Source organism: Hemicordylus capensis, chromosome 5 (genome assembly GCF_027244095.1).
Source record: "Hemicordylus capensis ecotype Gifberg chromosome 5, rHemCap1.1.pri, whole genome shotgun sequence".
NCBI classification, from domain to species: Eukaryota; Metazoa; Chordata; class Lepidosauria; order Squamata; family Cordylidae; genus Hemicordylus; species Hemicordylus capensis.
Window position 1 is genome coordinate 256,811,414 of NC_069661.1, and position 125,563 is coordinate 256,936,976.

The following is a 125,563-nucleotide window of genomic DNA, read 5'->3' on the forward strand; positions in this document are numbered from 1 at the left end:
CTTGGGTGGGTCTTCTTCTGTGCGCAAAGCAGGAGGGGCTCGACCACTGAGCAAAGGTGCTGCTGCTGAAAATGGCTGAGCCCCTTTTGGAGGGGCGGTAGATAAATCAAATCGATAAGTGATCGATAAAATATGCTCAGCCTCCTCTCCTCTGGCTGGCAGCAGCCCTCATGCCTTGCAGATGCTGCCGACCTGGGATTTTCTGCATGCACAGCAGGGGTTCTGGCACTGAGATGCCAAGAGAGCCCTTTCTGTTTTCTTAGTCTTATAATGATTTGATTTGATTTATATACCACCCTTTCTAAAGTGGCTCAGGGAGGTTTACACTAAAAGCAAAAGGGGAAAACCCCCAATAACAATTAAGATCTATAACCAATTAAAAACAGATTAAAATTACAATGAAAACTAGTTATCATTAAAAGCCAGCCTGAAAAACTGGGTCTTTAAGGCTTTTGAATTGTAAGCTGCTTTGAAGGAAAATTGCCCACACACCTCCATCCCTTGTGCCTGTTTTGAAAGGGAAAGGCGGGCTCTAAATCTTCCATATCATATTGTTGCCCCTCCTCATTTCGGGCCCTTCCTCCACCTCCACCTGCCTGCTCCAGGGCACCATCTCTGCTCACTGTGGGGGAGATGGGTGGACTGATGGATGAATGGGGAGAAAGCAGCCCAGCTGCACCCTCTGTGGGAGTCTTTTGGGACGGAAAATTCCTTGGGGGTATTTCAAGGGCCAGCACCACCACCACCCCTTCATCCCTGCACCTGCTCAGAAGCCTCAGTGGCAGCAGAAGCCGGCAGGCAGGGCATCCCCTTCCCCTTCTGGTGCCACTGCACTGTAGCTTCTGAGCATGCGAGGAGTGGGGAGACGGATGCTCGGGGATGCCAGCCCAGGCACAGGCGCTGTCTGAAGCCCTGGTCTCGCCTCACCTCATTCGGGAGCCGCCGCAGAGTCGCCCTCTGTCCACTCCTACCGCTTGAATGAATGCCCAGAGAGTGGGGGGAGATTCTAGCTGGAGCTTGTGATCATGAATCCCAAACCAGGGACAGGCCATTTCTCAGCATTCATTCACAGGAGAGCGCGAGGGTGCGATCCTGCATCTCAGTGGGTGGGGGAGGCATGGTGGGTGGTTAGGTAGCCCTGCTCCTGCCACCGAAGCCATGGCAGGGGGACACAGGCCAAAGGCATTCAAGGGGGCACGCCAGGGGAGATCCCTCTTCAGCCAAACCCGGACACATACCCTGGCATTCGCTGATGCTCCAGGCGAGAGAGTGGGGAAGCCCAGAGCTGCACAGTGCCCACGTTGGTCCCTTTCCTCCAGCAGTGCTCTCAGTGGGGCAGGCAGATCAAGCCCATCCTCCCCCCCTGCCCACCTCAGGCTTATCCTTGCAAGCAGTCGGGCCCTCAATTATTCATGGCCCTCCCAGGTGTCTTTGTCTGCAGACATTTGAGAGCCACTCCAGGATCTAGGCAGAACCTGCTCGCTGCACCTCTCTGTGCTGCAGTTACAGCCAGGAATGCAGGCAAGTTGCCCACCCCCCCACCGCCCGCCCCCCATGCACCTGCTCAGCCTGCATTTTTTCCTCGCTTGAGATGAGGATTCAGAGGGGAGCAAAGAAGAGAACAGGGCTTGCCACCCGCTCCAAACCTGTAGCTGCTGCAGCCTTCACTGAAGTTTAGCAAGTGTCACTCCTCCTCCAATTCTCTTGCTCCATCAGGATTTGGTGTTGGGCCGAGCTCTCAACCTTGGGTCTCCAGATGTTACTTGACTACAGCTCCCATCATCCCCAGTCACAAGGGCTTGGCCATTGCAGCTGGGGATGAGGGGAGTGGTAGTCCAAAAACATCCAAGGACCCAAAGCTGAGAATCCCTCCTGTAGGGAAAACGTGTTGGAAAGGGAGCAAGATGGAACATCCTTGGAAGAGTCTTGAATTCCTTGGGAAGTTACCAACAGTAGCAGCCTAGTTTTGAACTAGCCTTTTACTTTCTGTTCCTGGCTGCAGTACTTCTTTGGGTGAAAGCTCCTCTCCAGTCTCACACACACACACACCCACACACCCATGCCTTTGTATGCATTGTTTACTTCTGGTTGTCATGGGGCAGCAAGGAGATTGAGCCAACAACCTGAGCTGACCTTCCATTGATCTTTCTTGGGAACTATGTTGTGTTTTGATTAAAGTGTCCCAAGAACCTTCTTCATAAATCTGGAAGGAAAATGTGTTCCAGAAAGGGAAGTTCTGATGCAGGGGGAGGGAAACTGATGCGGAACAGCCACCAAGGCGGTCTCTGCTGTATGCAGGTTTCTCCCACCGGCCACTCTCTGGGAGTAACTTCCAGGGAAGTACTACAACATTGCATGTATAGCTTTGAGCACTGCATTATCTCTGTGTTGTGCTTTATCGAGGTAAGCCTCCGATACCCATTTGCTGAGCTGGTGTGATGACATGGAAAGTTCACAGACACTCCAACTTCTGAGAAAACAGCAATTTAACAGAATATTTCCAGTTCAGCTTCTGTGAGAGAGAGAGAAATTGTTGCATAGGCCCATGGAGCTGGTTGAGAACTGGGAAGGGTTTCAGAAGGAAGGGGAGCTAAGGGGTAGAGACCAGAGAGGCAGACTGGCTGAAGAAAGGGTGCAGAGCAGCAATGGCAGATACGCCCTTAAAACGTATCTCTTTGGCCTGGCTTTCCAGGGTTTTAAAATTGGTTTTAATATTTTAACCCGGATCTAGGGTTTTTAATTACTGTAATTGCTTAATTGTTTTAAAGTGTTTTTAATTGTTAGTTGTTGTATTGTTTTTTTAATTTTTGTTTTAGCTCTTTACTGTTTTAATGGTTTCTTTTAATTGTAAACCGCCCTGAGCCATTTTGGAAGGGTGGTATAAAAATCAACCAATCAAATAAATAAGAAAGAGCTAGCATGGAAGGGGAGGGTTGGTGGAGAGAGAGGCAAGGGGACGGGCAGCCAAGGAACTGAATCTAGAAGGGGCCAGGGCGAGGCTGCACAACTCTGGCCCTCCTGCAGATGTTGACTTACAACTCCCATTACCCCTGACCACTGGCGCTGGGAATGATGGGAGTTGTAGTCCAAAACATCCCAACGGCCAAAGTTGGGCAGCTCTATGCTAGGGGAGTGCCAAGAATGCTGGCTAAAGGCAATGGCACAAAGGAGACAGCAGGCTGAAAAGCAGGAGCCCAATACGGCATGGAAGGAAGGAGAAAGTAGGATTGGGGCAAAACCACAGAGAGGGCCTCCACCAGGGTGGGCAAACGTGGCCCTCCACACAGCTCCTGCTGAACTACAACTCCCATCATTCCCAGCCACAATGATTGGTGACTGGGGATGATGGAAGTTGTAGTCCAACAGCAGCTGGAGGGCCAAGTTTGCCCAGCCCTGGCCGAGGGAGAGGAGGAGGAGCTGTACTTGTGACGGGAAGGAAGGGAAGTGGAAGAGCTGGGGATTGTGGGCCAGGGAGACGAGGGGGCCCCCCAGTCTGGTGGTTGCAGCTTCCGCTGTCACCGCAGGAAGGAAAAGAATATCTGCCAACACATTCATTATAACGGAAGAGAATATTTCGGGGAAGTATTCAGTCAAATGCACTGGCGAGCATCCTTTTCCTCCAGGTCTTTATCTGCCGATATTCAAATCCTCGTCTGAACCACTCAGCCAGTCCTTTGGCCACAGCAGGTGTTGAACAAGCTGATGCAACAGGAAGAGGAATGACACCCCCCCAGAGACTCCAGAAATCGACCGCTTTTCCAAATGGCAGCGGAAGGATTTGCCTTTTACAAAACAAAAACGACAAAGCCACACAACAGCTGGTTTCCATGGCTGAAGAAAGTTTTAATTGACATTTCCAACCACACAGGGAGATGGGGAGAACTGTGGTTCCTCCCTGCACAGGACTACTGGGGTGGTTATTCCATTTTTGTGCTGCCCTTCAAGATCAATGGGCAGTCAGGGCCGGCTCTAGGGGATCTGGCGCCCAGATGCAACACTCTGTTGAGCGCCCTTAGTTATCGTGAAAAATAAAAATTCAAAATAAAATTAGTGTGTAGTCAAAATTTAATACACAAAGATTTTATGTAACTATGTACATAACATTGTATATAATTATGTATTATTATAATATTATTATTATTTTGCATTTATATCCCGCTCTTCGTCCAAGGAGCCCAGAGCGGTGCACTACATACTTAGGTTTCTCCTCACAACAACCCTGTGAAGTAGGCTAGGCTGAGAGAGAAGTGACTGGCCCAGAGCCACCCAGCAAGTCTCATGGCTGAATGGGGATTTGAACTCGGGTCTCCCCGGTCCTAGTGGGTTTCAGGCAGATTGGGTGGAAGATACTGTATGACACAGAAGTCTTAGGAAGAAGGCTGAAGATGGAGTCAGAGCTGAAGGAGGAAAGGCAGGCAAAGAGCTAAGGTGCCTGTTCCCTTTCAGGAAGTCCGTTTACCAGGGAAGAGAGTCATTGCTGGCTAGATACTGATGACCTGGGGCATGGCTACCCACTTTTAATAGTTAATTTGTTTTAATTGTTTATCATGTTGTGAACCGCCCTGAGCCATTTTGGTTGCAGGGCGGTATATAAATCTAATAAATAAATAAATAAAATAAAGAGAGACCAGATTGAGGACTGCAAGAATCCAAGCAAGCCATCAGGGAACAGCAGCCAAGGCTGAAGGATCCATCCCAGCTGTCAGAAGGCAGGCCTGGCTTAGAACCGTCCAAGGCCTGTGGCATTTAAAGGGATAGCACACCTTTGTCATCAGCTTCTGTCATTGCCACTTGAAAGGGGGAACTGATGGAAATGTCAGTTACAGATTCAAACTGATACAATAGGAGGAGAGCTGGTCTTGTGCTGGCAAGCATGACTTGTCCCCTTAGCTAAGCAGGGTCTGCCCTGGTTGCATCTGAATGGGACACTTGATGTGTGAGCAGCACTGGAAGAGATTCCCCTCAGGGGATGAAGTTGCTCTGGGAAAAGCAGAAGGTTTCAAGTTCCCTCTCTGGCTTCTCCAAGGGACAAGATTTTTTTTTTTTAATAGGACAAGATTTTTTTATTGAACCAACAAACTACCAAAGCATACAGTACGTTGCCAAAGCACAATTATATACAAAGTGGTTGTTTGTACATGATGTATCTACAAAGATTTACACACAAGGATTTGGAAACCCACAAGGTTATGAAGTATATGCAGGTAGTACTGTAACTCAGGGGTGGGGGATTACAAGGCACATCAGGTAATCGGGGGGGGGGGGGGGTTACGTCCGACGTCCATTTCCACAATTTGTCCCATTGCTGTTTAGAAGAGATACTCTTGTCTTTTTGCACATAACCATACCAACTTTTCCAGAAGAGATTTACTGTCTCATCCACGTGAACCTCTTGGTCGCGTCTTCCCTCCCTATTCCTATGCAGGAGCATTGCATAAATGACATACAGGTTTACTAACCTGATTACGAGAAGGGGAACGTTCCAATTCCCTAGTATGGGGGCAAAAGATAGGGCCGAGAGAGATTCCTGCCTGCAACCTTGGAGAAGCTGCTGCCAGTCTGTGTAGTCAATACTGAGCTAGATAGACCAATGGTCTGATTCAGTATATGGCAGCTTCCTATCTTCCTATGTTCCTACACGCAAATAATGCGCCATGCACAGTGTGGCACACAAAAACATTATATCTCACCTCCAGCCCCTCACCTCTGGCTCTGACTTTACAAGAAGTAAGGTCTCCAGGATAGCTGAGAAGAGACAAGTATCTGCCTCTCAAGCTATATTATTTATGGCATATAGAAGAACAGGTTCATTTCTCATTGGGTTATGAAATCGCATGGCTCCTCTGTCCCTTACAGATTATTATTACATTTATATCCTGCTCTTCCTCCAAGGAGCCCAGAGCGGTGTACTACATGCTTAAGTTTCTCTTTCACAACAACCCTGTGAAGTAGGTTAGGCTGAGAGAGAAGTGACTGGCCCAGAGTCACCCAGCTAGTTTCATGGCTGAATGGGGATTTTAACTCAGGTCTCCCCAGTCCTAGTCCAGCACTCTAACCACTAAACCACATTTATACACATGCTACATGGAAGATGCTGAAAGGCATCATCTCATACTGCACGGGATATGGTAATGGTAAGCCCCTCCTGTATTCTACCTAAGATAACCACATGGCTCAGTGGTCACCAGGAGTAGACACCAACTCAATAGCACACTTTACCCTTTAAATGTCCAGAACTAAATGAGGAGTGTGTGTGTGTGAGTGAGAGAGAGATATCCGTATGTATATTCTTTAAACTAAGGTGTAACATATAAGTAAGGTATTCATTACAGCAATTCACTGGCCAGCATGAACAACCACTCACAAAATCCTTCTTACTCCCCTCTATCTCATCACTGAAACTTACACAAGATCACACACAGGCTTTTTCCTTTGTGCCAATTAATCTCAATTTTGTGGATACATTCATGATTAAGCAGGCAAAACACTCACGTAGTCCTTGCTCCTTATTTTCACCCTTTAAAAAATAGTCCCTACTTATGCCTGTAAATTGTACTCAATTAACTCAAAATAATCATACTGAAAATTAAATTGAACATTATACTGCATTAAGCAACTAAAACATACTGCATTTTTGCCCTGGATTCTACAGGCACTGCATGTTTTGCATTCAATACTCTGCCATCCCCAGAATCACAGACACAGAGTGATTCCATGCCTGGTATCTCCCTATTTCACAAAACATACATCCCCCATAAGCACCCCTCCATTTTTGCTTACTGTTTTTGAAATAGGAATGATAAAGGATGCTTCCTCTTTGAAATGAGACTGTGCCTGTGGTCTTGCTTGCTCCCCATGTCTCCTTTCTCCTAGCCCAGAGCAAGCAAGGGGAGGAGGAGAGCCTCTTTCTACATGGCTCTGGTCAAGTTTGTTTGAGAGACCCTTTGCAAAACAAAGAGAGTCCCTTTGTTTTGACTTGATGACTTGTTGACTCAGACTGAGCCAGAGCCCAGAGGGGGCAGCTGGGAGAACAAAGGGAAGCCACCCCACCCACCCCCACCTCTGTGAGTCTGTCTGTCTTTGCATTGCAATCCACTTCGGAATCCACTTGGCTGCAGAGAAGAAAGAGACAGAAAAGCCTGTTGCTTTTCTTCAAGTTCCATCGGCACCTTCCCAGACTCCAGTGGGTGGCGCTCCGATGCAACGCATCTCTTGCCTCATAGGAAAAGCCGACCCTGAGGGCAGTTCACAATAAAACAGCAACTAAAAGGTCAAAGCAGCTGATAAAACCTTAGGATGAAGCCTTAAAAATCTGGGCGGCTTTTGCCTAGCACTGGAAAGATCGCCAGGGATCACTTCTTGTACAGAACATCTGGATACATTTTAAGCAACAGATAAATTACATGCAACATACAACTTCCACAGGAAATTTTCTCACTCTTATCAGAGACACCCAGAAGGTTTTATTTGGGGGACATGAAGAGGAACGCTGAAGCAAACAGCATTTCCTGTGGTGCCAAAGTGCAAACAGTTTTAACAAGAGCCAGAGATTTGCTATAAGTACCCAGAATGTTGGGGGGCAATATGCTAAATCATTGTAAACCGCTTAGAGAGCTTCCAGCTATAGAGCGGTATATAAATGTAAGTGCTATTGCTATAAGAAGACCCTCCCAGAAGATGGCAGATTTCCAGTCTGGTGGCAAGCTGAGTGACACCTCAGCCCCCTCCACTACTGTTATGGAGGAAAGGATCCTATCTCCCAGCCTGGGAGCTGTGGCCCCATGGGGCTCTCTCCCGATGACCTGGCTCCCGATCTTCCACTGTTTCAAGGAAGCGGTAGATACACCTAGCTGAGTCTGCCTCAGAGTCTTGCTGGAACATCCTTGCCAGTGACTTCAGTCGCGTCTTCAGCTGTTTCTTCTCCAGAGGATGGTCTCCTGGGATCAGGACACCTGCCTTGTACATCTCCAGGGCCTCTTCCTTCCGTCCCTTCTTATAGAGGAGGAAGTCCCCCCAGTGGAGGTAGATTTTCTGCTGGCATCTTTTGCTGGCACTCGGCATCTCATCCAGCAGGTTCTGATAAATCTCTTCCTCGTAATCGGAGGACTTTTCCCCGTATAGTATAGCCAACTTCAGCCTGGCAAATATGGACAGGGGATCGGTTTCCACAGCCCGTCTGAAGCTCTCGGTGGCAGCCACTATGATATCTCCCTTCTCTTGTGGAGATGCTTTGTTCACTTGTTTCCAATAGGCAATGCCCAGGTCATAGTGCAGGAGGTGGAAGCTGGGATCCAGGGAGATGGCCCTCTGCAAGACCTCAATGGCTCGGGGAAGGGATTGTGGTGGGTACACTTTGGAGGCATTTCTCAGGACTTCAGGGTTGAGGCTGCTCTGGACAGCCTCTTCCACAAGGCTCTCTGCTCTCTGCGGATGTGTATCACAGAGCACTCTAGCCAAATATACTCTGACTTCATGGTTTTGGGGCTGACAAAATAGAACCTCTTCCAGTAGTTTCCTGGCCTCTTTCCGAAGGTCCTCTGCCCAAGAATGGGTCCAGGAGGCATGGGTGGAGATGGCCAGACCAGCCTGGAACTCCTCATTGGACGACTCCTCCTCTCCCTTCAGCGCCATTTGGAAGCACTCTTTGGCCTGCTCCCCATTCCGGAAGCCCACGGCCAGGAGAGACCAGCCTTTCTGAGCATAGATTTCAGGGATCAGCACGGAATATGGGTCAGGGCTGGAGAGGGACCGGCAGATCTCACGAATCCGGCCCAGGTAGAGCTCCACCATTTCGTAATTGGTGAAGTGATAATAAACCCAGGCGTAGTTCCCATAGATGAGCAGGACCTGGCGGGAGAAGTTGGCCGGATGGTCTTGCTTCAGAGCCTCCTCGGCTTCTCGGAGGCTTTGCAGAGCCTCCTTGTAGCACCCTTGGAGGTGGTGCAGGTACGCCCTCATGGCGAGGTAAGTGCTGCGATTGCGATACAGTGTGTGCTCCACATGGAGAGCCAGCGTCTGCAGGATGTGGACTGCATCCACCTTGTCCTTGATCTCAAAGGGCCAGGTGAAATGGCACTGCAGGGCCTGGAGCTTCTCCTTCAATGGCTTGTTACTGTGGAGGAAAGAGACACAGGGAGGAGGCTGAGTGTTGCAGCGCTGAAGGAGGAGAGATGGAAGAGCCAAGGACCCAGGCAGGGCTCAGACAAAGCCGCCTCAGACAAAGCCCAGCTGGCAGTATCTCTCTTTCTCAGCGCTGCTGCATGAGCTGAGTCTTGTGGCAGCAAGCATGAACGGTCCCCTTTGCTAAGCAGGGCCCACCCCAGTTTGCATTTGAATGGGAAATGACATGTGGGAGCAACACAAGATATTCCCCTGAGGGGGAGGGGGCCACTCTGGGAAGAGCCCCTGCAAGTTTGCATGCAGAAGGTGCCAAGTACCCTCCCTGGCAGCAGCATCTCCAAGACCGGGCTTGGGACTTGGGAGAAGCCGCTGCCCGTCTGGGTAGACCATACTGAGCTGGATGGACCAAGGGTCTGCCTCGGCAGAAGGGAGCTTCCCGTGTCCCAATGAGGTCCTTCAGCCTGGTGACCCAGGGATGGAAGTGGAGACAGCCTTGGGCATGCAAAGCTGATGCTCTCCCACCGAGCCACCGCCAGACTTCCACAGGTTTGCCATCACAGCCACTACTGGGAGGGCTAGCATAGGGATTAGGAGCACAGGCAGCTGCCTCCTGCTGAGTCAGGCCATTGGTCCATCGAGCTCAGTACGGTCAGCACCAACTGGCAGCAGCTCTCCCAGATTACAGGCAGGAATCTCTCCCAGCCCTACGTGGAGAAGTCAGGCAGTATCTGTCTCTGCTCGGCTCTGTGGATTCTGACTGCCCTGCAATGGCAGAGCCAAAGAAACCCCGGCAGCCCCCACAAGCGGGAAGAGGAGGGCTGCTGGTTCAGAAGCCCATCTCTTGCTTCCACTGAAGGGTGCATCGTTCTGTTGGGGAAGGAAGCCCACCCCCACCCCCGGCTTGGGCACAGTGGGACTTGTTTCAGAACAAACCTGGGTGGACTGGATGGGAAGGGGCAGGATCCTGGCTACCACAAGTTTGGGCTTGATTGGTTAGGCCAAATCAAATGTGTGAGGAGGTGCTGGACAAAGCCCCTCCCAAGAGCCCCCCCCCCGTCCAGGCGCCCCTGCCTTCAATGCTAGGGCAGCACGGCGGGGGGTGGGTGGGTGGATTTTAGATGCCAAGAGTTTTTCTCAGCCCTGCAGCAGCACAACGGCATGAGAAGCAGCCCCTTCACAACCCTTGCGCCTGTCTTGTCACCCGAGAAGTCCCCCTCGGAGGCCGTTCAGTGGCGGCTGTGAACACGCCTCCAGGGGTGGGGTGGCGGGAGTCACCTTGAAGAGCAAATGAATTCGGTGCTCGCCACGGCGCTCTTTGGAGTTGCAACGTGCAGCCCCGACGGCAGCAGCGCAGAAGCGCCTCGGCCACTCACCTGGCTTCCACAGAGCCGCGCCCCCGCCAGTGCGCAGGTGAGTGGTGGAGGCGCTTCCCCGCTGCCGTTGGGGCTGCTGGGCGGCACGTTGCAGCTCCGAAGAGCATTCAGGTGCCACCGCAGCAGAGGCGAGCACTGAATGGATTTACTCGTAAAGGCGCCTCCCGCTGCGTCCACGCATGGGCCACCACGGAGGCAGTTTGACATTGTCGGAGCACATCTGGGGGGGAGCACATCTGGGGGGAGAATGGTGATCTGTGGGGAAATGGTGGTGGGGAGACAAGGACAAGCCTTCCCTCCCGGTGCACGGCAGTCCCGATCGGAATGGCCCTCACCCAGGTGCTTTTGGTTCATTCAGAGACGAGGCACGGCTGCCTTTCAGCACCTCTCTTAGGCACACAAGGAGGAGAATGTGCCTTTTGGCCCCAGGACCCCCTTCCACTGTCTCTGTTTGTCACTTGGGGAACGTCCAAAATTCCTCGCCGCCAGGGCTGGCTAATTCCACGTGGCTGCATTTCCCAAGATGACAATCACGCAGGGCTTCTCCGCTTTGGGCCTCCAGATGTTGATGGACTACAACTCCCATCATCACTCGCTGCAGAGGCCTTTGGGAGCGGTAGCCCAGCAACACAGGAACGCTTTCCAAATTGGCTGCTTAAAAGCGGCTAAATGCTGCCAGTTCCAGCAAGCTGCAGTCAAAATGTAGAACCTGCAGGGGGAGCAGTCTCACGACACCACCTTTTTTACCTGGGACAAAGACGTCTTGGCACTAAATCGCAGTGATGAAATTCGAAAGAAGGCATATGAACAGCCCCCTGCCTGCAGTCAGCATTGGGACTGTGGTGTCATGACACAGGAAGTGTGGAAGCACACTTCAGAGATAGGTCCTGACCCCGCCACCTTAGGGTCTGATCTGGAAAGCACCCTGGGGAGGGGGGACCCAAATGGAGCACCAGGGGTGTAGCTAGGGGAGAGGGGGCTGTGTCCACCCCCCTCTCTGACGGTCCCTTGGAGTGAGGCAGATGATGAAGAAAAGAGGGAGGGGTGGAGTTGGGGGCCCGGGGTTCCTTGAACCCACCCACTCAATTAGAGCTACACCCCTGCGGAGCACTCCTGCAATATCTTTCGCCAGGCTCCGATTTCCGAGTAAATGTGAACATGAGGAGGTGCTCAGGGTGGCTGGTGGTTGGGAGCCAAGAAAGCCCCTGGTGCTGCTGGGTCAGAGCCTCCTGCTATCCGCCCCCCCCCCCCAGTGGCCAGCCAGACCCCTTCAGGAAACCCACCAGCAAGGAGCAGCCAAGAGCCCCCTGTCCTGCCTGCCCCCGCCGCCCCGCAGATGGCCAGCACTTGCCACGGTGACTTTCTGAACCCTGCCCCAGATCACGGGGCCTTTACTCCGCAGGCTTTACCAGCAGGTCCTCCCTGGGGGGATTTACTGGGAACTCGAAGTTGTCCCCCCGAAACGGACACAAATAGTGGCCTTTTTTTACTCCGATATAAATCGGGTCGCACGCTTTCATGCACAGTGAAAAACCCAAATTGTGTGTGAACTGCTCCCTGATCACTAGCCGGGACTCTGGGGAAAAATAACTCTAGCCATGATGTGAAGGCAGGCACCCCCCCACCCCCCATTCCCGAGGAGATGCGAGTTGACGGGAAAGCTCGGAGGACTTTTCTTGCCCGGCACTTCGAAGCCTCCAAGGATGAACTGACACCTTCCTGCCACCGGGGGCGCTGCAAAAGGCTGCCCACGGCCCCCCCCCCCCCGACCTCCCACCCCAGGGCTCCTGCGCCTTCTGCAGAGGGAGGGATCCGGCTAGCGAGCAGGGCAAGAACCGAGAGAGAAGCCTCCTCCTGGGCTGGGGGCCCGATGCCACGCCGGCCAGAGAGAGAGAATTCTCGCCGGTGCAGCTTTTCCCCACCAAAGCGGTCCTGGCTCCGTTCCACAGCCCCGCTCCGCACAGGAGGCGCCCGGCTGCCCTCCTCGGCCTGCGTTCCTTCGGGGGCGTGAGATGCTGCCTGGGGGAGCAGCAGGGCTCACCCCCCCCCCACGCCCCACACACGCTTCAGAAAGACTGACGGACCGAGTAGATGAGCTCAGGGTTCCTCTCCAGCCTTTCCACCCTAGGAAGGAAACGCTGCGGTCCAACAACCGCAATCAAACGCAAGAGTTCAAAAGGCCGGGGGGGCGGCGGCGGCAAGCACCCCCCGCACTTCCCCCGTTATGAACCCACCAGGATTTATGCCAGTGGAAATAGGTTCCGGATGAGGAGGGCGCCGATGGGGAAAGGGCTATCATTTCTGTTCCAGAAATCAAAGTATGTAGGGGTGGGGGGTGGGGCCCTGCTCGCCCCCTCCCCCGAACTGCACTTTTTGCCCCTTCTGTGCCGCCGCTCAAATGCAAACCTCCAGCTCCAGTGATGCAGTCGCCAATGCAGAAGGAGGGCAGAAGCAGAAGCCCCCCGCCCACAGCCTGAGGAGCCCCCCCCCCAATCGCACCCCTGCTGCCGCGCAGCCCCGGAACTTCGTGAAAGCCGCCCCCCGCAGGCAGGGCTGGGGCGGGCCCCTCGCTCTTCTTCACCTCATCCTGCTGCCTTTCCGCAGCAGCGCTTCTGCCGCTCCGAATCGAGACTAGGACTGCGGATCCGGCGCGGGGCTCTTCTTCGGGCTGGGCGGGCGCTGGTGTTTTCGGCAGCCCTCTGCTGCTTGCCCTTATATCGCCCTGGAAGCTGCTTGGACGAGCCGCCTTTGGGAAACGGAAACCGAAACCGGGGGTGGGCGCTCCTCCTTGGCATGGCTCCAGTACACACACACACACACACACACACACAGTCTCCATCAGCTGGTTCCCTCTGCAAGGGGATAGTAGCAACAACAAACCCAGGGCAGGCACCAGCCAGACTCAGTTACTTCCGAGGAACTGAAAGTGAATCGCTCTGTAGAGTAACTTCTGCACAGCAATATTGAGCTCTCATATAAGGCGGCATCTAAATGCTACAAATTAATCTAACTAACTAACTTAGCCTGGATGCTGCCTATTGTCTATTACTACTATTATTTATTTATTGTTGTAAAATGTATATACTGCCTTTTGTACCGTCATCCCAAAGCAATTTAGAAGTCCCCTGCTAACTGGACAAAAAGGTACAGTCCCTTCCAAAGTGGTGATTCTGCTACAGTTGATGTGGGGAGAGCAACTGGCCGTTTCCAACCCCAGCGCAGCATCCTTCCAAGTGGCTGTTGCTGGTGTCCAACTTGTGTTTCATAAGACTGCAAGCACACCTGTTATTCCTTAATTCATTAAAGAATTCATTAAAGAGCTCCTGGTGGTGCAGTGGTAAAACTGCCGCCCTGTAACCAGAAGGTTACAAGTTCGATCCTGACCAGGGGCTCAAGGTTGACTCGGCCTTCCATCCTTCTGAGGTCGGTAAAATGAGTACCCAGAATGTTGGGGGGCAATATGCTAAATCATTGTAAACCGCTTAGAGAGCTTCCAGCTATAGAGCGGTATATAAATGTAAGTGCTAAAGCCATCTTTGGACATTAGAACAAATTTAGTCCAGTTGTAGGGATGGTGAAAGGAAAGGAGGCAAATTAGTTCTTCCCATGCCGGAGGACATAGACGAACTGCTTCGGGGCGGTGCAGCCTACCACTTGTTCTCTGGATCCTTGCCCGACTTGGCTGCTTCTACCATCTAGCAGGAAGATTGTTGGAGGTGGCTGGGTTAATATCATGAACTCATCGCTGAGGGAGGGTAGGCTGCCTCCTTGTTTGAAGGAGGCAATGATTAGATCACTTCTGAAGAAGCCTTCCCTACGTAGATCCCTCAGTGATGGATAGTTTTGGGCCGGTCTCCAATCTCCTGTGGTTGGGCAAGGTGATTGAGAGAGTGGTGGCTAACCAGCTCAGGCGGTTTTGGAGGACACCGATTATCTAGGCCCATTTCAAACTGGCTAGAGTGGGCTATGGGGATGAGTCTGCCTTGGTTGGCCTGATGGAGGACGTTTACCAGGGAATGCGACTCTGTTAGTTCTTTTGGATCTCTTGGCAGCATTCAGTACCATCAACCATGTTGATGAGAACATGATGTTCCACGCTAGTTGATGAAAACCAGCGTGGTGTAGTGGTTAGAGTGCTGGACTAGGACCGGGAAACCCGAGTTCAAATCCCCATTCAGCCATGATACTAGCTGGGGTGACTCTGGGCCAGTCACTTCTTTCTCAGCCTAGCCTACTTCACAGGGTTGTTGTGAAAGAGAAACTTAAGTATGTAGTACACCGCTCTGGGCTCATTGGAGGAAGAGCGGGATATAAATGTAATAATAATAATAATATAATAATGATGATGATGATGATGATGATGATGTTATCCTTCTGGCTAGCCTGGGGGAGTTGGGGCTAGGAGGCACTGCTTTGCAGTGGTTCTGCTTCTATCTCTCAGACAGATTCCAGATGGTGGAGCTTGGTGACAGTTGTTCTTTGAAACAGGAGCTATGATGTGGAGTCCCTCAGGGCTCCATTCTGTCACCAATGCTTTTTAACATCTACATGAAACTGCTGGGTGAGGTCATCAGGAGATTTGGTACAGGGTGTTATCAGTATGCTGATGATGTTAGAGGTTGTTGATTTTTACCCACAACAGGTAAAACAGCAGAGCACTAAGGAATGAGCACACACTCCAGTTACAGAGTAGGTAGCAGAGGATGGTTCGGATATTGCAGCTATTTAGAGAAAACACATGGAGATCCTTGTGTGACTAAACACTAAATATGTATTGGTTAAATTCACTTAGATAGGAAAGACCTATTTCTAATCTAAAGGACTACATAATGGATAGGTAAGGAGAGAGAGAGAGAGAGAGAGAGAGAGAGAGATGTTTCCATCTGCTCTCTAGGAGGAAAGGAAGGATTGTGACTCAGCACAGGAAGTGCTGCAGAGTCAGTTCAGGGGTCATAGAGTAGGGACAGATAGGGAGACCCTGACTCACTGTCTCTCCTCCCAATGCCCCTAGTGGTCATTAGTAGGGATGGGCCCGGACCGGTCCGGACCTGGGTGGTTCGGACTGGGGGTGGGGGGTCGCTTTAAGAGCGGCGGGAGGGAGCTTTGCAGAGCCGCAGCGGGGAAAGGGCGGCAGGGAGGTATCCTGCCGCCCCAATTACTCTACAAATTACGGCGCCACAGCAGAAAGCGGCGGGAGGAAACCCGCCACTCTTAAAGCGACCCCCCACCCCAGTGCTGGACCGCAGTGTGGCGGTTCCGTGCACACCCCTAGTCATTAGGACAGTTGGTGCAAAAGGTCGATGCACTGGAAGTTCATCTCCAACAGATGACACCCAAATCTATCCCTCCTCCTCCTCCTCAGGAAATGGCATTCACTCCCCAAATGCCTGCCTACAGGCAGTAAAGGGCTGGATGAGGGATAACAGATTGAAGCTGAATCCAAGCAAGACGGAGGTGTTCATAGTGGGGGATCAGAATTTGAGGGATGAGTTAGATCTGCTTGTGCTGGATGGGGTTATACTCCTCCAGAAAGAACAGGTACACAGCTTGGGAGTGCTCTTGGATCCAGGCCTCACCCTGGTATCTCAGGTGGAGGCTATGGCCAGGAGTGCTTTCTATCAACTTCGGCTGATTCAACAGCTGCGTCCATTCCTTGAAGAGAATGATCTCAAAACAGTGGTGCATCAGCTGGTGACCTCCCGGCTTGACTATTGCAACGCGTTCTACGTGCCGCTGCCTTTGTACATAGTAAGGAAACTTCAGTTACTTCAAAATGCGGCAGCTAGATTGGTCTCTGGGGCTACCCAGAGAGACCATATTATGCCTGTTTTGAAACAGTTGCACTGGCTGCCGATATGTTTTCAGCCAAAATACAATTTATTTATTATTTATTTATTTTACATATTTTTATACCACCTAAAACTTACGTCTCTGGGCAGTTTACAACAAAATAAAAACAACATTTTAAAAACAAAAACAAAAAATTTAAAACACAATTTAAAAATTTTAAAACAATATTCTAAAACAACATTAAAATTAATCAAAACAGTATCAGTTAAAAGCCTGGGTGAACAGATGCATCTTAAAGACTTTTTAAAAAATTGTCAGAGATGGGGAGGCTCTTATTTCACTAGGGAGCACATTCCAAAGCCTCGGGGCAGCAGCGGAGAAGGCCCGTCCCTGAGTAGCCACCAGATGAGCCGTTGGCAAATGCAGACAGACCTCTTCTGATGATTTCAATAGGCGGTGGGGTTCATGACGAAGAAGACGTTCTCTTAAATACTCAGGGGCCAAGCTGTTTAGGGCTTTATAGGTTATAACCAGCACCTCGTATTTTGCCCGGAAACATATCGGCAGCCAGTGTAACTCCTTCATTCAATACGGGAGTAATATGGTCTCTCCGAGATGACCCAGAGACCAGCCTGGCTGCCGCATTCTGGACCAACTGTAGTTTCTGGACTACGTACAAGGGCAGCCCCACTTAGAGTGCTGGTTATTACCTTTAAACCTCTGAATGGCTTAGGTCTGGGCTACCTTAGAGAGCACCTTCTTCTGTATGATCCCCATCGCACATAGAGGTCATCTGGAGAGGTCCATCTCCATTTACCACCGGTACATCTGGTGGCAGAGTTGGACCTTCTCTGTAGCTGCTCCTGGTCTATGGAATGCGCTCCTGGAAGATATCCGCAGTTTAGGCTCACTGTCGGCCTTTAAGAAAGCCCTAAAGGCATACTTGTTTAGCCTGGCCTTCCAAGGTTTTTAAACTGTTTTTAAGTATTTTAATTGGGTTTGACAACTTTTTAAAATGGTTTTTATATTGTGTTTTAAATGATGTTTGTTTTTATGTTTTTTAAACTAGTCTCTGGATGAGGCGGTTTATACATGTAATAAAATAAACAAATAAGTCCAAGTATATAATGTCAAAGACCACAGGGCACACACACTTTGAGAGCCAGTATGGTGTAGGGGTTGGATTGTTTGCCTGGAACCAGGGAGGGGGTGGTAAGAAGGCTGGTATGAGGCATGATGCTAGGTCATCTCGCCTTTCACCACTCGCCTGGTTCCCACTGGCGACCTGAAATTTAGGTCTCCCTGAGTGGTGCTAAAGGGGCTGAATTCTTTCCTTGACTTCTTTTGGGGGTTTTGTCACCACAATACTTTTGTGGACATTGGCAGCTTCAGCAAGAAATGGCCCCACTGCTATAACTTATTTATTTATTTACTACATTTCTATTTTTCTCTTCCTCCAAGGAGCCCAGAGTGGAGAGCTCAGTGACTGGCCCAGAGTCACCCAGTGAGTGTCATGGCTGAATGGGGACTTGAACTCTGGTCTCCTGAGTCCTAGCCCAACACTCTAGCCCTTCTCACAGCACTCGAACCAGGGGTCATCCCATGAAACTGATGGCCAGGAAATTTAGGACCAACAAAAGGAAGTACTTTTTCACACAGCGCACAATCAGTCTATGGAATTCTCTGCCGTGGGATGTGGTTGTGGCCACCAGTTTGGATGGCTTCAAAAGGGGCTTGGACAAATTAATGGAGGACAGGTCTGTCAAAGGCTACTAGTCCAGACAGCTATAGGCCAGGCTCACAGGCAGGGTGCCTCCGAATCCCAGTTGCAGGGGAGGAGCAGTAGGCAAGGGGGCATGCTCTCACCTCTGCCTGTGGGTAGGATGTGCACGGAAGCAGTTCTGTGCACTCCCAGGAGGGTGGGTGGGGGTGCTTTAAGGCATAGGGAGGCGTTTCCCCCACCGGCGCTGCTGTCAAAATCACTGCCGTGGGGTAGCTGTATACCCTCTTGCAGCGCTGGTCCGCAAAATACAGCGCACCAGCCATTTAAGAACATAAGAACAGCCCTGCTGGATCAGGCCTAAGGCCCATCTAGTCCAGCATCCTGTTTTGCAAAGTGGCCCACCAGATGCCGCTGGAAGCCACAGGCAGAAGTTGAGGGCGTGCCCTCTCTCCTGCCATTACTCCCCTGCAACTGGTACTCAGAGGCACCCTGCCCTTGATGCTGGAGGTGGCCCACAGCCCTCCGACTAGTAGCCCTTGATAGACCTCTCCTCCATGAAGTCATCCAGACCCCTCTTAAAGCCATCCAGGTTGTTGGCTGTCACCACGTCCTGTGGCAGAGAGTTCCACAAATGGATCACGCGTTGTGTGAAAAAGTACTCCCGTTTGTTGGTCCTAGACCTCCTGGCAATCAATTTTATGGAGTGACCCCTGGTTCTAGTGTTGTGTGAGAGGGAAAAGAATCTCTCTCTCTCCACACCATGCATGATTTTATAGACCTCTATCATGTCTCCCCACAGTCGTCTTTTCTCTAAACTAAAAAGCCCCAGGTGTTGTAGTCTTGCCTCATAAGGAAGGTGCTCTAGGCCCCTGATCATCTTGGTTGCCCTCTTCTGTACCTTCTCCAGTTCAACAATGTCCTTTTTAAGATGTGGTGACCAGAATTGTATGCAGTACTCCAAGTGTGGTTGCACCATAGTTTTGTATATGGGCATTATAATGTTAGCCGTTTTATTTTCAATCCCCTTCCTAACGATCCCTAGCATGGAATTGGCCTTTTTCACAGCTGCCGCACATTGAGTCGACACTTTCAACGAGCTGTCCACCACAACCCCAAGATCCCTCTCCTGGTCAGTCACCGACAGCTCGGATCCCATCACCATATACTTGAAGTTGGGGGTTTTCGTCCCCATGTGCTGATATTACACTGACTGGGGCAGCAAGAGGGGATACAGCCGCCCCCTGCCTGAGGCTCTGACAGCAGTGCTGGTGGGTGAAACGCGGCAGGGAGGTAAGGACACCCTCCCCGCGCCTTAAAGCAACCCCCTCCCCGCCTTGACTGCTGGTCTTTTGAACTGGTTTGGCAGTCTGTGGATCGACCGCTGAGCTGGTTCCTGCACATCCCTACCGGTGGGCTTCCCAGAGGCCTCTTGGGGGCCGCTGAGTGAAACAGGATGCTGGGACACTCTTGCCCCTGGACTTCACCTCCCATCCCCAGGGGCCCCCAAGTCCTCTTTAGTCTGTCCCGGGTGGTGAGTTTGCTGCTCTCTGGTGAAGAAACGGGGGGGGGGGGAGAAAGATGTGGGATGGGAACATCTTGTGTGTTGAAAGGTCCTGGGAGGGGAGGCCGATTTCCATACAGAGAGCTGTGGTTTAGTCTTCCATTCCTGCGAGTTCCGTTGCTGTTGGTGCCCTCAAGGACCCCCCTGTTAAAAGTCCTGCTGGGGATGCCACGGGGTGTGTTTGTAGGGGGAGTCATGCTTGACATGGGCAGGGCGGCGGGGGGCTGGAAAGGCCTTTTGGCCCAGGCTCCCCAACCACGCAGGCGCATCTCTGGCTGGGCCTCCGGCCGGGGCAAGATCGCTGCTCTGACTGTCCGGGCTGGGAGGGCCGCCGCGGATGTTGCTCCTGCGCAACCGCGGAGAGAGCCCCGCCAGGTTTCGGTTTCGAGTTCCCCGGCGGCGGGGCGCGCTTCCCCGCCTCCTGCTGCTGCCGAGGCTGCGTTCGGTTTCCATTTCCGAAGACGGGTCTGCTGCAGGCGAGCGGCGGCGGGGAAAGAGAAAGCCAGCACCCCGCGGCGACCCCGGGCCGGCCTGCAGGCAGCTCCCCCGGCGAGCAGAGCTGGGACGGGGGAGGCAGCCCGTGTAGTCTGCGGGCGACCGCGAAGGGGTTTCAGCCCGGCGGGCGGCTCCAGAGAGGGGGCAAGGGGGGGGCATGCGCCCCTCCCCGCAACAGGGGCTTGCATCCCCGCCCCCCCTTTCTGTTTCAGCAATCGACTGTGTGGGGCACAGCTTGCCCACCCAGAAACGCACTTTACCCCTTCCGTGCCCCCCACCCCGCTGCCCCCGGAGGAGAAGCGGCAAAACTCCCCCTGGAGGGAGGAGCGTGGCTTGAGAAAAGACTGCCTGGAGAAGCAGCACCGCCTGGACTTCTCCCTTCTGCAGCCCGGCGGAGCCCCTTCCGTGGCATGTTGAGAAGGCGCGGGCAGCCCGACCGGCGCGCCCAAAGAGGCACAGCTGCTGCTGCCTCTCCTAGCTCTGTTTGCGCCTCTCTCCTGCTCCTGCGCTGCCTGCAGGCTGCCATCCATCAGGCAGAGCTGCGCAGTCAAACGAATGGCCAGCCTGCCGGGCAGCGCGGCTCTCAGGAACGCTCGGGCGGCAAACGGGAGCTCTGTGTCTCTGACTGCTTCCGAGCCCCCCCCCCCCCCCCGCCAGGCTGCAGCCCTCCTGTGATTACTGGGCAAAGAGGGGTAAAGTCAGAAAACCAGCTGTTTGCTCTTACCAGTCAAGCCGAAGGGTTTAAGGACTGCTAGTGTCTGTGGGAACTGATGGGAGGCTGGTCACTTTTTGATACCTTTTGTGTGCAGCATCAAGGGGGTGGTGGTTTTGACACGGAATAAATAACTAGCAAGACTGAATCGGACTGTAAAAATCGCTAAATTTAAATCGCAAAGCTACTCGGAATCCTTTGAACTTGGCTTTTCCTCTCGAAGCTTCTTGAGCTTTGAGAATTCTTGATGCAGGAGTCTTGATGCAAATATGTCAGACCTTCATGGTGAAGTTCCGCTTGGGAGCTTGCATGTTGCAAAATGTCACGTTGCCGGACGTACACCCTGCTTTTTTGTGGGAGAAAAGACAGTCCACAAGGGCAACATTTAAAACAATCGCCGCAACAAACTAGAATGTATATATCTGCATCCAGAAACAATCAGCTTTAGACCAGCCCAAAGCCTCTCCTCCGAATCCAAGTTCTCATTCTCCCGGCTGGCTGTATGACAGAGAACGGAAGCAGCCCCCCAGTTGCTGACTGTAGCATCTGAGCAAGAGCCAGTCCCTAAAATACCCCATTAAGAGCTGTGCATGCATTCATTTGATTTATTCCAAATCTATCTAGGCCACTTTTCTATTTATTTATTTTTTTAATAAGCTTACAACTCAGAACACACAACAACCAGCTGATATAGAAGCCACATTAAATAGGACAGTCAATTGGACAACAGCATGAGAATGAATTTAAAGGTCATCTAGGTCGGACACATGATGTGAAGGCCCAGCTCCCTTGAGAAGTCCATAATGCTGGGAGAAGTTGAAGCAAAGAGAGGAAGAGGACGGCCAGCAGCAAGGGGGACGGACTCCACCACAGCAGCAATGAAGGCACCACGGAGAGACCTGAAAGGCCAAGCTGAAGATAGGGATGTGCACGGAACTGGCTGGCCTGGTTCGGTTGGAGTCTGGACCGGACTTGGCCAGTTCGGTCAGGCACCCCTCGAACCCCTCCCCCCTGTTTGGTCCGTTCCGGGAGGGGGGGGGAGTTCGCAAACTTTTTTTGCTAAGCAGAGACTGTCCTGGCTTGCATTTGAATGGGAGACTGCATGAGTGAGCACTGTAGGATATCGGGATGGGGCCATAGCTCAGGGGAAGAGCACCGGCCGGCTTCCATGCAGAAGGTCCCAAGTTCCCTTCCCTCCCTGGCAGCATCTCCAAGATTGTGCTGAGAGAGATTCCTGCCTGCAAACTTGGAGAAGCCGTTGCCAGTCTGGGTAGACAATATTGAGTTAGGTGGGCCAAGGGTCTGACTCAGTATAGGGCAGCTTCTTCTGTTCCTAGAGTTTGAGATTGCACACATGTGCCCTCAGACAACCATTTTGTCTGGCTGGAGAGCAGCAGTTCCAGATCTGTTTAGCAGAGGCTCAGTCTGAACTTTGGAAGCCGGGGTTGGGCTTGCATGGGAACTAGCACAGCCGGCCTGTGTGCTTGCTTCTGCATCCCTTGTGATCTCTGCTCAACCTGCACATTTGGAATGCAACAAAGCTTGTTATGAGAGTCCCTCCTGGCAGGTTATGATGAGCCATCAGGACTCTGCAGGCGGGAAGTTTTCAGTTCTTTTTCCTCCAAAGGAAAATGTATTTTTTAAGAAATTCTTGCATTTTCTATCCCGCTCTTCCTCCAAGGAGACCAGAGGAGTGTACATGGTTGCCTCACAACAACCCTATGAGGTAGGCTAGGCTAAGAGACAAGTGACTGGCGCAGAGTCACCCAGGGAGTTGCACTGCTGAGTGGGGATTTGAACTCGGGTTTCCCCGCTCCTAGAGGAATGAGGCAATGAAAGCAGTTCTGTTTGCCCAGGGAAGAGGGAGATCATGGAGACAGCACTAAAACGCCAGCCCAGGATGTGTGGATAGGACCTTGGGCGCTGCATCTCAGCTGCTGGCCAGGGTGACGGAGCTTGCCCATCTCCTGGGCATGTGCCACACTGGGTGCCCCTTTTTCCTTGGCGCGGAGTGCAGTTCTAGCACTGGCTGTGAAAGGTGAGAAGTGATGGTGAGAAGAGACTGCGTCTGTGAGCGAGCGGCGTCCCCCCCCCGCTGTCTGCCTCCCCCTCTCCACTCACACACTGACCCCCAGCTGGCCCCCTTCCTAGCAGGGACATTTCTAACCTCTCCATACCTCCAGCTGCTGCTAAGTCGCTAATCGTCTTTGCCAGCCAAGCCTATTAGCTGGGGATCATCAGGGCGAGTGAGCATGGGCACAGCCACAACCCCCCCTGCTCCCCCCCATCAGGACTCCTCCCATCACACCTGCCTGCCTCCTCCACCCCATGTGCCCTCTGGGCTGCTGGCTGCCCACACGGTCCCAGGTGAGCCCCAGCCCTAAGCTGCAGCCGCTGCCGCTCACCAGCCCCCACCCGCTGCCTGGGCACAGAGAAGGAGCCCAGAATGGAGGTGAGGCCCATTGATAGATGCATGGATGCGGCCAGGGAGGGTGTTGTTTGTCACGCTTATAGATCCCTGCTCCTCCGCCCCTTCCACAAACTCCGGGCAACTCAAGGTGGCATACAGAACATAGGAAGCTGCCATATACTGAGTCAGACCATTAGTCTATCTAGCTCAGCATTGTCTGCACAGACTGGCAGCGGCTTCTCCAAGGTTGCAGGCAGGAGTCTCTCTCAGTTCTATCTTGGAGATGCTGCCAGGAAGAGAACTTTGAGCCTAGATGCTCTTCCCAGAGCGGCTCCATCCCCTAAGGGGAATATCTTAGAGTGCTCACACTGTAAGATTTTGTTTTATATTGAATAGGTGTATAGAAGACACGATATCACAATATGGGACACGATATCATTCCACTTTGGATTTGGCTGATTGCTACCACTCCATTGCTCTTGATCCCAGTGCTTATGGTCCTGCTGGGTCAGACCAAGATGCAGCTAGGGCTAGCCCTGCATTCTGTCTCCAACGATGGTCAGCTGGATACCCTGGGAAGCACAGAGACATGGAGGCTATTCTGACGATCAGCCGAAATCGGGCTAGGGGAGCTAAGCTCTAAGCTAAGCTCCCCAAACCTGATCTCACTGATCATGAGACCCGGCTCATGGCATGAAGACAGCAGCACATCTCCATGGTTTGGCTCCAGCATCTGGCATTCAGAGGTCTCTGTTCACACGAATGGAGCAATGTTAGGAACAACAACAACATTGCATGGAGACTCCCTAGAACTGTCATGGCTCACAGCTACTGATAGATCCCTCCTAATCCGTGAATGTGCATAACCTCTTTTTACAACTTTTGAAGCAAGTGGCAATTGCCACATCTTGTGGAAGTGAGTTCTGCAGGTCACTCACGTGCGAAGAAATGCCTTTTGGTCATGCCTTGGTCTGACTTAAAGCCAGTTCATAACTCTGTGTGTGTGTGTGTGTGCCAATTGCAGAGCATGTAGACAAGGGTCACAAGGGTAAGAAGCGACCACAGGCGTAGATATAGCAATAGCAATAGCACTTACATGTATATACCGCTCTATAGCTGGAAGCTCTCTAAGCGGTTTACAATGATTTAGCATATTGCCCCCAACATTCTGGGTACTCATTTTACCGACCTCGGAAGGATGGAAGGCTGAGTCAACCTTGAGCCCCTGGTCAGGATCGAACTGGCAGCCTTCTGGTTACAGGGCAGCAGTTTTACCACTGCGCCACCAGGGGCTCTTGGATATGGTCACGACAGGCAGGGGTCAGTGCCACATTCAGTGAACCAGGCTCAGGAGGGCCAGAGGCATCAACCGTGGTCAGGGTCAGGCTGGCAAAGCAAGGCAGTCTGTGTTGCTACTCCAGATGAGCGATGTTGCTCAGACTGGAGAACCTGCACCTGGAGCAAAACTGTTATACAGACTCCCGGTTCACACAATCAATCAAATCTAGGTTTGAAGTAAGTAACCTACATTCATGCGATTGTGTGAGCCCACATTGAGATGGGGATCTTAGATTCATTTCAAGACACAAAACGACACCGGTAATCTTGATATGGGTTCACACACCAGGAGCAAAACTGTTATACAGAGGTCTGGTTCACACAACCATTTGAATCTAGGTTTAAAGACTGTAATCTACATTTGTGTGATGGTGTGAACTCACACCGAGGTGGGAATCTTAGATTCATTTTGGGACACAAACCAACATCAGGAATCTTGGCATGAGTTCACACAATCACACTGATCTGGGTTGCTGAATTTAAACCTAGATCTGAATGACTGTGTAAACCAGGCCAGTGCCAGCCACGTTCCTGTTGGCTCCTCTGGTCCCATGGGCAGAAGAGGAACAGGGCCAGCTCTGGCCACTAGGTGTCCCTTTGCTAAGCAGGGTAACCCTTGGTTTGTATTTGGATGGGTGACTTCATGTGAGCACTGTCTGCTGTAAGGTATTTCTTACAACTAAGGGGTGGGGGGAGGCATAGCTCAGTGCAAGAGCATCTGCTTTGCATGCGGAGGGTCCCAGGTTCACTCCTTGGCAGCATCTCCAGATAGGCCTGGGAGAAACCCTTGCCTGAAACCTTGGAAAGCTGCTGCCAGTCAGTGTAGACAATATTGAACTAGATGGACCAAGAGTCTGACTCAGTAGAAGGCAGCTTCTTCTGTCCCCCAAGAGTGACTTGGACAGAAGCAGGTTCTTATGCACAGCAGTGGGTGGGTCCAAGTCTCTCACTTTCCCCTCAGTTTGCCTCTTGGGCTGCAGTCTGAATAAGTAAAGCCCCCACCCGCTCCACTTCCAAGACAGATGCTTCGTGCAGAGTTTGGGGAGGAAGAAGGAGGCCAGTCTTCCCTTCCCAGGAGCTTGCGTGGTTGTCAAAGCTGAGTTCCCCCCCCCTGTTGTTTTGTCCCACCATTCAAGCCCTCCCCCCTCTCCAGCTCCTGCCTACCGCAGCCAGCTAGACACCAGAAACAGCTGCTCTCACTAAAGCCGCAGGGTCACTTAAGAACAGGCTCCCGCAGAACCCCTCCCCGCCAACGAGCTGTGGCTGGAGTCCTCCGCCGCTTGAGAGTGGGCTTCTCTTTTTCGACAGCACAATCTTTCTTTTCCCCCTTTTGCTCTTTTGCCAGCTGGTTCCGGGCTGTCTGTGTGGTTGCTAAGAGTCGACACCGACTGGACAGCACTCACTCACTCTGGGCATCACGCTGTCCTGCTAGATGTACCAGGAGGCCCAACTGTGCATTACCTGCAAATGGGATGGCTGACTCTCCTATTTTTTTTTTTTAAAACGTTATAAGGAAGGGGATAATTTCTTAGTAGAGCAGCAAGGGCAGGTGCGTAGGGAGGGTGCTTAGCTCTTCTGCTGCCAGGTGCTTTAGGCACTGCCAACTCCCTGCCACCACCAGCATTTCTCCCCATGGGTGTCTCACACATCCATTGACCAGTTGCCAGAAGACAACTTGCTCCAGTGTGGTGTGTGGGTATGAGGAGCAGGGCCTTTTCAGCGGTGGCACCGGCCGTCATGTATTTGGGCCAGTGTTCTCTCTAACAGGAATTCCCAGATGTTGTTGACTACAACTCCCATAATCCCCAGCCAAAGACCGTTGCAGCTGGGGATGCTGGGAGTTGTAGTGAACAACAGCTGGGAATCCCTGATAGAGGGAACACTGATTTGGGCCCCCAAGTATTTTCAGTAAAGAGGAGGACCAGCATTAAAGATGGCAATTAAAAAAGCAGAATGACTTAACCACGTTGTGCAGCTGTCTCAAGCCTTCCTGACATTTAAGAATGGCCGTAGGGCAGAGGGTTCTCAGGCTTGGGTCCCCAGATGTTGCAGGCCTACAACTCCTTTTGGCTATGGGGATGACGGACGATGGGGGTTGTAGGCCAACAACATCGGGGGCCCCAAGCCTGAGTGAGAAGCCCTGCCTGGGGGTTTCTCACTCAACAACAAAGTATTGGGTCCTTAAAAAAAAAAAAAAGTTGACCAACTAATAATGGAATGCCTGGTCCCATCCTTCATTGTGTTCCATCCCCTGTTCAAGAAGAGAGAGACATTCTGCTGAACAGATAACCCTCTATCTCCCCCCCACCCCCACCCCACCACCCCGCTCTAAAGCCTCCTTTGACCTGTTGACTGCTGTGGTCCTTTTTCTCACTGCCTTAGACAGAGGTTTGAGCGGGTATTTGCTTGTTGTGAGTTGCATTCCATTCCTAGTTTGAAGAAAAGCAGACAATATTTCTTCAAGCAAGCAAACAAACCAAACCAAACCAAACCAAACAAAAGCTTTGCATCCACATGTCTGAAAAACCGGGTGTGTGGGCTTGTGGGGAGAGCGGCTGCACCGGACAAATGCTGCAGAGGTGACTCCGTAAGCATCGGCACTTAACACTGTATCTCCTCGTTCGGGGTGGAGAGGCAGAGAGTGTGGTAGGAGTAGGACTGGCCCCCTGGGTCTCTCGGCTGGAACTCTGTTCTGACCGGCAGACCCAGGGCTGTCCTTAGGGCACGGCTAGCAGGGCGACCGCCCCGAGCCCCTCTCTTTTGACCCCCATTAGAATTAACTGGAAGGGGGCCCCACACTGGCTGATTGGCCCCAGGCCTCGCACCCCGCCAGGGCTCTGTAAGGACAGCCCTGGGCAGACGGATGCTCTTAGGACAGGCCCTTCTTTCTTCTCCCAGTTCTTCCTTCTTCCGTAGCTTGCACAGGGCACAGTGTCTAATAACTCCTTGAAATAGGCCTTTCCTCCCTTGTTTTCGCCCTTTAAGCAGCCGTCTCCAGATCTGCCCTGTGTACATGTTTTTATGTTCCCTTGCAGCAATAGGTCATTAATGATGACCCCCAGGGGTGTAGCTATAACTGAGTGGATGGGTTCAAAGAACCCGGGGCCCCCAGATCCAGAGGGCCCCCCAGATCCACCCCTCCCAAATTTCTTCAATACCTCCCTTACTCCAAGGGGCCACTGGGGAGAGGGGCGAACACGGTCCCCTCATAGGAACATAGGGAACTGCCATATACTGAGTCAGACCATTGGACTATCTAGCTCAGTATTGTATTCACAGACTGGCAGCGGCCTCTCCAAGCTTGCAAGCAGGAATCTCTCGGCCCTATCTTGGAGATGCTGCCAGGGAGGGAACTTGGAACCTTCTGCTCTTCCCAGAGCGGCTCCATCCCCTCAGGGGAATATCTTGCGGTGCTCACACTTCTAGTCTCCCTTTCATATGTAACCAGGACAGACTCTGCTTAGCTAAGGGGACAAGTCCTGCTTGCTACCACCAGACCAGCTCTCCTCTCCCCTAGCTACACCCCTGATGCCCTCCCCCCAAATTGCACAGACACTCCCCATCACACTTTCCCTTACCACCCTTGTGCTTTTAGTAGCTCTCACCCACCCCCAATGCAGATAAATTGAAGCTCTCCCATCATAGCTCCATTTATTTGTTGGGCAAACCTGGCCCTCCACATGTTTTTGGACTACAACTTCCAACATCCCCAGCCCTCCATTTATATTCCTCTCTTCCTCCAGGGAACCCAGAACAGTGTACATGGTTCTGTTTATCTTTACAACAACCCTGTGAGGTAGGTTAAGCTAAAAGTTAAAGAGACTGGCCCAGAGTCACCCAGTGAGTTTCATGGCAGGATGGGGATTTGAATGTGAGTCTCCCTGGTTCTAGTCCAGCACTCTAACCCAGGGCAGGCCACCTTGGCTCTCCCGCTGCTGTTGAACACTACAACTCCCATCACCTCTTGCCACAATTTAGTTCAACTGCAAGCATTGCCAGCAAAGTACTGCAGGCCGGCTTGTGTTAAAAGTACAAGAATGAGAGAACACTAAAAATGGTGGCCACCCTAAATTCACAGCATGCCTGCTTTAGGCACCTCCCGAAGCTGAACACCTGAAGAAAAGAATCCAGCAGTCCTGGATCCCTCTTATCTCACCTTGCCTCACAATCAGAGACAGGGGTGTCGTTATAACTCAGCAGATGGGTTCAAAGTAGAGTTGCCCATGTCCGCTGAAATTCCAGGTTTCATCCGGATTCTAAGCACCTCATCCAGCTTGCTTTGCCCACCCAGATTCTCCCAGATTTCAGCTTTCATTTTTTTAAAAAGGAAAAAAAAAGCTAAACTCTAGTCCTTGCAGAAGCAGAGTTGTGGAGCAAAACGTGCAGTCCCTCTTCTGCTCAGAAATTATTTTCCAGCCCATTTACATAATATGCCAACTAGGCACCTGCATTTGGAAAGCCAGAAGATGGCAACCCCAGTTCAAAGGACCCGGGGCCCGCAGCTCCTGAGGGCCCCCCAGCTCCACCCCTCCCTATTTTCGTCATTATCCCCCTCATCCCGAGGGCCCACTGGGGAGAGGGGTGAACACGGGCCCTCTCCCCCCTAGCTATGCCCCTGACCAGAGTGGCTAAATAATGAGAATGTGGATTTTTATAGCGTTCAAGGGATGGATGCCTACAGGTGACGTGGAGATTCTGTTGATCTGTTTTCCTTCATCATGGAACTCATTTGGTCACCCTGAGCCTGTCAGTTCAGTTCATTGTTTCTTTCTTGTATCTCTCCCCCCCCCACCGCCCCCCAGCACAATGCTGCTCAGGGCAGTTCACAAAAATAGTAAGACAATCAACATGATAAAACATGCATAATACAACAACATAGGGGCATAGGAAGCTGCCTTCTAATGAGTCAGACCATAGATCCATTTAGCTCAGCATTGTCTTCACAGACTGGCAGCAGCTTCTCCAAGGCTGCAGGCAGGAGTCTCTCTCTGCCCTAGCTTGGAGGCTTTACAGACAGGGCTTGTTACCCCGAATCTCCTCCGGAAGAGAGTGTGTGCATCCACATACCAGCCAAACGTAGCCCAAAGTCGCGTCGAGATCCTTGGAAGCACTCCACACACAAATTGGGCTTGGTCTTCCAATTTCTAGCTTATCTCGATGTATTTCTGGGTTTTTAAAATGCTGGTTTTAAGCTACATTTTCTGAAAATGCCGGAGCAAATAGGGAGAGGCACTGACTAGAAACATTAGCATAATAAGAGGGATACGCTCTTTAGAAATGCAGATATTGCTCTTTAGAAGGAAAACATGGAGGCATGCCATGTGAACTTGCATCAAAACAAAACCCAAGAGCAGAGGGGAGGAGTTGCTTCCTTCAATGCTGCAAAATGGCTTTTCTCAACGTTTACCCCACAACATGAAGCCATCTGAGAATAACTCCTTGGAGATGCCAGGGAGGGAACTTGGAACCTTCTGCATGCAAGGATGCAGGCGCTCTTCCCAGAGTGGCCCCATCCCCTGAGGAGAATTTCTTACAGTGTTCACATATAATCTCCTATTTGAATGCAAACCAGGGCAGAACCCATTTAGCAAAGGGGACAATTCAAGCTTGCTACCACAAACATTAATAAAATGAAATTAGTACAAAACAAAATATAAAAGTTGAAGGTTAAAAATTAAAACACCTACCTCACAGGATTGTTGTGAGGATAAAAAGAGATGAGAACCTTCTATCTCCTTGAGCTCAGAGGAGAATGGGCTAATAAATAATAACACTGTATTCTTAAGAACAATACACTTCCTGCTCTTAGCTGCTTTAAGTGTTACAGTGCTGGGACAAAAAGATGGGATATTACTTGTTTACACAGTCAGACAGGTGTTATTGACTGGTTTGTTTTATCCAGACATCGAGTCCTTCCCAAGGACCTGGGATGGCTGGATTTTATTGTCAATTGTTATGGATATCGTTGCAGAATATAGGCTGCTCCCAGTAAAGCTGCTTTTTGTAATTGGCTGATGGTGATTTCTGTGGCCCCGATGGTGTTGAGGTGCTCTTCAAGGTCTTTTGGAACTACAGCCAGGGCGCCAATTACCACTGGGATGATTTGGGTCTTTTTCTGCCACAGCCTTTCAATTTCAATTTGTAGATCTTTGTATCTGGTGATTTTTTCTATTTCTTTTTCTTCTATTCTGCTATCCCCTGGTATTGCTATGTCGATTATTTTAACTTATTTTTCTTTCTTCTCGACTACAGTGATATCTGGTGTATTGTGTGGCAGATGTTTGTCTGTTTGTAGTCAGAAGTCCCATAATATTTTTACATCTTCATTTTCTACCACTTTTTCAATTTTATGGTCCCACCAATGTTAGGCTACAGGTAGCCTGTATTTTTTTGCAGATGTTCCAGTGTATCATCCCTGCTACCTTGTCATGCCTTTGTTTGTAGTCAGTCTGTGTGATCTTTTTACAACAGCTGATTAGGTGGTTCACTGTTTCATCTGCTTCTTTACAAAGGTGGCACTTGCTGTTTGTTGTTGATTTTTCTACTTTTGCTCTTATTGCATTTGTTCTTAGTGCCTGTTCTTGTGCAGCAAGTATTAAACCCTCAGTTTCTTTCTTCAAGTTGTCATTCTTAAGCCATTGCCAGGTCTTGGTGATGTCTGATTTCCCAGTTATATTGTGTAAATATTGACCATGCAGGGGCTTATTTCTCCATTTTTCTGCTCGGTTCTTGACTTGTTCTTTCTTGTAGGCCTGTTTTGTTTCATTGGTGTTGAATAGTTTCGCGTTCTTGACCATTTGAAGTGCATCTTCTTCACTGTCCTTGATATATTCTTCAAGGCCTCTTTTCTCCTCCTCTACTGTTTGATGGACTTGCCGCATTCCTCTTCCACCTGAGCTGCGAGGGAGGTAGAGCCTATCGACATCACTGCGGGGGTGCAGAGCATGATTGATGGTCATGATTTTCCTGGTCTTACGATCCAGCATCTCTAGCTCTGCCTGGGTCCAGTCTATTATTCCTGCAGTGTATCTGATAACAGGTATAGCCCAGGTGTTTATGGCTTGTATGGTGTTCCCGCCATTGAGTTTGGACTTGAGGATTTTTCTAACTCTCCTGATGTATTCACTTCCAATTTTTCTTTTAACTTCAGTGTGTGCGATGTTATCAGCCTGGAGAATGCCCAAGTATTTGTAAGGTTCTTTCTCTTCCAGGTACTTGATCTTGCTTCCATTGGGCAGTTCTATTCCTTCTGTTTTTGTTATTTTCCCTCTGTTCATTATTAATGCAGCATGTCTAGTCCAAACTCCATTGCTATATCGCTACTGAATATACGGACAGTATTTAGCAGTGATCCGATTTCTGACTGGGACTTTCCATACAACTTCAGATCGTCCATGTACAGCAGATGGTTGATTTGACTTGATGTTTTAGATGTTTGGTATCTGAGGCCTGTTTTGTTTAGTATTTGTGAAAGTGAGGTCATGGCGATTACAAACAACAGAGGGGTTAGTGAGTCCCCTTGGAAAATGCCTCTTCTAATGCTAACCTGTCCAAGTGTCTCGCCATTGTTAACTGTGTACTCCACATGCTCATTGCTTTTTAAATAAATATCTGAATGTTTTTGCTGACACCAGTTGTTTCTAAACATTTTAGTATCCATGTGTGAGGCAATGAATCAAAGGCTTTCTTGTAGTCAATCCACGCAACACTTAGATTGGTTTTTCTTCTCTTGTAATTTTCTAAAATCATTTTGTCAATCAGCAGCTGGTCTTTTGTGCCTCTGGTGTCTGGGCAATTTCCTTTCTGTTCAACTGGAAGCTGTTTGTTAGTTAATAAGTGTTGCATCACTTCATCTGCTATTATTCCAGTTAATAATTTGAACATGGTTGGCAGACAGGTTATCGGTCTATAATTACTTGGAACTGCACCTTTTGCTGGGTCTTTCATGATGAGATGAGTTTTCCCAGTTGTTAGCCATTGTTCAATATCACCTCCTTGCAAAATGTGATTGAACTGTTTTGAAAGTTGTTTATGAAGGCTTGTTAGGTGTTTAAGCCAAAAGCCATGCAGTTCATCGTCGACTGGAGCAGTCCAATTTTTAATTTTCTTTGCTCTTTCACTTATTAATTCTGGTGTTATTATTAGATCTTGCATTTGTTGGTTACATTTTTTGACCTCTTTCATCCAGCCTGCTTTTTAATTATAATCTATTGGATTGTCCCATAATTTTCCCCAGAATTGCACTGTTTTTTCTTTATTTGGTGTTTCTAGGTTTCTTGCAGTTTCTCCTTCTATGCTTTGGTAGAAACATCTCTGATTTGACTGGAATTGGAGATTCTGCCTGTGTTGTGTAATTCTGGCTTCGTATCTGCTAATCTTCTTTGACACTGCTGTTATTTGCTGCTTTATTATTTCCAGGACTTCTCTAATTTTCCTTGAATCTAGGTGGTATTTTTGGATCAGATACTGTTTGGTGTTTTCATTCTTCAGCTTCTTGTCTTTCATAGCTTTCAATTTACTAGCATCTGATCTAAGCCTGGAGATTTTATTTTCTAATCTAATCTTCCATTTAGGTGATGTACTGCTTTCTTTTTTTACAGGTCCACAGATCTTATATCCGAGCTCTTGTGTTGTTATTGTTGCTGCACTGTACATGAGTTGGTTTGTTTCTTGCAAATTCTTGGTTGTTATCTCTGCAAGTGCAGCACTGACATCTTTTAATGCCTGAGCAAGTTGTTTTTTGGCAACTGTTTTTAGAGCGGGTAGTCGAACCCTGGTGGTTGTTTGGTTCATGTGCTCAGTTATTTTTTGCTTTAGTTCTTGTTGCTTTTCTGTTAAACGGCATTTGGGTTTTTGAGGTGAAGGCAAAGGGGAGGTTGTCTGGTTTTGATTTTGAAACAGTTCAGCAACGGTGGTATCCTCTATTTCCAACACCTCCTCCATCTGCGCCTGAGCAACTGCTTCCATTGGTGGTAATTCTTCTTCCATGTCTTGAGCCTGTGTTGCTCTTTGCAGTTCTTCCAGCTCAACTCCTGTGAATACTTTATTTCTTATAACGAATCTTCTCTGGTCTGCTAGCCTTTGTTCTGTTATTTCTGTATCTGGATGCTTCTCTTTCCAAATTTGGTACATTCTTTTTAAATAACCTCTTCTAGTTGGACTAGACTTGTAATAGCAGATCATTATTTCCTTGTTGGCATTTTTCGTATATTTTTTTCGGTTAAGCTACGTTTCTTCCAGTAACTTTGCATTCTTCAGCCCTGGTTTCTCAACTGAAAATCCTGAGGCCTGTTGCCCACTTGCCACCAGATGTCCAGGGACTCCAGCACCTGGGGCGGTCCTTGTTCACCCGGGCGACGACCGATCCGGTATAGATTTATTAAAGTTATGTCTCACCATATTGTTGATGGGAGAGGCACTCTTTGTCCAGCTTCTCTGGTGAGACGTTGTTGTTGTTGTTGTTGTTATTATTATTATTATTATTATAATATTTACACACAGTCTACCAGATGTTGTTGTTGTTGTTATATTTGAAATAGGTAAATAAAACTGCCAAACTTTAGAGGTTGGCTTAGGAGAATGGGTGCTTTGAATACGAAAAAACACAATATAAATGCCAAGTGTTCTCATTAACTTGCATTTTTGTGTGACCTCTGCACATGCTTGGGTGGTGCCATTTGCCTTTTTTTGGTGGGCAGGACCTTTAATTTGCCTTGGGAGGAAAATTGGGTGTCTGTAGATGCTCTGGAGCACTTAGACTAAGATACCTGCACATTTGAAGAGAGTGTTACATGGGTACACAGGAAGTTTATTTATTTATTTTACATATTTTTATACCATCCAAAACTCATGTCTCTGGGCGGTTTACAACCCTCAGATGTCAATCCCCAGATGCCTCGGGGGAGCCCACAGGCAAGATGTGCATGCCCCCTCTCCTGCTGTTGCTCCCTTGCAACGGGTATTGAGAGGCATTGTGCCTCTGAGGCTGGAGGTGGCCCACAGCCACCAGACTAGTAGCCACTGATAGATCTGTCCTCCATGAATTTGTCTAAGCCCCCTTTAAAGTCATCCAAGCTGGTGACCATCACCACATCCCATGGCAAGGAATTCCATAGATTGATTATGTGCTGTGTGAAAAAGTACTTCCTTTTGTTAGTCCTAAAATTCCCTGCCTTCAGTTTCATGGGATGACCCCTAGTTCTAGTGTTGTGAGAGAGGGAGAAATTTCGCTAGTCCCCTCATTTTTGAGATGTTTCAACTTCTGAAGCACTGTTCCTTCTAAAATGCGTGTGTGCGTGCGCTCACACAAACCCCCAGGCCCCCGCGCACCAGTTTCTGGTGGGCATGCAGCCTCTGCTGTGCCTGCCACCGCCACCCAAATGCCCAGCACCCTGGCACCCTGTTTCCGCCTCTTCCTGGCCGGGTCGCTGCCGTGCCAACGCCTCCTCCTCCAGTTCAACAACAACACCACATTTTTATATACCGTTTTTCAACAAAAGTTTCCAAAGCGGTTTACACAGAGAAATAATAAACAAATATGATGGATCCCTGACCCTGAAGGGCTCGCATTCTAAAAAGATACAGAAGATAGACCCCAGCACCAGTCACTGGAGGGATGCTGTGCTGGGGCTGGAGAGGGCCACTTACTCTCCCCTGCTAAATAAATAAAGAGAATCACCATGTTTAAAAGGTGCCTCTTTGCTCAGTTAGCAGTTCCGGCTCTTCTTCCGCGAGATGGAAGAAGAGGAAGATGGAGGGAGGAAGATGGGAGGCGGGGGCAGTCCCCCCCCCACAGCCCAGAGAGAGCAGGGAGCGGGCGGAAGGTAAATTTTTTTGGTAAGAAGTGGGCACCACCCAGTCTAACACATGGTGCTAATATCTGACTGGCCTGTGCTTACGTTATTGGAAGAATCCCCCCCCCCACCGCTTATAGCTTTTCCTATGGCTGAGATGTTTTTCCTTTTCTTGAAAAGCAGTAGGTAAATGTTCATATTGGTGATTCCCACTCCCCCCCAACCAACCACCACCACTGGCAAAGCACTTGCTTAAATAAATTTTTACCTTGCAGCAGACTTGGAGTGAAGCAAAAAGTTTGAAATCGGCCATGGAGAATGAGTGAATTCTTCCAGCAAAGTGTGCCATGCCATTGACATCCCTAGAGGCAAAGTTCATGATTTGTTTGCTAGTGTGCCCTGACTCTTTAGGTTTTGCTGTTCTCTGGTTGGTAAAATGTAAGAGGAGGACTTGTCTGATTTGGGTAATCATTAAGGAAGCCCAGATGTCTGTTTTCGATTGCATTCCATGACCTGATAAAAAATATCTCTTGTAACTTCATAGAAGTTATGACCCCTGCTAACTGGGCAAAGAGGCACCTTTTAATGTGGTGATTCTCTTTATTAAGCAGGGGGAGAGAACTGGCCCTATCCACCCCAGCACAGGACCTCCAGTGACTGTTGCTGGTGTCTATCTTATGCTTCTTTTAGATTGTAAGCCCTTTCGGGGGACAGGGATCCATCTTATTTATTTATTATTTCTCTGTGTAAACCGCCCTGAGCCATTTTTGGAAGGGCGGTCTAGAAATTGAGATTGAATTGAATGAATGAAGAAGTGACTCAGATAATCTTACATTCAAATTTAGGCAGCGGAAGACGGTGCGTCCCACTCTTAAAGCCACTGCCTCTCTCACCTTCAGTATGTGAATTTATGGCCATGAATCAATTCTTTATTTCACGTTGAAAAAACCATTGCACTTTCCATACTATTGACTTCTAGAAGCTTTTGTCTCATAGTTTGCATAGCAAAATCATTACTACTTTGATCTGACAGACACATTTTGGTGGTGCAGTATTAGGTAGGTGGGGGCCTGGGGGTGGGGGGAAGGTAATTTTTTTGCACATTACATACGTGTGTGTGTGTGTGTGAGAGAGAGAGAGAGAGAGAGAGTTATGTGCGCACACTGCCTTAATAATGCTGCCCAGAACAAAACTCTTTCAGCTCACTGGTGATAACAATTAGAGTGAACACTGTTCTGAAGTCCAACACATCTTTGTGGGACGTCCTTGGCAATGCTCCACTCACATATATGCTGAATCGGATCACACTATGATCACTGCTACCTAATGTTTCTGCAACTCTGACATCTCACACCAGTTCCTGGGCACCACTCAAGATTAAGTCCAAGGTCACCTTCTCTCTGGTTGGTTCGTGACCAACTTTTCCATGGCAGTCATTTAACATGTCTAGAAATTTGGCCTCTCTGTCAGTACCCACATGTGAATTTGCCCAGTCTATGTGAGGGTAATTGAAGTCACCCATTATTACAGCTGTCTCTCTTTGATGCCTCTCTGATTTGCTTCCCCAACTCCAGGTCACTCTCAGCGTTTTGACCCAGAGGGGGATAGCACATCCCCATAATGATTCTGTGGAGGACTCTAATCCTCCTAGATCTTCTAGCTTGTTGGATTCTATCCCTTCTTTAATATTCTACAGTGCTACTCCACCCCAGTGGCGTATCGGGGGGAAACGGCACCCAGGGCAAGCTCTGGGCTGGCCCTGAAATGGCGCCCCCACCCCCCCGGCGGCCCCTACATACCTGTGAGGGCGCGGCGGCGCCCCCCAGGCGGCAGATCGCGGTGGCGGCGATTCGGCGGTGGGTCACCCGCAGAGTGCGGTGGGAGTGCGGCGCGGCGGCGGCAATGTGGCGGTGGTGTGGGCGGTGTGGGCGGGTCGCCCGCCGAGTGCGGCGGTGGCTGGCTGGCGGCGATGGGCTGTAGCGCGGCCCGAGCGGCGGCGGATCGCCCGCCGAGAAGTTCAAGCAGAGCGATGCCGAGCCTGCCTTCTGGCCTGGCATCGCTTCCCAACTGCGCAGGCACGCAGGCCTGCGTAGTTGGGAAGTGACGCCGGGCCAGAAGGCAGGCTCGGCGTCGCTCTGCTTGAACTTCTCGGTGGGCGATCCGCCGCTGCTCGGGCCGCGCTACAGGCAGCCCATCGCCGCCAGCCAGCCAGCCACCGCCGCACTCGGTGGGCGACCCGCCACCGCTGCTCACCACCGCCACATCGCCACCTGCCCGCCGCCACTCGGCAGGCGATCCAGGGGGGGTGGGGGGGAAGCCACTTTTTGGTGCCCCCCTCGTGACCCGCCGGGGTGGTGCCCGGGCACGTGCCCCCCTGCCCCCCCTATCGTTACGCCCCTGCTCCACCCCCAATCCCCCCCCCCTAGTCCTTTCTGCAGAGTTTGTACCCAGGAATAACAGTGTCCCACTGGTTCTCACCATTCCACCAGATTTCTGTTATGCCCACTATATCTGTTTCTGCGTTAGCAACCAAGCACTCCTGCTCACACATCTTGGCTCGGAGGCTTCTGGCATTGGCATATAAGCACCTATACACTGTGTTTCTTACCTGACGTTGGCTTGTGCGGTCTCCCTTACGTGACTCCCTTACTGACACTTGACCATTTTGACCCGCTGCCTTGTGTTTCTGTCTGCTGTACTCCTGGTTCTGCTCTGTCCCCTTCTGCTTTATCTGAAGCGTTTGCATCCTCGCACCTTAGGGGATTTTGCTTGCTGAACCAGACACCACCCAGTTCCTGTCGGCAATCCTCCAGGCGTCATTTTAAAAGCTGCTATAATGCAACCTTTTGGATTTTAAGTGCCAGCTGTCTGCTGCCACCATGCAAGTGGAGCCTGTCCCTTGTATACAGGCTTTGCTTGCCCCACGATGCATCCCATTGCCTAACCAATCTAAACCCCTCCTTCCTTGCAAATGGAAAGACAGTCAATGCCCGCCTAAAGAGGATTGGATTCTTAAAGTACTAGAATTGGCAGAAATGGCGAAATTAACATCACTACCAAGAAATAAATTTGAAGATTTTAAAAAAGAATGGGACCCTCTTCTTGTCTATTTAAAAATACATCACAAAATGGATTTTTGTCAGGCTTTTGAGGGCTAACAACAAATGTTTCAAAAACACCCCAAAGCTGTTTTCTATATGAACTATTGGGGAGAGAATGTTTAATTTATAGGCAAGATCCGGTTATTGTTAAATAACACTTGTTCCAATGATGAGATGTTTTATTATGTGTGTTTGTGAGTGGTTGTATCATTTGTGTTTGTCCTTTTGTGTTGTGAAAATTGAATAAAAAGCATATGCAAAAAAATCAAAATAAACCCCTCCTTCCGGCACTGCTGTCTCGTCCACACATTGAGACCCCTCAGCTCCACCTGTCTCTCTGGCCCTGCAAGTGGGACAGGTGCACTTCAGAGAACGCTACCCGGGGGTCCTGGAGTAGGTTGACCTTTGGTCCATCTCGCTCAGTCTTGTCTACCCAGACTGGCAGTAGCTCTCCAAGGTTATGGGCAGGAGTTTCTCCCAGCCTATGTGGAGACGTCAGGGAGGGGACTTGGAACCTTCTGCCTGCAAGCCTGCAGGTGCTCTTCCCATAATGGCCCCACCCCATTCCTGAGGGGAATATCTTGCAGCGCTCACACACAACCCGAGTTGCCACCGGGAGTGGGAGGGCTGGCGAGGAGGCAAGCAGGAGCTGACCTCCCTGCACACAGTCCCCCTCTCCCGTTTGCTCTGCTTCTTGCTTGAGCACATGTCAGAGGAGGGAGCTGGAGGAGGAAGTTCTCCAGCACCCCTCAATGCGTCGTGCCGGGAGGGTGGTGTGTTGAGGGAGCCTCCCTCAGCCGGGCGCTCTTGCCACCTGGGCGCTTTCCAGACTAGACCCTGCAACGGGGTCAGGACGTATCACGGAAGTGGGCTTCCACACTTCCTGTGTCGTGACACTGCAGTCCCTACGTGGACGGCACGGTACCCTTCACATTGCCAATGCCTTGTTGCGAATTTAATCGCTGCGATATAGAGCAAGGGTGTTGTACATCCGGTGTAAAAAGGTTGCTGTTTACGGGGGTTGTTCGTTTCCGTAAGACTGCTCCCCCTGCTGTTTACGTCTCGAATGTGACTTGCCTGAACGGAGGCATTTTGCTGCTGTTCCAGCAGCTAGTCTGGAAAGCGCCCTGGCTATGCCTGCAGCTCATGCACACACCTAGCCCCAAACCTGAAGTTAAGGGCATGCTCAGGCCCTTAAACCCAGGTTAAAGCATGGGGTAAATTCCGAGGCTTGGGGCTGAGGCTGCTCCGGGATCGGGCTTGATCCTGGCGCGTCACATGGACAGCCAAGTCCAGGCTGCTTGGCTGCTTGTGTGAACAGCCTTGTAGTCTCCCATTCGAAAACAAACCAAGGTGGATCTTGCTTAGGCAAGGGGACAATTCATGATTGCTACCACAACAGCAGCTCTCCTCCTCACGGAGGAGTTTATTTGTTTATTATTTATTTATTTAACATATTTTCATACCCCCCCAAACTCACATCTCTGAGTGGTTTACAACAAAGCAAGCAAACAAACAGAAAGAGTTCAAACGTTAGTTAAAATAAATGACAACAGGAAAATGAAAACACGAGTTAAAACAAAATAAATGATACAGAAAAATTTGAAACATTACAACCATTTAAATTTCAAAACAACATTAAATCAATGTTAGAACGATTACAACAATATTGAATTAACAGCCCGGGAGAGGAATAGATGTGTCTTTTGCTTGCACACAGTTGAGTTTGCACATCGTTGGCACATAGGTTCTGGATAAGAGTAAAAACCCAGCGCACCTCAGTTATCTGTGCACATCAGGAGAAAAGTGGACCAGTGCCTATTGAACAGGACCTCTCAGAGGGCTTGCATGGCTTGACACGCCGGGCGCCACTCTCTTCTCATCTCTGGGTTCTGGCCACAAAGACTGTCCTGGCCAGGCTCCCCTTGTCTCCTGGCCAGGAGTTGTGGGTGGCTTTCCTGCCCCAGGCCACTGGGTGCCACTGGTGGCCGTCTTTCCTCCGGCAGCCTGCCGAGGCGTAATGCAGGTCAATCCTCCCTGTGTGCGGCCCAGCTGAATCCAATTACCCGGCTGGTGGGAGGGCATTAGCTTGACGCCCACCTGACCAGGCCCCACAGGGTTAACCAGGAGCTCCTGCCTTGGCCACCACAGCTGTTGCTGCCTTGTTCTTGGGGGTGGTTGCAGGGAATCCCGCCACTGACTCCAGGCTGTTTTCGGGTGACCTGGTCCCAGGCTGGCAGGCTGGTGAGCATGGAGCTACAGCGCAGGACGAGGAGAGGTGTCTGAGCGGCCCTGGAACTGGTGCGTGTGGTGCTGGCTTCTTGAAGGAGAGAATCATCCTTGGACAGGTGTAACAGGGGGCCACCTCAGCTGTCAGGTAAGGCATCCGCAGAGTAGAGCGAAGCAGGCATTCCGGACCCTGCAGCAGCTTGCTATGTTTGAGCCGATAAGCAGATCTCTGATGCCTTCCAGGAATCCCCGTGTCCAGTTTTTCTGCTCTAATATTTGAATGTTGTTCTTTTTTTAAAAAAAAAGTGTGTGTGTTTGGGGGGGGAGGTGCCTAGACCTCCTTTTGTTTCTGGGGGTGGGCAGGCAATGAATGGCAAGGCCCAGGAGTAAGGTGGGCCAGCACAAATACGAAATGTGTGCATTCGTGTTGCTATAACCAAGGGTGATGTTCCAATGCAAAGCAACAGATGGAAGAATTTGCATTCGGAAGAGGGCTGGACCCCCAGTCCAAAGAGCACTCAAGCACACAGCATCTCTAGGGCGGCTCAGTGTTTGAATATCCTCCCCGCCCCCATTGTGTTTGTAGCCTATTTCATGACTTACTCATGCATGAATAATTTGTCTTTCTCATGTAAGAGATTATGAATTAGTGTGCATGGATCTGTAAATCTGGAAAATATATACTTTCTAGGTATTCTTTAGTGATGGGGCGGGGTGGGTGGGTAGGAGTGCCAACTTACCAGAAAATTGTACCTAACCTGCTCTTGTCCCTTTGATAAGTAGGAAATCAGCAGGGGAACCTTTCCATGGTGTAGAGAGGGATGTGATCACATGCTAATGGCTGCAGATCAAATGACTGTTAATGGCACAGCTGCACTGGTTAGTTAAAACACTGGCAACCCTACTGAGGTGTCAGCTGGCGGAGTTGCTCCACTTCTCTTGCTTTATGTTCTTATAAGAAATGTTTGTTCAGTGGAAAACAAATATATTTCCTGTTGCCTAGGTCAGGAGAACCCTTGGCCTCTCGGATACTGGAGGAGAATACCCTTGGAACTCCTTGAGGGACCCGGGTGTGGGTGTGGGCTTCTGGTCCAGTGAAGAGCGTTCCTCTTGAATCAGGGGCTTTTGGAAGCCTTGATTGTGGCTGTTTTATGGAGTTCGGCTAGCTTGGCCATTTCTGGCACAGAATAGGCTAGGATGGCAAATACCAAGCAGGTTGGGTAGAGTAAAATCAAGTTCTCAATGTGTAGGATATATGTTTTGAATTACTATAGCAATGGTTGACTTGTATAGTTAATGAATCGCGCAGATTGGTGAGCGGGAAGTCAATATATACTTAATTAGATGTAACAGGATTGTTAAGATATTGTAAAAACCAATAAAAGGATGGCAAATACCAAGAGCGTCCCCAGGAATGACGCATGGTGGTGCCTGTGCCGAGTCTGTCTTCAGGCCTGTCCTTGGCTGGTGTGTCCTCCAGATGCCTGGTGTGTTTCTGGGCTCCCATCCCGCCCCCCCCCATGGTGGGAGCTTGTTGGGCTGCGGGTGGGTGGGAAATAGAGCCATGGGGGGTGGTGGAATGCCAACTACGGAGAACCAGCATCACACTTTAATACAGACAGGATGGGATAAAGCTTTCCGGTTTCTAGGTGGTGGTGTCCTTGATCACCTGAAGGCATAGGTGTCTGCAGGACATTTTCAGGCGAGTTGGGCAAAGCCAGCAATCCAATATCCCCCCTCCCTGGAAGAATGCCCTCTTGAATTCAATAAGAACCGACTCAATTCCGGCGGGGGGGGGGACTTCCCCCTCTTGCCCCTCCCCTCTGGACACCCAGGCCTGAAGGGGCTAGCTGGCATTGACTCTTCCCAGGCACCGTGATGGGCAGTGCCTGCCTGGGCCTTGCTCTTCTGGGCCGGCTACACATGTCGTTCTTGCCACGGAAGGGCATTTCTGTTTTGGAAAACATGGAAGCTGGGCTGGTGCCCTTGAGCGCCAGTCCCTTGGTGTTTCCAGCTCCCTGACTTGTGTGTCTCGCCAGTCATGGTAGGACAGCCCGTTTGTTGTTCAAGGGAACACGCGTGCCCCGACCGGCGCCCTTTGGAACCCTTTCCGCCCCCCCAGCCTCCTTCGGACTTTGCATCAGTTCTTTGACGCACTCTGGAGACGTCCCGATCTCCCGGGGCCTGCAAGCTCCATCCGCAGCACCAGCTCCTGCTGCCCCAGGGGGTCTCCATGCCCCCAGTTGGGATGGTACCCATCCTGCCCTCCTGCTGCCGCCACTCCCATTGGTGGCTCCTGACTGTGCCCAGGAAATGCCAGCAGTAGCAGTGGGCCTTGCAGGCCCTGAGACAATGCACTGCGCGTGCAGGTGGACGTCTCTCTGCTTCTCAAGCACGGAGCCCCCTGCAAGCTCCCTCTCGCGCTCTGCACAGGGCAGGGCCCAGGCTGGCAGCTCCCTCTTCTGTCCTGTTGCCACTTCGGAGGGGCTCCAGCAATTCTTACAGCAGGATCTGGACACCCCTAACAGACACAGAGGTAGGGTCGCCAGCTGCTCCTCATGACGCCGGATGTCCCTCATTTCAGGGGTGGAATGTTGGTCCCCATAGGGACAGCATTTGTCCCTCATTTACTGAAAAGCATATCATTCAATTCCATAGATGTCAATGGTACTCCGGCTCTTGATTACTGCTGCATACACCTCCCAGCACCCGCCCCCCACAGCCAGCCCCCACAAACTTGTGTTCCTCATTCTGGAACTTGTGTCCTTCATTCTGGCAATGAAATGTCACAACCCTACACAGTGGGGTGGGAATTACTTCATTTCCAAGGTTTAAAATATCCCTCCCCTTTCCCCCAAGGTGGCTAACAAAAGGACAATCAAAACAAAGGACGCTGCCGACTGAAACCAAAGACTGTTTTAAGCCCAGTATAGCACTGTGTCCCACAGAATACAGGGCAGCAGTAAGACACACAAGGACATAGAAGAGTCTTGCTGGATCAGGCCAGGCCCCTTCTAGCCCTGCATCCTGTTTCCCACAGTGGTAGACCAGAAGCTGAAGTTTCCCTCCAGTGTCTCAGTCTGGAGGCATCCTGCCTCTGGAAGAAACAAGGTTAGAACTGGAGAAGTCGGTCCGGATTCCCAGCTCAGGAATTCATGGCTTCCCCAAAAGCCAAGTTTCCACCATTCAGCAAAAGCTGACCAGTGAAGCAGTAAGGTGGGCATTCCGCAGCAAAGGGACCACAAGGAGAAGGTGGCCCCATCATGTCTCGGGTCTCCCTGCTGCACGTCAGGAGGGCCTCTGATGCTGAACTAAGCAGGCAGGGAGGCAGAGGGAGGAGCCAGGGACCTCCTGAAGTGTCCTGGGCCTAGAGTGGCCTGGCCCCCTGGAATTCCTGGTTTCACCCAGATTTGAAGCATCTCACCCAGATTGCTTAGCCCACCTGGATTCTCCCGGATTTCAGCTTTCATTTTTAATTTCATTTTTAAAAAGCTAAGCTCTAGCCCTTGCAGAAGCGGAGTGATGGAGCAAAACGTGCAGTCACTCTTCAGCTAAGAAATTATTTCCAAGCCAATTTACATGATATGCCAGTTAGGCACCCAGATTTGGAAAGCCGGAAGATGGCAACCCTACCTGGGCCCAGAGGTAAGAATGCGTGCTTTGATCCTGGACACACGAATAGGTTACCAGTCCAGGGCCAGACTGCCCCTTGCCACAAAGACATGAAGTGCTTGCCCTGAAGTGCTAGCTGCCACTAAGAGGGGGACTTGATCTCTGGTGACTGTGTCAGGGGCAAAGGGCGAGAGTCTCCCCTTCCCCTGTGCCATGCTTCCAATGTGGACTGGTTTCTCCCTTTCCCTTGTGGTTGCTATTTAGGGCATAAAAAACCAAACCTGTCCATGCTAAGCACAGGCGTAACATAAGCATGTATTTGGCCTGGATATGCTTTTAAAATAAATAAATAAATAAAAAGCAGAACTGTTAGGCTGGCTTCTTCCTGGAATTGTTGTCCTCTGCTGTGCCCCATTTCTTGTGGGGGTAATGGCTGTGGTTATCCATTCGTGTGAGCAAGACACTCTGCAAATGCCCAAAGACAATCGTCTTTTTTTTTTACTTTGCACATCACAGGTCTGCGTGGAATTTAAAATTGTCCCTGGCAGTAGTGATAGTTTGCAACAAAAGCACCAAAAAGTCTTGTGGGACCTTGAAGATAAACAGATTTATGGGGACAGAAGCTTCAGTTTCGCCTGCTTCACAGGGTTGTTGAACTTGTGAGGATGAAACTTTCAAATGACCCAACATAGGCTTGTACCCACCGGTTTTCAGGATCTATGACATGCTGAAGGCATCAGTTATGGCTGTGGACGGGGAAGGGGGAGCTCTTTTTGAGTGGGGAAACTGACCTCTTTGAGCCGCTAACAATATATGGCACCCTGGAGGGGGGGATTAAGGTTGACAGCCGTGCCCTGGAGAGGTTTCCAACCTCCTTTCCAAACTGGCTGCAGTTCTGATCAGAAGCCCTGCTGCTGCTGCCAGGGCCGCTGAAGAAACATTGCCGTGGTTTGCAGGTCCCCACTTGTGATCTTATAATAATGATTGTGATGCTGGTAATAATAATTGCTAACTTAAAACCACCCTGTGAATTCTATGGTGAAGTGGGATTTGATCGCGAGCTTTCTGGCTTGCACAGCTCCTGAATGATACACTGATTTGATTCATCCGGCAGGGATGGTGGCCTTTTTATTCCTATTTGACAGGTGGGAAGCTTGGACTGCGCAGGAGTGACTTGCGCATGGTCACCCAAAATGTCTGGGGCAGGAGGCCAGGGACGGGCCTTCTCCGCTGCTGCCCCTAGGCTTTGGAATGAGCTCCCTAGTGAAATAAAGAGCCTCCCCATCTCTGACAGCTTTTAAAAAGCCTTTAAAGACACATCTGCTCAACCAGGCTTTTAATTAATATGGTTTTAATGGTTTTAATGCTGTTTTAAAATATTCTTTTAAAATTTTCAAATTGTTTTAATGTTTTAAACTTTTTGTTTTTGTTTTAACTCGTGTTTTACTTTCTGTTTTTATTTTGTTGTAAACTGCCCAGAGATGTAAGTTTTGGGCAGTATAAAAACATGTTAAATAATAATAATAATAAACTGGGAGCTTGGCAAAAGCCTCCTTACCTAGCAAAATATCCATTAGGATAGGTGAGTGTGTGTGTGCAGAAGAAGGGTCTATCTGTCTGTCTATCTATCTATCTATCTATCTATCTATCTATCTATCTATCTATCTATCACATCTATTTGCCACCCCACATAAAATTTTTGGGAGGTCTACACACATTAAACACAGCAACAATTAAACCTTAGATCATATTAAACAAATTAAAATAACAATCAATAAAACTTAAAAACATTATCAACTAAAAGCCTGATGAAAGATGTGCATTTTCAAGAGTTGCTTAAAAACCGCCAGAGAGGGGGAGGTTCTGATTTCATGGGGGGGGCATGTTCTAGAGCCCTCCGGGGCAACCCTGGAGAAGGCCCGGTTTGGGGTCACCACGAGTAACCACAAGTGGCTCTCTAGTGGCGAGGGGAGACGCAATGCATCCTTACCATGCTGTTGCTGGAGTCTGAGCAACCCAGCAGGGTTGTGGTTGTGGTTGTGGTTGTGGGGCAGATTTTGCCCCACTCGGAAGTTGTGCTCAGGTGCCAGGATTAATGTTTCCTTCCATGTGCTCATACTGTATAGAAGCAAGTAAAACTAGGGACGGGTGCCCTTAGGGATCCCTTTACTGGGGGAGCTAAACTTGCTTCTCCTACTGGTGTCCAGGGCATGCGTTGCGGGGTGGGGCTGTCGCTTGGGCGGGGGGGGGGAGCCACTGCTTTGCATGCAAAAGGGCCCAGGTTCAGTCATTGGCAGTATTTTCAGGTAGGGCTGGGAAAGAGAGAGGAGAGCTGGTCTGGTGGTAGCAAGCATGACTTGTCCCCATAGCTAATCAGGGTCCGCCCTGGTTGCATATGAATGGGAGACTAGAAGTGTGAGCACTGGAAGGTATTCCCTTTAGGGGATGGAGCTGCTCTGGGAAGAGCATCGAGGTTCCCAGTTCCCTCCCTGGCAGCATCTCCAAGATGGGGCTGAGAGAGATTCCTGCCTGCAACCTTGGAGAAGCCACTGCCAGTCTGTGAAGACAATACTGAGCTAGATAGACCAAGGGTCTGACTCAGTATGTGGCAGCTTCCTACGTTCCTTCCTATGTCCCTCAGACTCCTCGTTGCCTGAGACCCTGGAGAGCTGCTGCCAGTCCGTGTAGGTGAATGGACCAAAGGTGGACCATGCTTCCAGTGACCCCGTCTGCCACCTTCTGCATGCCAAGCCGGGGCTCTGCCTCTGAGCGGTGCCTTTGATTCAATCAGGATGGGCAGCTCCATAGGTCCCTATTGAATTAAGGGCACAGCTCAGTGGCAGAGCCCCTGCTTGGCATGCAGAAGGTGGCAGACGGGGTCACTGGAAGCATCTCTGGGTAAGGCTAGAAAACATGCCTGTCTGGAACTCTGGAAAGCCGCTGCCAGTCAGTGTGGACAATATGAGCTTGATCAAGCGTCTGATTTGGTGTAAGAGAGCTTCATATGTTCATATATTTATCATCATCATCATCAATGTTAAACATAGGTGATAGGAGGAGACTTGCTTGCCATACGACCTTTAGATCTGAATGATCGCGAAGAGTGTTGAGATCAGAGCAGGTGACTGGCTGTTGGAGGTCATGAGATTGCCCCCTAACCCAAATCAAGGCCTATCTTTGAGTAATAGAGAATAACCAGCAATGGCTTTTTTAAGATTTCAGAAGGGAAGTATCAGAAGGTCTTTTGGAATGGAGATTCTAGGGACGGAGGAGAGCTGGTCTTGCGGTAGCAAGCATGACGTGCCCTCTTTGCTCAGCAGGGTCCACCCTGGTTGTATATGAATGGGAAACGACATGTGAGCACTGCAAGATACTCCCCTTAGGGGGTGGGGCCATACAGCAGCTCAGTGGTAGAGTGTCTTCATTCTTGCACACACAGAAGGTTCCATGTTCCCTCCCTCTAAGATAGGGCTGTGAGAGACTCCTGCCCATGAACTTGGAGAAGCCGTTGCCAGTCAATGCAGATGGACCAAGGGTCTGACTCTGCACATGGCAGCTTCCTACGTCCCTCTGAGGTGGGCACCTTCCACATGCAGAGTCTGTGCTCGACTACTGAGTTATGGCTCCTCATCAGGGTATGAATGGATAGGCCAGCTCCCTCTTTACTACCCGGACCATTCAAGAAACATCGTGGAGATGGAATGATGTTGCAGGGAATTCATTCACTCCTTGCTCACGGTTGGTTAAAGTGGCAGAGCTGGCCCACTTGTTCGAGAGCGACTATCGATCAACTTTCAAAATTAGAATGAAAGAATCTATCATCGTTTTAAATTGTTTTAATGTTTTAGTGTGCTAGCTCTGTTTTTAATCTGTGTTGTTTTATTGTAAACTCAGAGACATGAGTTTTGTGTGGTATACAAATATGCAAAATAAAGTACTACATGGGGTTGGTTGGGTAATGCCGCTGTGACAAAGGAAAGATTCAGTTTGGTTCAAATGGAGCAGAGTGTGGCATTTCTACTGTAGAAATCAACTAATATATACAGTATATACTGTACTCCAAATGTCCCTATATCGCCAGCTCCAATGAGTTGCGAAATGATGAATGTCTGGATGTCAGGTTCTTGGAATGCCCCATCCTCGGGATGCCTGTTTAAAATGCAGCAGCAAGCAATATGAATTAATCCTGAAATTCTGTTCTCAGGGTGATTTTTAAGTCCAAAAGCCGGCCAAAATGGAAAGTGGCTGCGATTTGGGCTGTGGTGACTCTTTGGGGTGCTTTCCAGATTAGACCCTGCAATGGGGTCACGTTGGATCTTGGAAGTGGGCTTCCGCACTTCCTGCGTTGTGACACCGCAGTCCCTATGCAGACAGCAGGGTGCCGTTCACATTTCCCAATGCCTTGTTTCTAATTTAATTGCTGCGATATAGAGCTAGGATGTCCTATATCCGGTGTGAAGAAGTTGCTGTTTTTTCGGGTTGTTAGTTTCTATGAGATGGCTCTCCCTGCTGTTTATGTGTTCAATGCGACTTGCCTGAACGGAGGCATTTTGCTGCTGTTGAGCAGCTAGACTGGAAAGCACCCAGGTGAGGGCAGATGGAGTGGTGGGCTGGGGGGAGCCACAGAGAGCCATGAGGACATTTCCGTGAGAAGTAGCATGTTTCTGACTGTGGCATCTATTTTTCCTCAGTGTCCAACTAGCATCTTTGATGCAGGGATGTTGCATTCCCCCCTCCTCAGGAGAGGGGGCAATTTTGCAGCCCTTTTCATCTTGGAAAATGTAATTCTTCACCCTGACAGTTACACTCCACATGGTTTGTAGCAACAGAAATGAGTAACTGTGCAAATTTTACTTGTACCTGGTAGGGAAAAAAAGGTGAATTCCTCCCACCTCCTACGCTTGTTAGATAAGGTGAGAAAGATTTGAAGGAGGCGAGAAAGACATTCTGGGAGGTAGGTGGAGTCGTAGGGGGCAGCAAGGGAGAAAGGGTGGGTTCGTTTGAGGTAGCAGGAGACCCAACCAAATTTGACTGTTTTCTCAGCTACTCTGAATATTTCTGGTCAGCATTTGGCATGCAGCATGTTCTTATCCAGCTGTGCAGAGATGTCAAAGACAGCCTGAGACTGGGGAGATGTGCAAGCCTGTCGTTTGCAATATTGAAGCCCAAGGGCCCCCCCCCCACTTGCAACTGGGAGAGGCCCCAGTGGGATCTTTCTTGGCCATGCGAAGCTATCACTAGAGTTTTGAGGCTAGGTGGTTGTGTGTGTGTGTGTAAACTGGGAATTCTTCTCTGGCTCATATTTATATCTAAGCTCGAGAAGAATTCACCGAGCGGATCTCCATCCCTAGTAAATTTGGCCCTGGCTGGAAGAAATGGAATGTTCTCGCTGCTGCTGCTGCCGTCACAGCTAAAATGAGGCACCAAAGTACTTGGCCAATCAGAACACCTCGCTCATTGGCCGCCAGGTAATTGGGGATCATCTGCGCTTTGCAGGACCCAGCACACACAGAATTAGAGTGTCACGTATGTGGCCACAAACAGAGAAGTACAGTAAAACATCAAGGGAATTTCAATGAAACAGAAAATCTTTGAGAGCAAGGCAACAACTTTATTTTTGAGAGGTTGCAAAATGGTGCAGGCCTAGGTTGAGGGGAGTTGCGTCACATCCGTACTAGGTGGCACTTTTATTTTCTTTTTTTAAGAGTTGCCAGCAAAACCCACCATACTTAGGCCCAGATAGGGATTCAGGGGCTAGTAAAGTTCTGCTCAAAGAAGAGGACAACAGTGGCAATTTGGGGGTTGCAATTTTCATTGGAACTTGGGTGGGGGAATTAAGTCCCTGTGCCTTGTGCTCCACAGTCCTGATTTCCCTTGCAGCTGCTGTTTAACCAACAAAGAAACAATTGCACAGGATCAAACAATGTATTTAACACCGCCTTGTGTCGTTTGGCCTGAAAATGGCTGCAGTGATTCATCGGGAGCTGGAAGTGTGGCTTCTTCAGTGCAGGGGCAGGCCGGGGCGGGGGGGGGAGGAGCGTGACACATTGTTGAGCTCACACAATCCCTGCATAGCGGTTCTTAATGTGTTAAGGGGAACAGGAAAAGGCGGGAGCAGTCGTGGGGTCAGACACCTGAGGAGTGAAGGGCAGCTGCTTTTGAGATGTAAGAGTGGCCTGCAGGTGTTGTGCCCCCAATCTGCTGCTTCCCATTCCCGCCCCCTGGTTGTGCTGCAGAACCAAGTGGAGAACTGGGCATCCTCTGTGAGCTCTCTCTTATGGACCTGCACGTGAGGCTGAGCAAAGGTGGTGGCACCCAACAGAGTATTTGAGCATCTCTGGCAGTGGCCCCCTGGCCAGTCTGCCCTTCCCTGGTCACTGCTGCCTAAGCATGTGGATCTCCGAAGCCGCCCTGAAGTCAGGGAATTTATTTTTATTTATTTATTTTTGCATTTATATACCGCCTTTCATTAAAAAGATAACCCCAAGGCGGTTTACAAAAGTTAAAAACATACAATAAAAACACAATAAAAACATCATGTTAAAAGTACAAAAACATATAAAAACAGGCATAAAAACAACACAACAAATAGGAACACAGAGAAGCCGCAGTAGAAAACAATCATGTAAAAGCCTGGGTAAAAAGCCAAGTCTTTAAAAGCTTTCTAAAAGCCGTGATGGAGTCCGAGGAACGAATGGCCACTGGGAGAGCATTCCAGAGTCTGGGGGCAGCAACAGAGAAGGCCCTGTCCCGAGTGCACGACAACCGGGCCTCCCTCATTGTCGGCACCCGGAGCAGGGCCCCCTCAGATGTCCTCGTCCAGCGGGCAGCAACCCTTGGGAGCAGGCGGTCCCTCAAATACCCTGGGCCCAAACCGTTTAGGGCTTTAAAGGTCAAAACCAGCACCTTGAATTGGACCCGGAAACGAACCGGCAGCCAGTGCAGCTCTTTCAAAATGGGGGTGATATGTTCCCAACGGGCAGCTCCGGATAAAACCCTCGCTGCCGCGTTTTGCACTAGCTGCAGTTTCCGGATATTCTTCAAGGGCAGCCCCACGTAGAGCGCGTTACAGTAATCCAGCCGCGACGTGACTAAGGCGTGGGTAACCGTGGCCAGATCTGCCTTCTCGAGAAAGGGACGCAGCTGGCGCACCAGCTGAAGCCGTGCAAAGGCACCCCTGGCCACCGCCTCCACCTGAGCCTCCAAAAGCAGAGCCGGGTCCAGTAGTACCCCCAAGCTGCGTACTTGCTCCTTCAAGGGGAGTGCAACCCCATCCAGAACCGGTAAAATCTCCTCATCCCGATTGGCTCTCCTACTGACCAACAGTACCTCCGTCTTATCCGGATTCAGTTTCAGTTTGTTAGCCCACATCCAACCCATCACGGCCTCCAACCCCCGATTCAGGACATCCACCGCCTCCCTAGGATCAGATGACAAGGAGAGATAGAGCTGAGTGTCATCCGCATATTGCTGACAACTCAGTCCAAATCTCCGGATGACCTCTCCCAGCGGCTTCATGTAGATGTTAAACAGCATGGGGGACAAGACTGATCCCTGCGGGACCCCACAGGCCAACGGCCACGGGGCCGAGCAGTAGTCCCCCAGCACCACCTTCTGAACCCTCCCCTCAAGAAAGGACTGGAACCACTGCAACGCAGTGCCTCCGATTCCCATACTCGAGAGGCGGCCCAGAAGGATACCATGGTCGATGGTATCGAACGCCGCCGAGAGGTCCAGCAGAACCAACAGGGACGCACTCCCCCTGTCTAGTTCCCGGCGTAGGTCATCCACTAGAGCGACCAAGGCAGTCTCAGTCCCATACCCGGGGCGGAAGCCAGATTGAAAAGGGTCCAGATAATCCGTATCATCCAAGACCCTCTGCAGCTGGGACGCCACCACACGCTCCATCACCTTGCCCAAAAAGGGGAGGTTAGACACAGGTCTATAGTTGTCCAGGTTGGAGGGATCAAGGGAGGGCTTTTTTAATAGAGGTCTTACCACCGCCTCCTTGAGGCACGATGGCATCCTGCCCTCCCTTAACGAAGCATTAACGATCACCTCCAGCCATCTACCTGTCCCCTCCCTGGCAGCTTTTATTAGCCATGAAGGGCAAGGGTCAAGAGCGCACGAAGTCGCCCGCACGCTGCCCAGGATCTTGTCCACATCCTCAGGCCGCACCAACTGAAAAGAATCCAACACAACGGGACCAGATGGTACCAGAGGCACGTCTGCCGGAACTGCCAAAACTCTGGAGTCCAGGTCAGCACGGATGCAAGCGACTTTATCTGCAAAGCGACAGGCAAACCGATCACAAAGAGCCGTAGATGACTCCTCCCCCATTGTCCGGGGGGATGTGTGGAGCAATGTTTTCACCACACGAAACAGCTCTGTTTGCCTGCACTGAGCAGACGCAATGGAGGCGGAGAAAAAACATTTCTTCGCCGCCCCCACCGCCACGGCATAGTCCCTAAAATGGGCTCTAGCCCGTGTTCGATCGGATTCGTGACGACTCTTCCTCCAGCGTCGCTCCAGCCGTCGTCCGAGTTGCTTCATCGCCCTAAGCTCCGAGGAAAACCAAGGAGCAGAACGGGCTCCACCAAGCCGGAGAGGGCGCTTGGGGGCAACCGTGTCAACAGCCCTGGCCATCTCTCCATTCCAGAGATCAACCAAGGCCTTGACAGGGTCACCAGCTCTGGACACTGGAAACTCCCCGAGGGCCGTCTGAAATCCAAGCGGATCCATAAGCCTCCGGGGGCGGACCATCTTAATCGGCCCACCACCCCTGCGGAGGGCAGACGGAGCAGTCAAACTAAACCCCACCAGGTGATGATCTGTCCATGACAAGGGAGTGATCTCAAATTCCCCCACCTCCAGATCATTTATTTCCCGATCGGCAAAAACCAGATCCAGAGTGTGTCCCGCCACGTGGGTAGGGCCCGATACCAACTGAGACAGGCCCATGGTTGCCATGGAGGCCATGAAATCCTGAGCCGCACCCACTAAGGGGACCTCAGCGTGGACATTGAAGTCCCCCAAGACAATAAGCCTGGGGGAACCCAAGGCCACCTCCGAGACCACCCCCGCCAGCTCAGGTAGGGAGACTGAAGTGCAGCGGGGTGGTCGGTACACCAGCAGAATCCCCAGCCTATCTCGGAGGCCCACCCTCAAGGACAAACACTCGAAATTCTGAGATTGCCTGACTGGGCACCTGGAAACGGGGAGGGTCTCTCGAAAGATGACCGCAACGCCTCCTCCCCGACCCTCGAGGCGGGGCTGCTGCACGATCTGGAAACCTGGAGGACAAAGCTGAGAGAGACCAACCCCGCCCAGCGCATCCAACCAGGTCTCCGTCACGCATACCAGGTCAGCACGCTCATCCACAATCAAATCGTGGATGAGAGATGTTTTTGCGTTAACTGACCTGGCATTTAGCAGCAGCACCCTAATCCTCGAAGGAGTGTTCATAGAGCTCCCTAGGGTCAGAGGGTTGGGGGAAGGGCCGGAAAAAGGAACAGGCCTCAATTGCCTGGACCGTTTTCCCCTGTAACGGCCTGCCCAACTCCCACCGCCATACCTCCCTCTGCCCGCTACCCGTGATATTGCCGCCCCAACTCCAGACCCACTTTTTTGCTCTCCCAGACACATCTCCCCAGACTATTCCACCACGGCTACTTGGCTTAATTTAAAACCAAGACCAGACTCATACAGTCCCTGCTGACTTCTTGCTTGGTGGAAGGTGGATCGTCAAGGCAGGAGGAAAAGGTCTTCAGGGCTCCAGGCAGCTCGCCCCACGGCTGAGAGCCACAAGGACGAGAGCCCTTATGCTCTCGCCCTTCGGCTCACGCCAAGAGGCTCACGCCCCTGGCCCAGCCCCAGCTTTAAAGCCACAGAGGCTGAGGGTAGATGGCACACACCTGGAGAAAGAGGTGGGGCAGAAGCCCAAACACAGTCACTGCCCTGCCAAGATGTTCCCTCTTCCAAGGCCAGGAATGGGGCTGTTATGAGGGGATGGTGCCATAGCATGCAGCAGCCAGGCTGGTCTCGGGGTCATCTCGGAGAGACCATATTACTCCTGCATTGAAAGAGCTACACTGGCTGCCGATATGTTTCCGGGCAAAATACAAGGTGCTGGTTATAACCTATAAAGCCCTAAACAGCTTGGCCCCTGGGTACTTAAGGGAACGCCTTCTTCTGCAAGAACCCCACCACCCACTGAGATCTGCTGGAGAGGTCCGTCTGCAGCTGCCACTGGCTCGTCTGGTGCCACTCAGGGACGGGCCTTCTCCGCTGCTGCCCCGAGGCTTTGGAATGTGCTCCCTAGTGAAATAAGAACCTCCCCATCTCTGAGAGCTTTAAAAAAGTCTTTAAAGACGCATCTGTTCAACCAGGCTTTCAATTAATATTGTTTTAAAGGTTTTAATGCTGTTTTAAAATGTTGTTTTAAATTTTTTTAAATGTTGTAATGTTTTAAACTTTTGGTTTTTTAACTAATGTTTTACTTTCTGTTTTTATTTTGTTTCAAACCGCCCAGAGATGTAAGTTTTGGGAAGTATAAAAACATGTGAAAGAAAGAAAGAAAGAAAGAAAGAAAGAAAGAAAGAAAGAAAGAAAGAAAGAAAGAAAGAAAGAAAGCAAGCTCAGTGGTGAAGCAACCGCTGAGCATGCTTTTGACAGCCCTAGGTGCAATCTCCAGAAGAAAGGGCTTGGGAGGGACTCCTGTCCAAAACCTGGGAGAGCTGTGGCCAGTCAGAGCAGACAGTCCTGAGCTGGGCAGGCCACGGAGTCCAAAGCTCAGTAGCTCCCTGTGTCTCAGCTATTGGGGATTAGAGCACAAAAGCTGCCACCTGCCCAGTGAGCTTCTTTCTGATCCCCACTCAATGGGTGTCTTGGCTGGGTGGGGCCATGGGCCTGTCCCGCCACCTTCCAAGGTTTCATTTGTCATGATGGGTAGTCATGGAGGAGAGGTTTCTCTGCAGTGGCCCGCAAGACGTTGAGCTCCTGCCCCTGGAAATCTATCTGACTTCCAGCTGCCTCTTTCCTTGCTTGTTGAAGAGTTGGCTCATTCTAGGCAGGCTTTCATTGGGTGGCTGCTGAGATTTTGTTGTTTTGGTAGCGACTTTGATATTGTGACTTTATTTTGTTGCAATGGATGTGTTTTATGTAAGCTGCCTTGAGCTTTCTTTGCCTGGAAAAGTGGCATCTACATTTCCCAAGCAGAATGCCTGCACCTGTCATCCATTCAGCGCAAGGGATGTTCTGTCTCTTTCCCTGCTCTCTTGGTGTTCGTGTTCAGTGGGGCAGCCCTTTCCTTCTTTGGGGGAAGCTTTCTCCCCCCCAGGGACTTGCCCTTCAATCCATCAAGGTTGAGCAAGCCAGTTTAGAATGAAACAGGAACAAAAGGTTTGTGTGTGAAAACACACAACACTATATAAAAAAATACAATATATCAGCAAAACAGCCAAAGGAGAGTGAGACAAGTCAGTTCAGCCTACCGTTTGGGCATTCTAAAAATGGGCTAGGAGCTCTTAAGGACTGTAGGACACTGGCATTTGGGAATGAATTTTAAGGTTTTAATTTGTGGGTGATTTTTAAATTGTTAAATTGTTTTAAGTTCTTGTAGCTTGTTTTTAGCTTGTTTTATGCTATTGTTAACCGTCCAGAGACGAAAGTTTGGGGTGGTGTACAAATGTGATAGATAGATAGATAGATAAATAAATAAAATAAAATAAAATAAAATAATGGGGGCCAAAAGAGTGGGGCCCAGGGTGGTCTCCCTGCTTTCCATGCCGTAAGGACAGCCCTGGGACTGAGGGTTGGGCGGGCAGAGGCAGAGAAGACCTGGCTGTTGCTCACCAAAAGGATATAATGCAGAGTTGAGGCTGATGTGATGATATGGGACTGCCAGGAGATCCAAAGGCCAGGCTGAGAGTCATGGAATGGATCTGGAAGAGGCTCTCAGCAGTCTGCAGTACTGCAGAACGTTCAGGTTTTAATGGCTGGTTTCATTAGGGTGGATCAGTAAGACCTTTAATGGGAAAGGCAGCTTCTCCCTTCATCTCTTGACACCATCCAAGGCTGGAAAGAAATCTCTGCTGATTTCCCCAAACAATTTTACTCTCAAGGATTATGAGCTCTCTGGGGGCAGGAAACCATCTTCTTCTTTTGATGAAGACTTTTGAGAACTTCTGTTGAAAAGTGGTGTATCATCAGTAGTAATCCACCCCCGTCTCCTGCCTTGCTTTCTTGCCAGCCAAGGCCAGGCCGGCATGACTGGGCTTAGGGGAATCTGGCCACTGGCCAAGGTTGGCACTGTGACGTGTGTTAACAGCTTTTGGTGGGATCTGTTCCTCAGCATCTTACATGACCTCAGCAGCCTGGTATTGATACTGTGGCGACCTGGGAAAGCACCGCCATAGCAAAAGTGAAGACTGAGTGTGACAAGACCATGATCAAAGGTCATCCTGTAATATCTGATGCTGCAAAATAATGCCACAGGAGACTGAACGGTGGAACAGAAAAAACTCCTCTGAATATTAGAACTCTTGCCACTACAACTGATCTCAAAATGCCTGTGGCTGCCCTGGGGCTCTGATGGTGTTCCCTAGACCCGCTTCCCTCAGGGCCCCTTTTCATAGAACTTGTGGGTTCCTCCTACTATTCTTGCATAGATAGATGCTGAGTCTTTTAGAAGCACTTGGCGCATTACGTGCACACAAAGATTGTGAAGCCAGAATAGGGTTTTCTCAAAGCTTGTTCCAGAGTTGGAACTGCCCAAGCAACAGACACTTGGGGTGCCAACATTATCAAAGGGGCCAGTTGGGAGGTATGCCCCATAATAATATCACAAGGGGTGTGTGCGCTGTGAGTGCAGCTGTATGCACCCCGTGTTGTTCTGCATCATCACCTGCTACTTGCAAAGAATCGTGGGAGGTGGATCTTGGACTATGTGGTATAGCTGATTGGATGCCCTGGCTTGCTCATGTATGTGAAACACAGCCACTGCTATTTCAGGGTTGTTATCCTGAAACAACTCCCCATGTGTCAACACAAACAAGGAATGATGGGATATTACAGGCAGGGGTGCGGGTTTTTGGTGCCTAAGACGCAGAGACTTGGGGATGAGGGAGCCTCAGATAAAAGATGCAGAGCCTCGCAGATCAAGGTGGGTCTTCAAAATCTGAACTTTTGCATGGTGTTCCCCAGGACTCCATATTGTCTCCAATGTTGTTTCATATCTACATGAAACCACTGGGAGAGGTCATCAGGAGATTTGGTGCAGGGTGCTACCAGTATGCTGATGACACCCAAATCTATTTCTCCAAGTCAGCATCATCGGGAGAGGGCATAACCTCCCTAACTGCCTGCCTCGAGTCAGTGATGGGCTGGATGAGGGATAACAAACTGAGTCTGAATCTGGCTAAGACGGAGGTACTCATTGTGCGGGGTCTCGAGAGATGATTTTGATCTGCCTGTTCTGGATGGGGTCACACTTCCCCAGAAGGAACAGGTATGCAGTCTTGGGGTGCTTCTGGATCCGAGCGGTTGAGGCGGTGGCCAGAAGTGCCTTCTATCAGCTTCAGCTGATACGCCAGCTGTGTCCATTTCTTGAGGTGAACGACCTCAAAACAGTGGTACATCTGCTGGTAACCTCCAGACTGGATTACTGTAATGCGCTCTGTGTGGGGCTGCCCTTGTACGTAGTCCGGAAACTACAGCTGGTCCAGAATGCGGCAGCCAGGCTGGTCTCTGGGGCATCTCGGAGGGACCATAGAACTCCTGTATTGAAGGAGCCACACTGGCTGCTGATATGTTTCCGGGCAAAATACAGGGTGCTGGTTATAACCTATAAAGCCCTAAACAGTCTGGGCCCTGGGTATTTAAGGGAACGCCTTCTTCTGCAAGAACCCCACCACCCACTGAGATCTGCTGGAGAGGTCCGTCTGCAGCTGCCACCGGCTCGTCTGGTGCCACTCAGGGACGGGCCTTCTCCGCTGCTGCCCCGAGGCTTTGGAATGTGCTCCCTCTCCATTTGGGTGTCATCAGCATACTGGTAGCACCCTGCACCAAATCTCCTGATGATCTCTCCCAGTGGTTTCATGTAGATATTAAACAACATTGGAGACAATATGGAGCCCTGGGGAACACCATGCAAAAGTTCAGATTTTGAAGAACAGCAGTCTCCAAGAGACACCATCTGGAATATGCCTGAGAGGTAGGAGTGGAACCACTGCAAAGCAGTGCCTCCAACTCCCAACCCCCTCAGACGCTCCAGAAGGATACTATGGTCGATAGTATCGAAAGCCACCGAGAGGTCCAGAAGGACCAGCAGAGTCACACTTCCTCTGTCAGTTGCCAGTTGGAGATCATCCATCAGGCCGACCAAAGCAGTCTCCACCCCATAGCCAGCCCGAAAGCCAGTTTGAAATGGGTCAAGATAATCAGTTTCATCCAAGACTGTCTGGAGCTGGGAGGCCACCACCCTCTCAATTACCTTGCCCAGCCACGGAAGGTTGGAGACAGGCCTGTAGTAGTTCAAGTCCGAGGGATCCAGGGTAGGCTTCTTCAGAAGTAGTCTAATAATTGCCTTGTTAAGACAAGGAGGCATCTGACCTTCCGTCAGAGACGCATTTATAATCTCTACTAGGCCTTCTACAACAACCCCCTGCCAGATAATATAAGCCATGTCAGACAAGGGTCAAGAGAACAGGTGGTAGGCCGCACCATTCCAATCCGCTTGTCCACATCCTCAGGAGTCACAAACTGGAACTGATCCAACCTAATCACACAAGAGGAGTCTCTGGACACCTCCATATCAGACACTGAGGTAATTGTGGATCCGGATTCTAAGTCAGCCCGAATACGAGAGATTTCCCCCACAAAGAATTCATTAAATACATCACAGTGGGTAATCGATGGTTCCAGATTCTGATTCAAGGGAGGAGGGGCACTCACTAGCCCTCTCACAACCCTGAACAACTCTGCCGGACGTGAACATGCGGATGTAATACGGGCAGAAAAGAATCGCTTCTTTGCCGCACGTATCGCCTGAGCATAGATCTTCAAATGAGCTCTATGTTGCAATCTATCAGATTCAAGCCGAGTCTTTCTCCACTTGCGCTCCAGTCGTCTACCTCGCTGCTTCAGCCCCCGTAGTTCTTCAGAATACCAAGGGGCCAATTTTGAAGCAGGTCGGAGAGGACGCTTAGGAGCAATCATGTCTACTGCCCCAGTGAGTTTGCTGTTCCAATTCTCCACCAGGGCATCAACAGGATCACCAGCAGAGCCAACACTAAATCCCTCCAAGGCTTCTTGAATCCTATTGGATCCAATAACCTTCTCAGGTGGATCATCCTAATAGGTCCCTCGCCCCTGTGAAGGTGGGAAGTGATTGTGAGTCCAGCCTTAACCAGATGGTGGTCCGTCCATGACAATGGGGAAATCACAGGATTCCCCACCCATGGAACACCACCCTGATCAGAGTGAAAGACCAATTCAAGTGTGTGACCAGCAATGTGTGTTGGCCCCAAAACCACTTGGGATAGGCCCATAGTCGTCATGGCTGCTATGAACTCCCGAGCTGCCCTGGACAAATTGGTCCCAAAGTGAACATTGAAGTCCCCCAGCACCACAAGCCTGGGGGACTCCAACACCAAGTCCGAGACCAAGTCCATCAGCTTTGTTAGGGACTCTGTTGAGCAGCGGGGCGATTGGTACACCAACAGAAGTCCCAGTCTGTCCCTGGTCCCCAGACTTAAGTACACACATTCGATATGGTCCAACACTCTAACAGGGATCCTGGTAAGGGAAAGGTTATTCTTATAGACCACAGCCACTCCACCTCCCCGCCCATGGTCCCTCACCCACTCCTCAACAGAGTGGCCTGGAGGAAGAAGCTGGGACCACACTGGGCCCCCAGCCAGGTCTCTGTAATATATACCAGGTAGGCACCTTCATCCAGAATCAAATCATGGATGGTTTCTGATTTGTTCTGGACCGACCTGGCATTGCAGAGGAGCAAGGTGAGGTTCCAAGGATGATCGGCACTGCTCCCCAAGGTCAAAGAGCTGGCAGGACAGCCAGAAGGGGAAACAGCTATTAGATTTCCAAGTCCCCTTCCCCTGTAACAGCCCACTGACCTGCCAACGTTACTTCTTCTGTTCCCCACCGTGACCGGAATGGCCGCCCCACAGTCAGTGGACACGTCCCCTGTCTCCCCATCTCCAGTTAAGCCCAGACACATTCTAAGATTGTCTCACCCAGGACAAATTAAAACAGAAGCTCCACTATTAAATGCCCTCCCCAATACCTATGCCAAGAGACCTGGCCCTCACCCTTGCTGTCCCCCAAAGTGGCTCCCCCAAAGGGGCGACCCCCTTTGGGGTTGCCCCTTCAGTGGTGACCCTGCCGGTGGCAGGTCCGCCTCCACTGGCAGAAGCCTATATAGCCCTGAGCAGGCAGCTCTAGGCAGCTGGAATGCAGGAAACTGCCAAGTCACCCTCCTCCCCGGCCCCAATCCTGAAAGCCTCACCTCAGCACAGCAGCCAGTCCTGGGGGGCAGCTAACAGACAGGGGGGCAGCAGGACAAGCAAACAGGCAGGCACCCAGTCTCACACCCTGGGGTCTACCTGGGAGCAGATGTTGTCTCTCCTGCAAGTTTTAATTGTTTTTATGTCATTGTTAACCGCCCAGAGATGAAAGTTTGGGCGGTATACAAGTTAAATAAATAAATACATACATACATACATACATACATACATACATACATACATACATACATACCACAATAAGAGAAACTCCAATAATAGAAAACCACAATAATAGGAATGGAAAGTATACCAAGGAGGAGGAAGGGTCCCACCAAGTTCAGGAGGGCACCAGCATGACTAACAAATAGAGTCAGGGAAGCTGTAATAGGGAATTTTATTTTTCCTTCAGAAAATGGAATTCCTGTCCAAATGAAGAGAACAGAAAGGAACAACCTCTGGTCAAAGAAATGTAAGGAGACAATAAGTAATGCAAAAAGAGAGTTTGAGGAGCATATAGCTATGTCAAGGGGAATAACAAAAACCTCTTCAAATATATCAGAAGCAGAAAAGCTGTTAGGGAGGAGGATGGACTCTGCGATGATGAGCGTGAAAGGGATTATTAAGGAGGACAAGGAAGCTGAATGAGCTCTTTGCATCTGTCTTCACAGTGGAGGATACTGACCATATACTCGCTCTGGAACTGAGCTTCTCAGGCTTGGAGGCTGAAGAACTGGGCCAATTTGGGGAGAACTAAAATGTGAGATTGCTGACCTCCTTGCAAAAGTATGTAACTTAGGCACTGTAACAGACGACTGGAAAGTAGTTAATGTAACTTTGATTTTCAAAAAGGGATCCAGAGGGGATCTGGGAAATTACTGACTGGTTAGCTTAACTTTGGTGCTGTAAATTGGTGGAAAGCATACTTAAGGACAAAATTGTTAAATGCATAGAAGAACAGGCCCTGCTGGGGGAGAACCAGCCTGGCTTCTGCAAGGGCAAGTCTTGCCTCACTAACCTTTTGGAGTTCTTTGAGAGTGTCAACAGACATGTGGATAAAGGTGATCTGGTTGACATGGTGTACTTGGACTTCCAAAAAGCTTTTGACAAAGTTTCCCACTAAAGGCTTTTGAGTAAACTTAGAAGTCGTGGGATAAGGGGACAGGTTCATGTGTGGATCGGTAACCGGTTGAAAGACAAGAAACAGAGGCTAGGAATAAATGGACAGTTTTTTCAGTGGAGGGAAGTAAGAAATGCCCCCCCCCCGATCTGTACTGGGAGTAGTGCTCTTTAACTTGTTCATAAATGAGCTAGAATTTGGGGTAAGCAGCAAAGTGGCCAGACTTGCAGATGACACTAAACTATTTAGGGTAGTGAAATCCAAAACAGATTGTGAGGAGTTCCAAAAGGATCTCTCCAAACTGGGTGAGCTGGTGACAAAATGGCAAATGAGGTTCAATGTTGACAAGTGTAAAGTGTTGCATATTGGGGCAAAATCCACCAGCTTCACATCTACACCGATGGAGTCTGAGCTGTCAGTGACTGACCAGATCTTGGGGTCATGATGGACAGCTTATGGAAAGTGTTGGAATTTTCTGCCATGGGGTATGATGATGGCCACCAGCCTGGATGGCTTTAAAAGGGGCTTAGACAAATTCATGGAGGACAGGTCTATTGATGGCTAATAGTCTGGTGTCTATAGGCCACCTCCAGCCTCAGAGGTTAGATGCCTCTCAATATCATACAGGTGAGCAACAGCAAGAAAGAGAGCAAGCCCTCAGAAGCCTGTGGGTTTATCAGAGGGATCTGGTGGGCCACTCTATGAAACAGGATGCTGGACTAGATGGGCCTTGGGCGTGATCCTGAAGGGCTGTTCTTATGGTCTTAGTGGAGATGAAAAGGTGACCAGAATATGAACCAGTGTTTTTGCTGGAGGGGCAGAGAGGAAGGGCCTTGTTATTCTTGTGTGGTAGAAGGAAAAGCAGGTTGACTTGGCAACAGATTGGAAAAGAGGAAGATAAAGCCAAGGCTTGTGCTTAGAGTGGATGGTAACATTGTCAATAGATAAGGAAGGAGTGAGCACACAGAGGAAGGCTTGGGAAGAAGGATGAGCAGTTCAGTCTTGAGTGTAAATGGGGGGATTTTGTTTTGCCCCAAGGTGGATTGACAGACTGGACGATATACCCAGAGGCGTAACTAGGGAAAATAGCGCCTAGGGCAAGCACTGAAATTGCGCCCCTGTCCAAACAGGAATGATGGGACTTGTAGTCAACAATATTTGGAAATCCTTGTTAAAAGGAACACTGTACCATCTAGACATGGTTGTTGATCAAAACCTGAAAACATGAGCCATCTCTGTAAAAGACCTAGAACAACAGTCAGGAGTTATGCAAGGATTCCAAGTGTCATTTTCTCTGTCTCCTCTCATTCTTTAAAAAACACGACTTTGTCCTAGAGGATCACCTGCCCAAATAGCCACTAGCAAAATAGGGGAAGAAGAAGGTGGTGAGGGGTGTGTGTGTCTATAAACCAGTGAATGATTCCTGCCAGCCTTTGTCTTATGATGACTGTTGGCTCATGATGGGGTATATGTGCATTCACCACACTAGTGCTTACTTTGACACCAAGAGGGAGGAGGATACATTAGTTTGCCACACTAGATAGAGGAATTTGCAACAGGAGCAGACAGCCAAGTTCTGCCAGGGCCAAAACCAGCCCATGCCAGACTAAGAAATCATTGTAATTTGCCCCTTCCTGTCACAAGCAGTGTGCTGTTCTTTTATTATTGACTCTAACTCTCAGATATCCCAGTCATGGATGGAAAATTCAGGGTCAATTTACAAGAGACACATTTTCTACATGGAAGTTTCTTCTGTGCAGGTGTTGTGCAGAAACCCATGTGTAGTGACCGCCAGAGGCATAGCAAGGTTGGAATGGGCCAAGATGAGATTTTAAAATGGGCCCCCAGCCCCTCAAAGTCCAGGGCCTCCACACACCCCAGGCCCCCAAGGATTTAAGTCTGATATTTCAAAATAAGTATGCTGCCTGGAAATACATTTCACTGAATACACACATGCACACTTCATAGTATATAGTGATATACATTGAGTACTATATATTTGTGCTACTTTTAATGCCTAGAACACACTAGCAACGCTAATTATTAAAATGGCCCCCTCGCTGCAGATTAGCAAAGGAGACTTTCAACCATGCAGGGTGAGCCTGTGTCTGTTTTCTCAGAATTCTGAACCAATTCAGTGAAGTTTGATTGCAGGAGGTTTTTCACACGAGGCTTTTAAAGCCCTTTAAGACACATCTCCTCTGGAATGGAGGTGCTGCATTCACATGTTGGCCAGATTTACTCTGAAGTCCCTGCAAGTTATTGGAGAGCAGTTCACACACAAGAAAAATAAAATAGAACAAGTGAATTTTAGCCCGTTGAAAAACGGGCGCTAATAATGCTTTCGGCCCCCGCCGCCGAACCTCCCAGCTGCCCGATCCCACCATTTGTACAGGAAAGAGGAGCTCGCCAGCAGAGCTCCTCTTTCTGCAGAGGCTCTTCTCAAACTGGCGCTTTGAGCGGAAAGGACGCCCTTTCCGCTCAAAGCGCCAGTTTGAGAAGAGCCTTTGCAGAAAGAGGAGCTCTGCTAGCGAGCTCCTCTTTCCTGTACAAATGGTGGGATCGGGCAGCTGGGAGGGCGGTTCGGCGGCGGCATTTTTCAGGGCCAATTTGGCCCTTAGTAATTTGGCGGGGGGACGGGAATGGTGGGATCGGGCCCCAAGGTTTCCCCCCCCGCCCGGCTTTACTGGCGGCGCCAGGCCTCGGCGGCGGCTCCGCCACCACCTCGGCCAGCTTCCCCGGCGCCTCTTCCCCCGGCGCCTCTCTCCTTTATTTGCGGCGGCCGCTTCTGGCCCCGCCGCCGCCTCACCCGCACTCCCGCCGCCAGTTGCCCCGTCGCGGCCACCGCCACCTCTGGCCGTGGCCACGGCTGCGCCGCCGCCTCTCCCGCACTCTCCTCCTGGCGTAGGCGGCGGCCACTTCTCCTTCTCCCGGCCCCAACATGGCCGCCGGGTCCTGCTGTTCGTGCCTCCCTTGCCCTGTTCTGGGCATGCCCAGAACAGGCCAGGCACGAACGCACGCTTGGTGTCCGTCCACGGACGGACACCAAGCGTTTTATTAGAGAGGATAAAAGCACCACACATGCTTCACAGTTCTCACTCAGACCTTCTGAGTTGCAAAACAACTTGAACATAAGTGCATTTATGAATGAATGAAAATAAATAAAATATACTTGTTCCAGAAGTGTTTGTAATTTTCTGACATGAAACAAGCCACTTATAGGCCTTTTTAGATAGTTTTTGTTTTTAAAGCCAGCACATTTTCCAGTCTGTTTTAAATTAAATATTCAGAGACCTCTCAGTCTTGCCCCACTGCCCATATCAAAGCCCTCTGGCAAGCAGATCCCTATCTATGGGGGTAACCACAAAAAGGAATTCACAGCCTACCTAGCAATAGCTGTTCTGGATGGTCTGGTCTGGGCAGAGGGTCTGCTGCCTGCTTCCTCCTGCCTTCCTTCCTTCCTTGCTTGGGGCCTACTCGAGTTCAGGCTTCAGGGAGGCCTACTGGGAGGCCTCTCTGGAAGCCCCGCTGCCCACCCGCCGATCAGCTGAGAGGCGCCAGGGAGAGAAGAAGAGCTCTGCAGTTTGCAGGCCTCGTTGCCCATCCTAGGCCGGAGCTGGAGGCAAGTGGCTGAGGGGCCCCCCTGGGGCTGGGCAGGTGGGCAATGGGGTGGGGGCGGCAGGGACTGGCATGCCCCCCCCCAGTGGCGCCTAGGGCACGTGCCCCGCCTGCCCCCCCTAGTTCTGCCTATGGATATACCTATTGGGCATTTGCTGTATTGCTGAATCAAGTTGTTGGGATGCCGTGTTACCCGGTTGCCTGTGTGGCCCTGTGGAGTCTGGAGAAGGGCGTGGCAACCTTCCTGGGGGGCTTCCGTTCCCTTCAGGGGGCAGCAGGGATGACAAGGGTCCAGGGGCTGATCGGATCCCAGGGGGGTTGAGGGGGCCAAGCAGGGAGAGTGGCAGGAAACTGCTCCAGGGAGACAGCTAGGTTGGGTGGGGCAGGAAACGGGAAGCCCGGTCAGGAAGGAGGCGGGGCTGGAAGTCGGCTTGAAGGCCTGTCTGCTCTGCCCCCCTGGGGTATTTAAAGGCAAGGCAGCTGAGGAGGAGGAGGAGGAGGAGCTTCTGAGTAGGGGAGCCAGGAGTTCCCCAGGAGAGGGAACTGGCTGAACGCAGCAAGCCAGGAAGAGGACTCAGGAGACAAGCTCACCCCGTCCCCTGGCTGTTCCTGAGGCTGACCCAGTCATTCTTTAGTTCAAGAAGGGCTAGGAGCCCACCCACCCCCTGGGAGTCTGACACAAGTATAAAAGGAGGTGCTCGGGCCTCACTGATAGGAGTGGGGAGAGCATCACGGTGGTTGTGGTGCTTGTGTGACAGAGAGAAAGGTGAAACTTGTTAGCTCAGGGTGCTCTGGATACTAGAAAGTGGGGCTAGAGTGCATTTTTATAACCAAGGAACAAAATGTACAGCATACCTTGGACTGTTACTACTACTACAACAAAGAATATTTATATACTGCTTTTCTAAAAAAGAAACACAAGGTAGACAGCAGCAACAGCCACTAAAGTGATGCTATGCTGGGGCTGGATAGGGCCAGTTGCTCTCCTCCTGCTAAATAAAGAGAATCACTACTTTAAAAAGGTGCTCCTCTCTTCATGACAGATAGCAAAAACAAGTTATGCCACACAGGAACATAGGAAGCCACCTAATGCTGTCTCAGAGAGGCACCTCTCTGCTAATTTAGCAAGGAGTCACCTTTTTAAAGTGGTGATTCTTTTACCCCCTCCCCCTGCTGGCATTCTACCTTCATAAACCTTCAGACCCAGAACCTACCAGTCTACAAAACCTTCAGTCTACAAATTTGAAAAATAAATAAATAACTGGTTTTATTGGCTATGTAGAATATATGTCGTGTGTTAACTTAAAAGCTAGGTCTTAGCTGCATTTGTTAGCTAATTAAAGGTTTTAAGCTCTGTCCTCCAAGAAAATTACAGAAGTAGGGTAGATCTCGCCTTCTCCTCATGCTGGGTGTCTCCTTGATGATAAAGTGGGACTGCTTCCCCACTAACCTCCACGCAAAACTCCTTTGATATCTGTTATCAAACTCCTGTTCTCAAAGTTCTGGGTAGAAAAACTTCCCTGGTCTGAGCCTTGTGTTCTCAAGAGCTGCTTCCCAACTAAGCCACCTCAGGAATGTGGCCCCTCCCACAAGCTGTGTGACTCACCTGCAGCTAATCCCCACCCACTATCTCTCTAGGCATAACTGAAACTGCCCTGTCAAAAACAAACTACCAATTTGGACTACAACTTCCATAATTCCTGACTATTGACCATTGTTCCTTGGGATGATGGATGTTGCACAGCCCTTCTCTAAGTGAATGATGGATTTCTTATAGCTGTTTGGATTCTTAGGACAATAACTGTTTCCTTGCTCTTCTTCTCACTTGTCAGGTGGTTCTTGTTTCCCCCATAATTCCAGTTATGTGATACAATTCCCAAAATTAGGATGCATTATTACCACAGAGGAAACAGGGTGTATCAGAGTGGTGGAAATGGAAAGGAGGACAATTGATCTAAGTCGACAACTTGATACTGCTGTCAGTGTGTTGCCACACAATGCAAAGGTGTCCGCCCCTCCGAATCTCTTCGATCTAGGTCAAGCTCTTGGTGGCAAAAGAAACCTGCAAGCATATGTGAAGTAGCTGGATGCAGACTTGAGGTTGTTGGGAAGTGTTTCTTGTAGTATGCAAAGATGCTCCAGGGCTCTAATCCAGTGGTAGATGATGATGATGATGATGATGATGAAGAAGAAGAATTCAATTTCTATACCGTCCTTCCAAAAATGGTTCAGGGCGGTTTGGTCTGTCATAATCCAGTAACGGATGGTTTTTGGTCTTCAGTGATTAAACAACAGGAGTATATAGGGAATTTGTGTCTTCTTTGCAAGTTCCTCTCCTAAAAACCCAAAATGGTACCCCTCTCCTCAGCCGCAACTGACTTGGACCTGTTGCACAGAATTCCAAGCTGTCTTGAAATCCTAGACCCCTAATAGATCCATAAGCATTTTCCACATGTTATGCTGAAGGCGTGGTGGGGGGGTGGGGTGAAAAGAGTCCTGTGAACTGTCCCTGATCCTGACCTCCACATGTTCAGCTTAGCTTAATTCTCACAATGCAGACTTTCCAAGTACACAGGAAGAACTAAGTATATGATCCAACTAACTGAGCACAGCTGCAGTTTAGACATTAAGCAAATGATCTCTATGAACACATATGCAGCAAATTAAAGGCATTTTTGAAAAATAAATGTACCCATTTTGCAGATGGGAAGTACTGGGCCAGTATTTTCTAATTCAAAGGGCAACTGGAGAATACATAGTAGAGAACTTATGCAAAGCAGTAAAACTGGACCTATTTCCTTAATTTTGCCAGGGCACCATTTCCCACTCAGAGGTGCACCTAGGTAATTTTGGAGCCTGGACCTAAAGTCCTTTGGAGGCCACCCCTTTCCAAATTCAGTATCATCATGCTCTGCTGGGTGACCACCCCAGACTAAAGAGGATTTGGGGCCCCCCAAGGGCTGTAGCGGTTCTGGACTTCGGCCCGGTAAGAGTGCCTCTGTTCCCACTTCCACTTGGATCAGTTTTGGAGTAGTGTTAAACCCCTTTGTGAACTCCCCCCACTGCCCCTGATCAGCAGGAAAAGGTTTCTGAACTCTGAGTTGAAAGGAATGGGTCATCTATGTCCTAGCTCTCCTGTACTTATCAGCTCTGGGGTCACCATCCACTGTTTCTACTCTGGCCACTTCTACCGGTTTCCTTTTTGTCCTTCATGTGAACAACCTGTCCTGTGAGGCCGGCCAACACTTTTGAAACCCCTCTCTTATTGGGATTCCTCCCCTTGCACTGACAGGCCTCTTTTACTCCCCCAGGGAACTTGCTTTTGGCTGCTCCTCCCGACGGGCACCTGCAGTTCTACATATGAAAACGGTTTCCCTTGCATCCCTTGGCTGCAAAATATGCCTCCTTTGACATTTGGAGTTTTCTTCCTTGCTGTCTACACATCCTTCCATCTTGCAACAGGTAGGTCAAGGCAAGGGTTTAAAAAAAAAAATACAAAGACCATGATCAGGGCTTTTTGGGAACTGAGCAATTGACTCTCAACCCAGTTTGGGATGAACCACACAGGGACACTCACCATTCCTAAAGCTGAATGGGAATGTTAAGCAAATATGATACTTGGCCAAACTTTCATATTTGAATCAAAGCTCTATATTCAATATTCCCTCACCCTCAAAGTTTTTATTTTCAACAGTGCTTCAAAAATTAGTCATGTTCAACAGGTCAGCCCTTTCAGACATTCAGTGTGTGCATTTGCACACTCAGGATTGTGCCTGCTGCAGTAACAGAGTTTATAATTTAGAAACATTTCTGCATAGGGAAACTAGTTGAAATGTGCAATTCCTGGACATGCTGTAAAACCACATGGGAAAGTTGGAACAGAGCAAAGCTTGAAACTTCTATATGAATGACATATGAAAATTGCATTTTCCTCATTGCTGTTGCCTATCTTAATGTAACCCCAAGACATGACACCCACTGTTCCCATTCTCAACTTCTATGCACTCATCAGTTCGCCTGAAAAGGGCTAGTTTCTGTACCCTAATAGGCAACCCTTTTATAATGGAAGAAATAAGCCCTTGCCCTGCACTGAGATTATTTTATTGTTACAATTACTAATATTTATCTACTGCTTTTCAACAAAAGTTTCCAAAATGGTTCACATAGAAAAATAAATAAAAAATAAGATGGTTCTCTCTCCCTCAAAGGCTTACAAGCTAAAAAGAAACATAAGGTAGACACCACCAACAACTAATGGAGGTATACTGTGCTGGGGTTGAATAGGGCCAGATGTCAATTTTAGGATAGGATGTAGGAGTGTGCATAAAACTGGTTTTGCCAGTTAGATTTCTCCCCAGGTTGAACCAGACCCAGTCTGAGTTAGAACCGAGCCAGTTCGATCAGCTTGGAGCTCTACTAGTAAAGGGGGCTGTCCTAAGGGTAGAGAGGGTGGGAGGGAAGTGAATAGCTACTTACAAGCACTGGCAGTGGTGGCTGTGGCCATTTGGGCCTTCCTTGGCCTGGTTCGGGCCTCCATGCACACGTGGAAGCTGTTTTAGTGACCTCCGCACATGCACAGAGGTAATTTGCATGATAGTCTCCCTGAATTCCCTTTTACTAGTAGTGTTCTGAACCGGCTTGGTTCGAACTGGGTCTGGTTCGGTTCAGACTGGCTGAGGCCAGTCTGGTTCAACTCCAAACCGTTGAGCCAAGCTGGCTCGACGCTGAGCACGGCTCAAACACTCTTAATAGGAGCACAGCCAGAGTAGAAGTCAGCAGATATCTGCTATGAGCAGCTTGCCAGATGCATCTTGCCCTGAATGCCGGCAAACATGTGAGTAAATCCATACCAAAGAGGATGGTGCCAGATGGGGCTTATTGGGGGATGGAACTCCATTAATTCATTCAGAAACCATTATAGGTACAGGATGGACATGCTACAAGAGCAAGCTGTTTTGCATAAGAAGTCTAAAACAAGTTCATGACCTCATGGGTCTAATGCAGTGTTTCTCAGTAGCAAGTACCCTCCAACTTCTGAAAAATGTAGGTACTACCTCAGTTTCCCAGTGGATTTTTTTATTGATGGCAATGTGTACTGTATGTTGGAAGGACTGTTCATGTAGGGCTGTGATATGACGATGCCCAATCTAATATGGGTGGGGTTTCCATCTCTTATCAGTGCCAGATTTGGGCATAACCTAATGAAGCTATAGCTTAGGGCCTCACACGATGAGGGGCCTCTGAATAGCAAAAAATGACTGAATTTCAAGTTTTACATAACTGGTTGGAAAAATAGAGAAGGGAGAAAATTATCTTAGAGAGTGTAGAGGAACTCTTACTAATCCCACATGTGTGATACCATGTGTCGAGGAATTTCAGATCCCACCAGCCCCATGATATCAGTTCTTTACTGCTGCCACCAAGTACATTTTTCTTTTAAATGGCTTGGTCTACTACAACAGCCCTTATACCTTTGCCAAAAAACCACAAACAACAACAGCAACAACAACAAAAACAACTTCAGTAGAAAGGCTTATAGGTGTGGGGTGGAGACAATTAACCAAGCTTGAAATTTTTAATCAATCAATCAATTAATTAATTTGAATTTCTATACCGCCTGACATAGAAATCTCTAGGCGGTATTAAATGCAACATGAAAGTTTACTTTGGAAAAATATATAGTCAATTTAAAACATTAGCTTTGGTTTCTGAATTAATATCAAAACAAAACACAGTTACCGTGAGAGCATAAAGGGAGAAATAAAAGGGTTGCGAGAAATGCATCCAACTAACCTAACTCCACTGGTCCCTAACACCAGTCCTCTGCAGTAGCCTTCCTTTGTCAGCAACTCGGCTTGTTCCTTCTTCAGCCTCAGGTCTTTTACGGTCCTGGGGATTCAACCCAGACTGGTGGTTTTGTGATTAGCGCCCTTCGGAGAGTCTCCACTCTCTGTAGTGATTTTCCACTATTGCTTGTGACTTCAGACTCTGAACCACAAGAAGGATTCCTCTCCTTCTCCTTCTTCTGAATCACGGCTCTGCACAGCACTCCACTCTGTCTCCAGCTCTGCCTTCTTGGCACTTTCCAGACTAGCTGCTCATCAGCAGCAAAATGCCTCCGTTGGGGCAAGTTGCATTCGGAACGTAAACAGCAGGGGGAGCAGTCGCGCGGAAACGGAAAACCCGGAAAAACAGCACCTTTTTTGCACCTTATATAAGACGTCCTAGCTCTATATCGCAGTGATTAAATTTGAAACAAGGAGAACAATGTGAATGGCACCCTGCTGTCCACATAAAGACGGCGGTGTCACGATGCAGGAAGTGTGGAAGTACACTTCCGAGAGGCATCCTGACCCCATTGCAGGGTCTAGTCTGGAAAGAGCCCTTGACTGCTTGACTCTCTCTTCTTGATTCTTCTTGACTCTGACTCTGTCTCTGACTCTTTTCTCCACTGTGACTGCCAGGCCCTCTCAAACTCATTCTATATATGCACAATTTTACTCCAATAGTTTTTTAAACAACCCAATCAGAATAACTCAATGTTCCCTCCATTTTTCAGATCTTCCCTTCCCTCCAAAACCAAAGGGCATCCCTTCCCCTGACTGCCTCTGCCCTTGCGGTTCTGGCCAAGTGGAGACCAGTACACATTCAATTTTACACTGTGATTTTTTTAAGGAAGCCCACTTGAGACTAATCTCCCCCTTATTGTCTAAGTTTTTAGGACACTCTGATGATTTTTATTTGAAGTTTTTATTACTTAACTCAGATGAAAGAAATATTAATATAGTGGTCAGGTTTTGTTTTATAATCTGCAAAACTCGGTCTGATGCATTATCTGTATTTCTTTGTATATTGGTCTATGACCGTAATAAAGGTCTGTTCTGTTCTATTCTGTTCTGAAAATATTTTAAGTTGTATGTGAAATGCAAAGCAGACATAGTGCAGGTTGTGTGTTTTTTTCCTTTCCAATTTAGTAATGCTGAACTGTGTAACCAGCCTTGTGTTTTTGTACATTAGCATCTCTGAAAAATTTTAAGTAAGAAATCATAATGTGTTTTCAGTTAAAGGCATTTCTAATGCAGGCTTATTGCAAGATACCTGCTTTTGTTAGATTATTCATTTTTCATTGCATCTTTGCCAAATATATATGGGGGGGGGAAACCTCTATTAGGTCTATTTTTATTATTCTTTTGTTGTTGTTGGAATGTGTTCTTTTTAATGCTGTGGGGCCTCAAGCCTCACACAGCTCAGGGCCGCCGCCGCATGTCTGAATCCGGCCCTGTCTCTTATGCCAGGTTTACACAACCGCAGGGTGTGCCTGGACTAGAGGTCAAGTGGGCCAAAACTTGGAGGGCTGAACCCCGTGCTGTAAAAAGGCTTTACACAGCACTATTGGAAATAACAACAGCGCTATGTGTTTGAAAATAAATTTCCAAATTATTGCTGGGAAATATAAAGCATTGTGCATTGCACAGCACACTTTGTTTTTTGAGGAAGAAGGAATGAGACAGAGAGATGTGAAAAGAGGGTAAGAAAAGGGTGGGGGGAGGTTAATTTTAGGATGCCACTTGCAGTAAAGGCAAGCAGAACCTCTCTCCTCTCCAATCCTCTCCTTCTCGCTGGGCGTCTTCCTCCATTGTCCCATATCCCTTGCCTGTGTCTTGTCAGACCCCAGAGATTCGTGCAGCACATGTTGAAAAACCATGGCCTGAGAGTGGATTTGCTTACAGAACAGATGTGGGGAGTGCCTCCTGCTGAGAACCCTGAAGAAAGGCACATCTGCCTTTTTTGATGCTGGCAGCCCTAGAGATGTGTCCACAGTATGTCTGGAACCACCACAGCAGCAATGTCCCTTCTTCTGAAATCACTGGGGCATGATGTTGGCAGGAGAGGGGGCCACACACCCATTGTGGCAGCCGCTCTAAACCTCAGCTTGAGATTTTGGGGAGCAAATACAACGGGGTGCAGTCTGAGAGGTGCAGCTGCTTGGTGTGGCCCAGTCAGACATGGGGAATGGCAGCCATTCTGCCCAGTGGGCAGTTAAGGCTGCCTTCTGTGCCTCCTGCCAGCAGGAAACCCTGATTGATTGATTGATTGATTGAGTGCTGACTCTTAGCGACCACATAGATAGATTCTCTCATTTTGTCTATCCCTGTGGGTTTTTTTGGTAAGATACAGGAGTGGTTTACCATTGCCTTCTCCCACACAATATGAAATGATGCCTTTGTCGTTGTCACTGAAGTGATCATCTGCCTCCAGAACCATCCTATATTGCTGCTGCCCAATATAGGTACCTGCTTGCTTTAGCTGGGCAGCTGGGATGACCTTCGTGCTTTGGGTGAGACTACTGGGAGTATCCCTCCCAGCATACTTGGCTCATCCCTCCCAGGAACACCTCCCCCCCCCCCCCGCCCACCACGATGAGGCAGCATAGCAGGACTTGGTGGGAGGGAACCCTGCCTGCCCTTTAATGCTGATCTTCCTCTTTCACAGACCCGGCTTTTGTTTGGGCACTTCCTTACGGTTTCCTAAGCAACATGTGTGACAGTTAAAGGAGCTTGCCTGAGAGCTAAATAAAAGCCAAGCACTGTAAAACACAGTCCATGGTCAAAATGCACTTGACATTAAGCCTGTGGCTGGCAGGTAGGACGGAAAGCTGTCCTCTGATCATAAGAAGTAAGTGGCAGGGGCCTGATCTGGCCCAGGAGCAGGCAGGGTGGTGATGGTGGACTTAACTCTCGCGACCATCATGCCTTCCCAACAGAAGCTTTGGGGCCGGCGTTATTTTTGGCTTCCTAAAGGCTGCGCCCCCAGTTTCATTAACTTCAGCTAGAAACACTTTCCCCCAAGCTTGAGCCTTGCATTATGCTGTACGAGTGTAAGATGTCTACATTCATGCCTCTGTGTCTGTGAATGGCTCTACTTGTGTTCATTTTAAAAGTGAGCCTGGGTTCAGACCCTTCAAATGTATGGTACAGACATAGTAGTACAAGAGTAGTTCTGTACCTCCATTCAACATAACTGTACAGGTATGACCGTACCTCTGTACAGATCTGTACCTGTGTACACTGTACACTCATCGTACGAGTGTTGAACGTAATGTGTGAATGGGCCTCCTGTCTCAGCCCTTTCCATCTTCAAACTGCTGTTTCTTACAGAATTATCTGCTATGCACTCGTCTCTGCCCCAGTCTTCCAAGCGAATTGCTCATCTGAGAAGGGTCTGCATTCTTTGAGGACTGGAATGCTCATTTTTTAGACCGCTGCTGGCCACACATTCGCAGTGATCAAGCCGCCCAATTCACAACCATGTCTTCTGTCTCTTCTCTGTCCCGTGGCCCCCAGCGGTGGCTGACCAGTGCAGTGGGGGGAACAACATCTTCACCGAGATTCCGGAGAACAGCCCCCATGGTACCTTGGTCTCCTACCTCACGATACCTGCTGATCCCATGAGCGACATCATCCAGCTGAGCTTGAGTGGCATTGATGCGGAGTGGTTCTACTTGGACGGCAAGGCAGTGCGGCTGAACGTCTCGGAGGAGAGAGTGTTGGACAGAGAGGTGGGTGGTCCCCGGCTCTTGCCATGCTGCCCATGATGATGACAGTCATTTTATGCTTCTGGGGAGACAGATTTCCAACAGTGTTTTGGATTATTTGGCAGGGAATGGGCAGGGGAGACCAGGCTGCATGGGGACATGACAGACAGTAGCAGTGATAGACTCCTGAGTCATTGGGACTCTTGTTTTGGCTTCTCTACCACAGTCCACACTTTTGCCAGGCAATGGTCCTCCATGTCTTCAGTTGGAAACTATATTTTCCCCGGTGAACCTCATTAATATTCACAATTTTGGCACTTGCAGTTTTGCGGTCAGGCAATATATAGCTGACCTTGTTATCTGCAGTCCGTCGCTTCGCATCTCAGTGGGTTTTGGCAGCACAGTTCTGCCCTGACATGGTCGAGCTCTTGCTGCAAGGGCTCATGGGTTGTGAGTGGAGTTTGGAGGAGCTCAGTGGAGTGCTTTGGTCTGCAGGTTGAGAGTTTTTCTGTGCTTCTAAAAGCCATTTTTGGTAGCCTTTGGCATCCTGAGGTTGCCATTGGGAGCCTTCAGGAGCTATTGCTCTGGAGCCTTTTGGGAGCCATTCCTGTGGAGGTTCTTGGAGCCCTTTCCCTCTCGCAGCATTGTGCTTCCCTCGCAAGTGGCGAATTGTGACTTTGATAACTTTTAATTTTGATGAACATTTATTTTTAATTACAAATTCAAATTAAAAATTTATTTAATTTGGAGAATTACAGTGCTGTATTATTTAATTTAAATTACAATTACGATTCAATTTAAATTAAATTAAAATTTGATTTCAATTATCCATTGAAAATGGACTCTCCTCTCACTCCTTGTTTCTCACATGCTCCCGTGTGTGTGTTTCTTTGAACTGGGTTTAATTTTGTGCTGCCTCTTTGGCCAACCTACCAACCAACCAAGGCTGAGGGGCTTGTGCTATGGTTAAGTCTTTGGACTGTAATAAACACTACTACTACTAAGTGCTGGACTTCCACAGTGGGGTGAGAAAACGTCATGATTACACATTACTGGAGAAGCTGGAGGGGCATTGCTGGAGAGTGGGAGTGCTGAGGTGGCCAAGGTCCCGTTCTGTGCTCCGTCCTTATTTTCGGTCATTTTCCTGGGCTCTGGAACCTAACCCCCCAATTCCCATTGACTCAAGGTTTCATTATCCACAGTTTCGTTATCTTCGGTCAGGGGAGGATTCACCTTTTTGCCGCCCAGAGGCAAAAATACTTTTGCCTCCCTTTTACCTTAAAATGCCCCCCATAAAAAACATCGCTTTGTGGCTGCGGAAGTAAGCTGCAGGAACGGGGCGGGGGGGCTTTCCCTCTTTGCCCTCTAAAGAATGATGGGGCAGGTTGGTGACTGCAGCAAGGGTGGGGGCGAGGAGAAAGTCCTTTTGTGGCTTTTTAAAATGCTGCAGTAGCTGCAGGGAGGGGGGTGGGGGAAGTTCCCCTTTACCGAAGTCTTAACCTTTACCCAGGGAGGGTGGGCTGGGCTGCAGCAGTAGTTGCAGGGAGGGTGGGGGGAAGAGGGGAGAGTTCCCCCTTTCACCGAGATGGGGGGCAGTGGGCTCCTTCCAGCTCCCCTCCCTCCTCCCAAGTGACTGCACGGGCTTCTCGCCTCTCTGCTGAGCAGCCTGAGGCCGGAAATGAGGCCAGGAACGGGCTGCTCACCCCCGCGGTAGGCAAATGCCTACCCTGCCTCTCTGTGAGCCCCTCACATGGTGAGCACTATGTAAGGTGCCTCTTTGCCCAGTTAGCCGGGGCCTTTAACCCGGGCTGTCTTTGACCTCTGCTCCAGCCTACTGTAAGCAACAAGAGGTCAGAGATCGGACTCTTTTAGTGCGTGCACTGATGTTCCTGTATGAAGGAGAAATGTGAATATACGCTTGCCTTTGGAGAGGTGAAGGAAGAGCAGTGCGGATTATTTTAGTGGCAATGCCTTGTATATTTGTTTTGTGTTCCAGGCTTTGGAAACCCCAGTTCTGATGGTCTCTTTTACCTGCACGGAAGATGGTTTCTCACCGGTACAAATCATCATATTGTCTGTTAAAATGTGCTTGCTACATATAACATCTCAAGCAGTGTTCCCTCTAACAGGGATTCCCAGATGTTGTTAACTACAGCTCCCAGAACCCCCAGCTGCAATGGCTTTTGCTTGGGGTTCATGGGAGTTGTAGTCAACAACACCTGGGAAGAATCCCTGTTAGAGGGAACACTGATCTCAAGTAGCACCCAAAAACTGCTCCCTTCACTCCAAGTGGACCATCCTTGACTGCCCCCTTTCACTACTCATCTCCATTTCCCTCCCTGGGATCATCCAGGGGAAAATTGCATTCTGCCCAATGAGAATGCAATCAGTCCAGAATGCAAGCAGCCCAGCCCTGAGTGTAAACAAAGACCACTGGCTGAAATGCCCTGGAAGAAATATGATGGGATGCAACGGCATCATAGCCAGCTTCCTGCCCTTGTCTGTGCTCTTGAGGCTTTTCTCTCATTGGGGTCTGCCCATCACATACAATATGAATATGTGGCAAAAGGGAAATAAATCCAGATCCAGGCTGGGGTAGCGCCCCTGAGGCCCCTCTCCCAATGGACACTTTCCATCAAATATAATGGATGCCTCCACCCCCCACCCCAACAAGCCTTCTGTGGGAAATGCATGTACTGCTGTTGCTCTTGGAGATGGGGGAGCCTTCCTTGTGGGCAGGACTCTCTGTTACTTTATTTTTGACATTGCCCCACCCTCCCTCCATGTTGCTCAGGGCAGCCTACATGCCTCCCTCAATTTTATCTTCACCACAATACCCCTGTGAGTGGGGTTAGGTTGAAAGAGTGACTGGCTCCTCCATAATGACTGAGTCGTTTTTGAGCCTGGGGCTCCCCTCTCTTCATCCAGCCCTCTAACCATTACATCTCAGTGGCTCTCCCGTTCCCTTGTTTCAGTTTTTCTTCTGGCAGCATCGTTAGTGGGTTGGCAATCAGTGGGTGTGGGATATTTGGCTCTGAGAAGTCCCTCATGGCCTCTTCCTCTCCCCCAGGTTGAATACCGGATCATCGTCCAAGTGATGAACGAGAATGACAACAAGCCGCAGTTTCAGGAGGACTCCGTTGGCACACGGAACATTAGCGAGGTGAGCTGGTCGGCTTGTGCCAGGGCTGGTGGTGGGAACAAGAGCACCCGGGCCCCTCCAGGGCTGGGCCTCCTGCTTTGTTAAATAGCCACTGCTTTCTTGCAGGGCTGTTGTTGTTGGAAGGGACACGGAAAGCGAGAAGGGAGCAGAGCTAGCAGACTCCCTTTGAATGACAAGTCTTTGTGCCTGCACCTGAATGCTCTGTGCATGAGAAGCACGGTTCCCTCTAAGGTGTGCACACGTGTGCGTGCTCACAAGTTTTTTGGTTCATTTTAGATCCCGCTCAGCTTGAATTAGGAGGGCCCCACTCTGAATGCAGGTGCGCGCACACTGCCTTGATACTGCTGCCCAGAACAAAACTCATTCTGCACAGAGATGAAAAAATCAGAAGGACCACTGATGAGAATGTCATCAAATTAGGGTCTCCTCCCCCTGGTTGTGGTGGCGGTGACTATGACTACAAGGGCAGACTCATGGCAAATGTTTATGAGGTGCAAAGAGGAGGAGCACGGCAGGGGGAGGCCATTTCTCCTCCTCTCATCCCTCTTCTGCCTGTGCTTCCTGAGGCTCCATGGAGCTGGTTCGAGCAGCGGTAGCCAGCAAGGAGGACAGAATCGAAGATAGCCAGGGAAGAGTATGCATAACTGCAGGTTAGACTTGGGCCAGGTTTTGTGGGCCAAACCACAGGTCAAGTGTAATGTGGGGGATCCACAATGGGATCTCCAGGGTGCTTTCCAGGTTAGACCCTGCAATGGGGTCATGACATATCTCCAAAGTCTGCTTCCGCACTTTCTGTGTGGTGATATTGCAGTCCCTATGCTGGCAGCAGGGTTCTGTTCACATTTTGGACGCCTTGTTTTGGATTTAATGGCTGCGATTTAGTGCTATAACATTGTATGTCCGGCGTAAAAAGGTTGTTGGGTTTTTTTGATTGTTAGTTTTCGTGAGACTGCTCCCCCTGCTGGTAGCTTTGCTATTTATGTTTTGAATCCAATTTGCCTGAACGGAAGCATTTTGCCGCTATTGAGTGGGTAATCTGGAAAGCACCCAGGCAGCTTTTTTCTTTCCCTAAAAAGCTCTTGGGGGAAATTTCATGTGGGCAAATCTGGCTATGGCCCTGTGCCCATGTTTGTAGGGCTGTGGTTCTGTAATGGTCCACGTAGGCTGGATCCCCATATGTGTGACATCCCCATATCCCAGGAAGGCCGTGGGTGGGGTTGCTGTGGGGCTGCACTCTGGCTCGTGTCTAGGCCCGCCCTTCCTCACCCAGCTCTCTCTCCCTGTCTCCAGCTGGCTGCCCTGCACTCGGTGGTCTTCAGCACCCAGGCGGAGGATGCAGATGGCGACACCCTCATGTATGTGATTGACAGCAGCTCGGTGAGTCCCTCCTGCATGGTCACCATGGCAACCTGAAGGGAGTTTCGCGGAGTGAGGAGGGCCAAAGCTGCCCTTGCTACAAGTGTGAGGGACGGAGAACATCTGGCAGCTTCTGTGGATTTCCCCCTTTGTTCTTTACTAGGAGTTTTGAAATCAGTCCTCAAGTCCGTTGCTAAATCTGCCCCCTGCTAACTGAGCAAAGAGGCACCTTTTTAAAGTGGTGACTCTCTTCACTTAGCAAGGGGAGAGCAACTGGCCCTATCCAGCCCCAGCACAGCATCCCTCCAGTGACTGTTGCAGGTGTCTATATTATGTTTCTTTTTTTAGATCGTGAGCCCTCTGAGCACAGGGAGCCATTTTATTTATTTATTTATTTATTTATTTATTTATTTATTTATTTATTTATTTATTTTAATATCTTTGTCGACCGCTTTGGGAACTTCTGTTGACAAGCGATATATAAATTTCCATCGTGCATTGTCCCTCTTTTCTGTTGGAAAAAGGCAAAGAGGGCAGCTCACAAAACCCAATAAAATCACAATTAAACACACACAAATGCTGCAGGAGCCATAAAACCCAACAAGAACAAAGCATCAGGTCCTGGGAAGAGCAGTGCTCTGGCAGGATAGGGCCATCAACGGCTGCTGGCCTTGGCAGCGATATACTTCCATCAGGTCCAGAGGGGGCATGGCCCCAAACACTGAGTATTCAATAACACCAGCGGGCGGGGAAGTTGCCCTCACTTCCTCCAGGGTGGCTCCAGAGGGGAGGCAAGCACCCGCCTGGGAAAGTAGTCGCCCACCCCACCCAGCCTCCTAATGGCACATTGGGAAGGTAACTGGACTAGCAAGCATGAGGTTACCGGTTTGCATCCCCGCTGGTCTGTTTCCCAGACTATGGGAAACACCTATATTGGGCAGTAGCGATATAGGAAGGTGCTGAAAGGCATCATCTCATAGTGCGCGGGAGAAAGCAATGGTCAACCCCTCCTGTATTCTGCCAAAGACAACCACAGGGCTCTGTGGGCGCCAGGAGTCGACACTGACTCGACAGCACACTTTATGTTTTTACCTTTACTAAAAGAAACAAATAAATCCCCTCTTGTCATGCAAGGACTGGGCAGAGAGCCTCTGAGGCCACCATCACTTTGCCAAGGAGAAGCATTTTTCAGGGTTCCCAGACCCATATTTGGCACTTCAAGTGCAGATTATCTGCATGATGCCACACCCTTCCAAATGCCCCTTCTTGCTATAGGGTGGCATCATCATCATCATCATCATCATCATCATCATCATCATCATCATCAATTCGATTTCTATACCACCCTTCCAAAAATGGCTCAGGGCGGTTTCCACAGAGAAATAATAAATAAATAAGATGGCTCCCTGTCCCCAAAGGGCTCACAATCTAAAAAGAAACCTAAGATAGACCCCAGCAACAGTCACAGGAGGTCCTGTGCTGTGGGTGGAGAGGGCCAGTTACTCTCCCCCTGCTAAATAAAGAGAATCACCACATTTAAAAGGTGCCTCTTTGCCAAGTTAGCAGGGGTTAGCAGACATGCATGTGGGACCATGTTAATAAAGTGTAATTATTGCTCTGCCTTTGGGGGGACTTTCCTCCCAGGAGTTTAGAGCAGAGCTGATGGTTCTCCCCACTCCCAAAAGCCCTGTGAGGGGAGGAAGAGCTGAGAGATGAAATCTCCCCACATTCAGAAGGCAGGCGAGGGGAAATGGCACTGCGCTTGATGGCCCTGCCCCCATGCCACACATTTCTCTGTCATGAGACAGAGACTGTTGCTGGGTATTCCTCAGACTCCTGCCAGCTTGGAGTATGTGAGGACCTTTGCTCAGGCGTGGCCACTAGGGGCCATGGGGCCACACCTACTGAATACAAGGCAGATTTCATGGCGGAGGGGCTGTTGTGACTGACCCCCAAGTCACCCCATAAGCTTCATGGCTGAGCAGGGATTGGAACCCGGGTCTTCCTGGTCCTAGTCTGCCACTCAAGCCACTGTACCACCTTGGGAATCAACGGAAGGGACAGAGCCGCCATTTTGTGAGCCGTTCCTCAGGCTTGGCCCCCTACAGAGCATCTCACGTCGCTTCTTGGCGTCCCTCCTGCTGATGCCCTCTGCTTTCCTCCATGGAGCCGCCCAATGGAGGAGCCAATGGGGAGCCGTCCTGAGCAGGCCTCAGGTGTGGGCGTCAGATTAGCCAGGGGAACAAGGTCTCTTAGGCAAGGGCGTGGGTGTGGATTATGAGACTACGTGTTTAGAGCAAACTGCAGACGGATTTGGAGGGCAGAGGGTGATGTGGTGGGCAGCACCTTTGGGAGAGGGAAGGGAGGCACGGGTCTCGACCAGGGCTGCACAAGATCGGCCCTCCAGCTGTTGCTGGACTTTCATCACCCTTGACCTTTGGCCACCGTGGCTGGGGATGCTGGGAGTCGGGACAGCAGCTGGAGGGCTGAAGTGGTGCAGCCCTGATCTCAGGGGCTACGCTGCCTCCCCACCCCACTCATGGCCCCTGACTGGGGACTCCAGGCTGGCCTTTGGCCATCACCTTCTGTTCTGACTTCCAGGTGGATGCCAGGTATTTCCGAATCGACCTGCCGAACAGTGGCAAGATAGTGCTGGCCAAAGCACTTGATTTTGAGACCAAGAGGCACCTGGAGTTTGTGGTTCATGCTGTGGTGAGGAGGAAGCTGTGGGAACGGGGCTCATGTCATGGGGGGAGGGCCTTTCAGTGGGGCAGGAGCACGTGCTTTGCAGGCTGAGAGTCCAGGTGCAGTTCCTGGCAGTGTCTGCAGATCGGGCCGAGAAAGACCCCTCCCTGCCTGAAAACCAGGAGAGCCCCTGTCTGCTCAGTGGGCCAATGCCTGACTTGGCATAAGGCTTCTGTGTGGTGGGGTGGGCATCTGCAAGGACCTTGGCCTCTCATTCCCCACTCTTTCTTACCGCCTCCCTGCCCCCCCCCCAGCCATGGGGATAAGAGTATGAAAGACCCCAGCCCTTCAGGGCTGTCACAAAGCCAACCGTTGGCTATCTCAGGGGCAGACGGTGGCCCAGAGAACAAAGCCCGGCTTGCTAGTGGTCATGCGGGTTTTGCCAAAGGGGATCTTCTTCTCTCTCAAGAGGAAGAGAGAGAGAGAGAGAAAGAGCAGTCCTCCTCGCCCAAGGACAGTTCCCCGGATTCTTTTGGTGAAGCCATGACAATTATTGACTACAAATGTGGGTCCAGCTAGGCCCCCAGGCCCACCCCACATTGGCCCCACTCCTCCATAGTTTTTGCATGCCTCCTTCTTCTGTGCTGTTCTCTGCCAGAAGAGGCCTCCCTGCCATTCTCCTCCAGGTCTTGGGAATGGTAGCTGGGTGAAGGGGGCTGAGCCCTGGAGCTCCTGGAGCTCCCGGACCTCCGCTCCCCACCATTCCCCCGCGGAATTGCAGTTCCAGTGAGAGGGGGGAAGGGATGTAGGAGGGAGAAGGAAGCTCGTGTCCCTTGCTGAACATTTGCAGGCTCCCTTCCTCCCTCCCTCCCCCTCTCCCGCCTGCTCTCTGGCTCATTAACAGCTGCCCGGGCCTTCCTAAGCCCTCTTTTCCTGGCTAATTGGGGGCGACATGATCTCGTCAGCTCCCCTTTCAGCCTTAATGGCTTAAATCCCACTTTTTAATTTCCCTAAGAGGGCGAGCATGAAGCTGCTCCTCTCTAGGTTGAAAGCAACCTTGGCCCCATGGCTGCCCCACAATTCCGGGTCTTGAACGAAAGCCTTTGGAGGGCCCCCCTGCTGCCTTTCACCTGCTCCTCTCCACCCTTCGCCCGCAGAGTCTGCCCTGCCCGCTTCGTCTGGCTGCTCTGCACTGCCAGCGCCTGCCCCAGGTGGGGGATCTGGGCTGCCCTCCAGATGGCAGCGTGCCGGACGTCACCTGCTTAGCTCAAGGCGCATAATGCTTCGGATCACACCTCTCCCTCCTTTTGTTCCACTTGCTTGCTTGTTTTTGAGCTGGATGCCCTTCAGGGACGCCCTGCGGAGCCACTCGGTCCACGTGAGGGAGGCCAGATGCAGCTAGGAGGGCTTGTGCGTCTGCAGGTGCCTATCCGTGGCCCGGATGCACACACGGCCCGCACACCACCGCAGAACTGGCCACCATGCCACAATCCCCATCCCTCGCCAATATAGGCCAGTTGCACGCTGGCCATGTGCCTAGTTGGTAGTCGAGACACAACAGAGCAGTCATTTGCTCCAGGTGGAGCTACCTGCCCTGCCCACTGGTGGTGCAGCAAAAAGGTGGGCCAAGGGGAAAGCAAAGGGGTTCCGTCTCCCATGCATGAGCAATGAAAGAAGCACACAGGTGAGACCTTCCTTTCTTTTACAGCTGCAAGTCCAGCTGCAGGCACCCAGCTGCGGAGCCAGCCGAGTGGAGGTCTGGGTCCAGCCTGACTCGGCGGCCCCCTCCAATCATGCCCTGTGCGTGTGATGTCATGCACACGGGGGCGTGGCTCAGGCTCCGGAGGAGCCCAGAGTGAACTCCCCCCCCCCGCACACACTCCCGGGCTGCCGAGAGCCCGAGCGAACTCTCAGCTTGTTATTTCAGGTGGCGCTGGCTGCCTGTTAGGACATTTCCCCCTTTCTTTTTCTCCAGAGAGGGAGAGAACGAGGAAAGAGTCCTATCGGGCAGCCAGTGCTGCTTGAAATAAGCTGAGAGTTCTCTTGGGCTCTCAGCAGCCCGTGCGTGGGAGAGGGGAGTTCACTCTGGGCTCCTCTGGAGCTGGAGCCACGCCCCTGCAGGCTTCGGCGGCCCTTTCCATGGGCGGCCTGGGTTCTTTGAACCCGTCCGCACAATGGTGGCTCTGCCCCTGGGCACCCCTCTTCCAGTATTTTGCCCTCTCTTGCTGGGGGGAGAGGGGTGGGGAAGGAGTGTGTGGAATAATTCCCCGAGTGACATTCTCTACCAGCCACTGGATATGGGATTCTTTGTGACCGCTGCCGTAGAGGCAGGAATGTCGGGACCGGGAACTGAGTGATCTTGGTCAGAGCTGGAAGACCTGCTCTTTGCAGGACTCGCTTCGGCCGCCCAGCCGGATTGGAAACTGGACCGTCTTCCTAGGAGCAAGGAAGGCGTTGGCCAGTGTGAGTGACGCACTCTGTGTTGTCCTGCCAGCTTGCCTTAAGGAAGAACCTGAGCCATTCACTTTTGAGCGCTCAAGGTTTGTAGGAAGTCCTGAGGCTTTGGAAGAACTGGAGTCATGAGCGGGCTTGAATTTGCCAACCAAGCCACAGGCAGCTTCCCAGTTGCAGCCTGGCATCCCTCCCGAGGAAAGCCTTTTCTTGGGCCCCCTTCTTGGGTGTGGCTGCAGAAGCTGAAGGGGGGTCCACCACAGAAACACCCATAACTTCTGTACTTGCCCCAAATCAAACAGGGTTCCCTAAAGCCACACCCTCTTCCTTGACAGAGACCCTCACTTTGCCTGCACTTCATGCTGGCTGACACTGTGCCTTGGAAGGCCGATCTGCTCCTTTGGCATCCTTGCTTCTCCCTGCTTCCAGCAGGTGGCACTACAGCCCCGCAATTAATTCCCAGCTCGCATCTGCAAAAAGCAGCCTATCAGCCTATCCATTCATTCAATTAACCAAGAGATCGGCAGCTGGGGTTATTTCAAACCAGCAGGTGATACCCAGGGCCCTCTCCATCGCCTTGATCTTCCGGGTGCTTATTCCCCTGCCTTGCTGCTTTGCTCCCAAGATGGCTAGCATCCCCCGCCCCCCTGCAACCTGGCTTTTCACAGCAGCCCATCAGGTGATAGTTTTGCTGGCATAGAGATTAGTGGCCACTTGTATGTTTCAATGGGGCTTGCACAGGAGAACTTCCATGGGCTCATGTCCATTGCTGTATTATCCCCATGGTCAGGGGTCCAACTTTAACTATGTGTTTTTGCATTCCTTGTTGGCCTTTCTCTCCTCTTGCAAGTTGGACCTCTTCTCCAGTAAAGTTAGAGTCTGTGCAGTCAGCATAGGAACATAGGAAGCTGCCATATACTGAGTCAGACCATTGGTCTATCTAGCTCAGTATTGTCTGCACAGACTGGCAGCGGCTTCTCCAAGGTTGCAGGCAGGAGTCTCTCTCCGCCCTATCTTGGAGATGCTGCCAGGGAGGGAATGTGGAACCTTCTGCTCTTCCCAGGGCGGCTCCATCCCCTGAGGGGAATATCTTACAATGCTCACACTTCTAGTCTCCCAGTCATATGCAACCAGGGCAGACCCTGCTTAACTATGGGGACAAGTCATGCTTGCTACCACAAGACCAGCTCTCTCCCTTCTGTGTACCTGCTGCTCATTCCCCAGTTTTTAAGGGCTGCAACAGAAGACTGTGTGTGTGTGTGTGTGCATGCGTATGCATGCGTGCATTTTTCTCCAGACCCTTTTCGTCTGGAGAGAGATCAAGAGCGACCATCCAGGCTGAGTGAGCATCCAGTCTTGGCAGGTCAGGCTGAAGGCCACGGGGTTCCAAGACCCAAGGGAGCTGTCAGTTCGAGTGGGGCCCCAAAGAAGGCAGGGGCCAAGTCACATGAAGGTGCACATGAAGGGCAGAGTGGCCAGAGGGGGACACGTGGCCCAAGCCAGGCAAAGGGCCAGACCCCAAGGTAGCAACAAGGGCAAGGGAGGAGCGAACTTGCTCAGCCTAGGCAGCGAACGCAGAGGCTTCACAGGGGCATTGCTAAGGATGGAGAAGATCTGGGACCTGCAGGCTATAATTCCCACTATGCCCATCAGTATTGGTTTTGTAGCTTATTTATTGTGCCCTTTTCATCTCTCTCTTAAGGGTCGCCCTCCCCGCTTTGCAGCGGCAAATCTGCCATGTGACCTTTGTTGTGGTGGCTGCTTTTATTGTCACCCCTGCATCCTCCCTTCTCAGTGCTGGTCTCAAGCACTGCCCTCCTCACTTCTTCATGTCTTGCTGCTGGGCTCGCATTGCAGGGCCACCAGGCCACTGAACAGAGTCTGCCCACAGCCCCAGCAACGCTGTCTCCTCCTCCTGGGCCACCAAGAGAGTCCACAGGTTCCTGGGGTCATTGCCCCAAGAGGGAGCCCCCTCCCTCCAATGCTCCAAGATGGCCAGGGCTTGCTTCCTCTCTTCAGGACTAGTCCCCTCATTTTCAGGCTGGTGGTGGGGGCCCACAGATCTGGGGCACCGAGGAAAACATTCGGGACACATGCTCTGTGGGCCCAGGGGTAACAACACCCATGCACTGGGGTGGACCCCTGTGGGGGTCAACAGGCAATGCCTAGAGAGTCTGCAGCCTAGATAGTGTCTCTGGAGGGCAAAGCTCACCCTCTCTAGGCTTGTAACCGGAGTGCCTCCATGGATGCAGGAGGCAGGTGCAGGTGTCCGAGTGCTGGCAGACTCCGTCTGAGATGCAGGTCTTGCCGCAAATGAGGCAGACTGAAACCCATCAGTGCCAAGTCTTTTCTAGGATCTGGCAACGTCTCTCTGCACCTCTGCAAGGACCATTACAGTCAAAAGCTTGGGCGGGCATGTCTTAGATGAACACGACGACATGGAAAAGGATTCCTGTGTGCCCTGGTTAATGCTTGTTTGCTCTGTGACAGGAAATGAACACCAAGGAGAGGTACAACTCCTCAGCCAGGATACAGGTCAACGTTATGGATGGAGATGACCAGTACCCCCAGTTCCTGCCGTGCAACTTCCTGTCACGTGACGGGGTCAGCGTTTGCGTCAGCCCCGTCTATACCACCAACATCACAGAGGGGGAGGTCAAGGTGAGGCTGGGGCTTTGGGGCATTAAGAAAGTGGCACACAGGGTGGAGCTGCTCATCTAGGGCGTAGATTAGCCCCCATTTTGACACGGAGGCTTCTGCAATCAGGTGTGGTGGCATCTCGGTCTTAGAAGTGCCTCTTGGCCTCTGGTATATGACATCACTGGTCACTGTCAAAACCATTTGAAACTAAGGGTGTGCACTGACTTCTGAAGATATGAAAGAACCAAATTGGGCCCATATGGTTCAATGGTTCAGTTTTTCATTCATTACAAAATGAATGCCTGTGGGACCCAAATTAACTGAATGGCATATGAGCCTTTCAGTTCATTGACTATGCAAAACACATTGGAAAAGCCTTGCTGGATCAGGCCCGAGACCCATCTAGTCCAGCATCATGTTTCCTGCAGTGGCCCAACAGATGCCTCTGGGAAGCCACACAACCAGGAGATGGAAGGTATGTCCCCTCTCTTGCTGGTGCTACCCTGTAACTAGGATTTAGAGGCATCTTGCCTCTGAGGCTGGAGGTGGCCCATAGGCATTAAGACTGCCACTGATAGACAACTTCATGGAGGACAGGACTAAGCCCCCTTTAAAGCCATCCAAGCTGGTGGCTATCACACCTCATCAACCCGTGGCAAAGAATTCCATAGATTGATTATTTATTGCATTTCTAGACTGTCCCATCTAACGGCTCTGGGCAGTGCACAACACATTTAAAAAACCAAAAAAACCAACACATTTTAAAAACACACTGCTTAAAACAATATAAAAACAATTTTAAAACAATTCAGAGCCATTTAAAACCAATTAAAATACTTAAAAACAATTTTTAAATCTTGGAAGGCCAGACCAAACCAGTAAGTTTTTAGGGCTCTCTTAAAGGCCGACAGTGAGCCTAAACTGCAGATATCTTCCAGGAGTGCATTCTAGGGATGTGCACGGAACCACAGAAGCATGGTCTGGCACTGGGGGGAGTCTCTCTTTAAGGGGTGTGTGTGGTAGTACTTACCCCCCCCCCCGACGCTCTTCCCCCTCCGGCGCTGGTGCTGTTAAAAATCTTCTTGGGGCGGCAGAGTTCCTCCCTGCCGCCCCTGCCCCCATCGTTGTTCTTTAAGCCTTAAACAGGGAAGAGCTGGCGGAGCGGCATGCGTGCTCGTCTCTGCCGCGGGCGCCCGCAGCGGAGACGAACGTGCCCGCTGCGAAGGGCGCATGCGCTCCGCCAGCAATTCTCCATTTAAGGCTTAAAGAACGATGACGGGGGCAGGGGCGGCAGGGAGGAACTCTGCCGCCCCAAGAAGATCTTTAACAGCACCAGCGCCGGAGGGGGAAGAGTGGCGTGGGGGGGGATAAGTACTACCACCCCCCCTTAAAGAGAGACTCCCCCACCCTTCCGAACCTCCGGACCGCCGGAATGCCGAACCGGTCCGGAGGTCTTTCCAATTGTGCCCGAACCGAACCATGCACACTCCTAGTGCATTCCATAGCCCAGGAGCAGCTACAGAGAAGGTCCAGCTCTGCCACCAGACGTACCGGTGGTAAATGGAGATGGACCTCTCCAGATGACCTCTACGTGCGATGGGGATCATACAGAAGAAGGTGCTCTCTAAGAGAGCCCGGCCCCAAGCCGTTCAGAGATTTAAAGGTGTTAACCAGCACTTTGTATTTTGTCTGGAAACATATTGGCAGCCAGTGCAACTGTTTCAAAACAGGCATAATATGGTCACTCCGGCTTACCCCAGAGACCAGTCTAGCTGCTGCATTTTGAACTAACTGAAGTTTCCGAACTACGTACAAAGGCAGCCCCACGTAGAGTGCATTGCAGTAGTCGAGCCTGGAGGTTACCAGCTGATGCACCACTGTTTTGAGGTCGTTGTCCTCAGGGAATGGACGCAGCTGTTGAATCAGTCGAAGTTGATGAAAAGTGCTCCTGTCCATACCTCCACCTTGAGATACCAGGGTGAGGCCTGGATTCAAGAGCACTCCCAAGCTGCATACCTGTTCTTTCTGGAGAAGTATAACCCCATCCAGCACAGGAAGATCTAACTCCGTCTTGCTTGGATTCAGTTTTAATTTGTTATCCTTCATGTAGCCCCTTACTGTCCGTAGGCAGGCATTTAGGGAGTGAATGCCATTTCCCGATGATGATGATAAGGAGAAATAGATTTGGGTGTCATCAGCATACTGATAACACCCTGCACCAAATCTCCTGATGACCTCACCCAGCAGTTTCATGTAAATATCAAAAAGCATTGGTGACAAAATCGAGGGACTGAGGGAGCCCTGAGGGATTCCATATAACAGCTCCCATTTTGAGGAGCAACTGTCACCAAGCTCCACCATCTGGAATCTGCCTGAGAGATAGGAGCGGAACCGCTGCAAAGCAGTGCCCCCTATCCCCAACTCCCCCAGGCGATCCAGAAGGACACCATGGTCGATGGTATCGAATGCTGCCAAGAGATCCAAAAGAACCAACAGAGTAACACTCCCCCGGTAGCTTCCTTGGTAAAGGTCATCCGTCAGGCCGACCAAGGCCATCTCAACCCCATAGCCTGCTCTAAAACCAGTTTGAAATTGGTCTAGATAATCGTTTTCCTCCAAAACTGCCAGGAGCTGATTAGCCACCACTCTCTCAATCACCTTGCCCAACCAAGGGAGATTGGAGACCAGCCTACAACTGTCCATCACTGAGGCATCTACAGAAGGCTTCAAACAAGGTGCATCCTCCCTCCCTCAGCGATGAGTTAATGATATTAACCAGGCCATCTCCAACAATTTCCCTGCTAGATAGAAGCAGCCATGTCAGGCAAGGATCCAGAGAACAAGTGGTAGGTCGCACCGCCCCAAGTCTTCAGGCATCACAGATTGAAACTGGTCCAATCTAATATTGCAAGAGGGATTGCTGGACACTGCCTTAACAGACTCTGCAGAAACAGTGGAGTCCAAGTCGGCCCGAATATCATAGATTTTGTCCGCAAAGAACCCATTAAAAGCACCACAGCAGAAAATAGTCTCCAGGGACTCGTTTGAAATGGAAGGAGCTTGAATCAAACTTCTCACACCCTGGGACAACTCTGCTGAATGCAAACCTGCAGAAGCAATGTGTGCAGACCAAAATTGTTTTTTGCCACACGTACTGCTTCCTCATAGACCTTCAAATGGGCTCTATGCTGTGTCCTGTCACATTCAAGCTGGGTTCTCCTCCACTTGCGCTCCAGTCGCCTACCTTGCTGCTCCAGACCCGGCAACTCCTCTGTATACCAAGGGGCCACTTTTAAAGCAGGTAGGAAGGGATGTTTAGGAGCGACCGTGGCTACCACTCTGGTGAGTTCCCTGTTCCAGGTTCCCACCAGGGGATTGACAGAATCACTGGCAGGGCCAACATTAAAACCCTTCAAGGCTTTTTGGAATCCTACTGAGTCCAGCAGCCGTCTTGGGCAGACCATCTTAAAAGGTCCTCCATCCCTGCAGGGGTGGATTGCGACTGTGAAACCAACCTTAACCAGGTAGTGGTCCATCCATGACCATGGGGAAATCACCGGATCCCCCACCCACGGAACACCCCCCTGGTCCGAACAAAAGACCAAATCGAGTGTGTGGCCAGCAACATGAGTTGGTCTGTGTGAAAAAATACTTCCACTTGTCATTCCTACATTTCTTGGCAATCAGTTCCCTGGGATGACCCCTGGTTCTAGAGCTGTAAGAACCATCCCTGCTAACTGGCCTAAGAAACCCCCCTTTAAAGTGGTGATTCTCTTATATGTGGCAGGGGGAGAGCATTTGGCCTTCTCCATCCCCAGCACAGCATCCCTCCAGTGGTCCCTGCAGGTGTCTGTCTTCTGTTTCTTTTTAGACTGTGAGCCTTTTGTGGACAGAGACCTTACTTTGAGAACTTTGATTGAAAAGTGGATTTAGGAGTAGCAGTAATGAGAGTGGGAGAAAAATTTATTTCTATCCACTTTTCTTCACATCATGCATCAGAGGCACTCTAACCCCCCAGACCTTGGGGCCCCTGTTGCTCCCCAGGGGGCCCTCCAAGTGGCTGGGGGGGGCCTTCTGCAACCACCCTCTGTCCGCCCCACCCGTGTTTGCAGGGTGATGTCACAGGCTTGTGACAATATCTCTCAACTGCGCAGGTGCGCCCTGCAGTTAGTAAGAGTCTCTGGGCTGAATGGACAGGCCTAGCATTTGGTTTGGCCGCCGCCAGGCGGGGGACTGCTCAGCACCCCGCCAGCAGCAACCCCTAGGCCACACAGCAGCTAAAATTAAAAAAAAACAACCCAGAGGTTCAGTGTGGCAGGATGCCCCACAAAGTAGGTTTGGGGGTGGACTTGTGGTGGGGCGGGGCGGGGCTTGTGGTGGGGGTGGTCCAGGCCCCATTATTTCCTAGGTGCGCCCCTGCCAGGCATACCCCGCTGCTCTTTGTGTTTTGTTTGGTAATGAAGGAATGAAGTGCTCTCCTGGTGGCTATTTGCGCCTTTGTCTCCATCACAGTTTTCAGAAAGCATGTTAAATCTTGGCCTTTTAGCCAGGCTTTTATATGATTATCTCTACTGCTGCTTCTTTGTATTTTGTAGAGTTCTTATGCTTGTATTTTAAATCTTTTTGTCAGATTAGTTTTATATTTAACTTAATATTTTAATTGTGTCATTTTAATAGTGATTTTAAATTTTTGTGTGAACTCCCTTGGGATTGTTTTAATGAAAGGCGGTGTACAAATTTAACAATGAAAGAAAGAAAGAGAAAGAAAGAGCCGGGGTATGGGTGTGGTGGGGACCTTGCCTTGCAGTGTGGCAGAGCAGTGATCTTTTTCTTTTTTCTTTTTTAAAAACCCCCTCAAACCTGTTTTTACACGGAAATGTCAAAGTACAGTCATCCCTTGCTAATCATGGTTTTACCAAACTGCGGTTTTGAGTATATGTGAATGGGAAATTGTGACAGATCTTGCCAACCGCAACCGGAGTATCAATGTTTGGTGGTTGGTTTTTTTTAGTGAGTTTGGAGGGGTTTCAGCGATTTTGCGGGGTTCAGAGTTTTGATCTCTTGGTGACCCTTGCTAACCCCTGCTGAACTTGCTGTTCCTTGCTGTACCAGATTTAACCCAGCCTTTTCTCAAAGCAAGCCCACATGAGGGGAAGAAAAATGCTGAATCATCCTCTCTCTTGCTTTTACCCACACATGCTGTTCCTTTAAACTTAAACCATTCCTTTAGTAGCTCAATCACTGCCACCATGCCCACTTTTTAACAGAGTTTAATCCCCCACTGGTGTGGGTGAAATTCCAGGGTTCTCTCCTTGTCTTTACTATTGGAAAAGTACACAAAAACCTCCATATGCAAGCCTATATGTGATGAGAAAACTTGGTAGAGTTGCTAAGCAATCAAATTGAGACGTGTGTTGCACCAGCAACAAAAATCCCTTCCCAGCTCCACCCCCACCTTCCTGAGTTAAAAACCCACTCAAAAAGTCTGGTTAAATGGCAAAGGACAAAAGGAAAAATAAACTTTATTTAAAATACCACAGACTGCTTCCGTCTGAGGCTTTCTCAGCTTTTAGTTACAGGTAAAAGGAATACCCTCAGATGAAATTGGGGTGGCACACTTTAAAAATCATGGTTACCCAGTTGCAAATAATATAGATGTAAGAAAATACAAAAAGCCCCTTTTAAGAGTTTACAGAGACTTTTGCAACACCCTGTTGCAGATTTGGGTGCAGGCTAGTTTTTCTTAGCTGGTTACATTACAGATAAAACACAAGAGACAAGCTGTAAGGATTTGCAAAGCACAAAAAAGGAAAATAAGTTCCTGACGCAAACTAACTAGCAAACTCTTCCCTTGGCTGAACTTCCAGAAGCCAAAAGCCCTGGCTTCCTTCCCCCTTGATCTCACCCCAAATTCCAGGAGAGAATTCAAGCTTCCTGCAGTCCTGTCTCTCAGGTATCTGCAGATGTCCTTCCATGAGAGAATTCTCCAGGCTAGCCATCGACACGAGGCAGCAAAACTCCATTGCTCCTCGCTAAGCCTTCCACTCATCCTCTCTCTGCTCCCGCCTAGCTGCTTCTAAACAAAGACATGCTTCTGTTCCTGCCTCATGGCCCTCAAGGTCCCACCCACTGTATGGAGAGTGGCTGATCCCTAGAAGTCACTGCCTGTCAGTCAAGACAGGGTTCACTTCTGGTTCATTCTTTAGGGGAGGGAGGGGCCATTCACTACACCAATTTAAAATGCCTTTGAGTGATTTGAGAGGTTCAAAAAATGTCCAGAGGTTCGATCTACTCATTCTTCTTGGTGAATCTTGGTGATATTACAGGATTTTATGTGATGCTTAGCAATTTTGGGGGTATTTCCCCCCTTTATTTTTTGAACTTTTTGCAGTCATGGTTCCTCTAACCCCCGGTTTCCCATAGACTTTAATGCCTCGCCAGCACATCAACTACAGAAGACCACACTACTTGGGACAGCACGAATACTACGACACTATCTTTAATTCTTCTTTAGTTATCCTAGACCCTTGAAAAGGGCCCGATAATTAAAGTACCAAATCCAGTCAATAACATCTGGTAGACTGTGTATAAATAGCAGCAGCAGCAGCATAATAACAATAACAATAACAACAACAACAACACACACAATACATCAGATATAACTGTAGTCGAGAAGAAAGAAAAGCAAGTTAAAATAATTGACATAGCAATACCAGGGGATAGCAGAATAGAAGAAAAAGAAATAGAAAAAATCACCAAATACAAAGATCTACAAATTGAAATTGAAAGGCTGTGGCAGAAAAAGACCAAAATAATCCCAGTGGTAATTGGCACCCTAGGTGCAATTCCAAAACAACTTGAAGAGCACCTCAACACCAGAGGGGCCACAGAAATCACCACCAGCCAATTACAAAAAGCAACTTTACTGGGAACAGCCTATATTCTGCGACGATATCTATAACAACAGCAACAACATTGACAATAAAATTCAGCCATCCCAGGTCCTTGGGAAGGACTCGATGTCTGGATAAAACAAACCAGTCAATAACACCTGTCTGACTGTGTAAACAAGAAATAATAATATAATAAATGAATTTAATTAATAAAGAAATGGCTCAGTAAAACAACACAGGGATTTTTACACACAGCAGACTTTACCGCGTGTTTACTGGGAGGCTTTACTGTTGTTCCAAAAACTTTTTGTTGTTGTTCCAAAAACCCGACACAAATAGTGATTTTTTTAAACCTCAGATACAAATTGGGCTACACTCTAATGTGCAGTGAAAAACCCGAATCATGCGTGAAGTGCTCCCCGAGAGCTCGCAGGGACTTTGGGGTAAATCTGGCCAATATGTAAACGCACCCCCTCCATTCCGGAGGAGATGCGAGTTAAAGGGCTTTAAAAAGCCCCATGTGAAAAACTTCCAGGTGACTGAAGTAAATGATCTAGTCCACACCTCAGGACAGTGGGGCCAGTGGTGACAGCAGAAAACCCTGGTCAGAAAATGTCCAGAGAGAGAAAAAGGAGCAATTGCCAGTAGACTAGAAGTGGAAGGAGAGTTAACCACAGTGCTGAGCCAGACATCTTTTGAAGAGTGTTTGACCTCGGGAACGATCGTGTGGAGAGGCCAGAGACATTCTGGAAAAGTGCGGAGAGCAACGTGCCTCTGGCTGGTGGCTGGCCCTTCCCCGCCTTTCACGTGTGTTTCCACCACTTCCACGATGCAGGTTGTGGCTGCAGTTGTGCTGCTGTGGAGCTCTTCTCAGCAACAGGTTGCTGCCATGAATTTCCTCCCAGCATGCCCCATGAATTATGCCACATCATGGCATGGCATCATTCTGAAGGGGCTTCGGGGTGGGGTGGGGGAATGGGCCTAGGATGAGAGATTTCTCACCCGCCCCCCCATTTTCAGTGCCAGGAAGCATGAGGAGACGGAGGGTGTTGAGGGAGAGACCAGGGGGAAGAAAGGGGGTCTTTCCCTTGTGGATGCACAGAGGACCTTGGGCCTTCTGGAATTTGGCAGCGACCAGGCATAGGGATAGGGTGTTTTCGGTGTTAGGCAGCATTCTGTTTTCAGTCTTGGCCGCGCCACCCCCCCCTCCCCCCTCCCTGGGAGCTTTGTCAGGCTCTCTCTTTTGTGGTTTTTAAATGTTGTTTAAGGCAGGGAAACACCTATATTGAGCAGCAGCGATGCTGGGTATAGCTTCAGCCAGGAAGATGCTGAAAGGCATCGTCTTGTACTGCATGTGAGGAGGCCATGGTAAACCCCTCCTGTATTCTACCAAAGACAACCACAGGGCTCTGTGGGCGCCAGGAGTCAACACTGACTTGTCAGCACACTTTACTTTGATTGATTGATTAAGTGCGGTCAAGTCGGTGTCGACTCTTAGTGACCACATAGACAGATACTCTCCAAGAAGATCTGTCTTCAATTTGGCCTTTAATGTCTCTCAGTGGTTCCTTCATTGCTGTCATAATCGAGTCCATCCACCTTGCTGCTGGCCGTCCTCTTCCTCCCTTTCCTTCAACTTTACCCAGCATTATGGACTTCTCAAGGGAGCTGGGTCTTCACATAATGTGTCTGAAGTATGATAGTTTGAGCCTGGTCATTTGTGCCTCAAGTGAAAATTCTGGATTGATTTGTTCTATGATCCATTGGTTTGTTTTCCTGGCTGTCCATGGTCTCCTCAAAAGTCTTCTCCAGCACTAAAGTTCGAAAGCATCAATACTTTTTCTATCTTGCTTCTTCAAGGTCCAGCTTTTGCATCCACAGAGGGTCATGGGAAAAACCATTGTCAGAATGATTCTAATCTTTGTAGGTGTAGACATGTCATGGCATCTAAATATTCTTTCCAAGGCCTTCATTACAACCCTACCAAAGTACTTTACTTTACAGTCACTAAAATAAACCCGTCTCCCCAACTGATGTAGAAGACACAACTTTTAAAGCAAAACATGAACACCCTCTGCCATGGGTTAGTCTGTCTGTACCTTCTCTGACCAGTGTGTGTCTCTTGCAGACAGGACCCCTCCACTTCCTGCCGGGGGCCATCCACGCTGAGGATGGGGACCTTGACCTGAAGGCAGCCATTACGTACTCTATTCTCTCAGGTAGGAATGGGTGTGTGTGTATATGTGGTGGTGATGGGGGTGTGGTGTGATTGGGGCTTGGTGTAGTTTTTTGGGTCTTTAGCCATGCTGTGGAATGAACACAGCAGGGTTAGGCTGACAGGAACACCTGCCTCTGTGGTAGAGGTTAAACAAGTGAGTGCATGTGTGGAGGGGAATGACAAAATTCCCCCTCTGATCTCAGCTTTGCATCTGAAAGCCTGCCTTTCAACAACTAATCTGAACCTTAAGTATTGGATTGCACGGCTTGATCAGTTTGGGAGGTGTGTGTGTGTGTGTGGGGGGGATACTAGGTCCTTCCAGGGCACTTTCCAGATTGGACACTACAGCAGTGTCACCATGTGTCCGTTAAGTGTGCTTCTGAACTACCTGTGTTTTGACATCACAGTCCCTGCACTGTCAGCAAGGTGCCGTTCACATTTCTTCTTTGGGGTTTTATTGCTGCGTTACAGTCCTATAATGTTGCATGTGAGGTGCAAAAAAATGGCTGCATTTTCCTGTTGTAAAGTTTTGCGCAAGCTAGAAAAGACTGCTCCCCCTGCTGGTGGCTTTGCACAATTCCTTTTAATTGAATTAAATGAAATGCCTTTTCATTATTCTGAATTGCTTGTGGAAGCAGAAAAAGCAGCACAAAGAGGAAAAGGTGGAAATGGACCATTGTGCAACCAGCGGGGGAGGGGTGACCAGCATTGGTGATGACATATTGTGGGGTGGGGGGCTGGCTCCCAAGGTTGCACCTCTGTGCCCCTCCCTTCTGCAGGAGAGTCTACTTTTCTTTCCATGCTTGCCGCCTTCTTCTTTTTAAAAATGAGGCTAGTCAGATTGATAGTCTGATCTTTTGTCTCCTTTTCAATTTTCAACTTATATATTTTATTTTATTTCAAATAAAATATTTATTTTTTATTATTTTATTTTATTTCAAATAAATAAAATTATTTATTTTTATTTTATTTCAAATAAAAAATTTTTTTTGCCGTTGCCCTCTTCCCAGTGTGTGAGCTTTTTGTTTCAGTTTTAGAGAAAGAGGTCTTCTTCTTCTCATCCCCTCTTCAGCTTCCACCGTGTGCCTCCAAATGCTGGTTGCTGCTCTTGATTCAGTTTTGCAAACAATCATGAGATGTTCTCAACCTCCTCAAAAGGACATTAGTATTTGTGTCATCATTTCCTTCTTGCTGGGATCATGCAGGGATTTAAATAGGAAAAGTCAAGCCTCAAAAGGCATGTGGCCTATAGGCGCGCAGACAAACTCCAGGACCTCTTTGTTTGATATAATGGCCTCTCAAGGGTCTGTCATGCATGCTATTTTCATTCTGTCCTGACAAAAAGCATACCAATCTTAAGCATGTTAGTGATTTCCTATTATAGCCTCAGCTTGAAGAATTGGGGAAGGAGGAAAGGACTGCGGAGTATAGCAGCTGGTGCTGAGCCTTCCTTTTCAAGCTCGATGGCACTTAAGCGATTCACCCCCACTAGGGCTGCCAACTGTCCCTCATGACGCAGGATGTCCCTCATTTCAGGGATGAAATGTTGGTCCCTATAGGGACAGCATTTGTCCCTCATTTATTCAATAGCATATCATTCAATTACATAGATGTCAATGATACTCAGGCTCTTGATTACCACTGCATGCACCTCGCAGCCCTCCCCCACCCCCAGCCAGCCCCCACAAACTTGTGTCCCTCATTCTGGCAATGAAATGTTGGCAACCCTAAGATTCCCCACTTCCTTCTTGCCTTTTGAGCCCCAACTGTATTCTCTCTCTCTATCTCTCAATACACGTGCTAAAAAGTGTCTCCCTTCCAATAATTGAAAGAGTGCAGAGCAGCAATTTTTAAGAAATACAGTGGGTATAGGAAAGAATCACCCCCTTTGATAGACCTTAAATTCTGGTTCCCTTACATCCTGAAATGAAAACACAAAGAAAATTCCCTTCACCAGCTGTACTTATCCAATGCAACCTATAACATCCAACTGAAAAACATCACAATTACAGTCCAGAAAAAGTGTCAGAAATAAAAAAACAAGAATTACTGAGATTGAAAAAGGATCACCCCCCCAATGCCAATATTTTGTTGAACCACCTTTTGCTTTAATAACAGCCTTGAGTCTGTTGGGATACTTCTCTATCAACCTTGCACATCTAGACGGAGCAATATTTGCCCACTCCTCCATACAGAACTATTCAAGTTCGGTCACATTGGATGGTAGGTGTTGATGGACTGCTATCTTCAAATCTCCCCACAGATTTTCTATGGGATTTAGGTCTGGGCTCTGACTGGGCCACATGAGGACGTTCACTTTTTTCTCCTTCAGCCACTGTGTGGTCAATTTTGCTGTGTGCTTCGGATCGTTGTCATGTTGAAAGGTGAATCTTCTGCCCATCCTCAACTGTCTGGCAGAGGGTAGCAGGTTTTCTTCCAGAATCTGACGGTATTTTGCCCCATCCATTTTTCCTTCTACCCTAACGAGAGCCCCAGTCCCTGAGGCAGAGAAACACCCCCACAACAGGATGCTGCCACCTCCATGCTTCACTGTAGGTATGGTGTGTTGTGGAAAAAATGTGGCTTGTTCGGGAGGGTCGCAAGGAGAAAGCCACTTCTCAAGAAAGGCCACATTAAAAAGTTTTTAAAAATCTTATTGTGTGTTTGTAAAAACCTTTTAAAAATTCAGAAACAGCTTAAAATATTTTTCTTCTGTTAAATCCTTATCATTGCATTCACTTAATAGAATTAGATAAATTTTATGTAGCATCATTTCAAACGAACTCAAAATTGAATTAGTTACTGAGTCAGTTACTTTTTAAACAGCTCAGAGACTTTTTAAAGTTAGTGTCTGAACTGGAAATGAACTGGGGGCTTTCCAGATTAGACCCTGCAACGGGGTCACATTGGATCTCGGGCTTTCACACTTCCTGTGTTGTGACACCACTGTCCCTACGGGGACTGCAGGGAGCCATTCACATTGCCAATGCCTTGTCTTGAATTTAATCACTGTGATATAGAGCTAGGACATCGGGTGTCCAGCATAAAACGGCTGCTGTTTTTTTGGGTTGTTAGTTGGTGCAAGACGGCTCCCCCTGCTGTTCACATTTTCAGTGCGACTTGCCTGAACGGAGGCATTTTGCTGTTGTTCCAGCAGCTAGTCTGGAAAGCACCCTGGAGAGTTAAAATATACGACCAGAATGGAACCCTAACCTGCAGTACTGTGACCCCTGTGCTTTACCTTAGCCCAATTCAGACATTATGCTGTATGCATGTATAGATATCTGTACACCCATAAATGTGTCTGTGTTCATTTAAAAAGTGAACCTGGATCCAGGCCTTTCAAAGGCATGGCACAGATAGGAAGCATACTTCTGTACCTGCGTTCTTCAGCCTAACATGTGAATGACTGCAACTGTGTACAGATCTGTACCTGTGTAAACTGTATCCTCGTTATACGCGTGTTGAACATAATTTGGGGCCTCTTGTCTTTGGTTAAAGCAGATCTTTGTGACAGCCAGAATGGACAGGGTCAGGGACTATAAAGGGAGAGACTTTTCTTTGAGGCTCTGGGCATCTTTTTTAACGTTGTGGATTTTTCTCAGTAAAAAGATTGTGTTTCCCCCCTTCCACAGATTTTAGTGAACGCCCTTTGGATGCAGTAGCGGCTTGTCCTAATGAGCCAGGGGAGTGTCAGATAAGGCGCAGCTGCCTTTGCTTCCTAGCAGCAGTTTGGGTTGCTCCCCTCTCTCCCACCTCGCCAGAGAGGTGCGTGGCCTTCTCTACCTGATGAATGGCCAGTCTGCAGGCAGCGTGGCTCTCGGGGGTGAGTGTGGGGGAGAGAAGCAACCTGAAGTGCCTCCTTTGGCACGCCCCCCCCGCTCGTTAGGACGAGCCCCTGATGGCTGGATGCTCAGTCACCCATTTCACAGGATCTGCCCCTCTCTTTCCTAATTGAGATCCACCTGGTACACATTCCCTACAGTGCAGTGAAACCTGACTCCAGCTATGGGCACCCACAATTACAAGGCTTCAGCTGCTGCCACCGAGCATGCCCCATTGTGCATGAGCATGCTCAGTAGCATTCAGTGTGCAAACCTGCCAGGTATATGTGAGCAAATGTTGCTGCACAGGCTGAAGTTGAGCTCCACGGGGAAAGCGCAGCAATCCAATTGCTCTGCCCAATGGCCACCCAGGGAGTCAATTGGGTAACTGGATGAAAGGTGCTGAAGGCAAAGGATGCTCTGTGTGTGCGTGTGTGCGTGTGGTGGTGGGGGGACATAATTGGGAGGGACATCAGCAGTTTAAGCTGGGCTGGGATTACATGGCGCAGGTGGCCTGAATGGGAGGGGGAGCACGAGAGAGCCCTGAAGGGCCCGTGAGCCCCTCCTGCCTAGGCCTGCCCATGTGTCATTGCCAGGATGAGGGACACATATTTGGAGGGGCTGGGAGTGGGCGGGGCGGGGCGGGAGGTGTCTGCGGTGGTCATCAGGAACCAGAGTATCAGTGAGGGATATGTTGCTGAATGATATGCTATTGAATAATGCCAGCATTGTTGTTAGCTATAACATATTCAGGTCATACCTGGCCCTGTAACCAGTAACTGGCCCTCTCCACCCCCAGCACAGGACCTCCAGTGACTGTTGCTGGTGTCTCTCTTCTGTTTCTTTTTAGATTGTGAGCCCTTTGGGGACAGAGAGCCATCTTATTTATTTATTATTTCTCTGTGTAAACCGCCCTGAGCCATTTTTGGAAGGGCGGTCTAGAAATTGGATGGATGAATAAATAAATAAATAATAAAAATAAATAAATACCACTTTTCAACCCAAAACTTCTCAAAAAGTTTACGTAGCAAAAGCAACAAAATGGCCCCCCCGCACTGCAAGTATTTTACACTGCCACTGCTTGCCTTGCCACCAAAATGCGGGACCAATGCTGTCCCTCCAGGGGCCAACATTTCATCCCTGAAATGAGGGGCGTCCCGCGTAATGCGGGACAGTTGGCCATTCTGCGTCCTGCCGTCTTCTGTGATCTTTTTTCTCTCGCGGCATCCATGCATTCTGAAAGGTCCCCGGTGTCAACGGCGTGTCCTTGCTTTCCAGGGACGGACCACGGCTACTTCCACATGGACAACATGACGGGCGCCATCAGCATGCTGCAGCCGGTGGAGAGCCGGGCCCGCACCCCTGTCTATAGCCTCAGCGTCATGGTAGGCTCCTGGGAGTGGGGGGTGGGGGAGAGGGGCTTGGCTACGCTGAATTGCCAGTATGAGGCAGAAGCAACTCGTCCCAATGAGCCGGAGGTGCGGGGGGGGGCACCAAAGGAGGCGTAGCTGCCTCTAATTCCCGGCAGCTTGAGAGCCGTGCTACCTGCAGGCTGGCCATTCCTCAGGTCTTGCTGTACAGTTAACAGCACAGCTCTACCTGATGAATGGCCAACCTGCAGGCTGCATGGGAGAGAGAGGAGCAACCTGAGCTGCCGCCGAGAATTAGAGGCAGCTACGCCTCCTTTGGCATGCACCCCCCCCCACCACCGGCTCTTTAGGCTGATCTCCTACTGGTACTGACAGTGCACGGGATGCGTCACCCCGTCCCTCCGTAGCCAGAGTGGGGAGCCAGAGTCTTCTGCCCGTACTTTGACTGCCTCCCATCCCCCAGCTGCACGCAGTCGCTTTGCACCCCTGAGGACTGCAGGGAGGGCTACTTTGGGAGATGAACTCAGTCCAGGGCATTCCTCACCCCCTTGTGTTTGCCATGGAATAGCAATAGCAATAGCACTTACATTTATATACCGCCCTATAGCTGGAAGCTCTCTAAGCGGTTTACAGTGATTTAGCATATTGCCCCCCAACATTCTGGGTACTCATTTTACCGACCTCGGAAGGATGGAAGGCTGAGTCAACCTTGAGCCCCTGGTCAGGATCGAACTTGCAACCTTCTGGTTACAGGGCGGCAGTTTTACCACTGCGCCACCAGGGGCTCATCATGGAATACGAAGGGGCGGCAGGAAGGCAGCCCAGAGGGGCAAATGTGGTTGGGAGGAGACCAAGAGAAGGACGGGAGGGATGGAGGTGACTGTGCTGGGGCCACAAAGAAAGAGGGCTGTGGCAGTCCACGTCAGCGTGCCCGGCTCTCCAAGGAGGAGGGGGCTCCTCTCCCTGCTGATCACGTTTGTGCTGCCGCCTGCTTCTCCCCAGGCCTCTCAGGTGAACGACGCCAAGAAATATGCAGTGACGGAGGTCCGCGTGAGGGTCCTGGCTGTCAACAGCCACCCTCTGCACTTTGGGAAGCCCCAGTACCAGGCCTTCGTCCATGAAGACGACAGCATGGCTGCCCTGGTGGTGACGTACAGTGGGCGGGTGCTGGCCCTGAGTGCTGCCGACCTGGATTTTGCGGACGTGAGTCACCTGGGAGGAAGAGCGGCCCCCTGTGCTGTTGGAGGGGAGTGGTTCTTTTATGCAGCAGAGGATGCGTGTGTGAGGAGAGAGCGGCTCCTTCAGAGTACCTGCAGACTGATGCTTCAGGTCCAAGAGGGAAATTACATGCTGGGACAGAAAGCCTGTGCCCCTGCAGCTAGCTACCTCATGATGCTGGGGAAGGGCGGGGAGGAGCAGGAAGGAAGTGGCCTGAGAATATCCGTCAATACCCAGCATATATATCCACCGGGCTTGCAGACATTGGTGGTGTTTCCCAGTGGCCCTGCCCAAGGGAGAGTGAGCAGACCCCTTGGGTTGGATGTTATGTGTTTTTTATCCTCACTAGACTCTGGGGAATGGCATTCACCCTCCAAAACTAAAGTAAGTGTGTGTGTATGTGTGTGTGTGTGTGTGTGTGTGTGTGTGTGTGAGAGAGAGAGAGATTGAGAGAGAGAGAGAGCACATCCTGGCTTCGCTCCCTGCTGCCCCCCTGGTGGGCCAGTCACCCTGTCTTTTGATACTAGGGAACATGTGCACAAATGCAGATGGTGGAAGCAACATGGCCACCATATCTGAGCTGGGGAGAACATAGGAAACGACACACTGGAGGTCATGTGGTGGATGGGCGGGCAGGTGGTGGGGCTCGAAGTTGTCGCATCACCCATTCTAGGAGGCATGGCAGCCCCAGCACCGCTTGGGATGGGATGGGTGTCTTCTCGCATTAGAACGGCGCCTTTCCTGATATGGCTTTTCCACAGGGCTTCAACCCCATGGTGCACTACAGTCTGAAGCGCCAGTCCAACCATACGCAGCTCTTCCAGATCACTCCCGGCGGGCTCCTCATTGCCCGTGCCAACCACCTGCATGCTCTTCAGCGGTATGCTCTGCAGGTACGAGCCTGGTATCCACCCACCCACCTGGGTTCCTCTCTGCCTTGCACAGGACAGAGGCTCACACTGGGTCGCTGTGGGCAGAGGTGGGCTGCGAGGTGGTCCTGTCTAACATGGCACCCAATTAGTCTGCCCGAAAAGCTTGGCCACAGGTGGTGGGTCAGGAGCACAGGGTTTCTGCCCCACATGTTAGGCTGGGGCAGGCAACGTGTGTGGTCCTCCAGATGTGGCTGGTCTACCACTCCCACCATCTGCAGCAGTCAGTCAGTCCTTTATTGCGGTCATAGACCAGTACATAGTTAAAACATACATACTTACAAAAAAAACTCAGCATAATAAAACAGACAGATTATAACACAATACTGACAGGTTAAAATTAAGGCAGTTGTGGTGATCTCCAGATAGATCTTACTGAAAACCTTACTGAGCAGAGCACCCTCCATAACAATCATAAAATAGGAATCACGGAAAGAAGAAAGCAGAAAATTATTGAAAACCTAAGCGGATGTTGCAAATGATATAACAGTACCTTGCCATTGTGCTGATTAGGTTGTCATCAAGACTGGACAGTAAATACTTCAAATAGAAGTCATCCAAATGCCCAGGAAAACGTTGCAACAAAGGGGACACTAATCTTAAGTGGGTGTCCCTATAGAAGTTACAGTATAAAATGGCATGCGCACTTGCAGTCATGAATTATGCCCGGGGGTGGTGGGAGCGGGAGTTCGGCCACATCTGGAGCGCTGCCTCTTGCCTGCCCCTTTCTGGACTCTTCATTGCGGGGTAGATGCATCCCAAAGGTGCTGGCGTTTAGGGAGACAAGGTGGGGGCCGGAGAGCTTGATCTTCTGACACTCCACCTAGAAGTCATTTCTCATCAGCCATTTCACACCAGGGTGCAAAAACCCAAGGACAAGGAACTCCACGATGAAGGGGCACCTGGGGGATTCGAGAGCAGCTTTCCTCTTCAGAAGAAAGAGAAGCCACAAGTAGGAAAGGATTGGGGCCTTGAAGTGAGTTTGTGCCGGAATGCAAAAGAGCTGATGAGAAGCAGCTGGAAATGCTTGCTTCTGTGTTCCTGCTGAGCGCTGGTTCTTCCTTTCAGATAATTGCACGAGACGAGGAATCCGGGGACGCCGCCGACACTACTGTCAACGTGGAGGTGCTGAGAGCTGGCCAGGCAGGTATGCCAGGGCGGGTGGCGGATGGCTGGGCAGGTGCGGCTTCCTCTCCATATTGTCTCTGAATGGACACGTGCATGGGTGATGGTTGCACGTTGCTTACGGGTGACGGATGGGAGACTCCGAAACCATTCCCACGAGGAGGAAAAATGAAAGAGAGAAAGCAGTGTGGCTGCAGAGATTACGCTCTGAGCCTCTGAGAAGCAACCAGGACACACACAGGGAGCGGAACGAGGGGCACAAAAAGTGGCCTGATCCTGTAGGAATGTTGTTGGCATGAGCAGAGGCTCTCTCCCCCCTCCCCCATGATCCTCTTTTCCCTTGTGTCTCTGCCGCTCACGCAACCTCATGAGCCGCACTGCTGGGAGTGGTGTGGACATCTGGCGGCTGAGGAAAGGCAGCCCAGCATCGAGAAACTAGGGATGTGCATGGAACCACGGCAGGGCGGTTCAATGGTGGTGGGGGTCTCCCTTTCAGAGTGGGCAGCAGGGTGCACTCACCCCTCCCTCCGCTCCCCCCCCGCCGGCATCAGTTTTTTAAAAAAGCCCATTGGGGTGGCAGCGTACCTCCCTGCCGCCCCGTTGCCCTCGTCTTCCGAATATGACTGGAAGTTGCTGGCATGGACGCGTGCATGACTCTTAAAGGGTGACCCCCACCGCCTTCGAACCGGCAGAACTGCCAGTTCTTTGAACCAGTTCAGAGGCCCATAAAGGGCCTCCGAATCGGTTCCGTGCACATCCCTACCATAAACCCCACAGTGCATTGCATGAGGAGCATGGTGCATGGGGAGATTTCCCTACTGCCAGAGTAAAAAACTCGGGCTATCCAGTGGGGCAGTGCTGGGATCGGGCCCGATTCCTGCATGCCACACGAGCAGCCCTACCTGGGTAGGGCCGTGCAAAGCCAGATAGGGCTGCTTGTGTGAACACCTCAATATTTGCAAGTTTCCTCAGTACATGATAACATAATCTCAGAAGCACTGCCTGCCGTCTTTGAGAACTCCTGGAGAATGGACAAGATGTGGGAAGATGGTAGACAAGCCAATATCCCTCTCTTCAAAAATGGAAAGAAAAGGAGCTCGAAAACGACAGAGCAGTCAGCTTGATGTGGTTACCTGACTGGACCCTGGGACAGATTATTGTGAGCCCTTAGAACAGAACCTGGAGATTAGTAGGAGCCCATATGGTTTTGTTGACAAGTTACGCCAGATTAATATTAACCTCTCTCTTTTTTTGATAGTTACTAGTGTAGTAGGCCACAGAAATTCTGTCTTCTTAGTGAATCTTGATTTCAGCAAAACACTTAATGAAGTCCTTCATGATCTCCTCCTTGAATAGAAGACCTCACGGTCTGACCTCTTCCAGCCCTAAAATTCTCTGATTCTATTTATGGGTACTGATAGGTGCTGCTATTTTGCTTAAAATGTATAGTTTGCCGTGTTTTTTGTTATATGTTCAGGATTGCGAAGACATGTAGTGGCTAAGAGGGAAATGCCGGTGGCTGGGAGCTATACCACTTTTCATGTACCACTATACCTGGGAGCTATACCACTTTTCGTGTTCTCAGTTTTCATAGCAAAAGGAATGAGAAGATGTTTCCTCGCCTCAAAAGGGCTCACAGTCTAAAAACACACACAAAGAAGACATTGATATATTTATCAAATTTAAAAGACATGTAGACGGCCGTTCTTCATAAACGGATTCGTGGCAGCTAGCAACAAAATTCACTAAAAACACAGCAAAACACATCAGCAACAGCCATTTGGAGAGGGACCCTGCTGGGTTGAATAGGGTCAGTTGCTTTCCCACTGCCAAAAAGGAGACACCACTTCAAAGGGGCTTCTTGGCTCTTTCCAGATTGCACCCTACAACAGCGGTAAAATGCTTCGGCTTAGCAGGATCATATTGAAAATGACCCCCCAGAACCTCAAACTCCTACAACGGGAAAATATGGCTACTTCTTTTGCGACACACCTGCGATGTTGTAGGACTATAGTGCAAAGATAAAATCCGAAAGAAGGCATTGAAAATAGGAACGGCACCTTGCTGTCAGTGCAGGGACTGCAGTATCACAACACAGGAAGTATGGAAGCAAACTTAGCAGATCGTAGTGACACTGTTGTAGCATATGGTCTGGAAAGCCCCTTTGTGGGACGGCCCATCTGACAACCAAACTGAGTATTACTATGGTTCGTCAACAGGAGTCTACCCGCTCCCCTGTCTTTTGGTATCAGCCTTTTCATATTCAGTTTTAATGCTATGCATGCTTGACTTGGGTTTTGTACGTAGTGTTAGGAACCTGAGATTTCCCCACCACCCAGAATGAGACTTGTGCTTTTCTTCTCACCCACCCTTCTCCTGGCAGTCCCCATAGATCCTCTGGAAGCAGGACACCAGGGCACCCTGGATGCTGGGATCCTTGCTGGCAGTCTGGGGGCACTGCTCTTCGTGACTGCTATTGTCCTCTTCATCATCCTGCGTGCCATGAAGAAGAGGCAGCAGCACCAGCAGAACATGGAAAGGGCCGCCTTGGCCATGGAGAAACACCCCAATGTGGTAAGCTGGAAAGGGAAGAATTCTAAAAACACCCTTGCATCTAGTGGTCGGAGCTTGCCTGGAGAGGATGGCCATGGCCTTGAAGAAGCTCTGGGTTGACCAAGATGTTGTGGCTACAGGAGTGCCTTGATCTGCAGATGCATATATCTTGCTTCCTAACCTGTTGCTCCATGATTTGGTGATTTGTGATAGCTAGGGGTGTTTTTATGTTCCAAGCTTGCAATAGAATGCACATGCCTGGAATGTGCCTTCAGAACTGGTCGAGCCTGTTGTTCCTACGGAAGGAGCCCTTCATTTGAGGGGCGTTCTGTTTTGGCTCAGAATATTCGAAACAGCCTGTTTCGAGTCAGGACGTTTTGAGCTTGAAAAGTTCTGCACGTCTCTAGTGACAGCCATTGCACACATCATAATGCCTTGATGATGAACACGCAGATGGCTGAGCTTGCATGGGGAGAGAGAACCCTTTATGGTGTGGGACTCTGAGGAACTCTTTGGGCAAAGTCCTGCTTTCTGGCCTTGGTTAGAATGCTCCCCTCAGGTTATTTGTTGGTGAGTAGAAAAGGGCTCTAGGAGGGAACATTTTCTTTCAATGCAGCACATAAAACCTGGGCAGGTAGCAAATAATGTTGAACAGCCGTACAGTAAGGTTTCTGAGCAGTGAATACAACCTGGAAACTACACTGGCATTATTTGCACACCTGAAGATGAAATTCATTAGGATTTTTGCAGGTTTGTGGTGGAATAAGCATTCTCTTGCCTGAAGGACAGAGCACAAACTTAGTGTAATTGTCAGTTATTGAGATTTAGAGAGGTGGTGGATTCTTACCAAATTCCATTTAAATTTGTGTTCAGGTTCTTTCTCTCATGCCCCAGCAGGCCTTGCTCTGAGGTGTGAGAAGACAGACATAAGATGATAAGAGAGTTTGCAGCCGGCCCCTCGCCTGCAAGCAAACCCAACTTGGGAGCAGAAATGGCCGGTGTGCGTTCCGGCCAACTGAATGCTGCCTCGGAATGCAGCTGTGCTCCCCTTCATGACTCCAGTGGACCTCCTGCCTGTCTTGAAGTGCCACATAGACGTGGATCTGTTCATGTGTCCCTTAAGAAAGAGAGAGCGGAAGCCTTCTCAAAAATGCAAAACTTGTTCTAGGGACTGAGGCGGGTGGTTCTTGGAGAGATTGTGGAGGAGGCAGCTCATCAACACGGCACTGTTTGCTTCTCCTCTAAAGTTGCCGGGGCACTTTCAGCCCTTAGGAAGTAAAAGAAATGTGGGAAGCATCTTGACTACGCTGTCAGTAGAGTCTCTTTTTGTTCATTCTAGCCAGCATGCCACCCACTTGGAGTGAAGACAGTGGGCTGCTTTCAAAATGGCCCCACAGTCCTAAAACACTTACACCAGTCTCTTTAACCTTGGTGTGTTAAGGGGGCGAAGGGTCTCCCCTTTCCCTTAATGTAGCACCCCCTTTCTCCTTCCTCTTTCCTCCCCACAGATACTGCCCAGTCTTCCCTCTAGCCCCAGGCCCTGACCTGCTTTCTGGTATGCTCCCCAGCCCCAGCTTGACCCTGTCACCACTGAGGGAAGAGTAGGGGAAAGGGTCCACCCCAGAGTGGAGATTCCTGCCTCATGGTTCCTGCGAGTGTGTCGACCTTTTCAGAGGCATGCAAGCAGGTGGAGAAACTAAGAGAGAGTGAGCTGTCTTTGTCACTTGTTCCAAGCTGATTCTGCTCATGGGTCTGCAATCGGCCTGGGAAAAGGTCCCCGGAGCGCCAATTTATATGCTCCCAGAATTGTTTCAGGAAGTCATCGCATTGGCAGGGAAACCTCCATCAGAATCCCTCCAGAAACAAGCTCTTCCCCTGTGTGCAGCCAGTCCATGAGGGAGGAAGAGGGGTGTGCTAGATGCCGCTGTGCCGCCTGGAAGATAACCCCCCTCAGCTACCACACATTTGGTGTTTATGCATACAGGCCAGAGTTGGACGCATAGAGGGCTGGCATGGCCTGATAAGATGGGCAGGAAAGGTGAATGGGGTGGCTGGAATAGAACAGGAGGCCCCTGAGGCTCCTGCCTTCCTCCAGCCTGCAGCCAAGGGGTGCATGTGTGGTGTGTGGGGTGGGAAGCAGAATCCTCCTTGTCTTCCCACTCCTAAGTTCTGGTTTGCAGATGCTTCCTTTGGGAGCAGGCAGCTCACAGCTCCATTCTTGTTCAGTCTGACGACAAAGCAAGCCCCCAGCCCTGTTCGCAATGGCCCTGCCTCTTCTGGCTTTGGGGTGGCTCCCCAGCATGGTCTCCATGGGTCGGCAGTCTGCAGCATCGACTGTGCCACCTTGCAGCCCATCCAAGCCCAGCATGATCCTCCTGTGGACAGTTCTGTCATTCCTTGTGGTGGAGTCCGGGGTTGAAATAGTTTGGTATTGCTGTAGGGTTAGGGGCTGACAGACAGAAGTACTTCCTTGCCAGTGTTCCCTCTAAGGTGTGTGCATGTGCGTGCGCTCACAAGGTTTTTTAAAATGTCTGCTCAGTTCATTTAAAATCCTGCTCAAGTTGAATCAGGAAGGCCCCATTCTGAACGCAGGTGCACCCACACTGCCTTGATACTGCCGCCCAGGAAAAGACTCATTCTGCACACAAATGAAAAAAATTAGGGAGAACACTGTTTCTCGCAACACAGCAGGGTTAATGCATGTGAGGCTCACTAGCTCTGATGGCTTTTGGAAGGGAAATTAGACAAAAACCCATGGAGGAGGACTGGCCATGATAGCCAAATGGTGCCTCCATGCCCACAGGCAGTCTAGCTCTGAATACCACATGGACAGAAGGGGCAAAGCATAGGGGAAAGATCTTCACTTTTACGCCCCACTAGGGAGCATCTGCCTGGTGATGCTTAGAAGCAGGATGCTAGAGTGGCTATCTGGTCCTTGACCTGACCTAGCCGGGCGTTTCGTATGCTCTTCTAGACTGGACCACTCAAACAGAGTTGCAACTGGAAGTTTGCGAGGCCCCAAATGGCCATGAGAACTGGCCTTCCGCTCAGGCCACCTGGTCTCCCCCCACCCCCCGCACTCACCTGGTGTGTCTATGCTGTGTTTCTGTTCAGGCTGCTCATTCTCATGCCTTTTCCTTCTCTCTCTTTCTCTCATGCTTTCTCTCCCATCTCTCGCTCTCGGCTCGCCCTGCCGCCTGACAGAGCTTGAAATGGTTCCAGCCGGTGAGTGTCCAGACGGGACGGAAGGGGCAGGGAAGGGAGAGGGAGTCTTGGGGAGTAGTGACTTCCCCCGCTGTGCCTCCCCTTTCCAAGCTGCTCTCGAGGGAAATCCAGGTCAGGGGGGAAAAACCCCAAGCGCTATAGACAAAAAATATCCAGAGGAAGCTAATGTCAAGTTCCTGGATTTAACCGGTGAATACATTAAACTGCTACAAGCCATTAGGGGTGTGCGCGGAACCGGCTGGTCCGGTCCGGTTCAAGTCCGAACTGGACCCTAACTGGACTGGGACAGTTCGGTCCGACACCCCTTTAACCCCCCCCCCCGTTTCTGTCTGGTCCGGCGGGGGCGGGTTCACGAGCTTTTTTATTTTTTATTTATTTTTATTTCCCCCCCAAACTTACCCCCTCCGGGTGAGTTGTCCGAGGAATTGTGTGTGTGTGTGTGTCTGCGGAGGTTCCCCCTCCCCCTGCCGGCCTCCCTTAGTCTAAAAATTGGCCTGACCCAGGCCACGCAGAGGTCCATCGCGCAGGTGCTGCAGACTCCCAAATGGCTGCTGCACCGGGGAAGGCCGAAAACCAATATTTTGACTAAGGGAGGCCGGGGGGTGGGTGGGTGGGGGAGGGCCACCTCAGACAACTCCCCGGAGGGGGTAGGTTTGAATTTTTTTAAAAAGCCAAAAACTCATGAACCCCTTGAACTGGCTGGGGTGTGTGTCTGTTCTGTCCGGGGTCGGACTGAACAGGGGATGTTTCATTTCGACCCCGAACATTCGGACCTGTTTGCACATCCCTACAAGCTAGTACAAGCAAGGCATTTAAAGGGGTGAATAATTTGGCTCCACCCCTCACCGAAAACATATGAATATGAAAAATCAACATGATCCTGAACTCCAGGCTGGGCTGGATGGCCTGCTGAATATCCACCACTTCTTTATTTCACAATAACGCCTTCAGGCTTAAAAACGCTGAAAAGCCTCCTCAGTTATTAAGCTTTTAGTACAGAGGGCCTAAGTCTTGACTTTCTCCCTCTCTCACCACACTAGAGTCAGGGGTCACCCCATGAAACCGAAGGTCGAGAAATGCAGGACTGACAAGAGGAAGTGCTTTTTCAGAATTAATCTATGGAATTCTCTGCCACGGGACGTGGTGATGGCCACTGGCTTGGATGACTTTAAAAGGGGCTTAGGTGGCTAGACCAATTCATGGAGGACAGGTCTATCAGTGGCTACTAGTCTGGTGGCTGTGGGCCACCTCCAGCCTCAGAGGCACAATGCCTTTCAATACCCGTTGCAAGGGAGCAACGGCAGGAAAAAAGGCATGCCCTCACCCCCTGCCTGTGGGCTTCTCAGAGGCATCTGGTGGGCTACTTTGGGAAACAGGATGCTGGACTAGATGGGCCTCCTTGGGCCTGATCCAGCAGGGCTGCTCTTATGCTCAAGACCTCTTCCTTTGAGTGGAGTTCTCCTTCAACACCCTCCAGTGCTACAAGGCCAGACTAAATCATAAGCTCAGTAGAGCAGCTGATGCAGGAGGTGTCTACCTCCTTCCCTTGACATGTTCAGGAGACCACACTGATGAGTGACTGCCAGGAGGGCTGGCTAGCAGCCAAAGGCACTTTCTTGAAATAAATACATTTCAGCTTACATAGGATGTTATGCTTATATTGTGGAATCTTTAACTCATGAATGTTTTCATCTCTCTCTATATATATATTTACTATTTTAAAAAAATAATATTTCATATATTGTTTATAGCTGCCTCTGATGAAGAGCATCTCAAGCTAGAAATGCATCAGGCAATATTGAATACACTATTTATTAATAATTTATCACCACCTTGGGGAATTTCCCCCTCTTTCTTTGGTTTTGGCTTAAATTTTTGCCACAGGTCAGTTAACCAGTTTGAAAGGTCAGCACTAGAAAATGTAGATTAATAATCCAAAATGGAATAATCCAAAGTAAAAATGTCTCTGAGCATGTGTAGAGCGAGTGCCTTCAGCTCACCACAGTCAGCCCCTTTGTATCCAGAATTAGGGGCAGGGCTGATTGGGCAGCTGGTCCTCCTTTGTGTTCCAGCATTTTTCTCTTCCGAGACGGCTCACTGAGCTCAGGACGAGGCAAGCAGGAGACCCCAACCGTGGTGTCTCAGGCTCCAGTGGGGAACCATCCGTTCACTTGAACCCAGGCCAGGATTGCCACTGTCTTGGGCTTGAGCGGCTGGCACCGCTTCTTACGGAACTGCTCCAGCGCTAACAGGACTGGAATACGTGGGGAAGACAGGTCAACTTTTGAGCAGGGCGGGGGGAGAAATGACCAGCAGTGGAGCTGTTTCCCCCTCCTTCGTCAGTCCATGAAGTATGAGCAGTCTGGCCCATGGCGGAGGTGGGTGGGGAGAGGTCCTTGGGTTGTCAAAGCCAGTTGGGCTGACTCCAAAGGAGAAAGGAACTTTATTGGGATCAGGGAAGGGTCCAAGGGTGGTTCTAGGTCTGAGGGGGCCCTTGTTTGAGTGACCACTGGAGCCCCCACCTGCCTGCTGCCTGCCATGGCCCCCCCTGGCTCCCACAGCATCATGACATGACACGGGCCATTGTGCGGGGAGTGTATGGGTTGCTGCTGGTTCAGTGAGAGCCACCTGTGACCACCGCCTCGATCCGAAGAGAGGGGCACACATCAGCAGGCAGCGCGGAGTCCTGGGCAGCTGTCCAAAGAAGGTGCCTTGTGCTGAGGCCAGCCCTGCGAGCGGGGAGCATGAGGGCACAGGCAATCAAGCAGTCTAGCAATCAAAAACCAGCAGGGCTTAGAACTCCACTAGCCTACAGCAGACAGCAGCCCGAGCAGCTTCTCGGAGTCCCAGCTTCAGACTCTTCTCCGGGGGGGCAGCCCCTGGCAGCCGGGGTGTAGGCCTGAGGACACAGTTGTTTTGTGGCCTCCCCGCATGCCCCGGTGTTGAAGCCCTGCCCCCTCCTTTCCAGCCCTGCCACCACTCTGCCCCCTCTATTTACCTGTGGCTGTAGCGGCGGTGGGCAGGCAGGCTTCCCCGTTCCCTGGCCAGTGTGCCGGCTTCGCTCGTGCCTGCGTGCAGGCCTCCCCGTTGAGTAGGGAGAGCGTCATGTGCCGTGACGTCAAGGCACGCGACACTCTCCCTACTCAACGGGGAAGCTGTGTGTAGGCATGAGAGAAGCCAGTGTGCCGGCCAGGGAATGGGGAGGCCCGCGCCTCAGCCGGGGAGGTGGGAGAAGCCAGCCCACCGCCGCCACCACCCACCACCACCACCACGGGGGAAATGGCGGCTCGTGGCATGGGGGTGCATGGGGGAGGGGCGGCGGGGCCCTTGTGGGCCCCTTGACCCTCCGGGCCTAGGGATATTTGCACCCCCTCATCCCATGGACGTTACGCACATGCCTGGCAAGTTAGAGTGGGAGCCTCCTGAGAGAGCAGGGAAGGCAGGGGGGCTTGGATAGCCCCTCAACCCTAGGGTTGAGGTCAGTTGTTTCTGCCTAGGGTAACAGAGTGGTTTAATCCCCGCTGCAGAGGACTGTGCACCTTGTTGCATGTTGAAGGGTGACACAAGCTGATGCCCATTTGGGGAGGGGACCCGAGCTCAGCGGCAGAAGGTCCTGGGGTCAGTCCCTGGCGGCCGCATCTCCAGGGAGGGCTGGGAGAGAGAGACTCCTGCTGCTGCCAGCCAGTGTAGACAGCGGTGAGCTAGATGGACCCAGGGTCTGACTGTGTGAAGAAGCTTCCTGTGGAACTAGGCAAAGGTGTTTATGGAAACAGGATTTGGCTCTCCACACATGCAGCTGCTTCATCCCCCTCAAGGCAAGAGGCAGGTCTACAGTAATCGACCCAATTCCCCGGCTGGCAGGGCTCCTGCACAAGCCCCATTGAAATGAAGCTACATAAGGGCATGATGAATTTTGTCCCATTTCCAAATTCCAGCTCATCACAACAATAACTTGTAACCCCCCTGTTATAATTAAAGGCAACTCCCCTATTTCAACGATGTTGGAAAGGACCATCTTCTACTTTGTGTTTAAATTCAATGGAAGTTAAACTTTTCTTTTACTCCATGTCTAAATGCCAAGAAAACTCCTCCATTTCCCCTTTTCCAGTGGTATGGAGAAGCTGGCATTCCTGACTCACTTAGCCGGCTTTGGGATGTGCAGAACGGTCTGCGATGGGAACGTTCCGACTAGAAACTGGCCGTTTCAAGTGTTCCGAGCTTGGAACAGAACACCCTTCAAATGAAGGGCCTTTTCTGAGCTCAGAACAGAACGGCCCATTTTGAGTCTGAATGTTTTGAGCACCATTTTGGAATCCAAAAGAGCGCTCTTCTGGTCTCTGTGCACGTGCGGAAGCCATTTGCGTGGTCAGCACCACACACCAATGGCTGTCGTGCATGCACAGAGACCAGAAGAGTGCCATTTTGGATTCCAAAATGATGTTCAGAACATTCTGAGCTCAACTGGCTCGACACTTCCAACTGGAAGGGTGCTCTTCTGGTCTCTGTGCATGTGTGGAAGCCATTTGCGTAGTCAGCACCACACACCAATGGCTGTTGTGCATGCACAGAGACCAGAAGAGTGCCATTTTGGATTCCAAAATGATGTTCAGAACATTCTGAGCTCAACTGGCTCGACACTTCCAACTGGAAGGGTGCTCTTCTGGTCTCTGTGCATGTGCGGAAGCCATTTGCGTGGTCAGCACCACACACCAATGGCTGTCGAGCATGCACAGAGACCAGAAGAGTGCCCTTTTGGATTCCAAAATGATGTTCAGAACATTCTGAGCTCAACTGGCTCGACACTTCCAACTGGAAGGGTGCTCTTCTGGTCTCTGTGCATGTGCGGAAGCCATTTGTGTGGTCAGCACCACACACCAATGGCTGTCGTGCATGCACAGAGACCAGAAGAGTGCCCTTTTGGATTCCAAAATGGCGTTCAGAACATTCCGAGCCAGAATGGAACAACCGGCTCGACGCTTCCATGGATTTAGCATGTCGTTCCAAGCTAGGAACAGCACGCTAAATCCATTTTATGCACATCCCTGCTCTGTCTCTGAACCTGGTAGCCTGCTGATGCCCACCATTGTGGCTGCCAAACCATTGTGTCCCAGAGAGAGCCTGGGTGGACGAGAGGGTGGGGGAGCAAATTGTGGCAGTTGTGGTTGCTGCTGGTCCTCCTTGCCACTTCCAGGCTAAGCCAAAGAGGAACTGAGTGGGGAGGGTGGGGGAGCCCCAACTGCTCCCATTCAGCATCAATTTGGAGGGCTGGCGGGAGGGGGGGGGGCTCCAGTAAATGGTGCCTCCCTGTTGAAGCACAGGCCTTGCGAGGTACCCCTGAGGTCAGATGTGCCAGGTTTTCAGCAATGTTTGCTCACAATTCCCCCCGCCATCTCTCACAGGTCAATGCTGGGAAGGCCCTTCCGGGCCCAGGAAATATCTACTTCCAGAACGAAGGGTACAGTGACCTGGGTGATGAGATGCCCAAGCTCTGTGGGGGCCAGACCCTGAACTCCAAGCCGGTTTCAGTGAGGAGCGAGAATGCCCTGGCTGTCAAGGAAACCCCAGTGGCTAATTCGGTGGGCAAGGCTGTTAGCCATCAAGGAGCTCCAGCCAAAGCTGGCCCAGCCCCTAAGGAGCAGGAGGAGGGGGCTGCCAGGGCAGCTCTCCTCAACGGGAAGACCCTCGCGCAGCTGAGTTGCAGCACTCCCCGTCCAGAAGAAAAGGCCTCATCCAGTGCAGACTCCAGTTCACAGCCACTTGCAGGAGGGACCAGGCTGGAAGGGCAGGTGGTAGAGGAGGAGGAGGAGGAGGTGGAGGTGGAGGAAGTGGAGGTAGAGTTGGAAGTGGAGGAGGAGGTGGAGGTGGCGGTGGCACCTGCAGCCTTAGGAGCCCAGGCAAGCATGGAGGAAAAACAAGTGGGAGATGCTTCCAGACGGTCTGAGGAGGAAGCACTCCTGGAGGCCAGACCCCAGCAGGAGGAGAAATCTTGCCAGGATGACAAGATGGAAGTGGATGGAAATACAAGCAAAATAGAACCTGCTCCTGAGGGTCCTGCTACCACAAGTAACTGTGTGGATGTGGAAGTGGGTGACAACTGCACCAGTCCCCAAACGATTCACGAAAACGTTAACCCCTCCCATGTTATTTCTGAAACTGAGACCGCTATGGGGACTGTGGAGGTCAGCGACTTGCTCTCGGCCCCAAAGCAGGAGCCCACTACGCCACCGCTGATGTTGAAAGAGGTGTCCAAGGAGAGCTCGGAGGAGGAAGATGAGGGCGAAGAGACACCCAAGGCTGTGTCACCAACGTACCAAGACCCCCTGGCGTCTCTGCCCATTAGTGATGTGAGGATGCCAGTGACCCTTTTGCAGCTTCTGGAAGATTCCATAGAATGTTAGTCCGACTCTGCCCATGCAGAGCAGGGCTGGACTCTGTGGAGTGGACAGAGAATCTCGTCTCCAGCCCAGGGAGGGTGGCGTGGTCTAGAGCTCCTCCATATGTGATGCTACGTGTTTGTATTGGCGGCATGATCTTGAGGATTGCTTGTGGACTCCAAAACTTGGGGCGACTTTGGGAAGCTCAGAAGCTCCTTTCTGAAGTAGCCGCTGCCACACACATGTATATTTTCTTTTATTTAACAGGTTGCCTGGTTGGAAAATAATGTTGGTGTATCTTTGCCATACTAATTCTGTTCCAGAGCCTGCAGGTTCTGAAACCGGCCCAATAATGTCTTGCCACAAGTCTACAAGCTCAGGCTTACAGGGTTTAATTAGGGTCTATTGAGCTTGCCCGGCATCCCCTCCTTTTGTCCTTGGACCTCACACTCTGCCAGCTCGGTTTGGTCTGGCAGTTCCCTCACTGGCTGTTACATCGCAGCAATGCTGTGGTTCTGCTCAAACACCTCCACTATGAAAGGAGCAGGACTGTTTTTTGCAGGGATGGTTTTGAAGGTACCTCAGAAGAGCAATATCTGAAATGTTGAGCCCCTGAGTCAGGCCCACAAATTCTGGCCACCCATCCCATGGAAGGGCACGGATGCTCATTGTGATTTTTGGGCAACATCTACCCCTGCAAGAGATGGAAAATAGAGAAATCTGTAAGTGCAGCCATGCCATTGCCCCTTCTTGATCCCCACCTGAAAACGATTAGGGTAAAACAGCAGTCATTTTTGCACAGAGGAAAGGGTCAGGGTAACCATGAACAAATTGTCGTCCCCTGTCCATGGCGTAATCCTTGGAGGACATTCCTGCCAATTGTCCTTTTCATTCCCCTGACAAGACTGATAAAATTTTATAGTAGTTTGTATTTTTAAAAGTTTTAAAACTTTGAAAGCACATTTCAAAGTTGCACATTTGGACACTGCAGGCCGATGGTCAGGCTAATAAAAGCACGGCAAGACACGGAAAGCTGAAAGCAATGCGAGCACCTCTTTCCCATCTCTAGGGGTGCAGACCTTTTCGGAAACCGCTATGAGCATTTGACAAACACCCCCCCCCCACCTGATGGGACCAACCCCTCCAGCTGGCTCATGTACTGATTTGTACTTGCAATTCAAAAACTCAAAAAAAGGACTTAGTCCCAAAGTCTACACACACACACACACACACACACACACACACACACACACACACACACACCTCTCTTGCCATCATGCTAATGAGCCCCTGGTGGCGCAGTGGTAAAACTGCCGCCCTGTAACCAGAAGGTTACAAGTTCGATCCTGACCAGGGGCTCAAGGTTGACTCAGCCTTCCATCCTTCCGAGGTCGGTAAAATGAGTACCCAGAATGTTGGGGGCAATATGCTAAATCATTGTAAACCGCTTAGAGAGCTCCGGCTATAGAGCGGTATATAAATGTAAGTGCTATTGCTATCCCCGTTATGCAAGCTAGGAATGGCTTGCTGGATTAGGCTAAAGAACTTGTCAAATCCAGCATCCTGTTTCCTTTGGGAAGCTCAAGCACTGCGTGATGTAATAGCTTTCCCTGACGTTTGCTCCTGATACACTGCCTCTCATCATGGAGGCTCCATTTGGCTTGTCCTGGCTAGTAGCCATTGTTAGGCCCATCTCCCATGAACTTGAAGCCATCTAAACTGGTGGCCATCACTACAACCAGAACAGAAGGTTGGCCTTGCTTGAGCAGACCCAACAGGGCCATCCGTTCCGTCTCTGCAATCAAGTAGCTGTGCCCCAGAATTCCTTGCAATGGCAGAAGGACTCTGAAGCATACCTCATGGATCCCGCGTGGCTTGTGGTTGTGCCACTGAAAGAGATCCAGGGGTGTGCGCTAGAAACCCCTCGGTTTGCTTGCACCACTAGGCTGCTTCCAGAAGAGTGTCCTTGGTAAACTGAAAGGTCTCCTAACATTATAGCACAAGGGAGCTGATAAGTCACTTTCAGCATAGTGTGGAGAAAAGCCAGTGCAACTGAGCAGGGAGGCTGTGCTTCCCTAAAGGATGGGCGTGGCGGGGCTGTCCGAATGGACCAAGTGATCTTAGTGGTGTGAATCTGGAGGGCGGCAAGAAGAATTCCCTGTTGGGGTTCTCAGCCTGGGCCCAGGCAAGTCACGCTTAAACCTTTATATATATGACTGCAAGAGAAGAGAGCTGGTCTTGTGGTAGCCAGCATGACTTGTCCCCTTAGCTAAGCAGGGTCTGCCCTGGTTGCATATGAAAGGGAGACTAGAAGTGAGAGCACTGTAAGATATTCCCCTCAGGGGATGGAGCCCCTCTGGGAAGAGCATCTAGGTCCCATGTTCCCTCTCTGGCAGCATCTCCAAGATAGGGCTGAGAGAGACTCCTGCCTGCAACCTTGGAGAAGCTACTGCCAGTCTGTGTCGACAGTACTGAGCTAGATAGACCCAGGGTCTGACTCAGTGTATGGCAGCTTCCTATGTTCCATCGAGACACCTCCTTGCCCTGTGTGACCTTTTCTGGGGTCCACAAGAGGAATGACATTGGCCCCGTTCCTCCACAGCCCCTTTGCTGCCATGAAGCCTCTGTAGAAAGGGGACTCTATGTGTTCTTAAAATGGAAAGTTCACTCCTCTTCTCTGGAGACCTCCTCCTCTTCCCTACTTCCAGGTGAGTAGGAGGAATGCAGTTACTCAGCAACCAGTAGCAGCTGGTCCCAGTGAGCTGGGGGGAGGGGCGCCAAAGGAGGCGCCCCATCCAAGAGCGTCACTGCCAACAGGCTGGCCACTTGCCGGCAGTGCAGTTCTCAGGCGGGGGAGAGAGAGAGAGAGAGAGGAGCAACCCGAGCTGTCTGCTTTGGTGACCACCTGATTCATTGGGAAGAGTTGCTACTGGCAGTAACTGCAGCATTATTTCAGCTTCCAGTCCCCTCTCGTGACCCGCTTTCAGCATGCAGCCATCTTGCCCACTTCTCCAGCCCGCTTTGGGCAACCACCAAGTTCTCATTTGCCTTCATTGGATCAGGGCACTTTCCAGGCTAGCTGCTCAACAGCAGCAAAATGCCTCCATTCAGGCAAGTCACATTTGAGATGTAAACAGCAGGGGGAGCAGTCTTGCGGAAACTAACAACCCCCAAAAACAGCAACTTTCTTACACCGGATATACGACATCCTAGCTGTATATTGCAGCGATTAAATTCGCAACAAGGCATTGGCAATGTGAAGGGCAGCCTGCTGTCTGCGTAGGGACTGTGGTGTCACGATGCAGGAAGTGTGGAAGCGCACTTCCGAGATATGTCCCGACCCCCTTGTAGGGTCTCGTCTGGAAAGTGCCGAGATGGGCAAAGAGGAGCTGGTAGAGTGGCCTCCGTCAGCAGCCGGTGTGATCCCCACCCGCTAGCAGGTCCCACCTTGCCCAAGAGAGGAGGCTGGCAGTGCCTCCACTTTGACAGCTAGCCAGAGCGACGGCCACTGTCTTCTGGGCTTTGCCACCAGCCCTTCTGCTTGGTAAGACTTTGGAGCAGATCTGCAGAAGGGGAGGGAAGCCACCTTGCAATTCAAAGCCACAGGCCACCCTACAGGGAGGACCGGCTTCTGTGCTCACTTTGCTTGAGTCCTGGATTAGCAGGGGCACCATACCACATCCTTGTCTATATTTTTTAATTAAAAGGATTTAAAAATAATAATAATAGCAGGTGACCTTTTTATCCATGGAGGGAAGCACCAGTGGGGTGAGGGTCAATGGCCCCCTCCCTGGTTTTGCTCAGAGCTGCTGTTGGTTCCAGGTTCAAGAACTTTGGCTTCCATCCTGTTGCTGTAGGGAGCTTGAGTACTGTTTTAGTTGGTACAGAAAGCCAGGCAGGCTGGAAGTGGCAGAGGAATTGAGGTTTGCCTGACAGGCGCCCTTTGCACAATGCCAGCCTAGGCAGCTGCCTGCTCTGCCCCTCTGGTTGCATCGGCCTCTTCTCACTCCGAGGATGCTTACAAGTCAGTCTGCTGCCTGCAGCTGCCTGTATTAGGAAGAGAGACAATGGACATGGGCTCGTTCTCACAACCAAAAGGGATCGGGGTGGAGGGAAGGCACACTCGTCTTATCCTGTGCTTCCTAGACAACCAGAGTCTCCTTTGGGCTCAGTACATCACACGCCCCTGCAGACACAACAGTTGCATTTTCCATGGCTGAAATTGAGAGCTGCAGCCTCCACAGATACCATATTGCATTGTGGGAGCAGTGGAGAAGCAGCCCTCAGTAATGCAGCAGCTCCCCTCTCCCTGGCCCCACAGGCCACAGGACTCTATGGTTAAAATGGCCGACAGCTGCCCAGGAGCACCTGAAAGCCACACAGCAGTGCACACGACCACAACCTCCCAGCTCTCCAGACCAGGGGTTCTCTTCAGACCAGGGGTCCCCAGATGTTATTGGACTTCAGCTCCCAGAATCCCCAGCCCCAGTGGCCTTGGTTGGGGATTATGGGAGTTGAAGTCCAATAACATCTGGGGACCCAACGTTGAGAACCCCTGCTCCAGACAACCACAGATCTCCATGTTATCCCCGTCCTACCCAGGGACCTGTGGTTGTGAGGACAGCCTCATCAGCTTTCAAGAGGACTGATCTGAGAGAAGCCTTGCTTGCCATAGTGCAGACAGATCTTTCTCCCTCAACTCGGTCCTCTTAGAACAGGGCTGCCCAACTGTTGGCCCTTCCAGAGATGTCAGACTATGGCATCCATGGGAGGGTCCTGGTTGTACAGCCCTGTCTTAGACTTAGAGCATACCAAGAGCCCTGCTGGTTCAGACCAAAGTGGGCCCAGCCAATCCATAAGCCTGTTTTCCACCATGTCCTACAAGAAGACCACAAGCAGGGCAAGACAGCAGGAGCTCTACCCTGCCATTGCTCCACTTCAAGCAACTGGTATACAGAGGTATCCTACTCCTGAACATGGAGGCTCCATCTAGCCATCATGACCAGCAGCCATCGAAAGATCTGTCCTCTAAGAATTTGTCTAAACTCAAGGCCTCTAAGCCAGTGCCAATCATACCACATCCTTCAACTGTATTCCAGGCACCAAGTCTGCTGTGTGAAGTATTTCCTTTCGATTGCCCCAAGTCTGTCTTCCTTCCTTCCTTCCTTCCTTCCTTCATTTAGTGCATTTTTATACCACCCTAACCCAAGGTCTCAGGGCGGTTCACAACAAATAAAAACAAAACATTAAAATCAATTAAATATTAAAAACAGCTTAAAACAAATCAATAAATAATCCAGAATTTAAAAAGTTACAAAGTTAAAAAACTAAAAGGCCTGGGGAAGTATTTAGACACTTTTAAAAAGCCGCTAGAGTTGGGGAAACTCTTATTCCCATGGGAAGCGCATTCCAAAGTCTCGGGGCAACAACAGAGAAGGCCCGTTCCTGGGTGGCCACCAGACAACATGAAGGTAGCCACAGATGAGCAGTGGACAATGGGGATCATGCAGAAGAAGACGCTTTCTTAAGTATCGTGGGCCTAAGCTGTTTAGGGCTTTATAGGCTATAACCAGCACTTTGTATTTTGTCCGGAAACTTATTGGCAGCCAGTGCAGCCAAGTAATATTGTCTCTTCGAGATGATCCGGAGACCAGCCTGGCTGCCACATCTTGTACTAACTGCAGTTTCTGGACTATGTACAAAGGCAGCCCCACATAGAGCACATTGCAGTAGTCAAGTCTGGAGGTTACCAGCAAGTGTACTACTGTTTTGAGATCATGAAGCTCAAGAAACGGACGCAGCTGGCGTATCAACCGAAGCTGATAGAAAGCGCTTCTGGCCACTGCCTCAACCTGGGGAATCAGGGAAAGGTGTGAATCCAGAAGCACTCCCAGACTGCGTACCTGTTGCTTCTGAGGAAGTGTGACCCCATCTAGAACAGGTATATCAATATCGCTTCCCGAGTGACGACTCCACACAATAAGTACCTCCGTCTTGTCTGGATTCAGTCTCAGTTTTTTATCCCTCATCAAGCCCATTACTACTTCCAAGCAGGTAATCAGGGAGGAAATGCCTTCTCCTGATGATGTTGACATGGAGAAATAGATTTGGGTGTCATCAGCATACTGATAATAGCCAGCACCCAATCTCTGGATGATCTCTCCCAACGGTTTCATGTAGATATTAAAAAGCATTGGAGACAATATGGAGCCCTGAGGGGCCCCATATAAAAGCTCAGATTTTGAAAAGCAACAGTCTCCAAGCGACACCATCTGGAATCTGCCAGAAAGTTAGGAGTGGAACCACTGCAAAGCAGTGCCTCCCACCCGCAACCCCCTCAGACATTCCAGAAGGATACTATGGTCAATAGTATCGAATGACGCCGAGAGATCCAAAAGGACCAACAGAGTCACACTTCCTCTGTCAAGTCCCAATTGGAGATAATCCATCAGGCTGACCAAGGCAGTCTCCACCCCATAGCCAGTCTGAAAACCAGTTTGAAATGGGTCTAGATAGTCAGTTTCCTCCAAGACCGCCTGGAGCTGGGAGGCCACCACCCTCTCAATCACTTTGTCCAACCATGGGAGGTTGGAGACAGGCCTGTAGCTACTAAACTCCAAGGGGTCCAAGGCAGGCTTCTTAAGAATAGGTCTTATAATTGCCTCCTTTAAACCAGGAGGCATCCTGCCCTCCCTCAGAGAGGTATTAATAATTGCCACCAGGCTCTCCACAACCACCCCCTTGCCAGATAGTATAAGCCATGTTGGGCAAGGATCAAGCAAACATGTGGTAGGACGCACCGTTCCGAGCAGCTTGTCCACATCCTCAGGAGTCCCAAACTGAAATTGATCCAGTCTAACCACACAAGGGGAGTTGCTGGATACCTCTGCATCTGACACTGTGATAACTGTGGAGTCAGGGGCGTAGCAAGGTTGTAGTGGGCCCAGAGACACGATTTTAAAATGCCCCCACCCCTCCACTGAAGCTCAGCTCATGAAATAAAGAAATCCTGAATGAGGCTGAATAGTGGTAACAAAAAGCATACACTATTTAGGATGATGTTCTATTGTGGCACATAGGTTATGTACACACACACACACACACACACACGTATGGACATAACCTATGTGCCACAATAGAACATCATCCTAAATTATTTTTAAAAAGGCTTTGTAAATTGTGGATGATGCAAGTCATTTAATGGTACTAGAGAAAGACGTGCTGTTCTGCTAGCTCCAGGTCTTAACACATCAATTTTGGAGGATGAATACAACTGAAGGAAGCCGGGCAGGTGTGCGGCTGGGGGAGTTAATCATGTGACTTGCCTCTGGGGGTGTCCCCAAGGCAGGGGGCCCCCAGACAACTGTCTCCCCTTGCCCTATTATACTTACGCCCCTGTGTGGAGTCTAAATCTAGATCTAGATCGACCTGAATACGAGAGACTTTGTCCACTTGAAAATCTATTGCACTGGATGATGCTGTGCTAGTTGTGCAAGTGAGGAGAGTTCTTTTTATTCATTTCCTTCACACCAGGTGGAATTCCATAAGCCTCTATCAAGTTCCCCCAGTTGTAATCTTTTATTTCTCTTTGTTAACGACAAAGCCCCAGACATGGCTCCAATCCCTCGATCGCTTCAGTGGCCCTTTACTGTCACCTCTCCAGCTCTGCAGTGGGCCAGTTGGGGCAATATCTTTCCCTGTGCAATTAAAAAGGGGAATGCGCTGAGAGGCCACATGTCCTTGTGTCTCCCTGGCAGGCCCCAAGAGCCCCCCCCCCCGCATGCCCCTTTATCACATGGGCAGTTCATCCACATCACTGCTCTTCATGCAGCCCAAAGAGGAATTTAAATTCAACCCAATACTAGTTTAAACTCGTGTTTGGGCTGTGTGTAGCATAGCAGTTTGGACCCCTCTCCCCCACATGTGATAATGGAACATGTTATCAAGCACATCAGAAGGCCATCAGAAGGACACGCGAACTCTCTGCGCAGCCACAATGGAATAATGTGGACCCGGGGGGGGGGAGGGGAGAATATAACCCAAATGAGCCCCTTTTGAGATGGTGTGACCAGCAGCACTATAGACAAGATTTGACAGCACCTCTGGTTGAATTTGAACCTATGCCAAGCCTCTTCTAGAGGTGCACCCACCATGGGCAGCATTTTCTCTTCTTCATTCTGGGGTGGGGGGAAGGGTTCTGCCTTCAGCCAAGGGAATCAAAAGCCCCATCCATCACTGAAATGAATGCCTGATACCCAAGAGCACGGGAGTTATAAGTGGAGGGGTGGGCAGGATGAGTTCAGCTGCTGCCAGTCAGTGTAGACAAGACTGAGCTAAATGGACCAAGGGTCTGACTCAGTACAAGGCAACCATATACGATCCTATTGAATTATTTTAAGCAGGGCCATCGCTCAGTGAAAGAGCATCTGCTTTTAAATAATACTGAACGTCCCACTATTTAGTGGCTATTTAGACTCAATTCCTAA

The 125,563-nt window shown here is 50.2% G+C and overlaps 3 protein-coding genes across 12 annotated transcripts; 1 reads left to right on the plus strand and 2 right to left on the minus strand.

The window, feature by feature from the left end:
* Nucleotides 1-4,016: 4,016 nt before the first annotated feature.
* LOC128325716 (interferon-induced protein with tetratricopeptide repeats 5-like) lies at nucleotides 4,017-13,203 on the minus strand. Its single transcript, XM_053251391.1, has 2 exons — nucleotides 13,075-13,203; nucleotides 4,017-9,112 (listed from the first exon to the last, which is right to left on the minus strand). Exons 1-2 carry the CDS (start codon nucleotides 13,077-13,079, stop codon nucleotides 7,753-7,755), a joined length of 1,365 nt encoding a protein of 454 aa, XP_053107366.1. The 5' UTR covers nucleotides 13,080-13,203; the 3' UTR covers nucleotides 4,017-7,752.
* A 5,963-nt stretch (nucleotides 13,204-19,166) lies between these two features.
* On the plus strand, nucleotides 19,167-117,378 carry LOC128328499 (uncharacterized). Of its 9 annotated transcripts, XR_008309257.1 has the most exons (18): nucleotides 44,215-44,290; nucleotides 68,830-68,980; nucleotides 74,863-75,077; nucleotides 77,050-77,109; nucleotides 78,124-78,216; nucleotides 78,322-78,447; nucleotides 79,507-79,593; nucleotides 82,174-82,284; nucleotides 87,199-87,369; nucleotides 96,370-96,460; nucleotides 101,562-101,668; nucleotides 102,656-102,856; nucleotides 103,633-103,764; nucleotides 104,869-104,947; nucleotides 107,309-107,499; nucleotides 110,683-110,703; nucleotides 112,455-112,587; nucleotides 116,103-116,175. XR_008309257.1 is itself a non-coding variant. In XM_053258555.1 (17 exons), exons 2-17 carry the CDS (start codon nucleotides 68,917-68,919, stop codon nucleotides 117,099-117,101), a joined length of 2,748 nt encoding a protein of 915 aa, XP_053114530.1. In that variant the 5' UTR covers nucleotides 19,167-19,296; nucleotides 68,830-68,916; the 3' UTR covers nucleotides 117,102-117,378. The 9 variants fall into 9 exon arrangements, 8 of the variants coding, with proteins under 8 accessions (XP_053114530.1, XP_053114528.1, XP_053114525.1 ...); XM_053258555.1 differs by lacking the exons at nucleotides 44,215-44,290; nucleotides 112,455-112,587 and adding an exon at nucleotides 19,167-19,296 and having other exon boundaries at nucleotides 116,103-117,378; XM_053258553.1 differs by lacking the exons at nucleotides 44,215-44,290; nucleotides 112,455-112,587 and adding an exon at nucleotides 40,511-40,793 and having other exon boundaries at nucleotides 116,103-117,378.
* LOC128328501 (uncharacterized) lies at nucleotides 20,926-33,784 on the minus strand. Of its 2 annotated transcripts, none has more exons than XM_053258558.1 (2): nucleotides 30,210-33,784; nucleotides 20,926-21,117 (listed from the first exon to the last, which is right to left on the minus strand). In XM_053258558.1, exon 1 carries the CDS (start codon nucleotides 33,703-33,705, stop codon nucleotides 32,719-32,721), a length of 987 nt encoding a protein of 328 aa, XP_053114533.1. In that variant the 5' UTR covers nucleotides 33,706-33,784; the 3' UTR covers nucleotides 20,926-21,117; nucleotides 30,210-32,718. Both variants share the same exon structure in this region, with proteins under 2 accessions (XP_053114533.1, XP_053114534.1).
* Nucleotides 117,379-125,563: the final 8,185 nt, after the last annotated feature.

Bases quoted from the DNA above. Each gene is read 5' to 3' on its own strand.
- LOC128328501 (XM_053258558.1), bottom strand. From the start codon at position 33,705: ATGATCTGCTATTACAAGTCTAGTCCAACTAGAAGAGGTTATTTAAAA.
- LOC128328499 (XM_053258550.1), top strand. From the start codon at position 44,225: ATGATATGCCAGTTAGGCACCCAGATTTGGAAAGCCGGAAGATGGCAA. The intron at 78,448-79,506 runs GTGTGCACACGT...CCCTGTCTCCAG, and splicing joins GAAGCACGGTTCCCTCTAAG to CTGGCTGCCCTGCACTCGGT. The intron at 101,669-102,655 runs GTAGGCTCCTGG...GCTTCTCCCCAG, and splicing joins TCTATAGCCTCAGCGTCATG to GCCTCTCAGGTGAACGACGC.